This window comes from Trachypithecus francoisi, unplaced genomic scaffold, assembly GCF_009764315.1.
Source record: "Trachypithecus francoisi isolate TF-2019V2 unplaced genomic scaffold, Tfra_2.0 Lachesis_group8, whole genome shotgun sequence".
NCBI classification, from domain to species: Eukaryota; Metazoa; Chordata; class Mammalia; order Primates; family Cercopithecidae; genus Trachypithecus; species Trachypithecus francoisi.
In genome coordinates, this window is record NW_022681473.1 from 19,692,261 (window position 1) to 19,836,439 (window position 144,179).

The 144,179-nt window shown below is 48.1% G+C and overlaps 2 protein-coding genes across 5 annotated transcripts; both read right to left on the minus strand.

Annotated features, from left to right (window-relative positions):
• Positions 1-652: 652 nt before the first annotated feature.
• PRDM11 (PR/SET domain 11) lies at positions 653-89,308 on the minus strand. 4 transcript variants are annotated; one of them, XM_033204584.1, is made up of 8 exons: positions 88,891-89,308; positions 53,928-54,052; positions 53,464-53,567; positions 52,692-52,954; positions 31,099-31,166; positions 16,004-16,191; positions 10,904-11,530; positions 653-9,755 (listed from the first exon to the last, which is right to left on the minus strand). In XM_033204584.1, the coding sequence occupies exons 2-8, from the start codon at positions 54,044-54,046 to the stop codon at positions 7,591-7,593; spliced, it is 3,534 nt and encodes a 1,177-aa protein (XP_033060475.1). In that variant the 5' UTR covers positions 54,047-54,052; positions 88,891-89,308; the 3' UTR covers positions 653-7,590. The 4 variants fall into 4 exon arrangements, with proteins under 4 accessions (XP_033060475.1, XP_033060476.1, XP_033060474.1 ...); XM_033204585.1 differs by lacking the exon at positions 88,891-89,308 and adding an exon at positions 54,644-55,139 and having other exon boundaries at positions 53,928-54,047; XM_033204583.1 differs by lacking the exon at positions 88,891-89,308 and adding an exon at positions 54,644-55,139.
• LOC117080072 lies at positions 21,139-22,822 on the minus strand. Its single transcript, XM_033204587.1, is given in 2 exon segments — positions 21,139-22,521; positions 22,523-22,822. Coding segments are annotated over 2 exon segments (711 nt in total). The 5' UTR covers positions 22,778-22,822; the 3' UTR covers positions 21,139-22,065.
• Positions 89,309-144,179: the final 54,871 nt, after the last annotated feature.

Below are 144,179 nucleotides of genomic sequence, written 5' to 3' on the forward strand. Positions count from 1 at the left end.
ACGGGAAGGAAGCGTTCAAGGGCTGGGAGGAAAATGGCGGAAGACAGAGGTTAAGAAAAAGGAACAAGGCAGGCTCCTGGAAGGAAGACAAATGGGCAGGGCAGGGAAACAGGAGTAGGAGGACCAAGCAGCTCAGGAGGAAAAAATTAAAATATAGTATGCGTCTTCACTGGATTTATGCTCATCTTTGTAAAACGATGTGGGGAAAGCATCACTCATCACCCCTATACCAGTGCCAGTGACAAACCATTGAGGAAAGACCCTTCTCCAGGGACCAGGTCTGCAAGTAGAGAACCATGCCAGGCAGTTTGAGGGAGAATGAGAACAACAGTTTATCTGCAACAGCCCTGTGTGCTGCCTCCAGGAGATTCTTGTGGGATGAATGCATATGGGGGCAGAGAGATTTATTTTAAACAGTTTCGGTCACACCTCTTTTGGCCTGCCTGGTGGGCGAGGCACGTAGGTTACTTGCTGGAAGGAGACTCTAATGGGGGAACAATGAGAGCAGCAAGAAGGGGCTAGTGGCCTCTCCTTCCAACCTGGCAGCAGGCAGGCTCCTACCCTGACACCTGAGCCCTTGTGGTGGGGCCCGTTCTGAGTCAACCAGAGCACAGGCCGGGGATAGAGGCAAGGAGGCAGCAATTCGACCGTGGTGAGTAAATTTAAATGCTTTTATTAACAATCTTCTTACATTACAAGGATAATATGACAAAAAGAAAGTTTCTGCGTACATATTATGATAAACCAACATAGCTCTATTTGTATCCAGTGTTCTAGGTCCCGTCACACAGGTACTATAAAGCGTAGTCTGCAAAATAATAACATCAAGAGGTTTGTTTTTTAAAGAAAGAAAGTATTAACATATTAATATGTGATAATAGACTCCTAGGTATTTCCCCCCACCCCCACTTATTTTTCCTTTGTGATTGACATGAAAACGGTTCAGCAGCGTGGGGGTGGAGAGGAGAGAGACGGGGGCTGAAATAGACGGAATCAGACTGCTGGTTCTTTCGGAGAGACAAAAGTGAAGACTGAGGGGTGCCCGAGGGCAGCCTGGCCTTTGTCTTTTGGTGAGCAGTATTGTGACCGCCGTCCCCCTCTGGACGGAGGGCTCGGTCCCTTGGTGCCCCTGGCGTGCTCTCTCTCTGAGGTACAGTGCATTGTGGGATTGCTACCTGGGGATGCCCATCCCCTGGCCGTGGGTCTGGTCCACTGCAGTGGGAAGAAGGCTCGGCCAGGCCTGGTCTCTCTTGAACCAGGTACTGGAGGGTGTCCCAAGACCCAGTTGGCAGCTAGCTGTGGCTCAAGGAGGTGGGCATTGGCAGAACAGACCCGCCCTGGGCTGCAGGTGGAGGGGTGGGCCTGCTGGAGACTGAGGTACTTGTAGGATGGTGGGGAAGAGCAAGACAGGGGCAGAGGAGGTTCAGGATGGGAGCAAATGCCCCTTCGGACCCCAAAGGCGGAAGGCTGGTCTGGAGAGAGGGAGCATGCAGCTGCCTTTGCTCCATCATCAGGTGCCTGGTCAGGCCCTCTCTCCTACCTCCAGGAGGAAAAAGAGAGAGGAAATTGGGAGCAAATGGGCTTCTGGGTCCCGTCAGGGCTGCACAAGCCCTCCGTCATGTTGCCAGCTTGCACCGGTGCCCCCGCGTGGCCCCCAGACATCCCTGCCTGGCCCGGGCTGGGAACTGGTGATAAACCCAGGGAGGTGCCCTCCCCAACGAAAGTGGATGAGCTTGGGGCATCCCGGCTCAGCCTCTGCCTCAAGTTACAGAATGCGAACAGTGTACGTGAACTAAACCTGCCTGTTACCTGCCTGTTACGGCGGGAGTGGGGTAGGGGCCACCGGGCCTCTGTGAGGGAGGGGAAACAGCGTTGTCCTGAGTACAGCCAGCAGCAGCTGTTGCGCGGAGCGAGCTGGGCCCAAGCCCTGCGTCTGGACTGGAGTGGCCATTGAATTTATGAGTGTGCAGATATGTCTCTCCCACCGTCTCCTGCTAGCTGATGGCACCTGCCCTGGCCAGAAAGCCTGTGGATGGTGGGCAGCGCTGCCTGGCGATGCTCACGCTGCCCGCGTCCTCTCCCCGAAAGTGGCTGAGCAGGTGAGGGAGGCCAGGATGGCTGCACTTCAGGGGTTCGGCCTCTAGGGGCAGCAGAAGCATCTAAGAGGGCAGGGGCGGTATCTTTCCTGGACCAGCTCTTGATCCAGTTTGCACCTTTCCTATTGCCACCGACGCTGCTCAGTCCTGGTGGGAGAGGGTTTTGAAGGAGTTTGTGCAGTGGTCCCTCCACCAGGAGTCAGAGACCACGTCCTACTGCCAAGCAGCAGTGCCCGCCTAAGCGTAGGCTGTGGGGGTGGGGAGAGGTAGGGGGCACCTCAGCTGGAGCTCAGGGGGTATCTCCTTCCAACCTCAGACCAAGCCTGTGGAAAAGGAGAGAAAGTGCATGGAGCGAGCCGGGACCCAGCCACTCTCCTCTCCAACACTCCGGGTAGGAGGCCCCCTTGCCAGCCAACCCTGCCTGCTGGCCTTCCCCGGCTCCCTCTCCGAAGGCCGTGCTCCCTCCCCCTTTGCACAACACAGCGCCAGGCTTTCCACTGCTCTCCCAGCTCTATAGACTCTATTTTTATATCTATTTAAAACATAGAAATGTATAAATATATAGGATATTATTTATAGATATATAGACGTGATTTACTCTCTTACTCTGTGTGTATACATACTGTATATGTCCATATATACAACATATATGCTGTAGCATCTGTATTCTACACTGCACATACCCCTGCTTCCATGCACTCTCTCCTAGGGAGACTGGATTGCATAGGTATTTCCAGGGCGATACCACTTGCGGGGGTGGGGGGAAGGGAGTGCCAGATGGAAGCGGAGGGGTGTACCATTTTCCTCCCAAAAGGGCACTTTTTCTCCCTCTGGCTAACATGCAAAGATTGCCTCAAAGGCTCCTTAAAAATATCACAGCACCATCCACTCAGCTCAAGCACCCTAACCAACAGACAGCAAGAGAAGGGCCCCCACCAAGTAAGTGGGACATGGGTTTCCCTCTAAGCAGAAGGGCTGTGCCAGTCTCTTGAGTCCTCCTGAGGACCGAGGAAGAGGCCAGACTAGAACTCATGACACAGCACCACCTCCCCAGAAGACTGGTGTCTGGAATGGGTGCACCACTGCCCTGTGAAAACCTCTTTCTTGTCTGAGGAGGCCAGGCCTGTCTGTTTCAGCTGTTCCAGCCTGGCCTGGCTAGATCTGCCTCTTGAAGCAGGGAAGGGGCACAAGTCCAATGCCTTCTGCCAAAAATTGGACCATGGGCCAAGAAAAAGCATGAATTCTACTTGGAAATCAACCCAGACTGAAAGCCAAAAGCAGACCTAGGTTTAGAACTCCCATTCCCAGAGGGGGGAGAAGGAAAAGTGAAAGGGGGCATCCAGAAGAGGGAAGTTATACTTCAACCCCTCAGGCCACCTCCTGGGTCCCATCAGGCTCCAGGTGATCAAGTAACATGGCACAAGCCCCTCAGTGCAGGCTGGGCCAGGGCTGTGGGCCCACGGCAGGCTGTCAGTTATCATTTCCAGCCTTCTGCGTGCTTTCCACACTTTTGGCACCACCTCCAAATGAATGGAAAACATTTAAACATTCCCTTAAGTAATTACAAGGTCCTTTTCCCAAATTAAAGGGTTGGCATAGGCAACTCAAGGGAAGGGGGTTCAGCAGAAGAACTCAACTTGAAAACATGTGGCAGAGGCTGAGGTCAGAGACCTCCAAGTGCCATAGATTCCCGGGCCCAGCACTGAACCTTGCCATCCAGGGACCCCAGAGCTGGAGCCTGCTCTCAGTCCCAAGTGAGAATGGGGAAATGAGGATGTGCCCAGCATCACAAGGTGTCATAGGCCAGTCATTTAAAAAATTAAATTAAATAAGACTGCTGTTTTTGATGCCTGGACTCTCATATTCAACCAGGCAGGCAAAACTTGGGGATTCTGACATGGCAAGAGTTACAGACATGGCTGGGCTGTCCTCATGTTTCACAGATATTAGATGGCAGTGGATCTTTTATTTTGTCCTCCATGAAGGAAAAACAGATCATGTTAATCATAAGGGCCCTGGCTCCCAGGCTCTGCCAGGTATCTTCTTGGCACAATTGGCCACAAACCTGGGCCTCAAGGTTGATCTCACTTCCCACCATCCCCATGAGCCAAAGAAAGTCACTAATCAGCCAGCCCAGTTATTTCAAGTCTCAGCCCAAGACACGTTTCATTCTAAGCCTGTAGTCATCACTCCTAAGCCAGAGACTGAGTTAAAGGGCTCTGTCTTGTCTGAAGTAACCACGTTTGGGATGCACCAACTGCTTTTCCACAGTTCTGTATACACATCAAGGGGAGATTAGGTTAGCCAAGCATATGGCTCCCTGGGCTAGACTCTGAATGTCCTATCAGTCCAAGTCCTTCTCAAGCAAGCAGAAGAGTGGGAAATTCCTATGACAGAAATCATGGGTAATCACACGCAGAATTCACAGGACAGAAGCACTGGGCCTCCCAGGGAACATCCAAGCTGAGAAGAGACCCCGTGTAAATTGCAGTGGTGTATCACCCAAATTATTCCCTGTCCCAAGGCAATGTGGCCTACAGAGTGTTTGCCACAGCCCTGGCATGGCTAAATTTAGCAGAAGCCACAAGCACCCAGAGTTTTAGGGATGCCCTAACCTAACTTCAGGACCACCTGAGAGGTTAGCTTTTGCAAGGTCTGGTGGCCAACTGAGGAGGTGACCCCTGCAGCCGCATGCTGTGCCTAGCAGCTCATTCTGTTAGGCCAGAAGCGGGTCACCTGTTCTCAGCTTTATCAGGGGCTACAGGGTAGGCACTGGCACTGGCTCATAAGCTTTACCCCTTCTAGCTGAAGATTTTAGCTCATTTTGGCCATGATCTCTTGAGAGGAAAAAGTGTAGCCCCAACTGATCAGGTGCTCAAGAAGACACTGGTTCTCTCTTCCTGGTTTTCAAATGAGTGGGAGCCTTGGCCTGCTCCTCCCTACCCATTACCCAATGTAAGGTGTAAGGCAACTGTTGGCTAGAAGAAAGGATCCCAACCTACTGTTTCTGCCCTCACCAAGCCCTGTCTTGCCAGCCATCTCTGCCCTCAACCCTTCTTAGTCTCTGCAATGCTCAGTGAAACTCCCCAGACACAGCAGTTTGCGTGTGTGAGGGGACAGGAAGTCCCGAGGCTGGGGCTGGGCCAGGTGGGACCTGGTGCTTTGTAACAGCATCCCACTTGACCACAGTTAGGTTTTGACCCTGATGGGAGGAGCAGATGGAGGGAGACATCAGTTTAAAGTGGGGAAGTGGAATGGGGCTTAGAACCTCAGAGCCTCAGAAGGGGGCTTTCAGCCTTTCCTTGCTCATTCCTGCTAACTGTCTTCTTGCTCAGAGGAGGGTGGGGAAGCATGTGTGCAACTGGGGTGGAGGGTGGGGTGGATGTCACCAGGCAGGGGTGCATTGATTTGTTGAAGAAGGCAGCATATGAGGCCTGGCAGTGGGACAGTTGGAGGAGCCCAGGTGTTTTTTTTTTGTTTTGTTTTTGTTTTGTTTTTCTAACATGCTACATCACTGTTGAAAACAAACAAAAATGTTTCAAAAATAATATATAATATATATAATATATTTATATAATGAAAAGCTATTGACTAGCAGCAATGATTCTAAAGTTATCTTAGCACCAAGACCATGGGGGTGAAGGGGAAGGGATTGGTGGGGGATGAAGGGACTGGTGGGACCAAGAAAGGGCTATAACATGTTCAGTGTTGATGACATTTCCACTATGGTTCTCAACGGTGGCATGAGGCCTCAGAGACAACATAAACCAAGAAGGAAGGAAGCCACCACAGTTTTATAATGTCTGAACCAAGCAGGTTGAAGACATTGGGGCCTTGCCTGTGGCCAGATCACACCACCCTCTGCCAACCAAGAGATGAAGATCTCAGCAGAACTGACCACGTGTATGTAATTCAGATCTTCCTCCCCCACCCCAAAATGACCTGCATCCACGTGATAGGATCTCTGCATATAAAATATGCATAAATCAGATGTAGAAACATGAACAGAAGTTTTTAACAGCTCACGCACATTTTTTAAAACTCCCTTGCGAGGTATACCGGTAGTTAAATGAATGAAAGAGCATTGATCAGACTCCTCTAGTTTAAAACACTACTTGCCCCAGGGAGTAGGCAAGTGGCTATTTCTAAAGCTTATATTGTATATTGTGATTGTGTGTGTGTGTGTGTGTGTGTGTGTGTGGTGTGTGTGTAGGCTGATGCCTTGAGAGTCCTCTCTTCTTTTCTCCATTTCTTTAGGACATCTCTATCCTGTTCAAAAAAGGAAGAGTTTACAGGCAGAGACACATTCCCCAGTTTCCTATGACCATGGAGCATGTTATCAGCCTTGTTGCAAAAGAAGGACCACATCTCTAAAGACTCTCATCTGAGTTATGTATAACTCAGGGCACAATTTGCATTGACACCTCCTGCCACTGAACTATAGCAGGCATTTCTTGATTATTAAAGGAAAAAAAAAAACCCTCAACACATGATATGATTATAAAGAAAGAGTATAAATAATCCATGTAACTCGAATAAGTACTTTTCATTTTACTTATTTTTTAGCCAAAAATCACTCCCCTATTGGGGTCTGGACTTCTTGGCTCTTTATCTCCCCAAAAGCCCTGGATCGGAATGGAATTGTATTGTTTTATCCTCCACCTCGTAAAAACAGGAATGCTAAAAGTTCACCCCTTCTCCCTTCCCCAGGATTTCAAGCTCGGCGATGAGGCAATGTTGCCTTCAGTATAATGGGTAATACCGTGAATTTCTAGGCGGGCTGGAAGGAAGGGATCCACAACCCGGGGATGGACGAGGCAACAGAGGTGAGGTGTGGCAGTGTCACAGTTTGACCGACACTTTTGTTTGTAGGACAGCGAAGGAACCCTCATCAGGAAATGAACAAAAAAAGATCTCAAGCTGAAGTCGGGTGTAGAGGGAGAAAGGTCAATCCCCCCAGTCCAGACAGACAACCCACCCTGGCTTAAGTCAGAGATCTGATTCAGCGGACCAGAATGTCAATGAGGAGGCCGAGGAGCTCCCTCCCATCATAAAACCAAATGAAAAAGGAAAAGGCAAGAACATAAACCCAAACCCAGAGCCCCGCCACCCACAAATGAAAACATAAACAAAATGAGCTACCTAAAGGTGATGACAGAGACCTGTCATTTTAGCTTATGCTGTTGGTGAACAGTAAGGTGGGAACACAGGAGGCCCCAGCACGTGCTTCTGTGAGTGAAAATGAGTTGCCATGTATGTTGCAGCTGCCAAATTTTGTAGACAAGAGTCAGTTTCCAACATTTTTCCTTTCTGAAAGCTCCCAGTGGCTTCTGGTGGACGCGTCACCTTGGTTTTTAAAAATTTTCAGTGTGAGTTTATATATATATATATTTATATAATATAATATAATATATATTTATATAATATATCAAAGCTTATGAGTATAGATTAAAAAAATATTCAACAGCTTAGTGAACTCTGCAGTGCCAGCTTCCTAAATGTCGGGGTAAAACTCCGTCCCGTGGTCCACGGTCTGTAGCGCTGGCTTCTGCTCCAGCGCAGACATCCTACTGAGGACTTCTGCGGACAGCGCATAACTATTCCCAGACTTCTCCTCAAACCAGCTGTCCAGGGCTCGCTTGGCATCAAAGTTGGCGATTGGCGGTCCGTTTACAGCGATTGTCAACAGGTCGCTAAGCTGCTCCAGGGTCAGGCGGGAGCGGTGGTTTTTGCGAACTCGCTGGAGGGCATTGCGGCCTTTCTCGCAGCAAGCGGTGGAAGTGGGGAGGACTTTAAGAACCTGGATGATCTTGTTCAAGAGTGGAAACCTCTGTTTGTACTTGCAAATGTGGCTGATCAGGTCTTTGAAGCCATTTTTGGTGTAGTAATCTGCCTTGAGTTCTCGCCACTCCATCAACAGACTACCCCGGGGGTCCAGCCCTTCCCTACAGACATCCCGGGAAAAGGTCGGGATGGCCTCCAGGTGATCAAATATTTGCACCATATCCTCCTTGCCAAAGCTCATCAGCTCCTCACTGCTCCTGGGCCAGGCAGCCAGGTCGAACACCTGGCAGGCCTTCACAAAGATCCGGCTGCGGGAGTCAAACCTCTGAGCCAGGATGACCTGGGTCTTCTGGCAGATCTTCTCCCTGATGGACTGGAACTTGGCTTCAGCCACCCTGAGATTCTTCATGGCGATCCCATTGAAGCTCTCTCGGAAGTTCTCCTCGAACTCCTGCAGGTACTCTCCAGGGGAGTCAGCCAGCCGGCTGATCTCCTGGATGGCCTCCTCGATCTTGTCATCCACCTGGGACACCAGCAGGTACTCGCCCTGGAAGATGTAGGCCAGGCGCGAGAGCACAGCGATCACGTCCAGCAGGAAGTAGATGAGCTTGATGGACTGGTAGTCCATGAGGAACTGCAGCAGGGCCAGTGCGATGGCTGAGGCATCCGCCCGCTGGGTCTGGCTGCTGACCTCCTTGAGATGGGCCACCACCTCCAGGTAGTCCTTGATGAGGGCGTTGAGAACGTTCTGCTCACCGATGATCCAGCGCACTGCGCGGATATCCCCCAGGAACTCCGTCTCCTCACAGAGGGTGGCCGCCGTGGACCGCAGCTCGCACATGAGGCGTGGCGAGTAGCGGTAGAAGCTCAGCAGCTGCTTCAGGTTGTTCTCCAGCTCCTCCAGGCACGGGAGCTCCTTCCCACTGATGGCATCCAGGATCTCCAGGTGGGGCCGGTGAACCATGAAGGGCAGGCACAGCAGCCAGGGCAGCGTCTTGCGGATGGTCATGAACATGCTGGCACGGAGGCTGGCTGTGATGTTGGCTCCATCTACACCCAAGCCAACTGTTGGCTTTTCATCCTGCAACCGGATGCCCAAGGCCGAGAAGGCCCGGTCAAGCGCCTGGAGATAGCTTTCTGTGCTTGAGAACCCCAGCTCCTGCAGGGACAGGAACTCTGTGGCCGGGGGCCCGTCGCTGCTGGTGTACTGAACATAGACAGCCACTGTGTCAGCCAGCAGATCATCACTCTGCCCATCCAGGATGATGCTGAGGCAAGGTGACTGGCGGATGCGCTCCACCAGGTCTTCCCGCAGGGCCCGGGCGATGTGATGGATGAGGATCTGGCAGTCTCCCTCGTTCATGTACTGGTCCACCACCTTGAGCTCACACTTCCTCAGCAGCTCTGCCAGGGGCCGGAAGTCCAGGTAGGGCCTGCCCTCCAGGGCCAGGTGGTAGGCGGTGTTGAAGAGCAGGGTCATGTTGCGACACATCTCCTCTGTCTTCTCCGGGTGCATGCGGAGCTTGTACAGCTGCAGGCACTTCTTGTGCAGGTTGCTCTGGCTGTGCAGTTTGATGGTGTGAATCTTAAACTGTTTGGAGCCGATGATGAAGGCTGAGGTGCGTGAGGACTGCACAGTGTACTGGCGGCAGACATGGCACCACATCTCATTGAGGGTCGGGGAGTACCGCAGGAACCAGAACTTCTTCAGCCATTCCTGCTTAAAGCGCCGGATTCGGCGCCCGGTGGCCGATGACATCTTGGAGGGCTCATCCGTCGCAGTCATCATATCGTTGGAGACAGATTCATCTGCTGAATCGACTTCCTGGTCATCGTCCTCCATGATGGCAGGGCCGGAGACCATGCTCTCTGAGGCTGAAAAACAAATGGGAAAGAAACGTTGATACCCAGTGGAAAAAACAGGCTTTTCCAAAATCCACAGGAAACATTCCTGGAAGGTAGGTGCCACACCGTGGGAAACAGAAGTCCGTGGAAGCCTATGACAGATTGAATCCCAGCCCAGATTTAGTTTATGAGCACTCCTGCTAGCCCATGTGACTTTTACTCTCTGTGGATTGTCCACGGTTGCCTTCTGTCACACCCACCAGGCTCCAGGCTGCCTGCCCTCGCCCTCCATGTGTGGGTGTTTGAGGGATTTAAATGCCCCCTATCAACTGGACAGTACAAGCTAGGAGAGTAGATCTGATGGAGGAGGAAAAGCACATCACACATTCCAAAGTTATACAAGAACTTGGGATTCATTTGCCCTTCATTAATGTGAACAAAAGTAGCTTGGATATGGCCCCAAGTGATTTCAGGATCAAAATGCAGTTTAGTTCAGATGCATGCTTTAAATACAAGAAACACATCATTCTGAGCTAAGGGATGTGGTTAAAAGAGTAAGTGCTATGTAAACAGTCTCCCTCAGCTGCAGATATGAACTGGAAAACCTCCATAGTTGTCAACCAACTCTAGAGATCCAGGTAGCCAACAGAATAGGGAAAAGCCATGCAGGCGAATGGCCTGGATCCACTCACTCTCCATCCTTCTAGAACTCCAGGCTGGGGAACATGTGTGGCAGGACAGAAATTCAGGAAGAGAATAACAAGGTTGTGTTCCTGGACTAAGTTAGGGAAGCCATGAGATCTCTCCAGTGGGACACCCTGCTTGGGACTGGGGAGAGAGAATGACTGGGTCTAGAAATTGGGCTTTGGGGTAAGACACCAGTAGGACCAGCAGAGAAAGGCAACGGGTCAAGAACACAGCACACACCCCATCTGCAGCGGAACTTCCTTTATTGACAAGGAGGATACAAGGGCAACACACAGAGTACCTGGCAGAGCTGCCGACGGGCCTGCCAGAGACACTGAGGACCTGGGCTCCCACCCATGGAGGTAGCTGCCTCCATGTTACACTCCTCAGGTCTCCCAGAAGGTGGTTTCCACAGAGAGCTTTAGGCTACCCTCCACACAGCCCACTGCGTGCTCTGCCCTCTGACAATAATCTCATCCAAACCAACTTACCTGCAGGGTCCGAGAACTCTGGGAGCTCCAGTACCTGTGGTGGCAATACGGGGGGCTCAGGAAGTTTCCCAGACTTCAGCATGTCTAATTCTGCCTGAAGCTCCCGAACCTTCTTCTTCAGGCGAATACAGTTAGGGCAAAAAGAGGTGGTGGGAAGTTCATGAGGGTCAGATGCAAGGGAGGCCTCGGCAGGACTGTCGGCCTTGAATGATGAAGGCTCCTCTTCTTCATCCTCCAATTGGCCTGGCTCCCTGGAGACCCCCTGGGGGACCTTCCGGTCCCCCTCCCCCTGGGTCCGGCCTATATTCTGCACACCATGGGTCATGGTTGTTGCACACTGACTGTAGGCATCATCCTGGTACTTGGGGACTTTCCTGATGACCAGTGAGGTGCTCAGGGCCAACTGGTGGGCTTCCACCTTTGCAGATTCCAGTGAGGCCTCCAGAACATCCTTGAAAATCAGGTCAATTTTCTTCTTCTTGGCTTGGGGGTGTACGTCCCCCTCGTCAAAGCCACGCTTGTAGGGACTTTTGCCCTGTCTCAGCACAGGGAGATGAATGGGACCCCTCAGGTCTTCTGGGTTATCCAGAGCCTGCTCAGACTTCTCCCTCTGCAACCTCTTCTCTCCTAGGAAGGAAAACCAGGGTGTAAGGAAGTGGGGAAAACCCCCAAATTGGAGAAACCAACAGAAAACAAAGCAGACCTCCTGTTAGGTCACCTGACACATCCCTCTACATCTGGGCTTGTGGGGCAGGTGTTGCAAAGGGGAGATATGAATCACTCAGTGGATCATCAGAACTAGACTCATAGGACCTGAATGGTGGAAAGACCTTTTATAAAGAGACAGTTTCCAAGAAGCTTCATGTCTACAAGCTCTATGGTTATAAGTTAAGATAAATCTACAGGGGAGAGTAATTGAACATTCTTTCCTGTGACCCTAGAAGGCAACATCCCACTTAATCACACTGGGTGGTGGCAACATACCTCAGAGCCAAGTGAGTATCAACTCTCCCAACATTTGCAGCTTCACCTCAGCCCTAGCAATGACAAGATGGCTGCTTCGACTTGGTAAAAGGTACACGTGAAACACCATAGGCCACACTCCTTCCTCCTCCTTCGTTGCTATGGAGACAGCGCACTTAAGGCAAAGTCCATCCTTTGGCAACTGTCCTTTCTAATTCTCCCAGCAATCAGCAGACTAGGAACATGTGAGAAAGCACGATCTGAACTTCTGTGGTTCTCACTGACAACTAAGGGCAGAGGAAAGGGGAAGACAAGGAGACCTGTGGCGCTGAGGGCTCCAACATGGCAGCCTCTGACAAGATAAAGGACAAGGTATCCACAATGACCCAAAGCAGTCTGGAAATATAGCTGTGTCTCCTTACTTGGCAATTCAAAGGACGTTTCCTTGCCTATTTCTTTCTATCATGTGAATTACTTCAATTCACTTTGAATTACTTTCAATTGTTTAAAATACTTTGGTGAGCTCCTAAACCATAAATTATTTTAGACTGATTCCTTGTTTTTAATTTTATTTTTTGAGACAGAGACTCACTCTGTTGTCCAGGCTGAAGCGCAGTGGTGCTCACGCAGCCTCCACCTTCCAGGGTCAAGTGATCCTCCCACCTCAGCCTCCCAAGTAGCTGGGACTACAGACGCACACCATCACACCCTAAGCTTTGCATTTTTTGTGGATATAGGGTTTCGCCATGTTGCCCAGGCTGGTCTCAAACTCCTAGGCTCAAGTGATCTGCCCACCTTGGCCTCCCAAAGTGCTGGGATTACCGGCATGAGCCATGGCACATAGCTAGCGTGATTCTTTAAAATTACCAACATAGTTTCATAAACTGCTACAGAAGTGCTGATGCTTCCTGGTGAGAGATGCTAAAAAGGCAGAAGAATCTCTTCAGCCCTTAGAGGGTCCTGAAAGTAGCCCATGGAACTCAGAAATCTCAAAGGTTTCCTAGAGCAGATGCAGGGTCCCTGGGTGATGTGCCACTGAACAATGACTTGAACTAAGCTGTACTTAGGCTTCTGATGGCTCCATTTGCCAAATGCTTCTGAGTGAAGGCCAAGGGTTTGCCATAAGCAGTCCAGATGTTCCATGCCTGGTTTCCCATAGCTGGCACGGGTGCTGTGCCCTGCCACATGTTTGACTCCAGGTTTCCTTTAGGTTACAGCACAAAAGGAAGTTATCTATTCAGGATGCACCTTTTCTGTCCTCACATGAATACTTAAGGAACAACTTTATCTCCAAGGCTTCTGGAATTCAGCAGCTCCCCACAGCCTGCACTTCTATATCAGCTGGGCTGCAGAAAGGGGAGAGATGGAGATAACTTGAAAATGCAACCTGTATGTCTTACAGATCAGATGCAGCACTTGCCCATTGAAAATCTCTAAAAACAAGACCCATTTTGTCATGGGACAATCAGGCAGCAAACAGCTGAGGACATCGAGAAGTCAAGCCTACAGATCGCCAGAGATTCCTCATCATTGTTTGAAAACAACGTTGTTCAAATTTCTTAGTATGAGCAGGAGATCTCTGTGGACTTAAGGCTTCAAGAAACATCTATGGGCCAAAAGAAACCTTTAAGCATCATGAAATTGCTTCCAAAGCCTCCATACAATATGGAAAACAGAAACAAAGGAAACCTCAAAGTAAATTAATGAGTCAAAGTAGGTCAAATCACACAAATTGTTTGAATGCGAGCTTTAGATGCAATCTATTCTTAAAAGGAATAACCACAAAGGAATAGTTTACACTCTCTTCAGGAAGACTTCTGGCAACAACCAATAATATCTCTACTTAATAAGAACATAAGAATAATTCATGCTCTGGCCTCCATCAGGGTGCCAACTTCCAGTTACAAAGAAACCTCCTTCTATGTAAGACCATGAGTGATTGGGCATAGGGGATCTCCCTTTCCGAGCAGCACTGGCACACCAATCTGGGACACCACTAAAAGTACCCAGAGTCCGCTGAAGTTACAGGCTACAGAGGCACACATTTAAAAGCCACTGAGCTCCATGACCATTCCCAAGGGCTTCAGGATCACCCACAGCTGTGGAACTGCCCCACTGTAGCTTTCAATTTCCTTCCTATTTCCTACTGCTCAGCCTGACCAGGAATAGACCCTCTTCCCTCCTGTATCTTCATATATCTCGGTGTATCTCCTTTCAAGTCTGTCTGACACACCTCATTTGAACCACTCCAGAAAGCTCACACCTTTCTCTGAGCAGTCCCCTGTGGTCTTGGGGCTCATGAGGATGATGCAGCTTCAGGTGCTCTGGAGAAGACCACTGGGGGAAGAAAAGGACATCGCAAATCCAGAAGAATGCAAGAAGGTTATGACTAAGGGACGAAATCTGTGTTCTCAGATATGATTTCTCTGGGTTTTCTTTTCTTCTAGTGGTATGATTCTTTGGGAAGCTTCTTGGCTGTCTTCATTCATTTCTTCTTTCATCCATTCAACAAAGACTTATTGAGTCCCTAATATGTATTAGGCACTTTTACATGAGGCATCTCCAGAGGTCACATGGAAACCACTGCAGCCTCATCATGGAAGCACACCTTGCCAAGTGAAACCAACATGTGCCCAACCCTGAGATCCAAAGAAGACAAGAAATGAGTATGTTTGTGGGGTCTCCTTTTACTGCCCATCATCTCCAGATACCTTTTACCAAGTCAGGCAGCAGCTGTGCACTCAATGTCCACAGTTTGCTTTGTTTGTTTTGCTTTTAAAGACAGCTTAGTTTGAATAGGTCACTCCCACCCCCTTTTCGTCTTCTCCCCTCATATTCCAAGTAAAGATTTATTTCCAATTAGTAAGTTGGTCAGGAACACGATACAGTGAGGCTTGGGAACAGCCTTGGTTCCTGGCACCAGATAGACTCTAGGTATTTGGATGTGTGGTTTTAGTGTAAAAAAAAACCCTTGAAAGAAGGGCCTGGACTCACCAGTCTACCCTGGGCAGGATGAGGATGGAATAAAAGGGTAAAGGACTAGAGGCTGAGAGTAGTTAAACTCCCTTCTTACGCTGAGAAGCAGTAAAACTGCTTCTGAATGGACACCCAACCCACCCGGCTTCCCACACCTAAGTCACCCTCCCACCTCCTGCCAACCTTCTTCTTTTGATAGAGATTGTTCTTTCACCTCATCTCATTAGGACCGCAGTAGAGACACCAGGAGGAACCAAGGAGGGGACAGGTTTTTTCTGGGACACCAGGTAACACTGGAGGTCAGAACTTAGACCTTGAAGTCAGACTGATATGGATTAGAAACCTAGTTCTGTCCTTCCTAGCCAGGTGACCCTGGATGAATCACTGTATTCATTTGATATTCGGTTTGCACATCTGTAAGATGGGTAAAAGAATCCATGTGGGATCATGAGTACTAAAAGTTTATAGCTGAGGACTTCTGATGATGGAGGCGGGCATCATCCTAAAGGCCACATGTCCATGACTCCATCTAATTCTCAGGGTACAATGACAGGGTAGGGACGGCTGCTATGATGATTACATGGGAACATGCAGAAAATCTGCTCACAGGTTATGGAAAATATATCAACACCAGATATTGTAGGTAACTGAAAGGTCATCTCTTCTACTCTTCACTAACTTCTAACCACAGGGGTTCCCAGATACCGAACAAGCCTCTGATGGTGGTAGAGTGGGGTCCTTGAACTGTTGTCAGTATTTCACATAATGAGTATTTAGTAAATGTTACCTGTTACTGTGATCATTATTGAGGCAGTAGCAGTGTGTAACATCTTTTCATCTACTGGAGTTGGGGAAATAGGGTACATTTTGATGAAACACATGTGCTTGGCTTTGGGAGCTTGTCTCTGTCATGGATACTCTGAAATGTGTGTGGTAAGGATTTCTGAGACCATAGGGGAAGAGAACATGCTGGGGTGGCCCCTGCCTGGCCCAGAGCTGCTGCTCAGACCTCAACCATCTGTTCCCCCAAATTACTCTGGGTCTTCCCATTGCTGGGAACTGTATTTCCCATTGGTTTTCTCAGGAAGCTCCAAAAGAAGCTATCCAGGTCTCCTGTGGGGCTCAGTGGTGGGCACAGTCCGCGTGGAGCGTGGCACTCACCTCTGGCCAGGTTGCGGTGGATGGTTTCCTGGGACATGCTGTGCAGGCGCTTCATGTAGTCCTCGCTGTACCAGACCCGCAGCCACTCCCCAGGCCGGATGTCCCTGCATGCCCGGAAGTAGATGCGCTCACTGTGCTGGAACGCCAGCAGGTTCTGCTCCCTCTCCTCCCGAGAGATGACCACGTACCTGGCGGGGAGGGGAGACAGGTGAGAACGCATGGGCCACCCTTTGTTGAGTGCCCACTAGTGCCGGCCCAGTGCTGGGCAAGTGTGGATGGTTAAAAGTCCACAGGCATGTGGGCCTGTGTGAACATCGGCAGAGCAGCTGCCCTGTCTGGAGAAGTAGCACTGGCCAGAACCCATCCCTGTCCCAATGTCACTGTGTTGTGGGACCTCAAGCAGATCTCCAAACCTCTAAGAATCTCTGTTTTCTGAGACTAGATATGACACCTGCCCTGCCTGCCTCACAGCATATGGAAAATATATCAACTAGATATTATAGGTGATTGAAACACTGAAAGGTCATCTTTTCTACTCTTCACTAACTTTTAACCACAGGGGTTCCCAGATACCCACAGGCCTCTGATGGTGGTAAGGCTGGGGTCTTTCAACTGTTTCCAGTATTTCCCAAAGCCTAGCTCAAATAGCCCATGTGACAAGGTGTCCAACAGATCAATTAATAAATGCTAAAGATCAAAATCTTTAAAAAATGGGGGCTCCAGTGGGGACAGAGGAGGAAGGTAAATAAGAGACTACAGAAGGTTGACAACCACTGGTTAATCTTACTAAATGATTTTAAGATAAGGAGACTGAGGCTCAGAGAGGCCAAGCGACTTGCCCAAAGTCACATAGCTAATAAATGGGAGATGAAGCTTTGAGTCCTATGCAGGTTTCCCACTGTAACTCATGGCTCCTATGTGGGCATGTAAAGCACCAACTTGGCAATGACCAGAAAACCTTTAAAGTTCTGTCAGACCCTCAGAATCTATGGCCCTCGCCCATTCTCACTGAAACAACATTTGCAACATCCAGCCCACCGCCCTACCCACCTCCAAAAGGTGAGATGAGGGAACACCTGCTGAGGAGAGAAAGTGTACAGATCAGAACGCAAGAGGAAATTAGTTGGTGTTTTAGGGTTCTGAGCTACACAAGCATCTAAGAAATTTGTAATAAAAAATAAACTTATTTCTTTATGTGATGGTTTGTCTCATAAACCAGGGACAATAATCAAAGTCCATCTGACTGGTGTAGCCCAATGAATTATATCTGGAAAAGTCCAGTGTAAACAAAAATTCACAGAATAATTCAAGTGGATAATAAACAAATGAAAAGTATTCAGCATCACTAATAAAAGAAACACAGCATAGCACATTGTCTCATTGGCACAGATTTCTAAAAGATGATAATATCTCTATTGGTAAAGGTGGTAAGAAAGGTGTCTCCTGTACTGATGATGCAGAAGTAACAGGTGTAACCCTTTAGGAAACAATGTGGCAACATGGCTCAAGGAACATTTACGGATGAAGTATGCAAACCTGGCATACCACTATGGTGATTTGTATCATTGTGTATAGTAGTACAAAGGCAAAACATTTAAATGTCTAATACTAGAGAAATGATTTCATAAATGATGCTACATTTATACAATGGAATGCTACTCATCTATAGAAAAAGGTTTTCAAAAAATCTTTTACTAGAGAAATGATTTCATAAATGATGCTACATTTATACAATGGAATGCTACTCATCTATAGAAAAATGTTTTCAAAAAATCTTTTATGACATGGAAAGATGGTGTTGAAATAAGATAGTGTAAGAACAATAGGACTGGAAGTATTTAGACTATGGTTCCAATAATGCTTTAAAAACAAGCCCCAGTAAACAACTTGAAGGAAATATACCAATATTTTAACAGTGACAACCCCTTATAGGTGGATCATCTTTGTAATTTTGCATACTTTCAAAGTTTCTCTCAATAAGCAACTATTACTGTCACCCACCTCACCTCTGACACACACACAAAGAAAAGAAATATATGAATGCCAATTCCAGGATGAGGTGACAGTGGTGGCAGCTAGCAGCATGGAGAATCTACATTCCAGAGGTCCCAGGGATGGCACCAGCTGCCCCTCATCTATATCCTGCCTTTCTCATCTGGAGAGCCTGGGAGGAGGCTGTTGCCTTCCAAGGAGGATCACTGGAGTCCAGGGAACAATCCATTCTGGCAACAGGATGCTGCAAGACCTCAAAAGGCGTAAGACCAAGGCAGATGGGAGAGCAAATGTTGGCTTTGGCTGCTTCAACCTTTTGAGAGAAGTAAGTCACAGGCTTCATCATGGAGGTGTAGAACTTGCAGGATTTACAGTGCTTAGATCCCCCAGAATTTGCATCTTGTCCTAGGTCTGTGTTCTCTGTTAGCCCCAACACATCGGTGTTCTTATCAGCATCGGATATAAGCATCGCTATCTCTGAGTAGTGAAGACCACACGGTGATTTCCACGCATCCAGCCATGATGTTATTAACAAAGGACATAAGAGAAAGGAAAAGAGACCCTCCTGGCTGACAGAAGTTGCTCCAAATTAATAATTCCCGATCTCAATTCTACAACTGTGAGTCAGACTTTTCTCCATAGCTGAGATTTCTTCTGAATATGCAAAATATTTCCAGTCCCCAATTTAGTGACAGTCTAGGATTTGACATCCAAAAATAATCAGCCTTGCAGTTAGCACAGAATAGAAGTCATTTCAAACTTTCCTGCTCCCAGATATGAAAGGAAAACCATTCATTCATCTTTTTCTCACAAGACTCACTTGAATCACAGAGCACCAGGTTTGGAGAATACTGTCTTCTCCTTTTTTTTCTTCCAGTTTCTAAACAACCACCAAGCTCTAAAAGCTAGAATTATTTCTCTGACAGTCAACATCAAGAGAAAAAGCTAGATGAGAAATACATTCCTATCATGGATTTATTTATTCAAAAGAGCAACTTCTAGGGTGTGTCAAAAGGTTTAGAAAGACTCAAGTCAATTTCTCTTTCCATCTTCTGGTCTTTTTCTATCCATCAAGAATCAATTATTTGGAAAGCTAACTTCAAGGCATTGTATAAATCACAAAGTATTTTCAAAGGCAGATCAACACTTATTCAGATTTTGTTGTATTTGGTTGTTCCGAAACTTAGCATTTGAACTATGATATATATGACAACTCTTGGTGAATCACAACCCATTCCCCTGACAAGATGTTTATGTTATATCATTTAAGAGGTAAAGCTAAATGGAGCCAGCTAGGTCCCCAAACATGTTACCTCTAATTAGATCTCCTGCTTTTAAGTGTTTTGCCTTAACACCTGCTGGCTTGAACCACTCCCCAGAACCCTTCTGTTCCCATTCACAACAGCCCCTTTATGAAGAACTGTGCCTGTTCCATTCATTACATGGCTGCGGAAAGCAGAAGCCCTCCCCAAGGAGTGGAAGGCTACCAGGAGGTACAAAATCTATCCATTGTGGCTGAGCAGCTCTTTGCAAGGAGGTTTGAGGAGTTACCAGGTCACTACCTCTTGAGAGAAGGTACAGAGAATGCCTGGCTGAGGCTGTTCTGCAAATGCTAGCACTTATTGAGGCATTTCAACTCCAACCCACAGAATTTGGGACCTTTGGAGCAATCAAGGGGAAGATGGTGGTGCTGCTGATGGCGGTGGAGAGCTCTGGACTAAACCTGTCATGATGATCCTGGATTGTTTTTATTCCAACCTCTCCGCTGACCTTGGGGACTGGATAGGTAAGTACTAAGAACGGTTCTCAGACCTCACCCACTGTGTCTTATCAAGTGCATCATATTTTCTAGCTGGGTCAGGACATGACTATTGGTTCCAACGCAAAAGAGAACATAACACAGGGCATCCATTTTGCTGGAGGGAATCGACTAGGCCAGGCTCAGACACTATTGCTTAATGGGTATCTTCAATAGAAAGGAAGCTGCCCCAATTAGGGAGGCAGAACTAGAAAAAGACTGACCGAGAAGAGGCTGGGCTCAGTGTTCTCACATGCATAGGTCTCCGGGCTAGGAGGGGCTTTGAGTCACACATCCACCTGGTCATGGCTAGAGGCCTCCCTCTTCTAATTCATTTCTGTCTCTCATCCAAGTTTCCTCTCCCTGTTTTAATGTGCTAGCCCCACAATCCCCACTGAAGCCAAGAAACAGAAACTGAAAATCTTTTCCATCCCAATTTGACAAGTCCTCCCTGTCCCTTTTGCTCTGACTTCCATTTCAGTTTTACAGCTTCCAATTCGGCCCCTTCCCTCCCCAGGAACAGAGAGAGCAGCTAGCCAGTCACTGCTTCATACATTGACATTGGGAGAGAAGGCCCTGGGAATGGTTTCATGGCATCTTTGCATCTCTTGAAAATTGGGTAGTCCTCTGTTTCTATGGTCATGCTTTTTGACCAAGAACTGCGGAGGATAGCCTGGATTTCAAGAGGCTAAAGGTAGGTTAGAACTTTCTAGAAAGGGGATCTGTGGGCAAGACTTGGGGATTTCCTGCCTGAGAGAAGCTCTGTGGGACTGGCATTAAGCCAGGGCAATGCACAGGTGAGGAGGCTTCCTCTTGGCAGAGGAGACAGCTTTGGTTACTTTGAGAAGCCTCAAATCTAGGTGGGCAGAGCCTTGCCAGTGCCAGACACACAGACACCTGGATTGGTGGGGAGGGTCATGCCTCAGGGGGCCCCTAAAGTGCGCACTGGCACATGGACAGCCCCTGACCCCTCTAGAGCCTCCTGTCCGAAATGGTAATTGTTTTACCAGAACGTCTCGCTTACTTTTAGCGAACAAAAGGTAAAATTGACTTAGCAACACCTCACTTTTGAAGAGCAGAGAAATGAAATATAACTGAGTGGTTTCGTGCATGGATGCTCCATCCCTTAAGCCTATGCAAGCCCTTCCTTTCCTCCGAGGGCCTGGCATGGTGCTGGATACAGGGAATCTGGCAGTTTATAGAATCAGAGAAATCAAGGGGCACTCAAGCCCTTCTCACCAACATGCTTTTCCTTAATCATCTAACCCCTGCTTTGGGGACCTTGAGGTTTTCACAGGAAACAAAGAAAGAGAATACACACCAAAGAAAGATCCTGGACACTGGGTGTGTTCAAAGAGTGAGATCGATTTCTTTTTATTGCCATCTTAACAAAAATACTTCGGAAGGCAATCTTTGATTCCAGCATAGGAGGCCGGGCAATTCCAGGCAATAATTAAGCCATCAGGCTGTTGGACAGGAGAGTGTTCAGTTTGAGGGAAGCAGGAACCCCCAAAAAACCACAGAATAGGGAGATGGAGCCAAAGGCACAGGGACATTGCAGTCACCTTCCATTCTCCCTATGTGGGACAAAGCTTGGCTTGGGTTTACAAGCAGCACTCCAGGAACGGCCTCGGAAGGCACTGGGTGCTGCAATCCTCCCAACTCCTACTACAGCTGGGGGCAGGATGGGAGGGTGGGGGGTTGTTGGGTGGAGGGGTTGACTGTGGGACTTCTGCTGGGGTCAGCTTCAGGTCAGGGGAAAAAAAGGACACACAGCTGAGCTGCACCCAGGTCAGAGCTAAGCTTGTATCTGCCACCTGCCACTTCCCTCTCTAATGCTAAGAACCCAGTTTTCTCCCCACACTCCAATATGAAACATGAAGCTAGAGGTGTGTGTAGCTAGTGCATAGGCAGCCCGAGCAAGCAGAGGCAAGGCATGCTAGAACCTGGAATGGGACATGAGCCCTACTGGGCTCTGGATTCTTTTAGAAGCCATGGAAGAGGTTGCCCTCTGCTCCTGAGATCTGGCCCTGCCTCTCCCAGCCACTGGCTATGAGCCATAGGGCCAGGGCAGGGTGGGAGAATCACCCGCTAAATGCTAGGTGCCTCCTACCTCCACCCAGGACAGCTGAGGCAGGAGCAGAGATACAGGAGGCACAGGCCTGGCAAGGGGCAAGGCCCGCCCCCCGACCCCTTCCCACTACTCCAGATCTGGCCTCTGACAGAGGAGCTGGGAAAACTGACACCCTGGCTTCCAGTCCTGGCCCTCTCACTAACTGGCTGTGTCATTTGTCTTACACAGATGATGATGATAAAAATGATCATAATAATACCTGACTTGGCTGCCTCGAGCTGACTGTCCTGAGCCCCCACTGAGACCACCCCTCTGCAAGGGCGAGGAAAAGCATAAAGTGCTCTCTATGAATGCAAGACGGTCTTTTCCTTCCTCCGACATCATCCCATTCTTCTCCCCACTCCAAAAAAGGCAAGCACAGCAGCTGAGCACGCGCACAAGGGCAAGCGGAGGGCCAAGGCGGGCACCACCCCAGGGCAAGGGAGGGCAGACCCCTCCCTGAAGGACTGACTCAACCTGCCCATCAGGCCTCAACCCCTTCAAAAGCAGCAGCATCAGGGCCTGGGAGATCACGTGTGGGAGGCCCATACAGCAGCCCCAAGGTTGGAAAGCGGGATTTCATTCGGATGCTCCCCACTGTTGCACCCCCCTTCCCTGCAAGGCCTGCTGCCACAGGACACAGACCAAGAGGAGAACGATCTCCAGGCCAAGCAAGCATCAAGCAGGTGGCTTTTCTTGCATCTTCAGCATCCGCCAAAGATGAGGGTGTGGGGCTGAATACATGCTCTGTTAGAGCACAGGGCAGCGACCTGCGCTCGGTGAGGAGGTGACAGTGCCCCCAATGTCCTACAAGGGTCATCGATCCTGTTCCTGGACACGAGAGACTGGCCCCTGTTGTGAGGCCAGACATCCCTCCTCCATGGCTCTTCCTCCTAGTGCAGACTAGCTGGGTTAGAAATTGTGCTTTCTCTTCCGAGACCTGGTAGTCCGTGTGGGGGCTGATGCTGGGGAAGCTGGCGGGGGCTCTGGCAGGGGGGCTTGGGCCTGGGTGGCCTGGGGAGTGGAGCCCATAGGAGCTGCCCCTTCTGGCCCACGCTGAGATGCCTGAACCCCATCCCGGATCTCTGTCAGCGTCTGGCACATCTGACCAACGCGGCTGGTCAGCTCGGCCATGGCCTGGCCGATGACGTGCATGCTGTTGGCCATGTCCTGGTGCACGGTCACCAGCTCCTGGCAGAACTGCTGGAACACCTCGGTCTGCTGGGCATGGACGTGGAGGAGCTGCCAGTCAAGGCCCGTGGTGGGTGGGCTGGGGTGCGGCCGAGGGGTCCTGCAGGCAGCCTGGGCCTGGGGTGAGGGATGGGGCAGGGCCTCTGGCTTGGGGCCCACCGTCTCAGACTGGTCTGAGGAGGAGGATGAACGGAGCAGGGCGGGTCTGGCCAGGTGGGCCTCTTCCTCCGGAGACTGCTGCAGAGGCACCCGAAGAGGCTGCCTGGAGGGCCCAGGCGCCTCCTCATCTTCATCATCTTGGGGGACAGAAACAAAGATGGAAAAATGGTTACAAAAGGGAGAAGGAGGGAGGCCCAGGGGTTGGCCCTGCCCCTGAAAAACACCTGAGTATCCCCCTGCCCTGCCACCCTGCAGTCTAGTTTGGCCCCCACCCATAGAGAAATCACTGTTCCCCAAATCCCTGAGGTGCGTGGGCCCAGCACCCCTGGGGGAAAGTTCCTCTTCCTCTCATGGAACAGCTCTATTCTAGTGGGAAAGAGCCCAGGCCAGGGGACTTGGAGACTGCAGCCCAGCGGCTGTGTGCCAACCCAGCAGCTCCTGACCTCAGCAGTCACTTCATCTCTCTGCAACTCACTTTCTGCAATGATAACAACTGCCCTGTTTACATGTCCAACGGCTTGGCTACCTAACTGGGTTGCTAAGAAGAGTCATAAACAAGATGACAAACATGAAGGCGCTCTGCAACACTGAAGGAGCGGCACCTGCCCAAAGGTACTATGATGCTCTTGGCCCTCTGAGTGCCAGCCTCTCTGAGGCCACGTCTGCATTGCTTGGGGCCATCTTGTGGCCTTGCTGGAACCTGCACCCTTTTTTTTCCATAAATTATTGGGGTACAGGTGATATTTTGTTACATGAGGAAGTTCTTTAGTGGTGACTTGTGAGATTTTGGTGCACCCATCACCCAAGCAGTATACACTGCACCATATGACGCAAAGGCATAAGAATGATACAAAGGACTTTGGGGACTTGGGGGGAAGAGTGGGAAGGAAGCGAGGGATAAAAGACTATTAATATGGAATCTGCACCTTTGAATCACCACAGCGGATGCTGACAGGCTGAAGAAACCGGCAGGACAATGCAGAGCAGGAAAGCTACCTCTGCAACCAGCCCTGCTGTCCCCCTGTCCCCCAAGGCAGGCTTCCAGTTCAGTCACATCGTGCTCCCACCCAGGAGCATCTGACCACACAGGGGCCATTGGACAGACTGCTCCTTGCAGCTGGACACAGGGAGGGGGGCCCAGCGTCTACACATGTGGGTCCTGCTTTCTAGTGACCAAGGGTATGGGCTAATCCCTGTGGCAAGAATAAATAATGTACGGACTGACTCTACTGACAGGCAAGCCCTCCCTGCCTGGATCTGAGGGCTCAACTCAGAACCACCCCCCAGGAAGGTGACGGGGAGGATAGACAGGTTTATCCTACAGTTACTTCATACCTCCCAGGGGTCCTGGGGGCTCACTTGGGCCACCTTGGTAGGAGCCCTGTGTCTCTTTGCAGTGCTTAGTGGGACAGCAGCCATCCTGAGATCCCAGAGACCTGTCTAACATGGCCAGTGTTGGAAGGAGTGAGGCCTGGCGAGGTGATGCTGCTCCCTCCCTCCCAGGTCCCCGTTCTGCAAAGCCCCTGGCCGAGTGCTGCCGCAGCTGGCCACTGCCGGGAAAGGGAAGGCTGTGAGCCTGCCATGGGGTCAAGCAGGCTCTGCCTGATGGCACACTCGGGCTTCCTGTCAGCCCAGGTAACCTTTGGTGGCCTTACTACATTCAGTTTCAGGGAGATGGAGGGGTGAGTGGAGCAGGATGCAGGGAACAGGCTTTACTAGATGCTGACCCCCCATTTATTCTTATCACGGGGTAGAATCCTCTTAAGACTTAGGAAAACGCTGATTCACAGGAAGCCAGCACACCCGGGTTCAAGTCCTGCTTCTGAATTGAGCTTGGGGCCGGCCACCTTGGTTTTTAGAGCTTACTTTCTGCCTTGCAAGGAGGTTGAACTAAATGGTCTCCATGTTCTTTTCCAGTCCTAAACATCTGACTCTGTGAACCACCACCTGTCAGGAGCCCCAGCCAAACAGGAAGCGAGCGGATCCCGATGGCAGGGGGCCCGGGAAGGGGAGGCGCAAGGGAGTCTTTGCGAAGCACCTTCCCACGGGCTGAGCCACAGCCGCTTCCCTGGGGCCTCTGCTGCCTGGCTCCCACCACTCACGAGCCGGTCAGGCAGACGGCCTCTAGTGGGGACTGCAGCTGGCCGGGGACAGGGATGTGCAGAAGTGGAAAGGGGTGCAGCCCCTGCAGAGGCCTTGAGTACTCCCCCTTCTGCTGAGCCCCAACTAGAACTCCAGCCCCAAGGGACACCCGCCTCGGCCGCTGGGGCCCTGGCTTCAAAGTGCATGTGAGACACAGGAAGTAGAGAGGAAAGGCAGGGACAAGTACAGAGAGAGAAGAGGGGTGGGGAGCCAGTAGGGGAGCAGCCAGGAGGATGGAGAGGGAGCTGAGAGGCAGCCGTAGGGCAGGCAGAGAGAGGCAGCACACAGAGAAGGGGGGGCAGGCAGCGTGGCTCAGGCAGGGGAGTAAGGAGAATAATAGAGGAACAAAGCAGTCAGGACCAGACACAGAAAGGAACTGATCTTTCCACGGCCCAGGCCTTCACAGCTTGGCTGCCTAGTCTCCAGCCCCTCCCCCGCGCTGCTACACTTGGGCTTTCCTGGCTTCTCACTGTTCACGGAACGTGCCAAGCGTCTTCCTGATGCGGGGCCTCGTACATGCTGTTCTCTGCCTGTGCGCCTCCCCTCCCCTTCTCCGCGCCCCACGCTGCTGCCTGGCCTGGTTAACTCTTACCCTTCACATCCCAGTCCACTGGATTTCTTCAGGGAGCCTTCCCCAGCCCCCAGTGGCGCCAGTTTTCCCCACTCCTTAACTCTCAGACAGAGCTGCTACGTTACCCGCTGGGTCAAATGCAAAATGAAAACGTGGGGTCCCTGGCTCAAAAACTATGAAGAATGTCCAGATGGCGACAGCAGAGCCTGAAACCCCGTGGCCCCTGAGACTGTTCAGGTTGCATGCTCATGAAGTCAGCCCTGCTCTCAGGACCTCCTGGACTCCTGTGTCCTTCATCCCTTTGTTACCAGTTTACTCGTGCAATTATTTAAGGTTGGTTTATTCCTAGGAGTCCAGGGTCTCCCCAAGAGCAGGGCCTGTGTGGGGTTTACACACAGCTATCTTCCCAGCTCCTAGCATGTCTCTGGCACAGAGATGCTCAGTAAATATTCTAGAATGAATGCACAAAAAGGGATGGAGAGGAGATGAGTGGAGGAAGGAGGGGAGGATGGAAAGAGTGGGCTGGACAGAGAGGGACAGGAGAGAACCAGAAGGAAAGTTGGTGGGAGACTGTGGAGTGTTGGCTGGGGGGCAGGCGGCCGGCTGGGTGGAGGGGGACTGGTGATACTCACAGCTGGTCGAAGGGCTGTCGGTGCCATCCAGTTCCGCCCTGGGGAAGCCGCACCCTGCATGGGCCGTGAGCAGCGCCGACTCGATGGCCCTCTCGTGGGCCGTGAGCACGATGGTAGGGGCCCGGCCCCCAGCCCCAGGGCCCGACAGGGACTGCTGCATGAAGGCCAGCTTGTCCTTGGTCCTCCGTTTCATGTCATCCCATCTGTGCTTAATGTCCTTGACGGAGCGGGGCACCTGGCTGACGGAGGTGATTTTCCGGGCTATGCCTTCCCAAATCTTGTCCCTGTCAGCATGGGACAGCCGCATGGTCTCCCTCCCAAAGAGCACTGCTTCGTGATGAGTCACCTCTGTGACAAGAATGTCCAGCTCCTCCTTGGAGAACTTGGGCTTCCTCTTACGCTCGGCCAGGTGTGCCACATTCCTTGGGTTGAATATCCCACAAAGCATAATTGGGTAAATGACCGTCAACGCAGGTGGTCCTCCTCCTTCCTAATTGCTGGCCCCCAGCTGGGGAGCCAGGAGGCATCTGGGGCAACCTGGCCCCCACCACACCCTCCTCCTACTGAGAGGTCCCTTCCACTACTCCTCGGAGGGGAGGGTGGAAAGAAGAGACGCGTTACATGGGAGGGAGCACTGAACTCAGAGTCGAAGGCCTTGGTTTCAGGGCCTGCTTTAGCTCTTACTAGCTGTGAGAGCTAGGGCAGTTCAAGTTCAACCTTTCACACTATACTCTCCCTGTCCAGAATAATAACCACAACCCTTCAGGGTTATTACTAAGGAGGGAAAAACATCATGATGTAAGGGGCTTAAAATCTCTTAAAGGTAGTAATAAGGGATCTTATTGAAATTAGGATTAGACCATTGTCTCTATAAAACAGTATTACCTACAGCCCTATAGCTGAATGAATGGCTCAGAAGAATACATAACCAGGGATACTATTTACACTGGGCTGCCATGGGATGTAGCAGTGACAATGCCATGATTAAGGTGTGGCCACAGAAAGCTGATTCTGCCCAGTGACTCTCTTCCCCTACCCCTTTCCTATCCCAGTCAGTTCTCCAAGCCCCCACCTTTGCATATGTGCAGGAAAACAGGTTTCCTTCCCATGGGAGTGCTTTCTTCTGCTGTGGCTTTTTGGTAGAATTTGAGAAGCCCACGACTGTCCTGAGGGAGACAAGTTCCACTCTGGTGGACACCAGGGGGACCTGGGATTCCCCCTCAACTGAGCAGCCAGAGGCCCTGGGCAAGGGGCATAGCATGGCCCTTCCATTTCACTTGGCTCCTGCTCTGGCTTTGGAACTTGATTTCTCCACATCGTGGCTCTGTCACCCTTAACTAGTGATCAAAGGTTAAAAAATCCACCCAAGAGAGGACATGAGGGTATGGAGGAAAGCTCAGAGCGCATTCACTCCTTGGTTTCCTTCTGAAACCAAGAGGAGAAGGCCGGCGGCACCAACATCCTTTAGCCCTTACCTTCCTACTCATGCACCCAAAACACCAGGGCCCAGAAGATGGGAAGAAGGCTGGAGGCCTCATTACCCGGTCCAAGATGGTAGCAGGAACATGGGACTAGACCTGGGACTAGAGACTGAGTCTCCTTGGGCCAAGCCATGGGACTCATGTGAACCCAGTCTCCTTCTCCATAAAACTAGGGTGATAATTCTAGTGTCACTGCCCAGGGCTATCAGGAGGACTTAATGGGGGTTTCTCAATCTTGCCACTACTGGCAGTTGAGGCTAGACAATTTTTTGTTGGGGGGAAGGAGTGTCCTGTGTAATACAGGATTTTATCAACATCTTTGGCTTCTACCTGATAGCATCCAACCACCAAACATGTCTCTAGGCCTTGCCAAATGCCCCTGGGGCACAAAATAGTGCCTGGTTGAGAACCACCACAGACAGATCACCTAGCATAGGGCTTCATAAAGATAAGCTCAACACGACAGTACCCATTCCCCTCCTCCCCCACCATTAATTTTGTTAAGAAACTAACTGATTCCATTCAATCATCCCCAAGTAGTGCCATGACAGTGCAAGGGAGAGCATCTGCAAATCAGAAAGAGCTACACCACGGAAGCTGGACATGAAGAGGATTCCCAGGATTAGCAGCTTTCCCCTCCAACACCAACAGGAGGGGTGTCTCCATGGCAACGAACTGCATCCCCAACCCCAACCTGCTCTTTGAGCCGTCATAAGATGAGAGCCCACCAGCTGTGACTACCCAGATGCCCTCTTGAATCAGTACAGGCTGGGAGCAGAACAAGCCAGATACCATGCTAGCAAGTGGCAGTAGCAGAAATCCCCAAACCCCTGCTCACCAGTGCCCATCCAGGCCCAGGAAGCCGCACTTCACCTGGTCCCTTGTGCACAAGCAGGAAGAACACTGACCTAGGATTACAGAGCAAGGAGTTCAAATCCTGATTCTGCTACCCTGACTGTATGCTCTTGAGCAAGACCTTGCCCTGCCCTCAGTTTGACCACTGTGGCACGAAGATCTGTACAGAGCAGTGGTTCTCAATGCTAGCAGCACTTCAGAATCACTAGCTTTTAAAATACCAAGGCCCAGGGCCCATCCCCAGGCCCATTAAGTCACAATCTGTGGGGTGCCAGAGGATAGCTAAGTTAGTTCAGATGATAACTCCCCTTCTTTGGGGTTTTGGGAAGGCCTTGTCCCCAAGGGGAAGGATCAGAGATGGGTGAAAGAGTGGAACAGATTCAGTTCTATGCGCAAATCTCCTGGTGCCTTAAAAGTAACAGCACAGAAAGCCGGATTCCCAAGTGGACACATGCATGCTATCCTCTGCTTGCCTGGAGCCAGGCTGCAGCCACAGGGAAGGCAGCACAGTGGCACAGGCCGGGGTTCCAAACTGTGCAGCCGCCCGACAGCCTGACTAGACACCACACCTCAGTGTCCCCAGACACAATTCTGGCTCCTTTGAAGGCCCATGTCAACGAACCCCGCCTCTTTCACCTGGGCCCCTGCAGCACATTTGTGCCTCGGTGCAACAACTCCACTGGAAAGTCATCTCTGTGGTGGGAGGTGTGAGCCTGGGAAGGGCCAGCGGGGGTGGGGCATGGGGTGTGGTGGGGCAGGACTGGGTGATCCACCCCAGTTCAGAGTCTGACTTGAACTAGGTGCTCAGTACACAGGTGATGAACTGTAAGTGCTCAGCTGACCTGGACCCTGTGGCAGTGAGAAGAGAAGGCAGTCGCGGATGTCAAGCCACCTCCCTGGGGCCACTTTCAGGGCAGTGTCTGATCAGTGCAAGGAGGTTGGGGGCAGTGGGTGCTATTTTCCACACCGCAAGGCAGGAGGCCTGCTCATCTCTGGAGCCTCTGTTCTGTACCCACCAAATGGCAATGAGAATACCTGCCCCAACCCATAAGAGGGCGAATGCTAAAGTACTCTGGGAGGTGTGAACTGCTGCTCAGCCGCTCAGGGCGCTCTGATAGGAGTACAGGTGGGCAGTGGAGCCACTAGGAAGGGCACAGGAGCCCTCATCACACATTTCTCGCCTCAAACCTGTTTCTCCTCATTTGCTCAGAAAGTCTCTGAGTTTAAGACAGCACACTCCTTCTTAGGAAGTTGCCCTCTCTCCAAGCACAATCCCACCACCAGCCTCAAGGCCCCACGGGTCACAGAACTGTGCACGTGCCAGCAGAAGGCCCCAGGTCCATGGTGTGGCTGTACTCCTGACTCCACACATCTGAGGCTTCCTTCCCCTCCCACCCAGATCCAAATCCCCAGTCAGTGCTCCTAGGTCCCAGAGAGAAGCCACCAAGCAGGCAACAAGGCAGGTCAGTTCTCCCACCCCTGTCCACAAACCCCACCAGCCAGAGCCCCTTGCACACGGCACAGACCATCAGCATCACACTGGGCCTGTGGTTCTAGGCTCAGTTCAGTCATCCCTGGGTGACCCTGGGCCAGTCTCCTGCCTCCTCTGGCTGGCATTTAAGGAATCTTCTGGTGCAAACTTCTGTCACAAACACAGAAACAGCGTAAAGCTGACGCTTCAAAGTACTCAAACTTAGGCAGCAACACTGCCAAAAACTGAGCTGAAGACTTTGTCAGAGCCCTTTCTTCCATGGAGGCTGTCTAAACAACTGCTGGGACTGCACTGGGATGATTTCTCACACCACCACTGCAGGAGCCTGCTCTGAGAAGGTGTCACAGTCCTAGGTGGGGGACATTCTCCTCCTCCTCCCTAGGAACGCTGCCAGAAGCCTGGGGCCCAGATCCTCCAGACACACTGGCTAGTGATCACCCCAAGGGGTCCCTGCATCCCAACGGCCTGGCCACACGCCATCCTCTAGAGCCCCCTGATGGAGGCCTAGGGGAAAAGGTGAGTCCTTCAGAGCTAGATGCATCCCAAACCCTGCAAACAGCAGCCTCCAGAAGTCTCCACCACTGGAGTTCCCATAGGCCCAACACACTCCCTTGTCCCCTTTCCAGAGGCCAGGCAAGACCCCCGGGACATCAGCAGAGCAGGGCTCACCTCATCCAGTTGGCTTTGGTCTCGTCTGAGCCATCTATGGACTTATAGCGGTTGTTCTTGTCCACAATCTGGAAGAAAGAGAAAGAGTCTAGGATGGGCCATTCTAGAGGGGTTCTCATGTCCCTGGGCTCCTTCCCAACCAGGGCCCAGGGCCTGGCCCCACCTGCTCCCTCCCCCTCCCCCTGAAATGTCACCACTGCTACAGAACTGAAATGCAGGCTGGCTTCAGAATCCCTGCTACCTTCTCTCCACCCATTCCCATTCTTCTAGGGACACTGGGGATCCTATTCTCCTAGACCCACAAAGCCCTTCACAGGTGTTTTGAATTCCTGGGAGATGGGAAGCAGATGGAACCATCGCTCTCCTCTGTCTTGATGGAATACACAGCAACATGGCTGACAAGGGGCCTTTCCACTGGCATTGCTTTGCAACCACAAAGCTAAACCAATCCTTCTCTCCTTACAGTTTCTTTTTTTTTTTTTTTTTTTTTTTTTTTTTTTTTTTTTTTGAGACGGAGTCTTGCTCTGCCGCCCGGGCTGGAGTGCAGTGGCCGGCTCTCAGCTCACTGCAAGCTCCGCCTCCCGGGTTCACGCCATTCTCCTGCCTCAGCCTCCCGAGTAGCTGGGACTACAGGCGCCCGCCTCGTCGCCCGGCTAGTTTTTTGTATTTTTTAGTAGAGACGGGGTTTCACCGTATTAGCCAGGATGGTCTCGATCTCCTGACCTCGTGATCCGCCCGTCTCGGCCTCCCAAAGTGCTGGGATTACAGGCTTGAGCCACCGCGCCCGGCCCTTACAGTTTCTATGGGAGACAGAGGCCACTGCTAGATGACTGAACATATGTGATTTGAGAGGGTTCCTCCTCTCCCTAACCTCTAAATGTTCAAAAGCCTCAGGGTTTGAAGCTGGGCTGGTTTCTCTTTTATTTCATCATCACTCTTTAATCAGAGTTCAGCTGGGTATGAAATTCTAGGCTAAGTTTTATTTTCTTTCAGCACTCTGAAGATTGCTAAAAAGACTGCCATTGGCACAAAAGCAACAGCTGTCAGTCTAATGTTGTTCTTTTGTGGATAATCTGTCTGTGGTAAATTTTAAGACTTTCCTTTTACTCTTGATTTTCTGCAGTTTTGCTATATGGTTTTGAAGTGAAGATTTACTTTCCTGAAATTCTTCTTATTACTTGATGAACACCTTCCAACTTCAAGACTCATATCTTTTTCAATTCTGGAAAATTCTCAGTCATTAGGCTTTTGAGTACAGCTTCTCAGTCATTTTATCCATTCTCTTTCAGTAAAACTTCTGTTAAACATGTATGGCAAAAAAAATTAGCCAGGTGTGGTGGCTGGTGCCTGTAGTCCCAGCTACTTGGGAGGCTGAGGCAGGAGAATGACGTGACCCCCGGAGGCGGAGCTTGCAGTGAGCCAAGATCGTGCCACTGCACTCCAGCCTGGGCGACAGAGCAAGACTCCGTCTCAAAACAAAACAAAACAAAAACAAAAACAAACAAACAAAAAAAATGTATGGGAGTAGCTCAATATATCCTCCATGTCTTTTAACTACTCTTCCATATTTTTCTCTTTATTATTCTGGGCACTCTCTGGAAAAATTTCTCAGAACTCTCTTCCAGTCCACTAATTATCTCTTCGACTATGTCTAATCCAGGGGTTCTCTCATCTACTGAGGTTTTTCCAGCTTTCTTTGTTTTCTTTTTTAATGAGTACCTTTATTTTGATGAATATTTTTCATTCCCATAATTTTGAATTAATTTTTTTCAGGTCCACACTTTTATACATCCTGCCTCTTTCTCTTTCATAATGACATGTTCCTTCTTTTTCCTTTCTAACAGCTTTATTGAGGCATCATTGACATATAATGTACAACTTGATAAGTTTTGACACATGAGCTAGATCAGGGTTGGTTCCCTGAAGACTTGGTGAAGCAGAGCCTGGGGGAACTCCTGGGAGATGGGAAACAGATGGATGGTCACCATGCCTAGACTCCTACCTAACCTGGTGCCATTCATAAGCCTCCATTGTTCTCTTCAAAGCAACAGAGAAGCCCTTTATCAATGTGAATCAGATCATGTCCCACACCAGCTCAAAATGGCATCCACTGCACTTACAATAAAACTCATATTTATAGTCACAGCCTTCATATCTTACAGGCCTGCCCCCCAACTTACCCTGGGCCTCTCACTCCCTTTTCACTTTTCTGCAGCCTTAATGCCCTGAGGGTGAGCCTTAACACTGGTCGGTTCTACCGCCTAGAGCCTCTTTTGTCTACCCTTAAAAATGACAATAATCATGAAATATTTCAAGCATTCAGAAATTATAAAGAATGCAGCTGACAACCCTGTGCCCATCAGCTAAAGCCAACAAAAATTAACAAGAGTTATATTTGTCTCAGGCCTCTCTCTCCTTTTGCTTCAAGAAAATGCTAAGATGCAGTGGAAGACCCTCTCTGCCTCCAACTTCTTCTCTTTCCCTTCCTCCCTGCAAGAGTAACCACAATCCTGGAGATGGTGGGAAGCCTTCCCATTTTTATGACACAAGGACTTTTCAAAGAGCAACATACAGGACTGTTTGCATGTGTGTAAAGTTTACAGAAATGGCACCCAAGTGAACATATTGTTTTTCAATTTTTTCCCACTAAGCTTTGAATATGTGGTCCCTTCTTAGCTTTTGGGTCTCAGATTATGTGAGCTCCACAGAAGAAGCCTTCCCTAGCCTTGACCCTAAAGGAAGTTCTTCCTGACCTCACCTCAACCTCCATATCCCTGGCCTATCATGGCATTATCTCTGCTACATCATCCTGTAACTTCCCTTAAGAGCCCTAATTGCAGTGAGCATTTTGTTGATATCTACTTGTTGATTTGGTAACTGACTGCTTCTCTGGCTAGACTGTAAACCAATGAGTGCAAAGCACGTGGCTGCCCTGATCACAATGGTGGTCCTGGTTCCTAACACAGGGAGGGCATGGCACATGGTGGAATACCGATTGAATGAAAGAATGATTGGATGAAGAGCCTTTTAAGTAAAAGGCAAGTAAAGGGGGAAAAATTGGCTAAGTGTGATGCTCATACATGTATTCCCATCACTTTGGGAGGCTGAGATCAGAGAACTGCTTGAGGCCAGGAGTTTGAGGCCAGCCTGGGCAACATAGCAAGACCCTGTCTCTACAAAGAATTTTTAAAAAAATTAGCCAGGTGTGGTAGTGCACACCTGTGGTCCCAGATACTCAGAAGGCTGAGGCAGGAGGATTGCTTAAGCCCAACAGTTTGAGGCTGCAGTAACCCATGACTGTGCCACTGTACACAAGCCTGGTTGACAAGGCAAGATCCTGTTTCTAAAAGAAAAGAAAAGGAGAAAGAAAGAAGGAAAGAAGGAGGGAAGGAAATAAGAAAGGAAGGAAGACAGGCAGGAATAAAGAAGAAAAAATTTAAAAATGTTAAGATTTTAGTAAAAATGAAATGAGTTCTATGCCGGAGCCAGCTTATACTCACTGGGAGCCAACTGTTAAATTTTCAGGAATTTTGTGAACCAGCTGTTAAACACAGTCATTACTGAAAAACTAAATGATATAAACTTACAATTCAATAAATGATATATTTTTAAAAGGCAATAAATACTCAAAACTTAACCACTTCCCGATTATTTTACTACATTTGACTGATGATTTTATATGCTCTTGAGGGTACTGGCCTCTACTATAGCTGCAGAGTAGAAATATCATACAATAGTTGCAATTGCATATTTCTTCCCAATTGCACATTCACTGATTTCATGCTAGAAGTTTGAAATCAGCCATGCGGGGAGCATTTACACCATGGAAATTGGCACATAGCCTCACCATCACCATCACCATCACCATCACCATCACCATCAGTTGTAAACATCTACCAGCACACCACTATGCATGTTTACATGAGCATACAAAGTCTAGGAGATACATATCAAAATCTCAACTCTTGTTACGCTAGAGGGGAGGAGAGAGGGAAGCAGGGATGCTTTTGCTTAATTTGTCTATGAGACTATACTGCCTTTGTGTTTTAAAAATCTCAGAAAACTAAAAAGAGAAGACATGCAACTCAGGCTTCCCCTTCCATGGCAGTCTCCCCAAGTGATGCTCAGTCTGCAGGGACCCTCCCCTGGAGTCTCAGAGAACCCTGGATTTTATCATAACACTACTCCCTCTTCATTATCATTTCTGATTGCTCCCCTGTCTCCTGGGGGAAAAGAGAAGCATCTCTAGTTCCTACAGCCAGTAGTAGGAGCACATGGAGGGTAGTAAGAGCCATGGAGCCAGAGGAATTGGCTAGAATTTCAGCTTCATCGCACACAAGCTGAATGGCCTTGGACAGATATTTGCTGACCATGCCTCAGTTTCCTCATCTACAAAATTGGATAAAAACCAACCTTGTAGCACTGCTGTCATAAGTGTAAGACACTCAGTGAATGGTCACTGTTAGCGTTGTGATCATAATTGAGATTATTAAGAGTTCAAATATTAGTTATTACTAATTTGGGGTGGTGGGAGGCCTGTGCGTCAACACCGAGTTGTAATCAGTCTTGGCAGTTTCATCTGGACAGAGAGGCCTGGGTGAGGGTTGTGAAGGACATAGGAACTGCCTGAGACCTCTGTCTGCTGGATTCAGGTCTAGAGCTTTTCTGAGTTTTGGCTTATCTTTCCCACCAATCAGGATTTTCTCAAATCAAGCATTTATTCACTCATTCATTCATTCATTCAACCAACAAACATCACGGAGGGAGTGGGCACAGTGACAGGCTCTGGGGATAAAATGTTGACCCAGGCAGAGAGTGTCTTTGTTCTTAGAAAGCTCACAGCCTAGCGGGACACAGAAGAGAGGTCACTGTGATATGGCATGGCCAGTACCATGGTGGGGAATTATGTGGGATTATGGGATCTCTGAGCTAGAGCTCTGGACCTGGGAAACTATTGAGGACCTTTTCTGGGGACGTGGAATCTAAGCTGAGATCTTAGAGAAGAGAGAGATGGTGCCCTAGGCAGAGGGTGCAGGGCAGGCAGGATCTCGCAGGGCCTGTGGACCACCTTATATGCCACTGATGAGCCCAGGCCACCCTGAGTAGAGATCAGGCTGTGGGCTTCCAGTTCTGGGACTGACATGGGTCCAGGAGTGACAGCAGGGCCAGATGTTCAGGACCAGCCCCCAGAATACTGGTCTTCTAGTGTCTTCCCTTGCCTTTTCCCTCAAGGTCAACTCCTTGGTCCCTCTGAACTCAGTACTTTGGACCAGCCCAGAAACTCTGAGCATTGTGATATAAGGCCTTTGATAACCTGGCACCAGGCTGATAACCTGGGGAACCTGCACGGTGAGAGGCTCCCTTAGTCTGGAGAAGAAGAGTCCTGAGAAAGCAGAGCCATCATCATCAGATGTGGGAAGGACAACCATGTCGTGGGGACAGGATGGTTAGAACCTGCATGTATCTAGAGGGACGTAGGCCTGAACTCAGCACAAAAAGTGATGGTCTAACACGCAGAAGAGTCCTAAGATAGGACAAGCACCCTGTGAGGTGGTGAGCTTCTTGTTACTGTGAGTGTCCAACCAGGGGATGATTTGCTAGTAGGGAGGCTGAAAAAAGGACTTCCTCACTCAGTGGAAATCTGACCTAAATGACCTCAAAGTTCTGTCTAAAATGAAGATTGAGGGATGCTCAGAAAAGTAACATAAAAGCATGGAGTTTGACTCCCTGGGCCAAGCATGGTCCAGGTGGATCCACATGCTATTTCAGACCATGGTAATAATTAATAAAGAAAAATAAAAACAAAACCTCATTAACAGCTACCCTCATGGAGTACCTTCACTATGTCAAGTATTGATAAACTATTAATTTTCACAGCTACTATGATTATCCTCCTTTTACAGATTGGAAAACTGAGGCTGAGGGCTGTTGGTAACTTGCCTGAGGCCACAAAGGAATTTTCCACGAGAAGCTGGAGTTTAAACTTGGGTTTCTGACAGTACAGTCCATGCTCTAACCACTTTGTAGAGCAATGGATGTTAGCCCCAAGATTTTCCTAATGACTCCATTAACCACCCTCAACCATTCCTGAAACCCAGAATCAACCAGGACTCTTCTGGGCCCCTCTTTGAGCTTCCAGTTTTGCCTCTGAGCAACTCTGCTATCTGCAGGTTGGCCTTTTAATAGGGAAGAATGCTCTGCTTTGCAACAGAACGTCTGCCTGCCCCAATTGAAGATTCACTGTTGGGTGCCTCTAAATGGTGTCATGACCAGATGCTGCAGAGATGGATTTTCAAAAACCTGATTTGTTTTCAACTTTCCAGGAATTAACTGAATCCATAAAGCATTCTTAATTCTCAATCCTGCATTTCTTCATAGAGCAAAGTAGTTACAAAAATGACTGGTGAAGCCATTCACAGTTGATGAAGCACTTTGGCATACCTCAAATGCTCCTCCCCCAAGCCCCAGGAAGCAGATGGCATCACCTCTTTTCTCTAGCTACTCCCCAACTGAAGACCTGAGAGATAACCTGAACTTGAACTTGAACTCTGGCCTCTGCTATGGCCACAGACATGGAGTGAAGAATACTCAAGCTAGACGAGGGCATCTGAGATTATCCAGGCACTAGGTTTCTAACCTGGTGTCTGGGGAAGGGGGCATCCCTTAAAATGTGTGCATTTTGTGAACATTGGCACATGAGTATAACTTCCTAGGTGAATCAAGAAAGCTCAATAACCATGATTTAAACCATCTTCCCTAATTTAACTGATAAGGAAATGAGAACTTCCTTTTATTAATCCAAACTTCCTTTTATTAATTTTATACTTTAAGTTCTAGGGTACATATGCACAACATGCAGGTTTGTTACATATGTATACATGTGCCATGATGGTGTGCTGCACCAGTTAACTCATCATTTACATTAGGTATATCCCCTAATGCTATCCCTCCCTCCTCCCCTCACCCCACAACAGGCCTCGGTGTGTGATGTTCCCCACCCTGTGTTCAAGTGTTATAATTGTTCAATTCCCACCTATAAGTAAGAACATGCGGTGTCTGGTTTTCTGTCCTTGCGATAGTTTGCTCAGAATGATGGTTTCCGGTTTCATCCATGTCCCTAAAAAGGACATGAACTCATCCTTTCTTCAAATTTCTTTTCTGTTTAGACCACTTTATTGAGGTATGACTGGCATACAAAAAGCTGTATGTATCTAACATATCTAACTTGATGAGTTTGGAAATAAGTGTACACCTGTCAAACCATCACCACAAACTATGATATAAACATATCCATTACCTCCAAAAGATTCCTCTGCTCTTATTATGATGATGATGATGATAATATTTAACATAAGATCTACCCTTTTAGCAAATTTTGAAGTATGCAATACAGTAAACTATAGGCTCTATGCTGTACGGTAGATCTCTGGGACTTACTCATCTTGCATAACTGAAACTTTATACCCTTGGACCAACACCTCCCTATTTCCTCTTTCCCAGCCGCTAGAAACCACCATTCTGCTATCTCTATGAATTTGACTATTTCAGATTCCTCCTATAAGTGGTATCAGGTAGCATTTGTCCTGTGTCTGGCTTATTTCACTTAACATAACATCCTCCAGGTTTACCCATGTTGTTGCAAATGGCAGAATTTCCTTCTTTTTAATGCTTAAAATGACTCTGGAGACCTGGTTAATGAGGCATGTTGACAAACAATCCTAAATTCCACATCCAGGTTTTATATACTTTGATTTCACCTCCCACCCTCAACCATTCCTGAAACCCACCTGACGATAACTGTAGATACTAAAGCTGGCTGTGATCTGTTCATCACATGCTAAGTACCAGGCATGCAACAAGCATTAGTATTTACAACAACTCATAGGGGTGTGTTCCATTAGACTGTGCATCCCCATTTTATGGATAAAACCACTTGAGCTGCGAGAGAACAGGTGAGCAGCCCAAAGACACATTTCTCGCAAGTTGTAGAGCCAGGATTGGAATCCAGGAACAGAGCCTATAACCAACTCAGATAGCTCTTCCCTTCACAAGTCCCTCTTTTCTGCCTGTAAAAGGTGCCAGGACTATGGACTAGTCTCAGGACCAACCACTGCTACCCTGACCACACACAGCCTCGCTCTCCTTGGTAAGGAGGCAGGCTCCTGGTGAAAGGCAGCAGCATTCTGAGTGGTATCAGGTATCAGTTTGGGCCCTTGAGGAAGAACTAGAGAAGCAGCTGTCAAGCAGACTGGCCTGAATTCCATCTCTTAGTTATGCCTTTTTATGAATGGTCTTGGGCAAGGGTGAGAGAGAGATCTGGGAGTATCTGGATCAGGAGTTTGCTGCCTATCTAGGGGGCAGCAAAAATGTAAACTGGAATGAGCCAGAGAGAAATCAGATAGAAACACACTTTAAGTATCATGCTGCAGATTGGAAGAGTCTTCCAAGTTAACCTGGCAGAAGAAAGTAATTAACAGGGCTGACATGAAAGGCACCCCATGGAGCTGTTGAGTACACATCCTGCACATCTATCACGGGTAGCTCTCCCCAAATAACCACTGAAATGAATAAGAGATAGAAAAAAAGCAGAGCAAAACTCTAATGCTTCACAATAAGGTATCACTTCACATCCACTAGGATGGGCTAGAATAAAAAAGTCAGAGAAAAACAAGGGTTGACAAGAATATGGATAAATCAGAGCCCTCATATACAATTGGTGGGAAAGCAAATTTGATCAGCTGCTTTGGAAAACAGGCTGGCAGGTCTTCAAATGATGAAACCTTGAGTTACTATTCCACTCCCAGGTATTATGCCTGAAAGAAATAAAAACACGTGCCCGCATGGAAACTTGTACACAAATGTTTATAGCAGCATTATTCATAACAGCCAAAAGGCAGAGACTGCCATCAATGGATGAAGAGATCAACAAGATACGGAACATTATTAGGCCATAAAAGGGAATGATATGGCCTGGTGTGGTGTCTCATGCCTGTAACCCCAGCACTTTGGGAGACTGAGGTGGGTGGATCACTTGAGGCTAGGAGTTCAAGACCAGGCTGGCCAACATGCAAAACCTTGTCTCTACTAAAATAAAAAAAATTAAAATAATAATAATAATAATAATAAGCTGGGCATAGTGGTGCACACCTGTAATCTCAGCTACTTGGGAGGCTGAGGCAGGAGTATCACTTGAACCTGGGAGGCAGAGGCTGTAGTGAGCCAAGATCAAGCTACTGCATTCTAGACTGGGTGACACGGAGAGAGGCTGTCTCAGAAAAAAAATGGTGGGGCGGGGGTGGGGGGGAATGATACATGCTGCCACACAGATGAACCTTGAAAACATGAAGCGAAGTGAAAGAATCTTGTCACAAAGACCACATACGATATAATCTCATTTATGTGAAAGGCCAGAATAGAAAAATCTATAGGGTCAGAAAGTAGATTAGTGGTTACCGAGGGATGGGTAGGGGTGAGGGGTTGAAGATGTGGGTTAGGGGGATTGGAAGAGGAGAATGACAGCCAGAGGATACAGGATTTGATGAAACTGACTGTGATGATAGTTGCACACATCTGTGAATATAGTCAAAATCATTGAATCATACATTTTAAATGGGTGAATTATGTAGTATGTGAATTATATCTCAATAAAGCTGTTAAAAAATAAAATCTGACAAAGGTTCATTGTTATCAATCAAACAAGGAGAAGGGAACGATCTTATGTCCTACATATCCTATGCTTGAACACTGATCCCTAAAGAAACAGGTTTCCATGTGAGTGGGAAGACCAGCAATGGGATGCCAGGAAGGCATTCTAGATATTAACATCTGAGGCCTGGATATGATAAATTGGAGATCTAGTTAAAAGTCCTGACTCCATAAATGACCTGTATAACCTTAGATAAGCAACATGGCCTTTTAAGGTCCAGTTTCCCAATCTTTAAAAAAAAGATAATAACTATCCCACAGTACTGTTATGAGATATACAAGTCATTTAGTACTCAGTGAGCAGCAGCTATCATTGCTGCTACTATTATTGTTGTTATTGTTGCTCATCAACCCTAACTAGCATCTTCTGAGGACCCACTGGGGTTTGGAGTGCTGAATTAGGTTCAGAGAGCATAGTTCAACAAGACCTCTCCTTGGGGAATTTTCAAACACCAAGAAACCCCAAATCCTCTGTGGCAAAGCCAGGAAGTTTACTAAACATTAGTGTCTCTCAAACTAGGGTCTTTGGATATATTCTCAGGATCTGAATGTTCTCTCTAAGAATTTTTAATTCCATGTTTTCATTTTTAAAAAATCAATATGCGGGAATCCTCATGAGATTTCTGCACCCACAAGAGGACTGAATTTATGGCTGAGGTGGCATCCGTGTCAGATTGAATCCCTGGCCCCAGCTCTTCAGCCATCCCTATCACCTTTTGCCACATGATTCTGAACTAGACTGTTTAACAGGCATCCTGCATTTCTTTGCTCCTTCACCTTATGTGCAACCATGAAATTGATGTGGCCAATGAGATATTAGCAAACATGATATAAGCAAAGTCTCGAAATGTAGAAAAGCTTCCCCAGGGAGCCCCTGCTCCTTCAGCTGGGGCCCAGAGCAGACATGACCCCAGTGTCTGGAGCAGACCTGGCTCCAGAAAGAGGAGCCAAGCTCCCCCAGCAACTGGAGGCTGGGCAGCCCAGCAAGCCCAGCTACATCAGCCAAACTGCAGCCAATCAGCAGATACACAAGTAGAAATGAGGAACTGCAGGTGACCAGCCCATACATGAGCTAGAGTAAATGATTGTTGTTCTATGTCAGGGCTCAGCAAACTATGGCCTGCAGGCTAATTCCAGCCCACCACCTGTTTCTGCATGGCCCACCAGGCTAAGAATGATTTTCAAATGGTTGAAAATAAATCAAGAGAAAAACAATATTTCATGATGTGAAAATTATATGGAACTCACACTTCAGTATATATAAATAAACTTTTATTGGAACATGGCACACCTATGGCTGCCTTTGCACTATGATGGCAGAATTGAGTCAATGAGACAGACACTGTATAGCCTGCAAAACCTAAAATATTCACTACCTAGCCCTTTACTGAAAACGCTTGCTGACCCTTGTTCTATGCCCACTGGATTTTGAGGTAGCTTGTTTTAACCCAACAGTTGACCATACAACCCCAATTATGACTACTTGCTATGAGCCAACAAAAAAAGAACAGATATAAACTTAACATGTAAATGTTGCACTCTGGCAAAGAAAAGGCCAAGACACATCATAGCAGCTGCAATAACAAAAGATAGATGGGTATGATGGCACACTCCTGTGATCCCAGCTACTCTGGAGGCTGAGGCAGGAGGATGGCTTGAGCCCAGGAGTTTGAGGTTATAGTAAGCTATGATCTTGCCATTGCACTCAGCCTGGGCAATAGAGTAAGTTCCCACTTCTAAATACATACATACGTATATACATACATACATACAAGATTTCCCAGTGTTTCAAATAGAGACAAACAGTAGGAAAGTAAAGATACCACACTGCACATAAAAGTACAGGCATTCCAAACTCCAAAGACTCTTGCTGTGTCTCAGTAATCACTACGATATTCGCCTTACAAATAGCAATTTTGTTTCAGTGACACGTCATCAACTATCCCATTAGAATGATTTTGTTAATGTGTATTATGTTGACGTTTTTGTAGTTCATTCTATATGTGTAAACTTGTTTTGGCTTTACAGTTGTTTAAACGTTATAAGTACAAGATACTTTGTGTTTACCAAGTTGTATGTTTATACCTTTTTAAGTACATTAAAATGAAATTAATGTAACATTAAGACCCCAGGAACATTAAAAATCACCTGAACTTAACACTGTTCAGGTGTGAGAAACACAGCTACAGTAGAATGGACTGGAGAGCCAAGAAATAGAGGAGGTCAGGTTAGGAGCTGGTCTGTATTGGAAATATTATACAGGTTCAGAATAATTTTTCATGTTCTACTTTTGCTCTGATACAATAGATTTACAGACTTGGCTACAGCCAGAACTGGTTCATGAGCATATTACATTTTCCTGGGGAAATCTTTGGTTCGGTTTGTGATTCAATAACTAAACTACCAGCATTTATAAAACAGCTACATAAGCTGAGCCCATTTAATGCTTCTGATATTCAGAATCTTCGGACTGAGGTATTCATTTTTACTCCTGGAAAAGCTGATATTGAATCAATCGTGTTTTATGATCCATTGCATCTGAGAACACAAGAAAAGTGACTTTTACTTTAGTCTCATCTTCCACTTTTCCTTCTAAGCACACTCGGTACCTCTGTTATACCCTAATATTAATACCATCCCCACCTGACTGTTACGTATGTGCCCCAGGGCCTTTGTAAATTCTATGACCACTGCTATGCTGCGTTCCCTCAGTTTCTGACATGGTAGGACAGTTGCAACAACTCATCCATCCCTCCCTCAAAATCTAGTTTGGCTAATGAGAACACATGGACACAGGGAGGGGAACATCACACATGGGGACCTGTTGGGGGATAGGAGGTGGGGGAGGGAGAGCATTAGGACAAATACCTAATGCATGGGAGGTTTAAAACCTAGATGATGCGTTGATAGGTACAGCAAACCACCATGGCACATGTATACCTATGTAATAAACCTGCAGGTTCTGTATCCCAGAACTCAAAGTAAAATAAAATAATAATAATAGCAATAATAATGATAAAACCTAGTTCAGCTTGGAAGCAAGGACACCCCAGTAGCAACTGCACACCTACCATTCAGAGATTTGGGCTCCTAAACACCGTTTCCCAAAAAGGAATCACAGCTCCTACGAGAGACAGTGGGAATATCTTTTTGTGCCAGAAAGTAAGGAAACAGTGCTAAAATAATGATGGGGATGTGTCGAAAGAACAAGGATCCACTTTGAAAGCGTTCCCACTGGTCAAATCTAGGGCAATTTAAACATCAAAATGAATAATGACAGACATGGACTCCAACACATTAAATAAAAAAAGAATTCATGTTCATACGAATAGCTAAAAATAGCTTTAAATGAGGATTGAGTGGGGGTGAAGGTTGAGCACTATTTTTTTTAAACAGAAGAATGTCAACAAATGTAGAAGAGAAAAAATAGAAAAATCATTTTAACCATGAATAATAATTGATACAGGCAAGACTCATCAATAGTTGTTAAAACCATTGAGTAAAAGACAAGACAGACTGCCACCAGGTGCCTCCTGATGGCAGGCTGTGAGAAAGACCTAATACTGCCTGTGCCAAAAAGCTGTAATCTGAATCCACCATGAAGAAACAATCAGACAAATCTAAACTGTAGAACATTATGCAAACAACAAGCCTGAACTTTTCAAAAGTATCAATATCATAAAGAGAAAAAACAATACAGGGGAGACTTTTCTCGAATAAAGGAGACTAATGAAATGTGACAATTAAATGCAATGTGTGACACCTGCACGGGTCCTGGATGGGGGAAAAAACCACAAAGAATGTTACTAATGGCAATTGGGGAAATCTGAATATGAACTATAGCTGAGGTAGTATTGTATCCATGCTAAATTTCTTGGGTGGAATCATTATATGGTGGTTAAATAGCTCAGGGGTCAGCCAACTATGGCTGTAGGTCAAATCCAGCCCCCACCATCTGTTTTTATACAGCCTGCAAACTAAGAATGGTGTTACCTTTTTTTTATGACTAAAAAATGTGTTTTTATGTAATTTCATTTCTATAACTTTCAAATTTCATTTGAAATAATATGAAATTCAAATTTCAGTGTTCACATAGAGTTTTATTGAAACATAGCAACACCCATTCATTCACGTATCATCTATGACTGCTTTTGCAGTACAATGGCAGAGTGGAGTAGTTATGACGGACGCTGCACAGTCCATAAAGCCTAAAGTATTTACCAGGTAGCCTTTTAAAAAAAATGTTTGTTCACCCTGGTATAGAAGAACACCTTGCTCTTAGGAATTTGGCTGAAGTGTTTAGAGGTAAAGTAGCATGATGTCTCTGTAAGTATATCTTAAACAGTTCAGAAAAAAAAAAAAAAAAGAACATGTGGCTGGGTGCAGTGGCTCATGCCTGTAATCCCACCACTTCGGGCAGCTGAGGTGGGCAGATTGTCTGAGCTCAGGAGTTCGTGACCAGCTTGGGCAACACGGTGAAACACCATCTCTACTAAAATACAAAAAATTAACCAGGCGTGGTGGTGTGTGCCTGTAGTCCCAGCTACTTGGGAGGCCAGGGCAGTAAAATTGCTTGAACCTGGGAGGTGGAGGCTGCAGTGAGCCGAGATCACGCCACTGCACTCCAGCCTGGGTGACAGAGTGAGACTCCATCTCAAAGAAAAAAAGAAAGAAAAAAATGTGTGTGTATGTGTGTGTGTGTGTAGAGACAGAGATAAAGCAATGGGTATAAAGTGTTAGCAACAGGTGAATCTAGAGGCAGGTATGAGGGTATTCATTACACTATTCTTGCAACTTTTCAACCGAGTTTGCAACTTTCATAATAAAGAGTAGAAATTGCCAGGCGCGGTGGCTCAAGCCTGTAATCCCAGCATTTTGGGAGGCCGAGACGGGCGGATCACGAGGTCAGGAGATCGAGACCATCCTGGCTAACACGGTGAAACCCCGTCTCTACTAAAAAATACAAAAAACTAGCTGGGCGAGGTGGCGGGCGCCTGTAGTCCCAGCTACTCGGGAGGCTGAGGCAGGAGAACGGCGTAAACCCGGGAGGCAGAGCTTGCAGTGAGCTGAGATCCAGCCACTGCACTCCAGCCTGGGCGACAGAGCGAGACTCTGTCTCAAAAAAAAAAAAAAAAAGAGTAGAAATTAACAAGCAAGCATGAAAAGCACCTGCTCACGCATGCTCACACACTGCACACCTACCCTGTCTCAAACGCCCCTTTTCTTTCTTCTTGGACAAACCTGTTACTCCTCACTTCTCTGAGCATCCCTAAACTTGGTAACACCTGCCTGTCCCCACCACATGTCATGGCACTGCAACTGTCTGCGTATTTCATCTAGCCAAGCACTCAGGGTCTCTCAGATGCTATTCTGGAGGATGTGCCATGAGCTCTGGCACATCCAATTTCAAGTCTTAAAAGAAATCGTCACTTTACTATAAAAGCTGAAATGGGAAACACTAAAACACCATTTCACATCTGCTTCTCCCCAGAATGGTAACAGCCTGGCAGGTGGGGAGGGTTCCTGGCATGAAGTGGACAATTTCATCACATAGTGTCCTCTTTATCAGCGCCCAGAAGGGCGGACCTCCTCAGGAGCTCCCTGGTCCTTTTCACATTACGGACAGAATGTACCAGCTACTCGCCCAGTGGCTGCCAGATTTGAAGCCTGTATAGCTAAAAGTGCAGATAGAGGTCATTATAGTATGCATTTTCAGCTTCATTCCTGGTTCCATTTAGGGTCTCCACCCTTCTTTTTCTTTCTTCTTTCTCTCTCCCAGTTTTAATATGCTATTGTGGTATATTTTATGTATACTGCTAGGCTACCCTAAATCCCTTCTGGAACAAGCAACCATCTGAGTGAAAAACTTACATAGTAACCCAGTGCTGGCAGCCGGGTGCAGTGGCTCAAGCCTATAATCCCAGCAATTTGGGAGGCTGAGGCGGCAGGATCACTTGAGGTTGGGAGTTCAAGACCAGCCTGACCAACATGGAGAAACCCCGTCTCTACTCAAAATACAAAACTAGTCTTACGTGGTGCTACATGCCTGTAATCACAGCTACTCAGGAGACTGAGGCAGGAGAATTGCTTGAACCCAGGAGGCAGAGGTTGTGGTGAGCTGAGATCGCACCACTGCATTCCAGCCTGGGCAACCAGAGCGAAACTCTATCTCAAACAAACAAACAAACAAACAAACAAAAAAATCCTATGTTGGCTTCCTCTGTCTTCTGCCTCTTTACCAAACCACCTGGCTGCACCGTACCCCCAAATGCCTTGTGCCAGCAGCATGGTTCCTGGCCTACAGTGTCTGAGTGTAGCCTGGGTGATCTTGGCAATGAATTACAGCATTTATAATTTCCAGTGGGATGAAAAAGCAGAGGAAGGGGCATGTCTTTCCTAGACAGGCAGAGGTGAGTGTCCAACTCCTGACAAGTCAGCCAGGCCATGAAGGAGAGTTGTGGAGTGGAAATGGCCGTTCGGTCCATCATGACCCAGGTCCAGGCCTTGTACCACTTTGCCCACAGTCAGGCCAGCTTTCCTCCAGGTGAAGCAAAGACAAAGAGGGAACTTGTGATGGGCAGGAAGAATGAGTAGAATAGAGTCCACTAAGGCAAGGAGGTAAGAAGAGGCGTGCGAAGTAAGGGAGGCTAGAGGGCCAAGAGGTGGAATGAGAGGGTGGGTTCTGGAGTCAGACTGCACAGGTTTGAACCCCAGCTCAGCGACTCACCAGCTGTTTAGCTTTGTGCAGAATGACTCATCCTCTCCAGGCCTCTGTTTTCTCAGCTGTGCAATGGATGGAATAATACCTATGTCACAGGAGCGTTGTTAGGATCAGATGAGATTACGCTACAAAGCACTGAGCACAGACCCAGACACATAGTAAGTGCTCAATAAACATTAACAGCTATGCTTGTCATGACCATCACCATCATTTCTACAGAGTAGAATGTATGTACTGAGGGAGTGTGGAAGGAAACGTGTTGTGCTGAATGGGGGCCAGAGCTTTTGCAGGCAGGCAGAAGGTCCAAAGAAGATGATATACAGTATGGCTTTGGGACAGGACTTGACAAATGAGGGCAGTTTATTTAGGATGTGGGGCTTCCAGATCCTGGTCCAAAAATCAGCACCACTGTTCACCCCACCTTCCCCGTCCTCTCCCACCATTCAGCCCACCCATCACCTGAGTAGGCAGAGCCATTCCTCATGCCTGCTTTTCCCCAGCGGAGACCCAAACACCCATGCCCAACACACACATACAAACACACACACACGCGCGCGCGCACACACACACACACAACTTTTCTTGAGCCACTTTAAGCATCTGGTGGCTCTAGGCCTTCAATGTCTCTCACCTCTTGGGTTCCCAAAGGTCAAAGCCTCCATATGGTCTTGCAGCCTCTAACCACTCCCTCCCTGTGCCCATCTGCTGGCTACTGGCTGCAGTTAAGGACCTAGGAAGAAACCTCAGAGGGAATAACCTCCAGGCCACCAGTCCCACTGCCTGAACTGGGGCCACACCTACTCTTGACTGGTAGAGCTAGTCTAGAACCAGGTTGCAAACTCTAGGGCCTACTATTTCTCCTTTCCTCTCACCATAGACCTGTGCCAGGCAGCCAACCTGGGAAAGTTTGTCTGCTTTAAAGGTTCTCAACTTCCCACAGCTGGGCTGTCCCAAGGTACAGACTCTAGCAACAGCAGAAAGGGATCCTAACAGCCATTCCCTGGGCATGGTCCTAAATTTTTTCTCCTGCAATTTTCCAATAGGCTGTGAAGCCATAGGCTTCCTCTGTTGAACTTCTATCCATCCTTCAAGACAAGATCCATCTCCAATCTGCAGCACTGTGGTCACCAAGCAACACTCTGCCTCTGTATTACTTGGGTTGGGAACAAGCTTCCTCCCCTCCTATCCACCATGGCCCCTGCCCTCATAACTGAACCACAAGCTCCATAAGAACAGAGAGCAAACCTCATGCATTCCTGTTATCCCTAGAGCTCCCTGCTCAGGACCTAGTGCTCCGGAGTTGCTCTGCGTATGTAAGGTTGGGTTGAATCTGGACACATAATAAAAACAGGCTCAGAGTAGCTATTAACTGTTCCACCCCATTAGCAATGTCTCCCAATAAGGGAAGTCCTCACATGGTGGCATGGTGGAGGGACACTATCTTTGAAGGAACCCAAAGTCTACTGTGGACCAGCTATGGGAATCCTGTGTTTCCTCATCAGAACAAGAGGGGCAGCAACCCCCACCCTATGGACTGTTTCGAGGAAGAGTATGAGATGCCAGAGGTGCCCTGTATGCACCTGGCATATAATAATTGCTCAGTGGGCAACCAGACTTTTAAAACAAGCCATGCACCCTTCCTGGTTCCCTCTCCTCACCTCCCACTCACGCCTTAATCCGCAGCAATCTGGCTTCCGCCCGTGAGACAGCTCCTGCTAAGGGGGCCAAGGAGACTTCTTACTGTCTCCTCCTACTGCTCCACGCCTTCTCAACTCTCCCTCCAATGATTCCTTAAACTCATATTCCAAAGCAAATGCCTCTTCTCTCCTCCCCAAGCACCTTTTCTATAGGCAATGCCCTCCCTTTTCCAGGCTTCAGCTGCATGACTTTATATACTTAGCTTTCCCCGTCATCCCAGTGTCTCTCTACTGCAGAGCCACACACACCAGAGTGCTCTGGACAGCTCCCTTGAGCACCTCATGGGCACCGGGAACTCTCCTCATCCCAAGCAGAACCCACCTTCTCTGAGCTCCTCAATTTCAGGCCACCTCACTCCACTTCCCTGCACACTTTAGCAGATGTCCCCGCACAAACACAAAAGCCTCCTATATGAGTTTCCTGTTGCTCCTGTAAATAAATTGCCAATAAACTGCCAAAACCACAGTGGCTTAAAACAACATACATGTATTGCTTTATAGTTCTAAAAGTCAGAAATCCTAAAATCGAGGTGTTGGCAGGGCCACATTCTTTTGGGAAGCTCTGGGAATGAATGTGTTTCTTTGCCTTTTCTGGCTTGGAGAAGCTGCCTGCATCCCTTGACTCCCGGCTCCTTCCTCTATCTTGAAGGCCAGCAGAGAGCAGCATCCTCCAATCTCTTTCTCTCTGACTCTGAGCCTCCCACCTCCCTCTTATTAAGATGCCTGTGATTACACTGGGCCCACCCAGATAATTCAAGATCATCGCTCCCATCTCAAGATCCTTAACTTAATCACATCTGCAAAAAATCCCTTCTGCCATGAAGATAATATATTTATGAGTTCTAGGGATTAGGACAGGGACATTTTTGGGGGGCCATTATGTGGCCCACTATACCTAACTACCTCTATCTGCTCTAATCCTCTGGGCTAACCCTGTAGGGACAGGAATGATGCTGATCCACCCCCTTTTTTGGTCCAGTGTCTCCATGTGAACCCTGTGAGGTGATGTAAAAGGTTAGGGATCATGTCTTATCTCTACTCTACACTCAAGCACTTCAGCAGAACCCCTCCCACTGGCTTTTTGAGGATGCTAGTCTAAGGAACAAACTTGACCACACACACCCCCGCCTCACTCTTACCTTTCTCCTCACTTCCGATCTTATCTGTAACCAAACTTCTAGGAAATGACTACGCCTGGTCACTTCCATGCTAATCAGGTTCCACCCCCATCACTCTCCAGCAGGGTTTCTGCAGATAACTCTTCGTTATGAGGGACTATTCTGTCCATTGTAAAATGTTTACAGTAATCCTGGTCTCCAACTGCTAGATGCCAGCAGCTTACCCCTACGCTGAGCTGTGACAACCAAAAGGTCTCCAGACATTGCCCAATGTCCAGGGACAGGAGGCAGGGCTGCAAAATTGCCTCAGGTTCAGACCCACTGCTTTCTACAATAGCTCTTGCTAAAGTTGCCAATGGCTTCCCTGAGAGTAAATCCACGGGACACTTTTCAGTCTTTCTGGTTGGTTTCTCAGCAGCACTTGGCACTGTCAGTCATTGTGGCCTGGAGAACCTCTCTTCTCCCCTGACTTCCAGGTCACCCACTCTCCTGGTTTCCCTCCTACCTCTCTGGCTACAAACCTTCTGTCTCCTTTGCAGGATCAAGCTCCCCTTCTAGACCATGAACTGCTAAAGTCCCTCCAAGCTTGGTCACAGGCCTTTCCACCTCTCACTCATCACACTCTCCCTAGGTTCTGTGCTCCACACCCACTCCCCCACTGACCACCCACGCACAGGTGACTCACTAAGCAACATCTCCAAGTCTCCTCTCCAAGCTTAAGACCCATATATCCAACTGCCTACTTCACATCACCACTTGGATATCTTGTTACTCCAAACACAACAAGTCCCAAACCCAAATCACGATTTTTCTCTTAACCCAGTTCCCTTCCAGCCTCCTCCATTTCTCAGAGAAAGACACTATTAACGACCTGTTGGGAGACTGCAGATGTTCTTGATACCTCCTGCTCCCTTCCTTAAGCCAGTTAGTCTATGTCTAAGTCAGAGCTCTCCTCTCTGATACAGTTCACAAAGCAGTTCATTTGGCTCCATGTCTGTGCCCCAACCCTAGTGCAGTCTTCCAGCATTGCCGACTACAGAACTCCCACACGCTCTACCTGGGGAAAGGGGTGTGGGTACCCATTCTTGACCAGTGCCCCTGAGCTCAATCAGTTCTCCAGGCTGCAGCCAAAATCATCTTTTCAAAACACAAATGTGACCAAGTCACTCCCCGCTCCCCCTCTACATTCTTAAAAGGACAGAAGTCCTAATTTGGTCCACTGGGTCCTACATGATCATGCCTCCATCATCTCCTCCAGGCCCCTGTGTGTGCTGCACTCCAGGCACACTGACATTCATCCAGTAGCTCAGATGTGCTATGCTGTCCTGCCACAGGGCCTTTGCTCTTGCTGTTCAAAGCATCTGGAGGCACCTCTCCAATCTTCACCTGGTAGGCATTCACCTCCAATGACAGCTCAACTAGCAGGAAGCCTTCTCCGACCTCCACCCATATTACTTCCCTGGTTGTTCACTTTCTCCCAGCCTCGCTGTTTCTCCATCACCCTCAGAGTTATAATTTGACATGGATTTGTTTTAGTCTTTGATTAATTCTGTCTTCCCCACAGAGGACTCCATGAAGGCAGGATTTACCTGATTGTCTTGTCTGGCCCACCACTGTACTTCCAGGGCCAGCACCGTGCCTGGCACAAAGGAGATACTCAACAAGTGTTTTTGTAGTAAATGAGGATCTTCTTACCCTCTAGAATGTTTTTTCTCTATTACCCCACACTCCCCTATCTCTGCCCACTAGCTCAAGCTTGATTCCTTAAAGTTGCTTTGGTAACCCTTCCTCCTCATACCCTTGAAAACCCCTCTTGCTCATCTTTGCAACCCATCTATTGAAAGTACCCTGTGTTGCAACTGACATCACACGTGTACCTGCTTGTTCAATGCCTGTCTTCCCACCAGACCATCTGCTCCCTGAGGACAGGAACCATGTCTGTCTTGTTGAAGGGTTTACCCCTGGCACCTAGCCCAGAGCCTGATATTACTGGTTTGGAAGTGGGAAGTCATGCTCTGCATTCCCAAAGGCCATCTCCGAGTCACCCACTCTGGAAGATCCGTTGGTTCAACACCGCCCAATGGTTCACCAGACACACACTGCCCTGAGTTCTGCTTGGTGATTTCCTAATCTGCTGACTACTGCCATGTGGGTGCTCTCAGCATTGCCCTTGGGCACCAAGCGTTGCAGCCACTCAGCCAGGGCCAGGGGACAGCAAGATCCAACATCAACAGGTCCAGAAGGGATGGTAGAAAAGCTCTGGGGCCAAGCTGGGCCAGTATGGCTCCCCCTGGTGGTTTCCTTCCATGTTCCTTGGCAACCTCTCCCATGAGTAGCCCAGGGCACACTCACCAGCCAGGAGAAGAAGCCAGCTGATTTGTCCTGTGTGGAGATCTGCCCCTCGTAGGGGCCAAAGATGTGGCCCTTGGGGATGACCTCGTTGATACATCGCACGTCACTCTCTCCGCTAGTGTCCTTGACCACCTCCATGCCCTGTGGGATGGTGAGCGCTGCCCGGTCTGGGATGCCCACGGGCACTGGTGTGTCAGACACAAACACTGGGGGGCCATGGTTCGGGCATTCATCCACGAAGTACTCCTGGCAGGACTCACAGACTGGAGGGATGGCAAGAGAAGGGAGGGCCTCAGTTGTTGCAGGGATGTAAGATCCCCATGGGGAAGGCAGAGGGGCTGGCAGGAGGCCCACCCATGGACAGTCAGCTGCAGGCCCCAGGGTCATCATTAGCAATAACCCATATGCTCCCTGGGGGCTCCAAGAACGGGCCTGCCTATGTCAAGGAGGCCAGCAGCTCCCTTTGTCTCAAGTTTTAAAAAACTGGAAGAAAGAGCATGGCTTTGGAGTCCAAGTGCAACCGTATTCCTTTGGGTTGGAGGACCTCAGGCGGGATACTTAACCCTCACCAAGACTCAGTGTGCTCTCTGGAAAATGGGGCCAACAATAGCCACTTGGATGGCTAATGATGATGACTAACCAAGGCCTGGACCTGGGCCTGGTATATGGCAGGTGAGGACCTATCATAGTAGCATTGCTACAAATTCTCTAGCCAGGAATGGGGCAATGGGGGTGAAGGGAGGAGCAGCCCAGAGCCCCAAGCTCCACTTACACCAGAAGTCCACTTGCTGGAAGCTTTTAGGCATGATGAGGTCACGCTTCCCCTTCAGTTTCTTGGGCTCAACTTCCATGGCCGAGGAGTCCGGTCTCCTAGAGCTGGCCAGGGCAGAGGCCCGAAAAGAAAGCAAAGAAGTCATCAGAGAAGGAGAGCCCAGTAAGGACAAAAGTTGGGGACCTCGCCAGGAGACCGAGAAGATGTGGGGTGGGCAGAGGAGTCCCAGCTGGTCTGCTGTACAGTGCAGGAGGTGGTGGAAAAACTGGAGGATTGAGATGCGAGCACAGACCTCCCTAGGCCACTGCTTGAATTTTTCTAGAGCCTGCACCCAGGAGCTGCCGGGAGCAGGGTTAGGGAAGGTGGGCAAGGAGTGAGAACGTTTCCCAGGGTTCCCAACCAACCCAGCCCAGGCACCTTCCACTCCCACTTCTCCCTCTCCAGTTCCCACACAAGGGCCTCACCAGGGCTGGCCATACTCCTGGTCTCGGAGTGGTGAGCAGACCTCCGTCTTCACCACCGTCACCATATCCCCCACGGCTGCATTGGTCTGGGCCAAGCACTCCTTCATGTTCTCAGTCATTCTGTCCTGGGACGCAGGAGGTGGGACCAGCACAGGAAGAGGATCAAAGAAACAGGGGAAGAAGGGTGAGTGGCGGAGAGGGCAAGTGGGGGTCTTGCGGAGTCTGGTTACCCTCCCTGCCATCCCCAGAGGAAGCGCTTGAGAACACAGACAACAAAAACAGCTGTAGCCCAGCCAAGAGGAAATGCCATTTCCATCCCGGGCTGGTCCTGGGGACGACTGGAGCCACCAGCCCCATGGGGTCAGGAGCCTAGGGCAGCCCAGGCCAGGAGGCCACGCTGGGAAGCACAGCCTGGACCCCCAGACCAAAGGGCAAAGGGCAGGAGGATCCCATATGAACCTGGGCGCAAAACTGCAAAGGGGAGAAGGGAGGGAACAACTCAAGCCCAACTGGGGCCAAGGGGTAGTGGGCGGACTGAATGGGCCCTCAGAGCGTGGCAGGGCAGCCCCTCACCCTGGGACTGTGGGGAGCGCAGCCAGGCCCCTTTGTCAGCTCAGAGCAGGTACAGGCAGGGCCTGGGGACGCTGGCGAGGGCCAGCCAGGGCGCCAGCCCCACCCCACTCTCTCTAGGGGACACTCCCCAGCACGCCGCTTACCGCCCTCCACCACTGTGCCGGGCTTCAGCCCCTCCCTCGGCACCCCGGGGTCCTCATGCCAAGCCTGGGGACACTCTTCGGGGCCAGGGTGGCACGCAGCTGGGGCTGGGATTGCGCTGGGCCCCGGGACTGGGCGAACAGCGTGTGACTCACTACCCGGGGCCCCGCTGGCCACACCCCTGCTCCTCGGCTAATCAGCCCCCTGCTCCCCACCGGGGCCCCAAAGCCGGCGGCGGCGACTGGGAGGGGTGTAGGGAAATGTGACGGCCTGCCCCCTCCTCCGAGCCGGCGGGGCCAGGGGCGCGCGGTGGGGAAGGGGAGGGCTGCCCGGGCCGGGCCGCGCCGCCCCCTGCCCCGTGGGCGCCCCGTCTCGGGCCGGTGTGCGCTGCGGCCGGGGCAGGAGCGGGCCGGCTCTCCCACTCTCGCCAGCCTTCCCGGCGGGGAGCTCCCTGCCCGGCCGCCCGGCCCTGCCCAGCGCCCGCCCCCCGCCCGCCGGGCCCGGCATTCCTTGCGGGGGCATGTGGCTTCTTGCCGGCCCCGGGGGCACGCAGTTGGCTGGCTGCCGGGAGGGGGGCGCGCGGGGAGCGGGAGGAAGCGGGCGCCCGGGCGGGGCGGCGGGAGGAGGAAGCGGGCGCCGCTGGGGGCCGCTCCCGGCTGGGCGGTGGACCCATTCCAGGGCCTCCCACGGGCCCGGCGCGCATTCGGCCCAGGGGGCGCCTGGGCTGGGCGACAGCGCCAAGGAGGCCGCACGGGTGTCCCCAGCCTCTGAGCTGCCTTGGCGTGGCGGCGACGACGGGGCCTGCGCTGCCACCGGTGCAGACACCGGGCACCCGCTCGCTCAGCCGCGGCCGGCCGCACCTGCACGGTCCGGGGCAGGACCAGGGTGCCTGCCGCTCGCCTGCCTTCTGGCTGCGTTATGCCAGGGGCTCCCCCGCTGGGTACTCGGCCGACTTCACAGCCTGTGGGATGGCCCCCTGCGACCTCTGAGGGCGCAGGAATTGGGACCTAGAAGATGTCAAGCGACTTGCCCAAGGTCATGCAGACCACGCCCAATGGCTGCTCAGTAAATTGGAAACTGGCTGAACCCCCCGATTCAAGTGTTTCAGGTTGGCCTCGCCATGCAGTATCCTTGTCCAGTCCTCTTACCGAACAATCGCTGGGATCACCCTTAAGTGGGTTCAGGCCCCAGCTCACAAGTTCAGCAGCCAGGTGGGAGCAAGGCCCTGTGGATTTGTGAAGGATCCCTGAACGCCCGCTGCCCTGAGGCGCTCTCACTGGGATGGGCAGTACCCCCTACCATACATCCTGGGGCGCAGCCTCAGCGGTTAGGTGCCTGGGCACTGGACAGGCACTGCCTGAGTTCAAATCGCACTGACGGGCGGTGTCATCCTGGGCAGGTGTTATGGTCCCCACACCCCCTTCATACGTTGAAGCCTTCAGCCCCAGTGTATCTGTATTTGCAGATGGCGCTGTGAGGAGGTGATCAAGATTAACTGAGGTCATAAGGGTTAGGTGCCCTTATAAGGAGAGGGAGAGACACCAGGGCCCTCTCCACCATGAGGACACATCCAGAAGGCAGCCATCCACAAGGCGGAGTGCCACAACCAGGAACGAATAGGCTGGCGTTCTGATCTTGGACTTCTCAGGCTCTAAAACTGTGAGAAATAAATGGCTGTTGTTTAAGCGCCTCCGTCTACGGTATTTTGTCATGGCAGCCTGAGATGACTAATACAGCAGGTTATCTAACTTCTCTGTGTTCTCATTTCTTCATCTAGAAAATGTGGCTAATAATAGATTCTATCACAGACATAGCTGTATTCCGTGGACACAGACGAGTGTGGAGGGGCCAGGCACAGTCTCTGTACATCCCACTAAAGAATGCTGATCAGGAAGATGAGTGCTAGTGACATCATTAAGGGGTGGCTTTGAATTCTCTCTATTGGCTTGGATTTTTTTTTTTTTTTTAAGTCAGTGATTTGGAAACTCTGAGGCTTTATTGGAATGGACTGCTGAGGACTGCTTTTCATGGAGCTCCCTTGCTCTGGCCCCCCTGCCCTCCACAAGCCCCACCTGTGTGCCATTCTCCATCCTGTCATGGGGCCTGTGAACTTGCTGCGTCCTTGCCTGCAGAATACCTGGGGAACTCCTGCCCAGACTTCAGACCTCACTGCCCCCCTCCAACTGCCACCAAAAACACCCCTCTCCTAGCCCCATGTCACACTTCATGGCAGTGTGACATGTGTAACCATCTTTTGTTAACAGGATTACTTGATTAATATCTGTTTCCCTTAAGAGATTGTAAGCTCCCCAAGGGCAGGGTGCAGGCCACCATTGAACTGCCAGCACCTGTAACAGTGCCTGGCACCAGGGCCAAGACTAGGGAAAGACAAGCCAGGCACTAGGAGGTTTTCACTCTCAGGGTCACACGCTTGCAGGACTGGCACCTGAGAGTGAAGACCTCTTTCAATTTTGCACGCTGAAAACTTTGCTTGGCTGACTCTCCGCCTTGCCCAGCACACAGCATATCCTCAGTAAATATTCACCAAATGTCCCCCTTCATATCTCACTGGCCCCTCTGATATGTCCCACTCGTCCCATTGGGAATCTCAATTCTGAAAGAGACCTCAGCAGGAAAAACAGCGTGGGGGGTTGATTCCCTATGGAGCTCTCTTCCAGTGATCTCTGCCAGGCAGAGCAGGTAGTGAGAGATGCTGACAGGGTGGGCACTGAAGGGTGAAGAGGTGCACTGTGGGGTAGGATGGAATTAGACTCATGAGACTCAGAGCCTGATTCTGACAATCAGTTGAGGAGGATAAGCTGTGTGGCCATGGCACGTCACTTACACTCTCTAGGGCCTTAGTGTCTTCTTTTGCAAAATGGAAATACTGATACTTGCCAGGTGGAGGTGGTCTCCATTAGGAATAAATGAGGAGGGCACAGAGGGATGTGGGAAGAGTTTGGAGGGAGAATAGGCAATAGTAAGAGAATAAAGGATGGAGGGTAAGAGAGGGAGAGAAGAGAAGAGAGGAGGGAGAAAAGAGAAGATGGGGAGGGGAAGGGAGATTGAAAGAGAAGGACCGAGGCATCCAAACATTTTCCTGTCTTAAATCATTCCCAGCAAATCACCCCTGTGGGCAAAGCATTACTTTGTATCTCAAAGTAAAGACATCTATGGGACATTTGTTTTTATGTCCTATCTCTCACATCCCACCTTCACCACACGAAAGACTTGCAATGTTTTATAAAACAAACACATACTAAACGGTACAGTTAAGAAACAACCAGAGATAGTGTCAGAGGCCTCATGGAGAAAGAGGGGTGTTGGTTATGCCAGAAATCTGTTGTAAAAGGGTTAGTGATTGAGTTCTTCATTCAACTCTGAGCCTCCTGGCAGCCAAAGCATAAAGGGAAACAAAATGAATTACCGAGTTCTTATTATCTGACACCTATTTATTGACTATATGCACAAATAATTTCTGTCTACTCGGAGCTGGCTGTCTGGAGAACCAGGATCAAGCCTCAAAGGACTGATGTGCATTCCAACTCTTAAGTGGTCCATAGACCTCTCTACTTTGAAATAGACAGATTTCTGCGCTTGTGATAAAGGCCACAGGGACAGGGAGGGAGAAGATGGGATGTGGCAGGACCAAATGAACTCCCACTGGGGAGAGAGAGAGGGAGAACATGGGCTGGTGTCCTTCATTGAGTCCACCTCAGCAGACACTCTAAGGCCTGGCCCAGGTAAAGCCCCCGTAGCTCTTCCTGAAGATTGCTCTAGTCCTACCTGCCCAGCAAAAGGCTTGGGGGAAGGGTGGTCGGCAGGCCTCATGGAGGATTCCAAGCTGCTGGCAATGCTCCCTCTCAGCTGGCTCCTCTAAGTCTGCACATGCAGAGATTAGGCTTGTTGCAAACCCAGCAGTGAGCTGCAAACCCAAAAGGAGGGGGCAGAATGCAGCCCAGGAGCCTGCAGCTCTGTTTTCACCCTTGACAGGGTGCCAGGATCCTGGAATGCCCAGGAGCCAGTGTAGCCAGGGGACTGGGGATCTGTGCCCACTTGGTTTCCCTAGAGGCTGGCACTATGAGAATCTAGAAGATTCACTCTGGTACCTACCACAGCATCTGTGTTGTCCCCATTGATATCAAAAGGACATGAGGTTAGGTTGCTGGCCCAAGCCACATGCTGACCTTGACTTGAGCTAGGAATCCCAAGCCCTGGGTCTCAGTTCTGGCTGTGCCTTCAATTTTTTAGGTGACCCGGATAAAGTTCCTGCCTTGCCCTCAGTTTCTCTTTCCTATAAAATAAAAGGTCCAACTATAGTCCTTAACAGTAAACCATGTGTGAGGTGGGCAAGGGCTTGGAATTATTACAGGGAGTTATTGAATTTATATTCTCAGCAAGCATGCCTATAGAGAACATAAATTATATGCCTCGAACTTATATGTATAAGACAGATTTGCAAATGAATACTTTTGTGATGAACACAAAAGACAGATGTATTTAACAGTGTTACTGAATTCATGGAAACCTTATGTCACCCTGTATTTTGTTAATCAATTGACACCAGCACAGCCACTCACAAACTGTGTAACCTTGAGAAAATGCATTAACCACACCTGCCAGGTTTCCCCATCTGTCCAGTGGGACTGATATTAGAACCTATCTCACAGGGCTGTTTTACACAGCATAATGCCTGACCTATCATAATTACTCTATAAATATTATCATTAATTTTATTAATATTCAAAAGTATAACAGACATCAGACGTGCATATGATGGTGAATTTTTTTTTTTTTTTTTTTAGATGGAGTCTCACTCTGTCAATCAAGCTAGAGTGCAATGGCATGATCTTGGCTCACTGCAACTTCCACCTCCTGGGTTCAAGCGATTGTCCTGTCTCAGCCTCCCGAGTAGCTGGGATTACAGGCGCCTGCCACCACACCTGGCTAATTTTTTGTATTCTTTTAGTAGAGACAGGGTTTCACCATGTTGGCCAGACGTCTCGAACTCCTGACCTCAGGTGAGCTGCCCTGGGATCCATGCTGGGATTACAGGCGTGAGCTACCACGCCCAGCCAAAAATTTTTTGACATTAGAAGAGGGCCTTTATAAGCAGTGAATGCCCCTAATAAACACTTTTTATAAATATATGCTCTAAAGATGCTTACCCCAATAGAAAAAAAAATGGATAAAAACACGAACAAGCATTCTGCAAAGACCAACAAATGGCTAATATGCTTTAAGGAAAACCAAGAAGATATTAATACTCAAATAAATATAAATTAAAACAAATATTATTTCTCCTGAATTAAACTGGTAAAGATGAAAAATCTTGATGTTATTCAGAGTTGGCAAGAGTGTGGAGGAAATTAGTACTTCATATCCCACTGGATGGAGTGTAAATTGGTGTAACCTTTCTGGAGCATAATTTGGCACACGTATCAAAAGCCTCAAAGTGAGTAAATCCTTTGTATGAGCAAGCCCACAACCAGGAATGTATCCTAAGGATGCATTTATATTGCGTGCAAAGATTTACCTACAAAGCTATCCTCTGCAATATTATTTTTAATAGCAAAAAATAGGAAATAATTTAAACCTCCAAAACGGGGGAAACTGCTATCCTATGTCACAATGAAATACAATGAAATATTAGCATACAATGATTAGACAGCAATTAACAATGCTGAAGAGGAATATTTATTGACATGAAAACACATGTTCAACATATTGCTAAATGAAAATGCAAGTTATTATGTGAAAGACGCCAACCTGAAAAGGCTACATACTGTATGATTCCAACTATATGACATCCTGGAAAATGCAAAATCATGAAGGCTGTAAAAAGATCAGTGGTTGGCAGGGGTTGTGGGAGAGAGGGACAAATAGGTGGAATATAGAGGATTTTTAGGCAGTAAAATTACTCTGTATATACTACAATGGAAGGTACACGTCATTGTACATTTGTCAAGATCCACAGAAGGTACAACACCATGAGTGAACCCTAATGTAAACTATGCACTTTGGTTGATAATGATGTGTCAGTGGAGGTTGATCAGTTATAACAAATGTTTCACTTTGGTGTGGGATGTTAATAATTGGGGAAGCTAGATGTGTGTGGGGGCAGGGTGTATGGGGAACTCTAGTTTCTGCTCAGTTTTGCTGTGAACCTAAAACTGTTCTGAAAAACAAGGATTTTGTTAATGAAAGCTATGAAAAGATAGATACAAAGTAGTTCCATTAAAATACTTTTTTAATTTTCCATCCTACACAGGTGTACAAAATAATTCCACTTAAAGTCTATACATAATGATGCAGATCTGTACATACGGGTCTGGGAGGATATATTTTAAGGTATCACTAGTGGCTAGTTCAGGAAGAGGGTTGTGTATTTCTGTTTTCTTCTTTTTGCTTCTGAAAAATAGTTGCTTAAATATTCTTTAGAGGACCTGTTCATAATCATTTAGTTTAGAAACTGCTAAAGAAGATAATTCCAGTGATCTTTACCCACTTGTCATTAGATGCTGAGATCCTGCCAATCGGTTAGGAGAAAGGAGGAATCCAGATTAGAGACTGAGTATCCAGCATACAAGTGGTGCTTGATGCGTATTTGATAAATGAATGAATCAATGAATCAATCAATCAGTAGGGACCCCCATATTTCTACCTTGAAGCATACCTGTTTTTATTTTTGTTTATGATTCCCATTTTGGAAGATCTTATCTACTAAAAAGACTGCATGCATTCGGTAATAATTCATTCATTTTCCTAGTTCTTCGTATACACACAGGGTACATGATAAGCAGGGTTAACACACTGGTTAGCGGCCATCATCCCAAGCAAAAGCAAAGAAATTTGACATGTTTGTTCACTTGTCCTACCTGATCATAGGATACTGTACAATATTCAGTAAGCTTCATGTTTAAAAAAATAATTCAGTGGACAGAATACTATGCAGAAATGAGAACAAACTACAACTACATGCTATAATCTGGATGAGTGATAATGCCAAGAAAAGAAAGGAGACCCCCAAAGTGTACAGACTCATACTGTATGATGCAATTTAAATAAAGTTACCAAAAAAAAAAAAAACCAACCAGGCACAAGTATGGTGTTAGAGGTGAAGTTTGTGGTTATTCTTGGGAATAACTGGAAAAAGGCAGGAGAGGGAGTTCCAAGATGCCGGTCATGTTCTATTTCTTCATCTGGGTGCTCGTCCCATGGGTGTAATAACTTTGTGGAAATAAACTCAGCCAGCTTTTACAATATGTGCACTTTTCTGAATGTATGTATGTTAATAAATATAAAGAAAAACCATCGGCTGGTGCCCTAAGGGCAGGGAACTCTAACCTGTCCAGTCCCTGATTTTGCAGCCACAGGAACTGAGGTCCAGCCAGTGGAGGCTCCTGCTGGGGCCATGGAAAATGAGGTTTCAAGCTTTTACCCACAGGGCAGTCACCACTAAGCATCACCGGTATAGCTAGCCAGGGCCGGTGGAACACATGCTCCCAAGGCGGTCCCTCCTGCAGAACTTTTTGTTTTTCTGTTTTGTTTGTTTTTGTTTTTTGAGGCGGTGTTTCTCTCTTGTTGCCCAGGCTGGAGTGCAGTGGCCTGATCTCAGCTTGTTGCAACCTCCACCTCCCGGGTTCAAGCTGTTCTCCTGCCTCAGCCTCCCAAGTAGCTGGGATTACAGACATGTGTCATCACGCCCAGCTAATTTTTGTGTTTTCAGTAGAGACGGTGTTTCATCATGTTGGCCAGGCTGGTCTTGAACTCCTGACCTCAGGTGATCCACCTGCCTCGGCCTCCTAAAGTGCTGGGATTACAGGCATGAGCTACCGCGCCCGGCCAGAACTTTTTAAAGGTGGCCTGTTGACTCCACCCTTGGTAAGCTTTGGAGAAGCAGTGTAAAGATTCATGATCGTGGAGAAGGTGGTCAAGGGTCGTACCGGGTTTTATGTGTTTGCTTCTCACAGTGGATACTGCTGGTGGCTTCTATGGCATCCGTTACCTCATTACTCCCCACTGGAAGTTGGACTTTGTTCAGGTGCCATACCTCCCTTACAGGGCCTATTGAGTGAGATTCAGAGACGCTGAGACTTTGTCCAACACCAGGGCTGGGCTCAGGTTCATCTAAGCCAATTCTAGCAATGCCACCTCCCTCCCCAGTGACTGGAGGAACCTAGCCTTGAATCAGCACATGACATTTCCCTCCAAGGTCAGATATTTGACTTATTTTGGCCAAATCAAAGGGAAGGGAAGGGCTTTTATTTCATGACTTGAAGACGAAAGTATGCAGTCATTGTTGCAAATGGGAGCCACGTCCTGCAGAGGACCCCAGCAGGAAGCATCTTCAGCATGAAGGGAGTTCATCAGAGCGGGGGGACAGGGTGGTAGGACAAGAAACACACATTCATTGGCACCCTGGTATCTGACTGGAATTGGTTCCAGGACCCTCTCTGATACCAAAGTCCAAAGATGCTCAAGTCCTGGATAAAATAGCATAGTATTTGCAAATGACCTTTGGACATCCTCCCATATACTTTAAATCATCTCTAGATTATGTATAATGCCCCATACAATGTTAATGTTATGTAAATCACTGCTGTACTGTATTGTTTAGGGAATAATGACAAGGATAAAGTCTGTTGTGCCATGGCTGGTTGAATCCATGGATGCCCATGGATAGGAGAGGCTGACTATATTTGGTCTTTGTCCCTGGTTCCTGGCTAATAAAACAGAGCTCCTAAAACCCTTGGAATTTCCTGGGTTATAGGAGTGTCTTTGGTGCTGCATAAGGAGCCCCACCAGGTCACACCTGAGTTTATGCTAATGAGATGACTGAGGGTGGGATCCCCCAGATAGCTTCAGGATGAGGCTGAGTCACCCGAAAGAACACATGATTGGAAGGTTGGAAGTCCCACCCACTGGCCTCCGGCGAGGAGAAGAGGGGCTGGAGACGAAGCTCTGTGAAGACTCTTGAAGGAGATTTAGAAAACTTCTGGATTAGTGAACACAGCAAGGTGCTGGGAGGGTGGAGGTCCAGAGAGAACATGGAAGCTCCAGGTCCTTTCCTCCACACCTTACCCTGTGCAGCTCTTCCATCTGGCCATTCCTGAGCTGAATCCTTTATGTAAACCAGTAGCAGTAAGTAAAGCACTTTCCTGAGCTTTGTGAGTTGTTCAAGTGGATTATCACACCTGAGAAAGGGGTTTGTAGGAGCCCTGGATTTATGCTGGTCAGAGGTACAAGTCACGCGGGACTTATGACCGGTGTCTGAATTGAGGGCAGTCTTGTGCAACTGAGCCCTTATCTTGTGGGGTCTGCACCAGCTCTAGATAGTTAGTTGCGAATTGAATTGAATTGAATTGAATTGAACTGTTGGACACCCAGTTGGGTTGGAAAATCCAAGAAGGGGCTGGTGTTGGGAACCATCTCAGAGACAGAAACTGTAACTGACATGGTTGAGGTGCTGAAGCAATAGGTCCTGAAATCCGTGCTACCTCTGCACTTCCTCTTAAACTGCTTTATTGCCTGGGCCTGTCTGCAACAGGGTTTCTGTCACCTGCAGCCATGAGCCATCCTCAATGGGACACTGCCCTATCAAAGCGGCAGATCCCATCTATCCCCAGGCCCATTCCAGCTGGGCCCAGCACTCTGCCTGTGCCTCTGTAAAGCATCTGCCTTGATGGTGTCTCGGCCTACAAAGGGGCAAACAGAGTGGGGCCACAGCATCTCACCATCAGCCACCCCTCTCCCTTAAGCCCAAGATCTGCACTGAAGTGACATCCTAGGCATTCTCTCCAAAGCATTGCTGGTGGAAGTGTAAACTAGTAGCACCAGGGAAAGCAATTTGGCACTGGGGACCTTTTAAAAAATCCACATAACCGGCTGGGCGCGGTGGCTCATGCCTGTAATCCCAGCACTTTGGGAGGCCAAGGTGGGTGAATCACCTGAATTCAAGGAGTTGAAGACCAGCCTGGCCAACATGGCGAAACCCTGTCTCCACTAAAAATACAACAATTAGCGGGGCGTGGTGGTGAGTGCCTGTAATTCCAGCTACTCAGGAGGCTGAGGCGCGAGAATTGCTTGAAACCAGGAGGTGGAGGTTGCAGTGAGCCTAGATTGCACCATTGCACTTGAGCCTGGGTGACAGAGCAAAACTCCGTCTCAAAAAAAAAAAAAAAAGAAAAGCCTATCATAACCTTCAATCCTATAACTTCTAGGAATTTCTGCAAGACATCTGTGCAACAGTATTCCTTGCAGCACTGTCTGGGATAGCAAAAGACTGGAAACAACCAATGTACCCATGGAGGGGGATGGGGCGATTGGTTAAATAACACCACACAGCACAGCCACACAACAGAGAGTGAGCGGTTTCAAAGAAGGAAGCCATGGAACAAAACTAACCTCCTCCTCCACGGCTGCCACCCTGCTCTAAGCCACTACTCCCTCTTCCTGGAATGGCTTCAGAGACAGCCTGACTCATGTCCCTCCTTCCACTCTACCCCTACTGTCCATTCCCCACCCACAGTCAGGGTGTACCTGTTATAACATAAGGCAGATCAAGTACCCCCTTCCCTCCACTCAAAACCCCCCACGGTGCCCGCCTCATGCAGTGAACCACAAAAGCTCCTCAGCAGTGTGCCAGCCTGACACAGTCTGTTCCACTCCCTCTGAGATTTCCTCCCTTCCCACTCCAACCCCTCATCACAGCCACAGGGGCTACCTTGCTCTGCCTCCAACAGGAGCCTCAGCACTGGCTGTTCCCTCTGTGTGGGATGCTCTTCCCCCTTATACCCATGTGGCTTGCTCCCCGACTCCCTCTAAGCATTCACTCAATGTTACTTTATCTGGCTTCTCTATATAAAACTGCAACCCCCTGATGCTTGCTACCACTTCTTCCTTGCTGAATTTTTTTTTTTTTTTTTTTTTGAGACAGTTTTACTCTGTCACCAGGCTGGAGTGCAGTGGCATGATCTCAGCTCACTGCAACCTCTGCCTCCCAGGTTCAAGTGATTCTCCTGCCTCAGCCTTCCTAGTAGCTGGGATTAGAGGTGCCCGCCATTATGCCTAGCTAATTTTTGTATTTTTAGTAGAGACGGGGTTTCGCCATGTTGGCCAGGTTGGTCTCCAACTCCTGACCTCAGGTGATTTGCCTGCCTCAGCCTCCCAAATTGCTGGGATTACAGGCATGAGCCACCACACCTGGCCCCTTGCTTTATTTTTCTCCAGAGTGCGTGTCACCACCAAACTTAGGTAACACTTCTGTTTGCCTCCCCAGTTAGAATGTCAACTCCAGGAAGGCAGAGATATTTCTCTGTTTTGTTCACTGCTGTATCCCCTGCAACTAGAACAGTGCCTGGTACAAGGTAGGCACACGATAAACATTTGTCGAATGAATTACTCATTTGGTGGTGAAACAAAACGAAAGCTAGGAAGAGAACATGTCATCGGAGAGACAGCAGAAAATGGTGGTTAAGAACATGGACTCTGGTGCTGGGCTGCCTGGATTCAACTTCCAGCTGCATTATTTACCATCTGTGTGACCCTGGGGAGTTCCTTAACTTCTCTGGGCCTGGGGATATCAAAACCCATTTATGCCTAGTGTTCCATTATTGGAAAGCTAAGCACATGGGAGTTATTTACATCCTACTGCTCAAGGTCATCGCCAAGGTCTGACTGCAAAACTTCAAAAACTTGCAACCTCAGGCATAAATGGGTTAACAGCACCTTCTTGGTAAGGTTGTTATGAGAAATAAATGAGTTAACATTTGTAATACACTTGGAACAGTATCTGGCACAAAGCCAGTAAGCTATATGTGTGTTATATAAAACAAACAAGCCCCAGCTGCATAAAGTGTTAAAGGACATACACACTTAGATGTGCTCATATGTTCTCAGAACAACTCTAGGCTGTGGCAGTTGCTCCTAGACTGAGGGCTAGAGGAGGAGAGGTACTTACTTCTTACTGAATTTTATACCAGATGCATGCATTTCTAATTTTAAAAATATACTAGTGATGTCTAGGGCTTAATTGTCGAGGCTGGGTGATAGGTATGTGGGAGTTTATTATACATTTCTATCTACTTTTTTGCACAATAAAAAGTAACAAATACTTATCAGTATTACTAGAATTAAAATACAAGTCCCAGGTTGCCCCTCCCCCACCCCCACCCCAAGCATGTCAGTGATTTGGGGTGAGGCAGGCACAGGGGGCTCCTCCCAACCACTGCTGTTCCTGTGGAAGAGGGTCCTGAAGTCCTAACAGTTCCCTGAGGCCAACCTGCTCCAGAACTCCAAGCACCAGCCACAGCCAAATAAGAATTGAGGGGAAGGGGGTGTGGCCTGTAGAGGACCAGGGCCAGGCTGCTAGGAGTCTCTGGGCTGAAGCCACACTTTCAGGTGGCAAAGTGGCAGCTAGGAAGATCATGACTGAAAGAGGCCTGGATGTGTAGATTCCTCCAAGGAGAATCAGAGCTGTCCTGCATTGACCACTTGCCAGGTGCTGGAGACCCAGTGTGTCCTCGTCTAGCCAGCTCCTTACCCCCATGATGTGGTGAGAAAGCCAGAGAGTGTAAGTGATCTCCCCGCACACCACACCTGTGGCTCTTAGTGGGCAGGGCTGGGATTCCAACCTGGGTAGAACTGAAAGGATGCCTGGAGATGCCCTGACCCAAGCCCCGCCTTTCTAGACAAGGAAAGTGAGACCCAGAGGGGAAGAAACCTCGAGGCCACCAGAGGAGGCAGAAGGAGACAGAAACCCACCGCCAGCCACTCAGTGCAGGCAGCCCCAACCTTTCTCCTGGACATTGTGCAAAGCCCTCATACCTACACTCCTCACAGTTTGTGGAGTTGGGGGTCTCTGGGGACACAGAACCTGAGGAAACACCATGAGGTTCTTTTTCAGTGTTTTGGTTGCAAGGAAAGGGGTCCCCTGGTCTGGACCATAAGACCTGGAGGGGAAGGCTTGTAGACAGAGGGGCTGCAGGGGCATAAGGGGTCCAGGGAACCTGACTACAGCCCCCAGCCCCTACCCCATCAACCTTTACTTCTCCCCCATCCCCTTCTCCTCCCTCCCTCACTGTTCCATCCTGCCCAGCCATTCTCACTGGCTGTGTATTTGCCCAATCTTGCCCAGAATCTCAGAATTAAAGACACCTCAACAGTCAACTAAATCCTTGCTTCTCAAGGTATGGTCTGTGGACTGGCACCCTCGGCATCTCCTGAAACTTGTTTGAAATGCAGAATCCTGAGTTCTGCACTGCAGTCCTCCTAAATCAGTTGGCCTAAGGCGATTTGCCCAGGTGATCTGTACACACATTGAAGTTGGAGATGCACTAGTCTAAATCACAAGATGCTTGAAACCACAGTATACATCATCCTGAAGCATGCATGAGTATCTCCAGCAACAGGGAACTCACCGTCAGGCAGCCAGCTCACCATTCTATTAGACAAGTATGGCACGTGTGTGTGTGTGTGTGTGTGTGTGTGTGTGTGTCTGGTGTGTGAAATAAGAGAGGCAGTCCTCCTTGGGTCTTAAGCATCCCTAAACATCCTTGCTGAGTATATCCACCTGGAAGGCCTCGCTATCCTCTGACTCTGAGCCATTTCTGCTGCTAGTGATATAGGTAATTAAGTTGGCCAAGGACATGTTGGTGTGAACACTGTGCAACTGCTCACTCCCTGGAGAAGAGAAACTTACTTGTTTATGGCTTGCTGCAAAAGCTGCTGAGCCCTCAGCCCTGAGTTCTGGTGCAACACAGCCCACTGTGTGAATAGTTACCATCTGGGCCACCTTATGCGACTTGAGAGTAGGCTAATCCCTACTGATGATCCTGATGTTTGCTGTGCTGTGAGTAATAAACTGTCTTGCTGATCCATTGACTCTTGGCCACTTTTGGCACCTATACTATGAGACCTAGGGTTCTTCGCGATTGTGATAGTGTGTGCGTGTGTGTGTGTACGTGTGTGTCATTAGTGGTCATTACTGAGAATTAAGAACCTTCTCAGGTATTCATGGAAAGGCTCATACACGTAAGCTCCAAAAAGACCTTGACTTAAAAGAATTCAAAGGGTATCTGACCTTTCTTGAGCACCTACTTTGTGCCAGGCTTTGTGCAGGTGAATTCCATTTTTGTGTAATCTCACTTAATCCTCTCTATAACCCTGCAGGGTGAATTATATCCCCTTCCTACATTTGATGAAATTGAAGCTGAGTACAGCTCAGTCTCACAAGAGTAACAAAGAATATGAATGAGTTGGGCTGAACAATAAAGAAGTAAACAAAGAATGAGATTATTTCAGAGAATAATACCTGTGAATTCAAAGTGATGTGATCACTAGTGATTATAATCCCTGTATGTCAAGCTTGCCAAAAAAAACGAGCATACTTGGGCTTCTCTGGCTGACCTGGCAAGCTAAACACAGAGGAGGCACTGTGGAGCCATGACACTTGACCAGGAAGGTAAGTGCAGCTCAGAAGGCAGAAGTCCTCCAGGAAGGAAGTGGAAGGGGCGTGGATGTGGCTGATGCCCAGCTCTGTGTCAGGTGTTTTACATATGCTGTAAAGCATATCTGTTCACTCACTCTTCTGCATTCACATCCTACCAAGTGCCAGGCACTGTCCTAGGTGCTAGGAACCATGGGTGAACAAGGTCGCTACCCTCATGGGGCTTGCAGCCCAGTTAGAATGTTTATGCATTTGCCTGCTGGCATCCAGGCCCCCTAGTGTCCCTGGGGAGCCCCCATCTCCAATGCTCCACTCCATGGGTAAGAGTGCCACCGAGGACTGACCAACCAGTGCTCATATCTGCAGGCCAGCCACAGTGATTGGTGTGAGGATACAGGGTCTAGCCAATTTGTGAGCTACAATTCTGGGGCTTTGGGGGACTCGACTGGAAAGAGAAGGGCTCTTTCATTGCAGGGATTGCTGAAAGGATAGAAGTGCAAATCTGCTGTGTGCAGGGGCACAGCCAGCCACTGTGCCACCTCATACAACAGCCTGCCCGTGAATGCAGCCACAACTAAGAAAGCAGAGCAGGATGGACAGAACAAGTCCTCATGACAGTGTGAGTCCCTGGATCCAACTGTACCTGAAACTCAAGATTCTTCCAGAGCTTCTGCTGAGCCCATAAATTCCATTTTTTGACTATTCTTGCTTGACTTGAGTTTCAGTCAGTTCGTATTTAGTCCTGTTCACAACCTAGTAAGCACAGTTTTACTTTGTTTTCCAGATAGGAATGGAGGCTCAGAGAGGTTAAGTGGCTTGAACAAGGCTGCACAGCAGCTGTCTGGAATCTGTGCAATGCAAAGCCCACACCCTTTTCTCTACTCCCAGGTGGCAGTGCAGCATGGCGGGGAGACAGGCTGCAATGGGAGGGGGTCTTCCACGGCAGGGAGTGAAGGGCCCATTAACTAGAAGAAAAGCTTGCTCCCTCCTAGGCAGGCCTACAGAGAGGCAACGGCAGAAAGGAAGCACAGGCTGCAAACTGGTGACTGTTCTTTTTTTCCATTTTTATTTTTGCCAACTTGGAAGAAACAGAAGATTCCATGTAAAAACGTGGATGTTCAGCTTTTCTGGGAAATCCGAAGGGCTGGCAACACCACACGGGCAGTCCCACGTGGCAACGATTCGCTGGAGCTGGGTGGTGGCCCTGCTCAGATGGGCAAGGGCAAGGCACTCACTCTCCAGGTCTCCAGTCAGCCTGTCATTCACATGTGCCCCCGGCCTGGGCTGGGCATCTGAGTGTGCGGCCTGTGTGGCAGAGACCACAGTGCTGTGCAGATGCCACCTCCTGAGAACCCAGCCTCAGAGGAGATGAGGGTACTGGGCTGGCGATTCACCAGCTTCCCAGCCCCTCCCATTCTGGCTGCTCCCAAATCCCCAGCACCCAGAACGGTTCCTGGCACCGGCAGGGCTCAATATATATTTGATGAATGGATGAAGAAAATGGGAGGCGTCAGTTGGAGATTTCCAGGAGTACCCCATCAGCAGCCCTGTAAACCCACTCCCAAGGGGCATGGGAGAGGCAAGGAGGGCAGGAACAAGGGCAGTCCTGCAGTCCGCTGACAAGAGGCAGCTTGGTGAAGAAGCTGGGAACACGGGCCCTGGAGCAAGACTCCCTGGATGAGAATCCCAGCTCTATGACTTACTATGCGACCTGGAGAAGTTATTTCACCTTCCGTGCCTTCAGTTACCGCCCCCCTCCGCCATATAAAATGGAGATGAGAGTGAAATCGGGTTGTTGTGAGTGAAGTTATAAGCAGCCGATAAATAACTGTTACTCCAACCTCGTCCACGGAGGCACAGACCTTGGATAAATCCCTTTCCCTCTCCGAGCCTCAGTTTACCCATCTGCACAATGAGGCCGTTGGGATTTTCCTTTAGGATCTGCTGGTTCTGGCATTCTGTGACTATGAAAACTCAGGGTCATGCAAACTCCAGAAGCTGGGCCCCCAAGAAGCATCCAAGCAGGTCTCAGGGGTCTCTCTGCCAAGCCATTCCCACCATCGAGGTCAAAACAGACCCAAAGGACCATCACGGTGAAACCATTCATTCAAAATCCCTTTAGATTTAGCCCAAGTTCCAGCCTCAGGATCTGCTGTGGCTCATTTACCCCAAATCATGATAACCCAAAGGCACAGGGATGTGGCTGGAAGGAGCCAGCCCTGGTGACTGTCCTGAAGAGGGCCCTCCCAAGAGCCTGCAAGAGGGGCTCACCACAGCCCTCATGGTGGCTGGCGCCCTGGCAGCCAGCTGGCAGAGCCGTTTCCATTTCTCTCGCACGCCCCCAGATGGGAAATGATTCATGAAAACCAAGAAGGTAAAATTAGCCTAAAGGCTGCCGAGTAATTTATGCAGCCAACAGCCCCAGGAGGGAGGGGAGGCCCGCACTGTCAGCTCAGGCTGGCCTCCCAGGGGCTGGCAGAGCGCAGCCTGGCCATCTGGAGCCTCTGTCTCTGGGGTCTTCTATTTCTGGACTCAGCTTCCCAGGCTGTTGGCAAGGCTTCTGGCGCTTTCCCTGACCTTACCCTGGCCCACTCACCAGACTTAAAGGATGCTGGATACACTCCACTGAGGACCCGTGGGGTGCTGGGGAGTCACACACATCCACCCATTCTATCCTCACCTCAATCTCAGGAGAAAAGTTTCGGATCCCCCATCTTTCAGTTGCAGAAACTGAGTGAAGCTCAGAGGGGTTAAGTGGGTAGTCAAGGGTAAGTGGCAAAGCCAGGATTCAAACCTGGATCTCATGAACTCTGTGAACTGTGCCTTCCTGGCACGCTGGCTGCTGGCTGCCAAACCTCAGGTTCTCCATGGGGTGAGGGGCGTGGATCCTGGCAAGCCCCAACACACCCTGTCATGTGCCTTTCACAATCTCAGGACCATCCAGTACCAGAACCTGACCCGCAACTCCAAGCCCAGTTGTCCCAACAGACAGTCTTCAATATCCCAATCTCTTAAATAGGGGCCGAGGAAGTATTGGTCTGCAGCCCCTCCTTATGGGAGGGACAGAATAACAGGTTTCAGCAAGCTCCATGGTCTCGCTTTACAGGGTGGTGCACCAAGGCCCAGAGAGGGAAAGGGACTTACTCAAAGCCACACAGCAAACATGTGGTTGAGCCTAGGCTAGAACCGAGTCCTCCTGCAGAGATCCTGCTGTCAGAGCTATTTACGAAGAGTGCAAATCTGAGTGGAGTTGGGGGAATTCCCTACGATCGGGGCAGCTGAGGTGAGAGTTACTTCCTGGGACCACCGGTTACCCCCCGATCCTCAAGCACCTGCTCCCACTTTTGGGACACACAGGGGCCACATGAGCAGCAGAGGAGGGCTCCTCAGAAGGCAGTAGGTGAGGCACACTGGAATCTGCTCCATGCCTGCGGGACCTTGGCCAAGACCTTGGTTAAAGATGGGCTCATTATCGAAAAGAAATGAAATCAAAATGAAAAATGTGTGCGTCTGAATCACCCAGTAGGCTGGGAGTGATCCATAGGAACTTGAAGGCTCAGCACGCATGCTGACCCAGAGCCTGTCTTCAGACCCTCTGGCTCCCCTGGTTTTGCCCAGAGGAAGACCAAGACCTGTCACAGGTGACACACACAGCTACCCATGGAGAGGGAATTTGCCTCTGCCCCCCGGGGGCATGCAGTTGAGCTCCAGTGTGGACAGCTGGGAGCCGTCCCACCCACTCCTTGGGACACAGTTCAGAGCATCCCAGTTCAAGCACCGTCTCCCCAGAGTGACTATAATGCCAGGGCCCAAGCCCTGAGCTCAGCACTTCCAAATATCACTACACTGACCTCCCCATCAGTGCCGAAGGAAAGGTGAGAAAACCAACATGCAGAGAGCTTGAGTTGCTTGCCCAAAGCTTTCCATTCATTCAGAGATCATTTATTCAACACATTTACCAAGCACCTGCCATGTGTCAGGCATGGTGCCAGGAGTGAGAAAGGCGCATTGCCACCTTAGTGACCCCCTGGCCATCAGAGGCTTTATAGCATAGTGGCTCCCACACATCCTCTGAAGCTATACTGCCATGATTCAAATCTCAGCTTCCTCCAATATGATCTTCGGAAGTCACTTAGCTTCCTTGTGCCTCAGTTTCGTCAGCTGTATCTACCTCATGATGCTACCCTGAGGATTAAGTGAAATGTCACAGATAGTGCCTGCCACATAAGTGCTCAGTAAATATGAGCAGTTATTGCTGAGCCAGAACCCAAAGCCTGTGTCCCTCTGACTCTTAAAACTAGGCCAGGTCAGTTTCTTTGGTGTGACCCAGCGTAAAAATGGGTCCAACGACGGCTGCTCACCTGCTTCCCTGGGAGAAGCACTGGAGCCCCCAGGGCTGCTACAACCCCTGCCCACACCACAGGACGGGTGTAGAGAGCAAGTCCTCACCCCAGATGCGTAGACGGGCCTCAGCTGAAGCAGCCACCCTCTGCTGCCAGCCCCCTCTAGGTACTCAGAGGGTCCAGCGCTGGTGCTGGGGAAGGGCAGGGCTCGGGGCAAGCCATGGTGCTTCTTGCCTCTTAGGAAATAATCCCAAACATCTGTGCTCACTGAATACACATGAGACGACTGCCCAGAGGGCAGGAGGCCAAGCTGTGTGGCCGGGAACCTTTTGCCAAGACCGTCACATTAGGTCGTCTCATGAAAAAAAACCGGACAGGGAACCAGATGGCCTGGCTACCATTCCCAGCCCTGCCAGTGGCGACCTATGTGGCTTTGGAAGAGTCACATAACCTCCTGGAGCCTCAGTTTCTGCATTTGTGAAATGACCTTGGCCAGGTTGCCTGTTTTTCACAGGGTGGCTGCAAGGAGCTGCTTAGGCAGCAGCATACGTGTGGTTTGGAGCCTGAAAGGGGGGTGTGAGGAAAAGAGCAAACAGACCATGCTTTCCAGCACTAAATAAATCATCAGCTGCACCGATTGGCCCCCAGGGCTGCGAGACAAACCCTGACCTGGACCAGCCAGTGTAGCCCAGAGCTGTCCCAGGACTCTCAGGGGAAAGGCTGGCCCCAGGCTGCTTTCTTCTCCTGCCCACCGTGCAGGCCAAGGGAGATCAAATCCGCAGCCACAACGAACCTCATTGACAATCGGTAAATCTGCCTGAAGGATGGGGTTACGGTACCAGGCTCCTGGCCACCTGTGCTGAGCAAGGGGTCAGGGTGACCTTCTTCCCTCCCCATAGGCTCTGGTCCAGACCCTTCAGGGCCAAGCCGGGATGAAATCCAATCGCCCGCTGCATTCCCAGGCAGCAGCCTCCACCGGGATGTCAGTAGACAGCGAGACAAAGCCATCACCAAGGCCGGAGCCATGCAGGTTGCCCTCTGGGAGCATAGGCCCCCTGCCCACGGAGGTGGGATCCAGGGCTCATTTACAGAAGACACCCCAGAAGAGTAACAGTACTGGGCATTTACTGTGTGTCTGCCCAGCACATGGTAAACACTTCACATGTGTTAGCTCACTCGGTCCTCAGTAGTGCCAGGATGTAGGTGCTGCTGTTATCTCTATTGGACAGAGGATAGAACTAAGGCACAGAGAGGTTATGTGGCATTCCCAGAGTGCCCAGTTGGTAAGGGGCTGATCCAGGACTTGAACTGCGGCATTACGACTCCAGAGCTCACTTCCTACAACAGCTGCCCAAGAGAGGGGTCACCCAAAGCCATGCCTTGGAATGAGGGCAGAAAACCCTGAATGTGAAGGAGAGAAGGCTCCAGGGGCCGCAGCCACTGTTTTCAACTCTCTGAGGGCTAGCAGGGGCCAGGAGAGCTGACTCTCTCTGGCTCGAAAAAGGAGAAACAGCAATAGTGAAGGACTCACAGGGAAACATTTGGTTCTATGCAGTCTCAACATCCAGATTTTAAACATTGTACAATAAACTTTAAAAAATGCAAAAGGTTCCCCAGACCCAGCAGTAGCTGCCCTAGATATGTGCAAGGAGGCACTAGAATAAAATCAGAATTCACCCAAACGTCAGTGGTGGGGGGATGGTTAAATAACAATCCTTTCTAAAACCTACTGTGTGACTAGATTTCCTAGATACAATGTTAAGTGAGAAAAGCAATTTGCAGAATAATCTGTACTACATGAAACCATTTGTTTAAACACATACACACACACCCACACACACTGCTCTGGTACGTATTCCTATAAATTATGTGTGTTAACATATAGAAAAAGATCTAGAAGGATATATACTAGAGTCATGACCGTGATGGTCAACCCTAAAGAGAAATCTGGAATGTTGTGATCATCAAGAAAGACTTTAGCTTATTTGTTAATGTTTGATTTTTTTCCCAAAAAAAAAGGTATTTGTATATTCCTTACATAATTGAAATGTAGTAAAACAAAAATGAAAAGATCCAATGAGATGCCTTGGGAACCAGTGGGCTACCAGTCCCTGGAGGCATGCCAGCAGCTCTGCTGGGGTAGAGGGAATTAGAGGCAATTTTAACACCACAAGGTATCTAAAGGGGTGAACAACCATTCTGAACCTTGGCCGCCCCAGCAGGGAAATCAGAGCAAAAGCCCTTACTCTCTCTACTCGCATCAAGAGTTGCTATAAGGAAGCACGAAGCATCAGACCCTGCAGAAGGGAGAGGCTGGAGTTGTGGATCTTCAGTGTAACTCAAGAAGAAATGGGCCGGGCAGTCACAGGTGCACAGGCCAGCTCTTCAGAGTCCACCTTCCCCCGGCCTTCTTCCCCCAGTGACTCCCGGCCCATTCAGTTTCAGCAGCTCCCAGCCCTGGCCAATTGTGACCAGCTTCAGGGATGCTTCAGGGATAAAGGCTGTGTCCTTAAAAGGACCTGACACTGGGGGCAACAGTTCAGGAAGGAAGGAGGAGGAGAAAAGCAGTTATAAATGCTCACAGGGCTGACTGCCACTGATGGTGACTAGTACTAAGCCCAGGCAATGGCCCAGGCAGGACAATAAGCCCTGACCCCAAACGCAGACTGAGCCTGTGAGCCCCGGCCAGACCCTGACAATATAGCAAGCAGAGGCCAAAGAGGCCATTACCTCCTAGACAGCTATGTGGTCACGAGGAGAGTCAGGACATGTGGATCTAAGTCCCTGATGTCCCACAAGACCTTGACAAAGTCGCTGAACCCTGTGGGGCCTCAACTCCTTCATCTGCAAACTGGGCGAACAGTAGCTACTCCCAAGCTTGCTGCACAGATGAAATGAGACCGGGCCCACTTAGCCTCTCTGAACCATACTCCCACAACACGCCTCAGACACTGGGCTCTGAGAAAAGGGGGTGGCAACAATTGAGCTCCAGAAGCAGCCAGACTGCTGTCAGGCCAGAAGCCCAGGACAGCCAGGAAGGAGGCCACTGCTGGGCTCAGGAGGCAGCAGGCAGAGGGGTTCTCCAGGAGGGAAGGGTCCAGGAAGAAACGAGAGTGAGTCTGAAAGGGCAGAGGAGACTTTCTTGGCCACTGTCCTGGGCCTGAGGCCAGGGTGATCAGGGAGGGCAGGGGAGCCACTGGCAGGTGCGAGGGAGGTGTCTGGTTTCTAACTGAAACCCGGGGAGCAGACCCCTGGGAGCTGGGCCAGCGGGTCCTTGCCTCACCGGTAGCCCAGGGAACTGGGACAGGGCAGGCCACGGAACCAGGAAGGGGGCTCAAGGAGAGGGAGGGCAGAGCGCAGTCTCCGGGAGAAGCCGAGACGGGCTGCGATGAGCAAAGGGGCCAGACTGTGTCCGTGGACCCAGACACGGACAACCTTGGAGGATTTGATTGGGAGGTCTTACTGAGAAGTGGCAGGAGCCACGCAGAGCAGGCTCAGGGTATCTGTCCTTAGAGAAGGGGGTGCACTAAGAAGCAAGGAGGTCTCAGTAGGCCTGCACAGTGAAAGGATCGGCTTTGGGGAAGGGTGGAGCAGAAAGACAAAGCCTGAGTTAGGCTCAGCTGTCCCAGGACTTGCTCCCCAGCTCCAATCAGGGAGGCCCTCACTTTATGGCAAGTAGTGAATCCAGCGTGGGACCAATCGAGTCAGAAAGAGCAGATAGGGTGAGGACTCTAATTCTGAGCCTCCACACACGACCAAGGCCACTGTCAAGACTGTGGCACCTCAACAACTCCTGCCTTCCTGGCCCTGAAGCCAGAGCCTGGACAGAGAGGAATGCCTGCCCAGCCCCGTTCTGCAGGACCCCAGGCAGCTGGACTCCCTGTTGAACAGCAGCCAGACAGCCCGGCCTGCTGTTGGGGCCCAGCCTGTCTGGGAGCTTCAGGGAGGGAGGCAGGGGCTGGGCCACCCTGAACTGGGGCCCCAGAGGAGGGTGGAGGTAGGGCAGGCAGGAGAGGCGCTTCCAACAGCTCCCTCCCAGGCAGGCCCCTGCTCTCTCTCCATGGGCTTGTGGTCACATGCAGGCCCAGACACACCTTAGTCTGTTTCCAGCAGCCCCGGGACAGGGCAGGTCCGTTATTCTAGGGACAGGAGGCTGTGACAGAGTTGAAGACCAGCAACTCCCTGACACTGCACTGTCTGCTCCTTTGAGCTGGGCTGGGTTGGGACTTTAACTTTTCCTCGCTACCTCAACCAGATGTTTGCTCCTCAGACCACAGAAGCAGGTCTTAGCACTGGCCCATCAGAAGATACCTGCAGGAAGCCACTTCAGCCTGCTGCCCACTGCTCACCTCCTACACAGAACCCATGCCATCAGAGACCGGGTGCCCAGGGCCTGGGCAATGACCCAACCTCAGCTCAAATTTCAGCCCTCCCTTCTCCTGTAAGCTCTCCCCGAACACGGCTCTGGACTGTACCCCAGACTGTACCCAGCACCCATTTGGCAACCCACCAGTCCTGCAGCTATAGTAGGACAGGTAGTGAGGACAAGAGAGTTCTGCCATGGCCAGCCCGTGACCCCAGGTGTGACCCCACCAACCAGGCCAGCCTGGAAAGGCCATGCTGCTCACACCCGAGGGCTGCCTGTCCATCAGCCAGGACTGACTCATGGGACAAAGAGAGGCCTGTGCATCAGCAACCTGCTCCACCGAGGAACAGCCTCCTGGGAGGCTGGTGGCAGAAAGGAAGCACACACCTGGATGGCCTCTTTGGTCCTCTAAGGCAGAGGTGCCCAACACCTGGACCACCGATGGTTACTGATCCATGACCGGTTAGGAACCTGGCCGCACAGCAGGAGGCAAGTGGCAGGGAGGCTGGCTAGCGGGCATTACCGCCTGAGCTCTGCCTCCTGTCAGACCAGAGGCAGCGTTAGATTATCACAGGACGTGAACCGTACTGTGAACTGCACATGCGAGGGCTCTAGGAGTGCACTCCTTATGAGAATCGCACGAATGCCTGATGATCCGAGGTGGAACAGTTGATGATCTGAGGCGGAACAGTTTCATCCCAAAACCATCCTTCCCGACCCCGTCCATGGAAAAATTGTCGTCCACAAAATGGTCCCTTGTGCACCAAAGGTTGGAGACCACCACTCTAAGCCACCTACTCAGCCATGGCCACCTGAAGTCCACTGCCACCTGGACAGAGTTTCTATAGTGCAAAGCTAACTACTTCTCTCCCCTGCTTACAAACCACCAACAGCTCCCCAGTGCCTCTAGGGCAAAGTCTCAATTCCCTCACATGGCATTCAAGGCCCTCCGGGCCTGGCCCTCACCTGCCTCTCCCCAGCCATCTCCACTGCTTCTCTAAACACCCATGACCGCTTGCCACTCCCGAGCTGTCGGGTCCTTCTCTTGCCTGCCTTTGCACATACTGTTCCCCGTGCCTAAAATGCCCTTCCCTCTCCCTCCACCTGGCAAACCTCTGCTCCTCCCTCATGGTCCAGCTCATCGTCACCTCCTCTGGGAAGCCTAACCAGATCCTCCCTCTCGACTTGCCAGGCGAAATGACTCGCTCTCCTCTGCCCCATATCCATGAGCAAGCCGGGTGCTTCCTACTTTCAATCCCAAGACCCAGGCAAGAGCTGCTCAAGAAATTCGAGGTGAAGTGAATTCTTTATTTTTTAAGTTTTCCAATCTGATGCCAACAGATGCTTTTGTGAAACAAAATTAAAAATGATGTGGCAATGTCAAGTTGCCAAACAAGTTTCTCAAGGCTTCCTCTCAAAGTCTGCACGTCTCTCACCGCAGACCCGTCCCACACAGCTCAGGATGGGCAGAGATCTGCGGACCACGGTCTCCATGGCCTGGCAGAGCCACTGTGCTCCCGGTGTTCCCGGAGGAACCTGGTGCAGGGCCCATCAAGAGTCAGGTGTGTATGTCTGGACCCCAGAGCACGAGGGCCCGCTCCATGAACATCTGACCCAGACAACGGATGGGAAGGTCTAAAAATGCTATAACATGGCCGATCCTTGTGCTAGGCCTCCCCATTCCTCAAGTGGTCACATAAAGGCACAGAGAGGGGGACCTGCCCGAGCCACAGTGGCCCACATGCTGTACTTTCTTTACACTGCTCATCATCTCAGGGGAAGGAACTTGGAATGTTAGTTATACAAACTCCTGCCCAGCATGGATGGCTGACCTTATCTCCCACTGCAGTCCCAGCAAGCCAGTCCCATGCTGTGATAAAGAGCTCAGACTCTGGAATCAGACAGACCTAGGTTCATATCCTGGCTCAGCCTTTCATTGCTGTGTGGCCTTAGGTGAGTCACCTCACTTCTCTGGGCCTCAATGTTACCTCTGGAAACTGCACCTAATAACACTAGCATCATGGGACAGCTATGAGGGTTGAACGGAACATGCCCATCCACACTCACTGGGGCTTGGCTGTCACTGAGGTTTATAAAAGGCCCAGGATCTGGCAGCCGGAAACTCTGCCCTGGATTCTCCTTTTCTGCTCACCCTTCCCTGGAGACCCAATATCTCCTCTTTGGGGTCAAGAGAGACTGCTGGTTTCCCTGGCTGCTAAGCTTGCTGATTTCCTTTGAGGACTTCACCTCCCTGCCCTCTGCCTCCCTCAGGCTAAGGGGCTTTTCCTTCCTCTCCCTCCACCCCTTCTTGGGACACCACTGCACCCCCTCTCAAAATGCCAGCCCCCTCTGGCTGGTCTTGCTTTCTCTTGGAACACAGCTGGCCTAAAGAGGGGCACCCTTGGCCCCTGGGAAAATGTCACTGTTTGGGTTGGGGCAGTAAAGGGCTGTGAGGTCAGGGACAAGCCCCAGCCAACCACCTCCCGGCAGCCCCCAGAGCCCGCCTTCTCTGTACCTTGGGCCATGACGGTGCTGAGTCTGCCCTGGCTGGGTCCCAGTCAGCTGCTCCCACGAAAAACTCACTTCCTTCTGGGGCTGAGGGTCTGGTGGGCTCCTCCCCATGCCCCTCGGCCGTCCTGGAGCCTCCCAAGCCGGCCATCTCCATCCCCTGGCATCGGGCAGCCGGATCCTTTCCTGGCCCTCACCCCTTTCCCTTGGGGAAAGTGAGAGATAGTGGGAGAAGCCACTCCGGGAAAGCTGACATTGTGGAGGCGGTTCCATATTTACTTGCTCAGTGACGTCCATACCAGCCCAGCTCAGTGCCCTAGTCAAAGTGATCCTCCTGCCTGCTGGTCCCACTCTCGCCCCCAACTCTGCCACAAGCCTGGGGGAAGGCGCCCACTGGCCACTACCCCCCTTTCTACCCCAAGCTCCTTCCAGCCACACTGCCTGATACTCATGCAGTAGCTGGACAACCTCTCTGTTTGCAAAGCAGGGCACAGAGGCTGAAACAACACTCTCTGGGGTCCCAGTCTGCTCTGATTCCAGAAGAACTGGGGTGCAGAGGAAGGGGTACTAGATTTGGGGTTAGCATGTTAACTTGGTTACTTCCCAAACTGTATGAGCTCCGAGTCACCTCACTTCTCTGAGCCTCAGTTTTCTGAGCTATAAAATGGGGGTTTTAAGAGCCAACCTGCCTGGGCTAGTGATTGGGGATCGGGAGAAGGTGCAGTTGGGAGGAGAAGAGTCCTGGTTGTTCTTATGGATCAGGTGAGGTAGGGGAGACACGACTGGAAGGGAAAGCTCCAGAAGACATTGAAGGCTCCAGAGGCCTGGGGTGCCTCACTTTGCAAGTGGACCCCCCGACCATTAGTACCAACCCCTGATCTGAGGCTGCTGCTTGGGAGCAGGATGGCTAGCAGCTATCTGCACCCCCACTACTCCACTTCCCCTACCCAGTATCATTTCAGTGGAAGCTCCTGGTTTGAATGTGCCTGCAACTTCTGACCTGTGAGATTCCTGGGACGGGGAGAAGGTCTGAAACCAACACTCTAGAAATCAAATCCTACTTTTATTGATTATTATTTTTGAGACAGGGTCTCACTCTGTCTCCCAGGCGGAAGTACAGTGGTGCAATCTCAGCTCACCACAGCCTTGATCTCCTAGGGTCCAGTGATCCTCCCATCTCAGACTTCCAAGTTGCTGGGACTACAGACACACATCAACACGCCTGGCTAATTTTGTTCAGTTTTTGTAAATACAGGGTCTCACTATGTTGCCTAGGCTGGTCTCAAACTACTGGACTCAAGCGATCCTCCCACTTCAGCCTCCCAAAGTGCTGGGATTACAGGCAAGAACTACTGTGCCCAGCCCAAATCCTATTTTTAAATCACCCAAGAAACCTTCTGAGGATTATTATGTAATACAAATAAGCAACCTCAAAGGCTTTCTTTATCAATGTGGTCTTCTTAAGAAGATTGGAAAAAATGCAATGATGGCTGTGTGATCTTAAGTTGGTCACGTAACCTCTCTGAGCCCCAAGTTTTCTCATCCATAAATGGATGCAGGAGTAACCTCACGAGGCTGTTGTTGGTGTCCTGGTGCTCCACACGTTCCTTCCAGCTGTTTACCGCCCCAGAGATAATAGCACCTTAAACTCAGTCCTGCAAACACAGAGGAAAAATATCTTCCACAAAATGTAGGGCAGGACTGATATTACTGAGTCCATTTACAGAAAGGAAACTGAGGCCCAGATAGGTTAAGTATTTGGCTTTGAACACAAGACACTGGGGCACCATGAGTGTCTGAGGCTGTGGCCAGATCACTTTTAAGTATAGATACACTCACTGTCTCGTATTCAGGCACTGCTGTCCCATCCCCAGCAAGGGGCATGAGAGGACCCCCATGCCTCCCCCATGTCCACTGGCCTCACACCCACGAGATGGCCCGAGACTGGCCCTAAGCCATTCACTGGTGCTCTTTCTCCAGAGCTGGCCATGCAGCCCTTGGAGGCCGGTAGTGGCATCGCCCCCATTCTGCAGATGAGAAAATGGGTAACTCCAAGAGGGGCAGCCTCCTGCTCAGATCTCACCGCTACCTGGTGCCAGAAGCAGGACTGAACCTGGGGCCCACACCCTCTCCAGGGAACAGTGTGGACCCCACCAGCAGGCTCCCTGGCTCCTTCTCAGTTCCCTTTTCCTGCTAAGGGACCAGCACAAGGCACTTTGCTGGATTTTACATGCAGGTCCCCTTGCTACTCAGAAGCAGAAGTCAGGCACACTCGAGGAAACACCTGGCCCCCAGAACTAAGCCCCAACCCATCTGCTCTGACCTTCACTGTAGAGGGCCAAGTTTCCCTACTTTTCGCTGGGAATAGTCACTCTCAGCTCTCACCTTCATCCTCCCCTATCTCAATTATTATGACAGCCTCCTATTTGGCCTCCCTGCCTCCAGTCTTATGCCCAAGCCACTGCTGCTGGTTTTCGGAACATGGATCTGGTCACCATGTTAGCTTCCTCCCCATAAAACCCTCTGAGGCTCCCTGTGGCCAGCAGACAGAGTCTAAACTCCTCAACACAGCAGTCAGAACCTGTTACAGCCTAGTAAGGGCCAAGTATCCGGGTTAGGTCGGAGGGCTCAGGAATCAGGCGCCCTGAGTTTGAATTTCATCACCAACTATGAAACCGTAGGCAAGTGATGCTACCTCTCTGAGTCTCAGTTTCCTAAACTGTAGAATGGGGAAGTAACAATACCACGATCAGGGCATCGCTGTGAAGATTTAAAAAGACAAAGCAGATAAAGCACTTTGAACATAGTCAGTGCTCAGTTAATTCACCCATTCCACAAATATTTGAGGCTCTAGTTACTACATGGCATATACTGTTCACACAGCAGTGAACAAAAGTAACAAAAATCCCAGCTCTCTGGGAACTTGCATTATAATGATGGGAGGCAGATGGAAAACAAAATAAAAAAGTAAAACATGGGGCATGGGATAAGTGCTATGCACTAAAGAGAGAAAAAAGCAGGAAGCAGAGAGAGGGTGTTGGGGTGGGTTGCAATTTTAAACAAGAAAGTACCCACGGCCAGGCCTGGTAGTTCACACCTGTAATCCCAACACTTTGGGAGACCGAGGCAGGTGGATCATCTGAGGTCAGGAGTTCAAGACCAGCCTGGCCAACGTGGTGAGACCCCCCCACCCTCGTCTCTACTGAAAATACAAAAATTAGCCAAGTGTGGTGGTGTGTGCCTGTAATCCCAGCTATTCGGGGACCTGAGGCAGGAGAATCGTTTGAACCCAGGAGGCGGAGGTTGCAGTGAGCTGAGATTGTGCCATTGCATTCCAGCCTGGGTGACAGAGTAAGACCCTGTCTCAAATAAATAAATAAATAAATGTGCCCATGAGAAGGTAGCATTTGAGCAGAAGTCCTGGGGGAGGCAAGGGGGTAACTGGGGTAAGAGTACCATGGAGATAACTGGGGTAAGAGTGACCTAGGGAGAGGATGCAACCAATGCCGAGAACCACGACTAGTGTTACTCATACTATTATTATTCTTATTCTCTTTCCAGCCTCATCCACCTCCGTCTCCTCCCCTTACACTTACTCTCCACCCGAATAAACTACTCAAGCCTCCCCAGTCCCTTCCATGCTTCCATGCTTCTGGACAAGCCACACCCTGGACCTGAAGCCTCTCCCCGCACGTGTTCTCCAAATACTACTCACTCTCCAAAGCTCAGCCTAAAGACCTCCTCCTCAGGGAAGCTTTCCCTGACTTACAGTCAGTGGTTGCCCCCTTTGCATCCTTCTGTTGTAAGCTACAACTGCCTGGTTATTTGCCAATCTCCCAGGCCGATCTGTGAGCTCTGGAAGGGCAAGGACTAACTTGCACATGGCACCCCCTAGGCCCAGCACAGTGCCTGGCACATGCCCTAACCACCTGGTCAATGAATGAAGGACCGAATGATACCCAGACTGCAGTCCAGGCCTCCCCACTTACAGAGCCACAGTCTGGGGACATCACCAGCAATGTGGCTGCATTAAGGGAACATTGGCCTTTTCAACACAGATACAAATCTGCAATAGGAAACAGGCTTTTAAAAAAACAACAGCACAATTTTCTTTTTTCTTTCTGCACGGCTTGTTTTTCCAGCACAGCTCCAGGGTCAGTTGTCGGGAAGCTCCTCCCAGGCCTCACTCGGAGAACATGGGGCTCTGTGGCCTCCAAGAGTCTCAGCCTCCAGCAGGAGGTGGAGATGCACCAGGCAGTTTTAGATGAGCCCTGGCACCAGGGCCACCAGTCACTTCTGAGCCAAGAACCCCATGCTCAAATCCCGATGTTAGGTAGGTATTACCCCACTGGAGGCCCGCTCTCCCATGAGGGCTTTATAACCCCACATGATGCTTCCAAAGGGGTTTGGGGTTCTCTGCCCTTACTCCAAGAAGGCATACCAAGGAGATGGCCTCAGACTGCCAGGGTTCTAATCCTGGCCACACCATTAACCCTGGGTCCCTTACCTCATCTTTCGGAGTCATGGTCTCTCAATCCATGAAACAGAAATAACATCTACCTTGTGGAGCTGTTTTCAGCACAGGGTATGTGACATGCTTAGAACCACAGCTGGCACACAATAAACCCTCAAAAAACATTAGCTGCTATCATTATCATCAACTTCTTCTTCCTCTTCATCTTCCCCAGATCTCTGGTTCTGCAGCCCCTTCACTGAATCATATACTGTCTAGATCAGCAGGGACCTCAAGGCAATGTTGAATCTCATCCTCCTGCTTTCCTGGAATATCCTCTGCTATATCGCTGGCACACAGTCCCCCTGGGCCATGGACACCAGTAAGGATGGGGAACGTCTCATTCGTACTCTACAAGCCAGTCATTTTGCCGGCTATGCCTAACACCTCCTTCCAGCTGGACCCACCAGCCGGAAGCTCAGGGAAGTGGCATTCCCTTATCCTGTCCCCAGCCCCCAGCACACAGTGGGCCCTCTGTCCATGCTCAAGGATTTAGCAGAAGGTGTTTGGTGAGCAACTCTCAAGTGCAAACACAACAGTACATTCAAAGCAACCCTGGCAGAGCTTACAGTCTGATGGAAGAGCAAGGCTGCAACCAAATCATTACACCAATAAATGGAAAACTGCTATGGATGTGAGTGCTCCAAAAGAGAGGCAGATGGGCCAAGAAGGGAGTTTGGCCTAATGAGGTAGGGCTTCCCTGAAGAGGGTATGTGAAGATGGAGGAGGAAGGATGAGGAGGCCTCATTGGGAGAGGGAGTGGAATGCAAAGTCAGGGCAGAAGGAAGAGCATGAGGAAGCCCCATGTTAGGCACAACATGACAAATGGGAGGGACAAAAGAGACTGGAGGGCAGTTCCCCGCAGAGACTGGAGGGCAGCTGGATTTCTGTCATTCTCCTCACAGCAGTGGGAGTCCCTGAAGGTCTTTCAGGCAGGGGTTTATACGCTCAGATATGCATGTCAAAAAGATCAGCCTAGCTGCTTTCCAAGTCAGGGTCCTCCCTCTGTGCATTAACTGCACATGCACTACTTGTCTCTCTGCTTAAAATGCCTCTCTAGTCCCTGTATTGGTCAGCACAGGCTAAGTTATGCTGCAGTAACAAACACCCCCAACAGCTCAGCGGTTTTAAACAACAAAGGTTTAGCTATCACTCATGTTGCATGTCCATCATGGGTCACCAAGGGCTTCACATGCGGAGTGACGCAGGGACTCAGGCTGGTAGCAGCCACCACCATCCCGCCTTACTATCAGTTGTCATGCCACAGGGAGAGTGCACTGTGGAGGGTCTCACACCAGCAATTAAATGCTGTGGCCCAGAAGTGACATCTATCACTGTCATTTATAACTCACCAGCCAGTCACAGGGCCCCCACCCAAGTGCAGGCAAAACTCCAGTCAACCTACTGTGGAACTAGAAGAACTGGAAATAGTAAGAGGAAAGCATTAAGGACAACCAGACACTCCCATCCCACTGTGCCCTTTGCTAACCTTAATTCATTCATTAGATGGCAACAGCTCTAGGATTTGAGGGGGAAAGGCCAGCCTGTGTAGGAGAGATCGGGGTATGGAGTTCAGAGAGATCTAGGAGAGGATAGGAGATGAGGTCAAGGGCAGAGGCCAGATCACTCAGAAGCTTTCAGGTCACTGCACCAATTTGGTTCTTTATCCCCAACACACTGGAAAGACTTCTAGGTGTTTGAAGCAGGAAGTGGGATGCCTGACATGACCCTATTTGGAACGGATCACCCTGACTGCCATGAGGGGGAGGCTGCAGATGGACATTAGGAGGCTCTTGCTGTCGTCCTGGGGAGAGACAGCGATGGCTTGACTACAACACTGGGGAAGAGGGGATGGAAAGAAGTGGATGGGTTCGAGAGGATAAAATTATCTGGACGTGGAGATGGAATAGATTGGGGTGAGACAGACAGAGACACCAAGGTTTCTGCCTTAAAGAGTAGTGGGACAGTGTGCTCTTGGCCAAGATCAGAGCCCTAGAGGAGGTTTAGAGAGGAAGATTATGGACAGCTTTGGTCCCTGTGTGTTTGTCATGCCTATGAGACAGCCAAGAGAGCAGGCCAAGAAGGCAGCTGAATCCACAGGCAGGACTCCCGACTCCTAGCCCAGTGCTCTTTACTTCATACTTGCCAATAACCTGGAACCAGGGAAACTCCCTGTAAGTCCAGGAGAGGACAAATCCAAATAGGAGAAATCCTACTTGACACCAAGGAGAAGAAATGGATGGAACACATCAACCCAAGAAGTCTAGATGACAGAACTGTAACTCAGGTCAAATGAGTCCATAAGTGCAGAGGTGATGGCTATCATGACCAATCGAGGACTCCTGGGACAAGTGAGGGGTGTCCCTCATCTTTGAGAACATCACCAGGGAAGGAAACGAGATCCTGCCACCAGCTGTTCCTTGGAGGCCCTGTCAGTTTGAGACGGGATGGACCACGATGGGGCCTGTAGGGTCTATTCCGATATTCCCAGGACAGTACCTTCTGCCATGATTCTGGGGGAGTGTTTAAGAACATGTCTTAAACAGTATGCCAGGCCCTGGAATACGCATTTCATCATTGCTATCTCATTTAATTTCACAACTGCCTTGCCAGGCAGGTTTTGTTGGACTCATGTTACGGATGGAGACACAAGGCTCAGAGAGGCCAAAGACAACAATGTGAAGTCCAAAGTCAGACAGCGACTATGAGGAGGAGGCAGAATTCAAAGAGAGATACCCTTTCCATTAAACTGAATACAGCAAGAGGTCTGGGCTCTATTCCCAGAAGGGGAGGTTTCTGCACGTGCCCTACAGAACTCTGCTTGTCCACCTTTCAGAGAGTCAGCGGGCAAAGACTGTGCCCTGCTCCCCAACTATGACCACACCCCCAACAATGACCCTAGGAAAGCCCCAACCTTCCTTCCTCCCAAAAGGAAATGGGGCGAGGATCAGCTTGGGTGCTACAGGCATCAATGCTCCACAGAAAATTCTTCTGTCCCCAAACCCCCAAAGTTTATAGGGTTTCCAGGTATCAAGAGCAATCTCTCATTATCGCCTCCTGGCCCCACGCACAAAGGGCTGGGTGTGTTTCCTTACAGCCACTCTAAATTATACAGCACGGCCTTTCTCCACACGAAGCAAACGTCTAGGAAAGAGGAGAGGTTTCACATGTTTCTCCCCTAAATCCCAGCCCAGCCTGGGGGGTTCTAAGCCCCCATCTCCCAACCTGGCTCTAGACACACACCAACAACTTTTCAACAGCATCGCCCAAGACATTGATACTCTCTTTGCAGCGACTCGCCTAGGGCACGGTGGCCTTGACCGGAGAGAGGTCATTGGCCGCTAAGTTTCTGCAGTTTCTGCATAGAAGAGTACCTTGGGGACTGCGAGTGGGGGTGGAGGCTACGCTCCGGAGAGGTTTCCCGAAGAGTCTACACCGCAACTAACACTTAAAACGCATTCCAGAAACGCCCTCCGGCGCGGCCACGCTTCGCGGGCAATCGCGAACCGTGATGGAGAAGGCTTCGTCGCATCCCAAAGGATGCCTCCCACCTTTATGCCCGAGCACCCCGCTGCAGCCCCCGGCGCGGGGCCGAGGGCGTCCACGAGAACTAGGCCGGCGGCCGTGGCGAGCCCTCTGGCGTCCGCGCCCCGCCCCTCCCGTGTCACCGCGTTCTCATTCCGAACGCTCAGCCCGGGCCGCCACTCCCATTGGTCGGCGGCCACGTCCGTCAGCGGGCGCGCCGCTCGCGGAGAGAAAAGGCTACATTGTAACAAGGCGAGGAGCGAGCGAGCTGGGAGGAAGGAGGCGGAGGGCGGCCCCCGGCTCCCGCGGCGGCGGCAGCTACCTGCCGAGGGTTCACCCACCTCGCGGCCCCGGCGGGCCGTCCCCCACCGCGCGCCCGCGCCGCCCGGACCTCCGCCCCGCGCCCGCGCCGGGCCCCCCGGCCGCCCGCGACCCAGCCGCCGCTCCCGACCCCCGCACCGGCGGCCCCCGCGCTCGCTGGCAAACTGCCGAGCGCTCTCCGAAGCCATTTTCAATGGCCACATTGGCTACCGGGGCTGACTCACCTTCCCGGGAATGCTGCGGCAGCCGCGGGGCCCGGGCGGCGCGGGCGGCCCGGCGGGCGGCTCGGCGGAGGCGGCGCGGCCCCGGCTGGCGGCCCCCGCGGCGGGAGCGGCCGCGCTGCGGGCGCGCTGGTCCCCGGCGAGGCAAAGTTTCAGCGCCAGCCTCGGCGCGGCGGCGGCGGCGACTCGCTGCTGCTCTCCTCCCCTGCTTTGACCACCATCTTATTAGTACAGGAAATGACATGGAAAACGGAAGAAAGCGGCGTTTGGGGCAGACGCGGACCCCCCAATTCAGGGGCCGGAGCCGGGACTCACCAGCCGCATCCCGACCCGGCCCCGGAGAAAACTCCCGGGGCCCCTTCGGCCCGCGCCCTGCCCGGAGGGGGAACCCGGCTCCCCAAACCCAAAGGGAGAGGGAGCGTTTTATAATCCAGCCCGTGGAGAAATAGAGAAAAAAATGATGAAAAAAAGAAAAGGTTAAGAGAGAACTTTCGAACTGGGATACTTTTCTGGGGTCGGAAGTAAAAGTTCTCAAATTTTAAAAAAGTCATTGCGAGGGGGGCTCCCTGGCTCTCACGGCCCCGTGGCTGTCCTTTTGGAACCAAATAGTCGGGGGGAGTCCACGCGTTTGGATTTTTAACCCTTTCAGGGCTCCGCGGCTGCCCCCCTCCCGGTCCCATTTAACCCTTTGAATGCTCAGCAGTTTGGAGATACAAACTGAAGTTGCAAAACGCAGGCGTCCCGCGAAGGCTGAGGGTGGGGGGCTTGGGGTTCGTTAAAAATATTAACTCTTTACCTGGGGTTGCGGTTTTGAAGTCGCGAATAGCACATGTTCTTCAAATCAAAATGTATTACAGAGGGAGAGAGATTCTGAGAACTGGAGGGGCTGGTCCCTGACTGGCTTGGAAAAGATGTTTAAGCGGCATTCACTTGCTCGATTCCTCAGTTTCTCCATCTGTGAAATGGGATTCGATATCACAGAGATAAGGGGGAGAGGGAAAGACGGGGCCGGGGGTGGAATTGTCAGAGTGCTTGAGTGCTCGACATGCTTTCCTGGGCGCCTGGAAAACTGACAGGTTGTGATGGGGCTGGAAGTCTTGGAGGAGGGCGAGGGACACTGCGGGGTGGCGTAACCAGGACAACCATTCCCCAATCAACCCCTTTCCCGTGGCGTCCTCTATAAGTGCTGTGGTCCAATGGCGACATCTCTGCTACCAAGGGAGGATGCGCTGTGCAGGCTCCAAAATTGGGGCCATAAACCCCACTTGGTGATTCCCAGGAAGGCGCCTGGGCGAGGCGCTGTCCAATGAGAGGCGGTCCTTCCCCCCAAACATCAACGAAGCCCTGCAAGAGTTGCCCAGACGGCCCCCAGAGCGTACTACCCCAGGGAAGCCTCCTCCCAAGGCGGATGGAGTTCCCTGTCAACCCTGCTGCTGGCGATTCCCAGATGGGCGTTCATGGTCAGACCGCTGGGCGTGCTCATGGCTTTTGGAATCTGGATGTGGTGCTGGAGGCGGTGGGGGTGATGAGGGAGGGAGCACTGTAGGTACCACATCATATGTTTCCCTTGACTGGCGTCACAAACACAACTTCTTGGAATCTCATGACTGTTACCGGCTGTGTTATCTGGAGCAAGTGTGTTTCACCTCTCTGAGCCTTTATTTCTCGCATCTGCAAAGTGATGTACAGTAGTAGCCACGTTCCTGGCTCTCAGTAAGGAGTCATGAGAGTATATGTAAAGGGCCCACCACCCAGCTACTCACAGTAGATGCTCAAGAGACAGGAACAACCCTATCATTATATGAGGTTCAATGCAACTAAGTTTCCTGAGTATCTCTCTGCTTGGTGCCAGGCAGAGTGTCGGATACTGGGGGACGGAGGGTGGGGGGTGGGGGTGGTCCACGATTAGAATGACAAGATCCTTCAAGGAGGTCTTGGTCTGCCCAAGAGATGAAGGCACTCGCAGATAACTTCAATTAATTCAGAACTGAATGCACCTCCAGTGGCACTGAGCATTGTTTTGGATGTCAAGTGCCCGGCCAGGGGAAAGGGCACTGAGGAAGGAGCCATTTGTTGTTCCTTTTGAGGAGAAAGGTTCACCAAGGAAGTGATGTCAGAGGCAAGCCTGGAATTTCCACCAGTGGTCGGATGGCATTGCCAGGAAGGCAAAGAGCAGAAGCAAAGACCTCGAGGCGTCAACATGCCCAGGATGTTGGACATATGTCCTGCAGTGACTGGGGTAGAGGGTGAGGCAGAGATACCGGAGATGAGGGTAAAAAGAGAAGTAGATAAAGGAGGGGTGTGGTCCCAGCCTCCACAGAGCAAAAAGATCATTAAGAGAATGAGCTGACAAGTTGGAAGTGAGGTAAGGAGGGAATTTCTTGTGGCATTGGTTTTCTATTTAAATCTCCCCATCCATTTCTAGTCTGGCGTCCTTTGCCAGGAAGCTGTAGGTCCTCAGCTGCATCTGTAGAGTGCAACTGGGTCCTCAGGCATTGCAGGCTGCTGAGTCAGCGCTTCAGGCGTCACACTGGGACTTGCCCAGGGGCTGTGGGGAACAGAGAGATGCGGTATGATCCAGAGACCCAGGTCTGAGTCCCAGCCTGCCGCCTGAAGCATTTGACTTGTCCTCTCTGGGGGCCAGTATTTTCCTACATGGCATGAGGAGTTGGGACCAGGGGTTCTATATTCTGCCTTCAAGAAGCTGCCCCTGTAGCTACACAGTCAAGGCCAAGGCACAGGAAGGAATCTGAAACAAGGCTGGGGGAATTGTTGGAAACATCTCAGAAGGCAAGCCCCAGGCAGTTGGAGGGTTGACACACATGCTCTGGGTCAGTGTTGGCAGAAAGTGGTCCCAGACCCTGAATGTGATCACCACAGACAAGCAGTCTAGACAAAGACGTCTTGTGAGACTGTGCCTCTGTGGGCTGAGTTGGGCCTGAAACTCAGAAGTAGGGATGAGTTGAGAGTTCCACTGGCATTTCCTGAGAACTTAAGGGAAGGGGAAGGAGAAGAGGATTGAAGTGAATAGGGCATATGGCACACACCTTCTGGGTTATTACCATCTAGCCTCTCAATAATCCAAGATGAATGTCATCATCACCATTTTTTGCAGACAGAGAAACCATGTTCAGAGAGGTTAAGAGACTTGCCCAAGGTCACACAGCTAGTTTGAGGCAGGGCGAGATTCAAACCTAGGTCTGCCTGGCTCCATTGCTCAGTGTCATCTGCTCTTGGTCATTTCTGGTTCATTGTCCTTTTCCATAATGCAGCTTTTCAGTCTAATGGGTGGTGAAATATTTCCTTAATTTCTCCCTTGAGCATATCTCACGAAAAGGAGCTGACCAGAACTTTGTGATTCAAGGCCAGATACATTATGACCTCTTCTTGCAAAAAAATGTGCTAACAATCCCAGTCACCTCCAGGTCCCTGTGAAGGCTACCGAGATGCTCTAAATGAATAGAGTTCACCTCTTTAAAAGGAAAAGTGCACCTGAGGCCTTCCCTCCACCCCCTACTAATAATAATGACACCAAGCAAAACATACTTCCTGTTACCTCCAAGGTAAATGTCCCCTGGATCCTAGAAGGAAAGGTCACTAGGGATTCACTTCCACATTTGTTGTAAAACAAGGACTTTTTTATTGCACATATAACCTTTCCTAATACCACAAGGGCAAAATTTCAATCAGGATTTAGTGCCCAGAAAAAACTAAAACTGGAACGCACTGCATCTTCCCCAAGGAACTGGCAAGCATCTTCCTTGCTAATAAGAAGAGCTCCGTAACTGATCAGTCTTCCCTTCTTGCACAGGTTGCCAGGAAGCTCAGAGCCAAATTCCACCTTCACTTCTAACAGCTTTGGCAGTTGCATCCTTCTTATTACCACTTTACTGCTTCTAATCCTACTGACTCAGCCTTGTTTTCTCTGCGTTTTATTAAAGATGTTCCCCTTTTTAATGGTAAGAGATAAATGCTTTAAATAAATCCACATTTGGAAGGGCTGCTGAAGGGACCTGGATTCCACAGGCCTTATGTTAAGCCAGGCACAGTTCTGATCTGGTCTTGTCCATTCGCCCAACAGCTGAGGGATCCCTCTCTTGGAAGGAAGGAGGGACTGGCTTAAGACCAAGGAATTGTTCATCCAGCTGCTGACAGTGGCTAAGATCAAAATGCCTTGGGTCAGATCATTGTTGCCATTTTTTGCTCTACTGACAAGCAGCTTGCCTTGCTCCTGCCAGCTCCCTGGGAGGCCCAAACCACTATCCCCTATCTGTGCTCCAGAAAATCTCCCCCATTAGTCCCTCCTATTGAGGCATGGAAAGGTGGGGAGGTATGGGAATAGTGGCATGGGAGTGACGGAGCAGCCCTGGATCATGAGGACAGGGAAGGCATCTCTGAGGAGGTGGCATTTCGGTGGGGGTCTTGCTAGATACAAAGGAGCCAGCCCCACTGAGAGTTGAGTAGCAGAATTTCTGGGCAGGGGACACAGCCAGTGTAAAGGCCCTGAGCAGGATGGAATTGGCTTGTTCTATGAAGTGGCAGAAGGCTAGTGTGCCCGGGGTGCAGTGTGGCAAGAAGGACAAGAAGCAGATGTGGGGAGAAGTGGGTGGTATCTCCGCCAGCCTTTTCCAGTTTGGATTTCTTTGAAGTGCAGTGGAAGCCACTGGTTATTTTAAAGCTGGGGAGACCCAGAACTTGATTTGTTTTCATGAGATCACCTTGGTTGCCATCTGGATGATAAACATTTACTGAGTCCCAGTGAGTTTGTAGGCATGTTCATAAACCATCTCATTGAATTATCCCTGAATTCTAGATGACATTGAAGCAAACATGTCTCTTTTTTCTGGCTTCCCAGCATCTGATTCCCCTTCCAGTGGCTGGAGAGCATCCCACCTTCTGACCCTTGGGGAGAAGCAGAGTGTGCCCTTTCCCTGCCCAGTGGAGAAGCTGAAACAAAAACTCCCTTTGCCAGCCTCCCTGCAGGTAAGGCACTGGTCTATGACCCAGGCTCAGTCAATCAGATGCATCTTCCTGACTTTGAATTGGGAGCATGGACCATGGACAGTCCTTTCAGGCATGGGTGGGGTACAGTGCAGTCAGTTCTCAGGGGCAGTAATGTCAGTGGCTGGGTCCAACAGAGCTGTGGGCTAGGGCTGGTAGTGCAGGCTTTGGCACCTGTTGGTCAGGTTGGGGAGCAATGTCTTCACCACATCAGGTCTCTAGCATGATCTTGGCTGTGGCTCTGGCTGTGTGCACCCCACACCTGTTTCTCCAGCTTCCAGAGGATCATGAGCTACCTGAAATCCTTTCACTGTGTTCCTTTTCAATTTACAAGTTGTCTATTGCTGCGTAATCAATAGCCCGAAACTTAACAGCTGAAGACAATAAACATTTATTATCACACAGTTTCTGACAGGCCAGGAAAGCCACAGCCCTTTATAAACTAATCTCAGAAGTGACATGCCATCACTACTGCCATATTCTGTGGTCATACAGACCAACCCTGGTACAGTGTGGGAGGGGACTACACGAGGGTGCAGCCACCAGGAGTAGGTATCCTTAGTGGTCACCTTGGAGACTGGTGACCAAAATCAGCCAGAGCAATTTCCATTGTTTGCAACATTAAAACCAAGGCATTATGGAGCTTGTAGATGATCATGCAGTTATTCACCAAAATTTCTTAACAGTGTGTCTAACCGGGGGAATAGGCAAAGGAAACCCCCAGATATCAGCTGAGAGTCAGTGGTAGAGCTTGCCTTGTAGACAGGACCTTGGCAGACTGGTAAAATCGAAGAGGTTGAAATCATTGACTGGAGTACAAGTTGTAGAGTACTCTTTACAAACTTGAGACACTGGGCAACTCTCTCCGTTTTGGAAGACCTCGGTGGTGCTGAGTGTTGGAATGGATGGTTTCTACAGCACTCTCTCAGTCTCCTTGTCTGTAAATAGGGCTGGGAATATTGGATTCAGTCATCATTCAAGAGATGAAGTATGTTCTCAGTCTTGCAGAGGGATGCTAGAGAAACGGAGGGGGACTGGGGCATTACAGAGGCCGCTTTTTGTCCCAGGAGACTCCAGGATGACTCCTGAATGCCACACACTCCTAAACCTGAGAGACCCTCGTGCAGATTGGCGAGCGGCTTTAGGACTGCTGGGTGGAGCCACAATGAGACAGATAAGCTCCAGGAAAATAAGAACTGCCAAAACAATGGAACCACCCAACAAAAAAGGGGCTGCCACTGCAAGTGGTGGGTTTCTTGTTACTGGAGGTGTGTAAGCCAAGGTTGGGGGCTCTTCTGAAGGTAATTTATGCCCAGGTAGATGTTATGTTTAATGATCTCCAAAGTCCCATCATAGGGGAATATTCTTCATTCCAGAAATGGTGCAGCCACATTGCTGGTGGAGAGCACTGTCATGAAAGAATAGAGCTCTGGGCCAAGAGCCAAGAGATGTGGGTTCTAGTCCCACCCCTGTTATTTGACTCCTGGGGAACTAGAGTCAGATCTTGTATCTGCTCAGAGCGTCAGTGGTTTTTTCTCAATTTGTAAAATGAGGGACCAGTTTCCGCATGTCAATCCATACGGCCATGCTTGTCAGAGAACATTTCCCTCGTCCTTGAGAAGATGTAAACCATAAAGCAATGTAGCATTATTTTCAGAAAGCTAAAGCTATTCAATTTAAAGGACAATCTTCATTTTAAATGAAATATTTCCTACTATTTTTGGTGTTCAAATGTCCTTTTTCTTTTATGCAAGGGTGATAATAGCATGTGTAGAAGGTGGAAGTGATGTGACTGTTTTTCTGAGGGACCCTACTTGGCAAAACGAAAGGTTGACAAACCTATAGTAGTTCCTCCAATTATGAAAGTAAGAAATATAGGAATCACTGGGCTTAAAGATTCCAAATAATCTTTAACATTGTTTCTCTCTCTTTCCCTCAACTCATCCCTCCATAGCTAAAACACTGATTGACACATCAGACACTAGAGCCACTAAGATGAGTGAGACACCTACAGTCCCTTCCTCTGTGAAGCTCAGAGTATCCCAAGGAAGACCAACATATAGGCACATAAACGAATAGATATTTAGGTCAGGTCACATTTTTTATCATAAAAATGTGACAGTACACATCCTTAGTTGTATCTTTTGTTTGCTTCTCTGGTTATTCCCTTAAGATAAGTTCCCAAAGTGAAATTTCAGGGTCAACGATATGCCCTGCTTTACATCCTAAAATCCTTTTTTCTTTTTTTTTTTTGAGATGGAGTCTCACCCTGTTGCCCAGGCTGGAGTGCAGTGATGCAATCTCTGCTCACTGAAACCTCCACCTCCTGGGTTCAAACGATTCTCCTGCCTCAGCCTCCCAAGTAGCTGGGATTACAGGAGCCTGCCACCATGCCCAGCTGATTTTTGTATTTTTAGTAGAGACGGGGTTTCACAATGTTGGCCAGGCTGGTCTCGAACTCCTGACCTCGTGATCCGTCTGTCTCTGCCTCCCAAAGTGCTGAGATTACAGGCGTGAGCCACTGCGCCCGGCCCCATCCTAAAACATTTTGCCCAGTTGTCCTCCAGAGTGATTGTGCCCGTGTCAGTTCTCATTGATTTTGTACGAGCCTGCTTGTTTCCCCGACACCCTTATGCTGAACACCATCAATCTGCTTAATCTTCGGTGGTTTGCTATGCAACTGATGTATCTCATTGTTGTTTCAAATTATATGACACCACTAGCAACATGAGCTTATTTTAATATGTTTACTCATCTTTCATGCTTCTTTTGCAAATTGCTTGATTATGTCCTTTGTCCATTTAAAATTGGAGTCCTTGTTTTTCTTATTGATTTAGAAATGTAGTTTACATATTAGGGATAACAAAACACTTTGAAATATGTAATGCAGTTTTTTCAATGCAAGCAATTTTTATAACTTTATTTCTGATGTCTTTTGCTGTATGGACATTTAGATGTTTTCTGTTTTTCCTTTTAGTTTTGTAAACATGGTTAGACAGGGCTTCTTCTTCAGTAAATTGTAAAAAAAAGTCTTAGATTTTCTTCTAATTGCTCTTTTTGTTTGTTTGTTTAAATATCTGATATTTAAACATATCCAGATATTTGTTAAATATCTGGAATTTACTTTGGTGCAGAGTATAGCATAGGGATGTGACTTTATGTTTTCCTTAGTGGAGAGTTGCCCTAGCAGCAATTATAGAATAATCCATCTATTCCTCGTTCTTTTGTAGTGCCATCTGTATCATGCACTAAATTTATTTATTTTTGAGACAGAGTCGCTCTGTCACCCAGGCCGGAGTTTAGTGGCATGGTCATGGCTCCCTGCAGCCTCAACTTCTTAGGCTCAAGCGATCCTTCCACCTCAGTCTCCTGAGTAGCTGGGACTACAGGCACATACCACCATGCCTGTCTAATTTCTAAAAGTATTTTGTAGAGATGGGGTCTCACTATGTTCCCCAGGCTGGCCTTGCACTCCTGAGTGTAAGTGATCCTTCCTCCTCGGCTATCCCAGGTACTAGGATTATAGGCGGGAGCCACCACACCCAGCCTCCTTCCATTATTTTGAATGAATGCAATGTTTTCTCTTCTCTAAGAATATCTTTTTTTCCTTCTGTTCTCTGTATTACCTGCTTCTTCAAGTTTCCCCCCTGCCACCCCCGTTCACTGGGCTCCCTTTCAGGCAGTGGCTTTCTTCAAATGTCTGGTGATCGTTGGCTGCCTTTTCATTCTTAAGAGCAAGTTGCTCAACAAGCTTGGTACACCCAGGCAGGTGGGATTCACAGGCTGAATGCTTTACTGGAGGGTGAAGCTGTGTTTTTCCTGTGTGGTGTAGGTCTTCCCTTCTTTTACAAAGAATGACCCTCCACTTTCTCACCAGTGGGTGTGTGTGTGTGGGCAGAGGGCGGACACAAGGGTTGAGAGTCATAAATCTAGTCCTGGTCTGACTTCAAGGTAATGCTGGGTCAGGAGGGATGTCTGATTTTGGACCTGAGTGGGGAAGGAGCTAGAGGACTCAAACTGCTCCTTACCCATGTGTTTGCTCGCTTGCTTTCTCTCTTTCCTTCTTTATAGGGTCTTACTGTGTCACCCAGGCTGGATTGGAGTTCAATTGCACCATCTCAGCTTACTGTAACCTTGCTGGGTTCAAGCAGTCCCCCCACCTCAGCCTCCTGAGTAGCCAGGGTTACGGATGCACGCCACCATGCCCGGCTAATTTTCCTTTTTGTAGAGATGAGATCTCGCCATGTTGCCCAGGTTGGTCTGGAACTCTTGGGCTGAAGCGATTCTCCTGCCTTGGCCTCCCAAAGTGTTGGGATTACAGGCATGAGCCACCACACCCAGCCTCCCATCTGTTTTTGTTTGTTTGTTTGTTTTCTTTTTTTTTTTTGAGACAGAGTCTCTGTCACTCAGGCGGGAGCGCAGTGGTGCGATCTCAGCTCACTGCAACCTCCGCCTCCCAGATTCAAGTAATTCTCCTGCCTCAGCCTCCTGAGTAGCTGGGATTACAGGCATGTGCCACCACACCTGGCTAATTTTTATATTTTTAGTAGAGACGGGGTTTTACCATGTTGGCCAGGCTGGTCTCAAATTCCTGACATCAACTGATCTGCCTGCCTCAGCCCCATCTGTGTTTGTTCATTTGTTTGTCTGTTTTTGAGACAGAGTCTCACTCCCTCGTCCAGGCTGGAGTGCAGTGGTGCAATCTCAGCTCATTGCAATCTCCACCTCTCAGGTTCAAACAATTCTCCAGCTTCAGCCTCCCAAGTACCTGGGATTATAGGTGCCTGCCACCACAACCAGCTAATTTTCTCCCTTCCTTCCTTCCTTCCTTCCTTCCTTCCTTCCTTCCTTCCTTTCTTTCTTTTTTTTTTGTATTTTTAGTAGAGATGGGGTTTCACCATGTTGGCCAGGCTGGTCTCGAACTCCTGACCTAAAGTGATCCACCCACCTTGGCCTCCCAAAGTGTTGGGATTACAGGCGTGAGCCACTGCGCCCGGCCCCCATCTGTCTTTGATTCAGCACTTTCCCACCCTCCTCAGTGCCTGGTGAAAACAACTTAGAAGTCTCTCTATGACCATCGCTCTAGGAAAGGGCTCTACGGTGGTCCGCAGGGACAGGAAGGGAACTGCCTTGGGTGGGGTTGGGATGGGCAATCTGGGGGTCTCAGTATTTCTTGAATAAGCTTTGAAAAATGATCCTTCTATTTTCAGCCGCAGCCCTCACCTCAGCTTTCTAAGGGACCTGGTTCCTGCCTTTCCTGTGATTGCTGGTGGGCCAATTGGCTTTCTGCATTCCAGCGCCTGCCATTGGGCACTCAGATTTGATTCCATCTTCTCTGCTAAGGCAGCCCTTCCTCCAGCTGTCTTTCACCTGCCTGTGTTGCAATCTGATAATACTTTTGATGCCTCCTCATTTATCCGAGGTTGATTTTGCGTTGTGTTTTTTGTTCTGCTTCTTCCGGGATGGTTTTTCAAGAGGAGAAGGGGATGGACACCTTTTCACTTCACCTTGACTTACTAGGCACCCATTAATTTTAAAATGGGAATTCTGTTATCACTCTGTTATCATTTCAGGTAATATTTAAAATAAAAATGGAAACATTTTCTCTTCTTCCCCTTCAAAATTCATTGGGACTTTTAAAAACTAGATATTATTTTTTAAAACAATTTTAGGCTTACAGAAAAATGGCAAAAGTATTACAGAGAGTTCCCATATACCCGGTACCCAGTTCCCCCTATTACCTTCCATTAGTACAATACATTGGCTACAAGTAATGAACCAAGATCCTACATTAAGTAAAGTTCATAGTTTATTCCAACTTCCTTAGCTTTTTACTTAAAGTACTTTTTTCTGTTCCAGGATCTCATCCACATTATATTTACTCATCCTGTTTTCTTAGGCCCCTCTTGGCTGGGACAGTTTCTCATACTTCCCTTGTTTTTGATAGCTCATTTTCGAGGCATCCTGGGCAGGCCTTTTGTGGAAGAATCCTCTATTGTAGCTTGTCTGATGTTTTTCTCATCGTTAGACTTGGGTTATGGGTTTTGGAGAGGAAGCCATTGGGATTTTGATGGGAATGCCATTAAATTTATAGGTTAATTTGAGGAGAATTGACATTCCCACAATATTGAGTTTTCCTTCAGGGACCTGGTGCATTTTTCCATTGTATTTAAGTCTTCTTTTGTGATAATCAGTGAAGTTTTATAGTTTGCTTCTTCTTATAAACCTAACGTATTTCTGTTTAGGTTTATTTCTAGGTACATGATAGTTTTTGCTGCTATTGTGAGTAGGATCTTTTTCAATTAAATTTATTTTCTAAATTGTCCTTGCTGTTGGAAAGCTAGGATTTAGAAAGCTATTGATTCTTATAAATGTATATTCTGACCAGCTATCTTACTAAATTCACATATTGTTTCCATTAGTTCTGAGCTGATTCTCTGGAACATTTTTGATAGACAAGAGTATCTCATGCAAATAATTACTTTGTGCCTTCCTTTTAAAAAAATTTATGAATCTTAGTTAATTTTCTTATGTTACTGCATTAGCTAGAAGCTCCAAAACAGTGATAATTAGAAATGGAGGCAGCAAGCATTCTTGTTTGCTAAGGCAGGTTTTCTCCTGTTCTCATGATGTTTCCTGCAGGCTTCTGATATTCTCATTACATTTTAGAAATGTCCTTTTATCCCTACTTTAGTAGGAGAGAGAGAGAGAGAGAAAGAGAAAATATGTATGTGTATATATATATATATATATATATGTATAAAATTAAAATTGGTCTCTTCTTTTTAGAGATGGGGGTCTCACTATGTTGCCCAGGCTGGGCTCAAGCTACCCTCCTGCCTCAGCCTCCCTAGTATCTGGGACTACAAGTGCGTGCCACTGTGCCTGGCTAAAATGGAATTTTTGTCAATGCCTTTTTTTGGTATCTATCAGTATCAGCACCTATTTTTCCATATTAACCTCTAGATGTAATGATTATTGCTCTGCAATAATTTGGAAACATGAAAAACATTATAGGCTTTGATAATTATTAAGTCATCTTTGAATTCCTAGGATAAAATACATCAAGTTCTTCCTTAGTATACTGCTGCATCAAATTGCTATTATACATTTAAAAAAAAATTTTTTTAATGTGTGGCTAATTGTAATGTTGAAATACTATTTATTTATTTATTTATTTATTTTTTGTGAGAGAGGGTCTCACTCTGTCACTCAGGCTGGAGTGCAGTGGTGCAGTCTCAGCTCACTGCAGCCTCGACCTCCCAGGCTCAAGTGATTATCCCACCTCAGCCTCCCAAGTAGCTGGGACTACAGGCATGTGCTATGACATCCGGCTGATTTTTGTATTTTTTGTAGAGACAGGGTTTTGCCATGTTGCCCAGGCTGGTCTCAATCTCCTGAGTCAAGCAATCCATCCACCTCAGCCTCCCAAAGTGCTGGAATTATAGGCGTGTGCCTCCACACCTGTCTGCTATTATAAATTTTTGTGTGAACGGGCTTTGTTAGTTTTGAACTCAAGTTTATGCTAGTCTCCATAACTTTGTTTTCAAATGCTGCTGCTTTTTTCTTTTTTGTAACTGTCTGAGATTATTTTGTCAGTGCAGTACACTTATGAATCTCAAGGAACATGATAATAAGACTAAAGTTTTTTTCTATTTCTCCTGCATTAACTCTATTTTAGCATGAGCTATTTGGTCTGATTATTCAGTTCAGGCCACTGACTCTCCTCGCATCTCCAGAAAATTTTCACTGTCTCTTCCCATTTTTAAACAAAAGACCCACCTAATCACTATTGATAGCTGATATGAGCTTTCCCAGCAATTGTATAGGTGGGTCATTGATTTCCCACGTATGCCTTGTCCTCTGGGGGTGGACAGAGATGTAGGATAGTCTTAGGTGAGCTTCACCCAGCTGCAGAGGGCAAAGGCTGGCAGAGAGATTGCCCTTCAGTGTTCCTGTGCCAGGAAGCAGATTGGTATTTGGGGGCCCATCTCAAATGGTGCTCATGGTTGCGGCAGTGCTCAGCTAGCAAAATCCATTTGGTTTAGGCTGCTCTCTGCGTCAAATGAGACCCGTGAGCTGGGGTGTATGCTGAGGCAAGCTGCTCTGTTTGGAGGATCCAAAATTGCCATTCTTGAGTTACTCCTCTCTAACTGTATGTCTAGCTTCCACTGTGTGCTCTTTGGGCATCTGCATCTAGTTAGTACTATCATTAGTGCTATAGATGCCAGTAGAAGAAGGGAAGGAGTTACCAAGGGAGAGGATTCCACTGCTGTGCTGAGCTCTATTGGCCAGTGCCCGAAACTCAACGAACACTGGTTTGAGCAAAAAGAATAATGTGCTGGTTCCTATAACTGAAAAAATCTGGGTCAGGCTTCAGGCATGTTAAAACAGTATCATCAGAAATATGTCTTTATCCATCTTCCCACCTATGAAGAAAAAGTTACAGCCAGAAAGTTATGAGAATTGGGGAAGGCAAGATATCTTGGGAACCAAGAGAGCAGATCATTCAGAAAGAGAAAGTGGACAACAGGGTTAAATGCAACAGGGAGGTCCAGTAAGATAAGAACTTAAGGATTTCCTCAGATTTCATGATAGGAGGTCACTTGTGTCCTTAGCAAGAACAATTTTAGTGGTATTACCCCATGGAGTGGTATAGCAGATTGGAATGAGTTGAGGAGAAAATGAGAGGTAAGGAATTAGAAAAAGAAAGCACAGATTATCTTTTTGAGCTATTTGGATGAAAAGTGGTAGAAAGAGAAGGCAGTTAAATGTTTTTATTGTTTAAAGGTTGGGAGAAAATTGGACGTGTTTCCAGCCTATGGGAATAGAGCTGGCAAAGAAGGCAAGGCTAACAGCATAGAGGTAACACTAGAAAGAGGACTCTTACTTTAATTTGGGAATGGGGATGGGTTATGTGTGGCACATTCTTAAGCAGGCTGTTGCTCCTCTCTCCACAGCAAGATGGCTGAGCCGTCAGTATTTTCCTGGGTTTTGCCCAATCTTTGCTGCCCCTGGGCTGGCTTTAGGAATTGAAGAAGTATACTCAGCAGAGGATTTCTGAAGTGCCAATTACTGTCTTTGGGTGCTACTCCCTAGGTATCTGGGTGACCTTGAGTAAGCTGCTCTCATTCTGGGTTTCCTGTAAGAGGTTGACTTTGATGTCCTTAGAGGTTCCTTCCATCCAACATGACTTTCAAGTCAGACTTTGAGTAGCCCAGAGGCAGATTGTGAAAGAATGGAGGAACAGGCCGGGCGCGGTGGCTCAAGCCTGTAATCCCAGCACTTTGGGAGGCCGAGACGGGTGGATCACGAGGTCAGGAGATCGAGACCATCCTGGCTAACACAGTGAAACCCCGTCTCTACTAAAAATACAAAAACTAGCCGGGCGACGTGGCGGGCGCCTGTAGTCCCAGCTACTCGGGAGGCTGAGGCAGGAGAATGGCGTAAACCCGGGAGGCGGAGCTTGCAGTGAGCTGAGATCCGGCCACTGCACTCCAGTCCGGGCGACAGAGCGAGACTCCGCCTCAAAAAAAAAAAAAAAAAAGAATGGAGGAACAGAATGGAAATAGAAGTAGAAAGGAAATGACTGTGGCTTCATAAGCATTACTGTACCTTTCAGGAACATATTTTTTCAATTTGCAAAGTGCTGGGGATGTGCTTAATGATCCTTAAGCTCCCTTTTATTTTTAAATTATTGTTTTAAAAATAACATTTAAGACTTTTTTTATTATAACATAATACATATCCAATGATGAAAACCATGAGCAAAACATGAAAATAAATCAACCACAGTTTTACTACCCAGAGGTGAGGTTTATGAGCAAGTTCAGAGCTTGGTTTATGCCTTTTTGGTGTGTATTTGATGGGATGAACACTGTGGGTTGCCTATTCAGTGCCAGTCTGTCTTCACTTCTACTCACTTCTTCTTGGCTGGCAAAACCCTGGTTTTGTAGAAGTGTTCAAGCTCCTTGTCACCATGGGCTTAGGGAAAGTGACCCCCTGCACAGTACAGCTCCAGAGAATCCAATCATGATTGATTTAAGATAATTACAGCGATCCCATTTCCCTCTTCTGTGAATAGTTTAGACATTGGACATGTGATACAGTTCTGGCCAGTGAGATACATGAGAATGGCTTTGGGGAAATGTTTTCCTTGCTCTTAGAGGTCCACAGAAGATGATGGTCCTCTTTCTGTTGCTCAACTTGGCTCTACAAGGTGGAGATTCAGGGAGCTGTTGCAGTCATCCAGCAAGCAAGGAAGAACTAGGCTGAAAACAAAAACCACCACCAAAGAAAAAGTCTAGGTCCTGGATAACATTTTTGAGTAACTTCATTAGCCAACCCTGAAATTGCTCTATATTTGGACTCCTGTTATTTGAGATAATAATCTGCCCTTATTTTAGAAAGGTATTTCATTATTTGCAGCTAAAAGCATTCTAACTGTTGCAAATAGGATCATATTGCTTGTATTATTTTGAGCATGCTCTTTCATTTCATAATGTACCATGAACATTTTCAAAAGTCAATAACTTTTTCCTGTAATAGGGTTTCAAATGGCTACACTGTATTCAATATGTTGTGAGACATTTAGGTGTTGCCAGTTTTTGCCACTATAAATAATGGTGTGACAACACCCTGCACAAATCTTTGCATGTTTGTTTGGTTCTAGGGGTAATTTTCTAGAAACAAAATATTGGGTAATGGTTATACATATTATCAAGGCTTTTCCTTAAATTTCCCTCCAAAACTTTGCATTCATTTGTAATCTGCCATTTTTACCAACTTTCCTGGTTAGCATTCTGTTTTTAACTTTGTGTTGAAGTATAATGTATATACAGAAAACAACATAAATCATGCTTAATTCTCACAACCTGAAAACCCTCATATAACCAACACCCAAAACAAGAAACAGAGCATTTTGAGTCCTGGGGGAATCTTTTGTTCCTCCACCCAGCTGGTACCCACAGAAGTAACCATTACTCAGATTCTATCACCACAAATGAGTTTTGCCAATTCTTGAACTTCACATAAATGAAATTACATGTATGTTGACTTTTATACCTATTCCTTGTGCTCATCATTGTATCTGTGTGATTCATTCATGTTGTTGAGAATAGCAGGTTTCTTCCATTTTTTGGTGTGTGGGATCCCCATTATATGACTATACCAATGATGCATTTTACTGTTGATGGGCATTTGAGTTGTGTCTAACTCTTGGCTATTTTAAACAAAGATGCTGTAAAATTTCATACATGCTTTTTTGATGGACATGTGTACACTAATGTATCTTGGTTTGTTACCTACAATTCAAATTGCTTAAATTTTGAATTCAAACTGGCAACACCTAAATGTCTCATAACATATTGAATACAGTGCAGCCATTAAAAATCCTATTATGGAAAAAGTTATTGACTTATGAAAATGTTAATGGTGTATTGTAAAATCAAAGCTCATGCTCAAAATAGTGTAAGCAATATGACCTTATTTGAAACAGTTAGAATGCTTTTAGCTGTAAATATCAAAATTTGGTGTATACTTAATACGAAATTTCCAAACAGTTCTCCAAAGTAATTGTATCAATTTACACTTTCAAAAACAATACATGAGCGAGTTCCAGGTGTGCCATGTTCTTGCCAACACTTAATATTCACAATATTTTTCTTTTTACTCATTCTAGAAAGTTTGTAGTGATGTTCATTGTGGTTTCAATTGGTTTTTTCCTGATGAATGATAATGTTGAACACCTTCTCATGTGTTGATTGGCCATTTGAATATCCTCTCTTGTGAAGTGCTTAAATTTTTTGCCCAAAGTTTAATTTTTTTGTTTTGTTGGTTTCTCAGATATATGTATTGCCAATATCTTATCCCAGTATATGTTTTGCCTTTTCATGCTCCTGATGTCTTTTAATGAACAGAAGTTCTTAATTTTAATGAGGCCTATTTTGTGGGTAGTGACTTTGGTGTTCTAACAACTTTTTGCCTATCCCAACATCATAAAGATATTATTCTGTATTTTCTTTTGGAAGCTTTATTGTTTTGTCTTTCACATGTAGATCTAGAATCCATTTCACATTTATTTTGGTGTGAGGTAGGGATCGAGGTTAATTTTTTTTCCCATATGAATATCCAATTGATCTAAGACATTAGGCCATTTATTTAAAAGACATTCTCTACCCACTGGATTGCAGTGGCACCACTGTCAAAAATCAATTGACCATGTAAGTGTGGGTCTGTTGTTGGACTCTATCCTACTTCATTCTTCTATTTATCTGTCTTTGCACCAAACCTACATGGTCTTCTTAACTACTGTAGATTTACAGTAAGTATATCTGATGGTGTGAGACCTCCAACTTTATTCTTCTTCAACATCATTTTGGCTATTCTGGGTTTTTCTGCATTTTTTATATGTATATTTTAGAATCAGCTTTTTAATTTACTTCCAGTATTTTGATTGAGGTGGCACAAAATTTATAGATCAATTTGGAGAGAGATTGATATTTGGAGAGAAACAACATTGATTCTTCCCATCTGTAAACATGGAGTGTGTATGTAAATCCATGTCTTATTTAATTTCTCTAAACACTGTTTTATAGGGTGGATATCTTGCAATTTTTCATTGTATATATTCTTATATGATTTTAAAAATTCAGTTGTAAATAGTGATTTTTAAGGTTCTATTTCCAATTTGTTTTACTAGTATATAAAAGTACAATTGATTTCTGAAAAGTCACCTTGTTTAAACAACCTTTCCAAATTTGCTTATTAATTCTAGTAGTTTGTTTATAGATCCTTTTCAATTTTTTGCATACATCACCATGTATGTGAGCAAATCATAGTTTTCTTCTTTCCTTTTAAGTCTCATACTTTTCAAATTGTTTTCTTGCCATATTGCACTGGCTAGGATCTTGAGTGCAATGATGAATAGAAGTAGTGATAGTAGCCTTGTCTTGTTCCTAACCTCAGAGGAAAAGCATTCACTAGTTTATATTAAAAGATGTTAGCTAAGGGTTTTTGTAGATATCTTTCATTAGGTTAGAAAAGTTCCTTTCTATTCCTGTTTTCTGGTACTTTATTATGAAAAAGTGTTGAATTTGTCTAATAATATTTCTATGTCTATCACGATCATTATATACTTTTTCTCCTTTATTCTGTTAATGTGGCAAATTACATTAAAATAATATTAAAGTAACTGCATTCTTAGAATAAGCACCATGTGGTCATGATATACAATCTTTATATGTCACTACATTTGATTTGCTAATATTTTAGTTAGGATTTTCACATTTATGCTTATAAGTGATATTGGTCTATAATTTTTTCTTTCCTTTCTTATAAAATATAATAATAACATGTCAGATTTTTAAACTCAGGTTTATATTGGTCTTGTAAAGCAATTTTGGAAGTGTTTTTTGTTTCTATTTTTCTGAAATAGTTTAAATAAGATTAGCACTGTTTCTGCCTTAAATATTTGTGGAAATTCTCCAGTGAAACTATTTGGCCTGGAAGCTTCTTTGTAGGAAAATTTTCAATTACAGATTTAGTTTTTAAATGAATATTAGACTACAGTATTTTTTTACTTTTTTATATGGTAAGTTGTGTTTTCAAAGAATTTGTTCATTTAATCTAAGTTTTCAAATGTATTGACAAAAAGTTGTTAATACCATGATATCTTTTAAATGTCTCTAGAACCTGTACTGATGACCCACTTTCTTAGCTGGTATTCTGTTTCTCTCTCTCTCTGACTCTCTCTTCTTGGTAGGGGTTTATATATTTTATTTACTTGTTTAAAGACCTAACTTTTGTCTTTGCTCATTTTCTCCACTGTGTATTTTTTTTTTCCTTTTCGATTTCTGCTTTCATCTTTACTATTTCTTTCCTTCCACTTTCCTGAGGTTTAATTTGCTGTTGTTTATCTATCTTCCTGAGATGGAAGCTTAGAATCAGTAATTTTCTGTATATCTTTTTCTCTAAGAATTGCATTTAAGGCTATAAATGTTTCTGTAACCACAGCCTTTAGATGCAGCTCACAATTTTCGTTATCCCACTCAAAATATTTGCTATTGTAATGTTTCCTTTGGCCCATGGGGTATTTAGCAGTGCGTTACTTAATTTTCAAGCATTTAGAGATTTTCTAGTTGCCTTTTTATATAGATTTCTAATTAACTCCACTCCAGTTAGCATATTCTGTATAATTTCAGTTCTTTGAAATTTGTGTTAATTGCTTTATGACCCATTGTGTAATCTGTTGTGGTAAATGTTCCACAAGCACTTCGAAATAATATTCACTCTGAAGTTATTCAATATAATGTTGTATATACATTAACTAGATAAAATTGCTTAATTGTGTTGTTTAAATATTCAGTATTTCACTGTTTTTTGATTGCTTGCTTGTTTTAGCATTTTCTGAGAGAAGTGTGTTAAATCTGTAAATCTGATTTTGAATTTGCCCATTTCTTTTTAAAAAATTATGTTACTTTTGCTTTGTATATTTGAAGCTTTGAAATGAGGAGCATACTAATATGGGGAAGTTACTTCTTCCTTTTTGCATTTAATGATACTTATTGCCTTTAAATCTACTTTATCAGATAGTAATATAACCACACCAGCTTTTTGTTAATGCTTTCCAGCAATATCTTTTCATTATTTTCCTTTCAACTTGTGTCCTCATATATCGTGTATATAACTAATATTTGGATATAACTAATATAACTCATATAACTAATATTTGGATCTTGTATTTTTAGTTCAATCTGACAATTGTTTCATATTATACTATTTATCCATTTATAATTAATGTAATTGCCAATATAGTTGGGTTTGATAGTACCATCGTGTGATTTGATTTTTATCTGAACCATCTGTTCTTTGTTTTTTAATTCCTCCTTTTCTGCCTTTCTTGACTTATCAACTATTTTTGTCACTTCCGTTATCTTCATGGTTATATGTTCTTTTTTTCTTTCTGTGGATCTAAACTGCATCCCTGAATTGTTACAGTCTACCTTAAGGTTGCACTGTTACTTCTTCTTGAACAATGCAAGAACCTTCAATGCGAGAACCTTACAACAGTTTAATTCAACTTTATCCATTCTTGCCCTTTGTGCTATTATTGTCACATATTGGTACTCATACATATATTATGAGCTGAAGGTACATTGTCATTATTGCTGGTTTAAGTAATCGATACTGTTTTATGTTTACCTCCATACTTACTGTCTTGGGTACTATTCACTCCTTCCTGTGGTCTGTTCTCTCTGGGCTCATTTTCCTTCACCCTGAAGGACAGACTCTCTTTTGATTTATTGTGATACTGGTCTGCCGGTGATGATTCTGTATGTTTTTTTAATGAAAATATATTTCACCTTTAATTTTAAAGGACATTTTAGTGGGTGTAGAATTCTAAGTTGGCAATATTCTTTTTCTATCTTCCATAGATTCTAGTGAAGACCAGTGGTCAGTCTTACTATTAACTTCTTTTAAGGTCATTGTTCCTTTTTCTTCTAGCAGCTTTTTACTAATGTTTCTCTTTGTCTTTGTCTTTCAGCAGTTTATCATGAGCTGGCATGTGGTTTTACATTGTATCTGTCCTGCTTGGGTTTTGCCTTGCTTTATAAAACTAAATCTGTGGTATTTGGAAAACTCTCAGGCATTATTTACTCAAACACTGGTTATGCCTCATTCCTCTCTCCTTTCTTTCTGATACTCCACATACATGTATGTTAGAACTTTTGTCAGTGCCTCACATGCCTTTATGCTCTGTTCTGTTCCTCCCTCCCTCCCCAGCTTTATTTCTGTGTGCTTCAGTGTGGATAATTTCTATTGAGTTCCAGTTCACTATCCAGTCATACACTGTGTTCCGTCTCTTGTTAAATACATTCAACAAATTCTTAAAATTCTGATATATTTTCAATTCTAGAATGGCCACTGGATTTTTAGGAGATATTCTATTTTAATTCTCCATTTTTAATCCATCTTGTGCATCTTTTCCTGTATTTATTTTCACATACTGATCATGGCTGTTTTTATGTCCTTGCTGCTAACTCCAGCAGATGGGTCAGCAGTGGCTCTGCTATTTTTTGTTCACATTTCCCCCTTTCCTTGCTCATCTACTACTTTGTCACTGTCACTGTCACTGCCAGATGCTGTGCATAGAAGGACCGTAGAGGCTATAGATAATATCTTTCAGTAATTGGGATTTACTCTTTTATTCTGTTAGGAAAATGGGGTAAGGAGCTGATAATCTTGTGGCTGCATTACAGTATTAGTAAGACTCAGTCTGCCACTGGTACCTGCTTATTCTTCCTGGTATGGCCTTACCAGGTTTTTCATTGAGAATCTGAAAGTTCTGTCTGCCCTTGGAATATTTTGAGCTTGGCTCTTTCATTTCCCTACCCACACAAGTTCAAAATTTGACAAAGGTTTCGGGAAGGAAACTAGTTTGTGATTCTTGCAGGTAGGTCCCTGGTCTAGTGTGACTTGGTCTCCTAACCACCTATGCAAGAGTTTCTCCTCTGTCATTATAGATCAGAGTCTCAGCTTGCTGTAGCTCCAGAACACGGAAAACTTCTGTGGAAGAATATGGTCTTGTGTTTGGACCTCTTTTAGGTTATAAATCATTGCAGCTGACCCAGCAACCACCAAAATGGATTATAATTTCTCTCTCCCTTAGTGGAGTTCCTCTACCTGGGCCAAGGCAGACTGCTAGTCCATGCCCAAAATAGACTATTTCAACCCTATACAAACTCTGACAGCTCTTCTTCCTTTTCAATTTTATACATTTTTTCTTCTTTCCTAATTGTCCTAGCTAGAACTATCAGTGCTATGCTGAGTACAAATAACCAGAGTGAGTATTCCTGTGTTATTGCTGATTTTGGAGGAAAAACATTTTGTCATTCGTACTTAACCCAATATGAAATGAGTTACTGTGTTTTATTGTATCTACATAGATTTCATTTATCAGATGGAGGAAGTTCCCATCTACTGCTAATTTGCTGAATGCTTTTATCACAAATGAGTGTTAAATTCTATCAAATCCTTTTTGTCTGCATTTGTTGAGATAATTGTATGATTTTTCCTCTGTATTCTATTAACAGGTGAATTGGTTTTAGAATGTTAAAACCAACTTGCATTCCTGGGAGAAAATTCACTTAGTCATAATGTGTCATCATTTTTATATGTTGGTGAATTTCATTTGCTAATATTTGTTATTTTTGGTAGATTTAATTTTTTTGAAGTTTTAGATATACAGAAAAATTGGGAAAACGGTACAGAGTTCCTGTGGACCCCTCACCAATTTCCCCTTTACTAACATCTTACATTACTATATTTGTTACAGTTAATCAAACATTTTGATACATTATGATTAACTAAAGTCCATAGTTTGTTCATATTTCCTTAGGTTTCACCTAGTTTTTTTTTTTTTCTCCTATTCTAGGATTTTATCCAGGATACCACATTGCGTTTAACTGTCAAGTCTCTAGGATTCTCTTGGCTGTGGCAATTTCAAAGACTTCTTTTCCTTCTCTTTTTAAAATGATCTTGATAGTTTTGAGGTGTTCTGGCCAGGCATTTTGTAGGATGTCCCACTATTGGAATTTGTCCAATTTTTTTTTTAATGACATGACTGTGGTCATGGTTTATTGGGTGGAAAATCACAGGTAAAGTGCCATTTCCACTACATCATATCAAGTATATATATTGTCAACATTATCTATAATTGTTAATGTTGGCCTTAGAGACCTGGCTGAGTTAGTGTTGGTCAGGTTTTCCCACAGTACAGTTACTCTTTTTCCCTTCTTTCCATACTGTACTCATCAGAAGGAAGTCACTATTTGCAGCCTATACCTAAAGAGTGGGGAGCTATGCTCCTCCTCTTTTTAAATTAGCTTTTTTTTTTTTTTTTTTTTTTTGAGATGGCACCTCTCTCTGTCACCCAGGCTGGAGTGCAGTGCTATCATTGTGAATCACCGAAGCCTTGGACTTCTGGGTTCAAGTGATCCTCCAGCCTCAGCCTCTTGAGTAGCTAGGTCTACAGGTGCACGCCACCACATCAGGCTAATTCTATTTTTTTCTTGTAGAGGAGGGTTCTTGCTATGTTGCTCAGGCTAGTCTCAAACTTCTGGCCTCAGGCAGTCCTCCAGCTTCAGCTTCCCAAAGTGCTAGGGTAACAGGCATTAGCACCACACTCAGCTTGATTCTCCTCTTTGAGGGCTGAACATCTTTAAATAAATTATTTGGAATTCTGCATGAGAGATTTATCTGCCTTCTCCCATTTATTAATTTATTGCATCAGTGATTTATATCAGTATGGACTAATGGATATTTATTTTATGCTTTGGGTTATCATCTAATGGAACTTTATTAATTTTATTGTTCAAATTATTTCCACATTGGCCATTGGGCACTCTTTTTTCTTTCTCTTTTCTTTTCTTTTCTTTTTTTTTTTTTTTGAGATGGAGTCTCATCTTGCTGTGTTGCCCAGGCTGGAGTGCACTGGTGTGATCTAGGCTCACTGCAACCCTTCTCCCGGTTTCAAGCGATTCTCCTGTCTCAGCCTCCCGAGTGGCTGGGACTACAGATGCACGCTACCACACGGCTAATTTTTGTATTTTTAGTAGAGATGGGGTTTCACCATACTGGTGAGGCTGGTCTCGAACTCCTGACCTCAGGTAATCCTCCCGCCTTGGCCTCCCAAAGTGCTGGGATAACAGGCATGAGCCACTGCACCCGGCCGCATTGGGAACTCTTTAAGTGGACTCCTGTTCTCCTTTGACATAGCTCATCAATTTGTGGTATTTTTTTTCTTGCTTGCTTTTGAGCCTTTTCCTACTTTCTAGAGCTACAAGATGTTCCAGGCTTATGTCATATATTTCCTTCCCCAGTTCTAGAATCAGCTGTTTGTCCAAGGAGCCCTGATTCTTATTGGAGTGTGATACATCATATTAGCTTTCTAGGACTGCCATAACAAAGTACAACAGACTGGGTGGCTTAAACAACAGAAATTTATTTTCTCAAATTTCTAGCTATAAATTTCTAAGCACTTTAGCCACGGTGAACCCATTTTGAGATGTATTTTCATTATTATTCAGTCCAAAATACTTTATAATTTTCTCTCTGATTTCTACTTTCACCAAGCAGTTATTTAAAGATGTGTTAATATCTATTTATCTGAGGATTTTCTAGATACCTTATTGTCATTGCTATCCAACTTAATTCCGTTGTTGACAGAGAACATACACGGTAAAGTTTCAATCTTTGGAAAAATTTTAAGGCTTATTTTGTAGCTTAGTATGTGGTGTATCTTGGTGAATGTTCTACATGTACTTGCAAAGAATATGTACTCTGGAGATGTTTGACGTGGTGTTCTATAAATGGCGTTAGGTCAAAGCACTTTATAGTGTTATTCATAATCTTCTATACCTTAACTGACTTCTGGTCAGTTAGTTCTGTTAATTTCTGAGACAGGGGTTGTAGCGTCTCCAAACATGACTGTACATTTTGTCTATTTCTCCCTTTAGTCTAGTCAGGATTGCTTTTTAATGTATATTGAAGGTGTTTTATTAGGCATATACACATTTGTATGTAATTGTTACACCTTTCTGATATTTGTAATTGTAATTGTCATGCATTTCTGATAAATTGGCTCTTTTAGCGTTCTGAAGTGTTCTTCATCTCAGCTAATACTGATTATTTTAAAACATATTTAAACTGATAGTAATATCACTACTGTAGCTTTTTTTTTTTTTTTTCAGAGTTTCACTCTTGTCACCTAGGCTGGAGTGCAATAGCGTGCATAATCTTGGCCCATTGCAAACTCCGCCACCCAGGTTCAAGTGATTCTCCTGCCTCAGCCTCCCAAGTAGCTGGAATTGCAGGCGCCCACCACCACACCCAGCTAATTTTTCTGTTTTTAGTAGAGACGGGGTTTCACCATGTTGGCCAGGCTGATCTCGAACTCCTGACCTCAGGTGATCCACCCACCTCAGCCTCCCAAAGTGCTGGGATTACAGGCGTGAGCCACCACACTCAGCCTGTTCTAACTTTCTAATGCTTGCATGATGTATCTTTTTGTTTCCTTATACCTTCAACCTAACTATATATTTCTATTGAAAGAGTTGCTTTTTGTAGAGAGCACAATTGGTTCTTTCTCTTTTAGCGCAGTCTGATAAGCTCTGCTTTTTAGCTAGAGTGTTTAATCCATTTATATTTAATATAATTATTGACATATTAATTATATGTCAATATAATTGACATATAGTCAATTATAGGCCTATCAATTTTGCTGTTGATTTTCTACTCGTCACCTGAATCTTTTTTTCCTGTCTTCCTCCTTTCTTGTCTTCTTTTGAGTTAGACATTTTTAAAAGAAACTTTTCTCTATTACTTTTTATCAAAATTTCTTTGCATTAGCAAAACCTCTTTGCATTTGTAATATTTCCTCTAGTAATTGTAGTATGAGTCCTTAGCTTATCACAGATATTTTGTTGCTTCACATCAAAGGTAAGAACCTTTGTTTTGTGTTAATTTTATTATGCGTGCACACACACACACAATATATACATTATGAGTTCGATAATACCATGTTATAATTTTTGCTTCAAATAATTATATCTCTTTTAGATTAAGGAAGTAAAGTTTTTTCCTTTATAACGATTTACATGTGTACTATTTCTAATGTTCTTCATTCCTTCCTGTAAATCTGAGTATCCTTCAGTGTAATCTCCCTTTAGCCTGAAGAACTTATTTTTGTATTTCTTGTGAAACAGGTCTGCTGGCAGTGAATTTTCTCAGTTTTCATTTATTCGAAATATCTTTGTTTCCCTATGTTTAAGGATTTTTTTTCTGCATATATAATTCTAAGGTTTTTTTCCCCCTTTCAGCATCTTAAAGATGGTATTTCATTATGTTCTGGCTTCTGTTGTCTCTGATGATAACTCATTCATTATTCATGCAAGTGTTCCTCTATGTGTGATATGGTTTTTTTGTATGTGTTTGGTTGTTTTGGTTTGGTTTTTGTTTTCATTGGCTGCTTTCAAGATTTTCTCTTTCTCTTTGATCTTTAGACTATGATGTGCCTAGGAACTGCTTCCTTTTATATTTATCTTTCTTGGGGTTCAGTGAGCTTATTGAGTATGTAAGTTGTGTTTTTCACCAAGTTTGGGACATTTTCAGCCAGTAGTTTATCAAATAATTTTTATTCTCTGATATCAATTTTCTCTTCTTCTAAGACTTTAATGACGTATGTTAAGGAAACTAATATTGTCTTACAGATTTCTGAGACCCTGTTTAGTTTATTTCAAACCTTTTTCCACTTCAGATTAGATAATTTCTATTTATCAAGCTTCAAGTACCTTGACCCTTCTGCCAGTTTGTTTGTTGTTATGCATATCCAGTGATTTTTTTTTAAAATTTCATATATGGTACTTTTCAAGTCTAGAATTTCTATTTGGTTCTTATTTAGAGTTTCCACTTCTTTGCTGTGATTTTCCCTCTGTTCATTCATTATAAACATTTTTGTCCTTTAAGTCCTTGAGCATATTTATAAAGTGTGCTTTAAATTCCCTGTGCTAATTCTAACATCTTTGACATATGAGTGGTTCTATTGCACTTCCCCTGAGAATTGGGACAAGACAAGGATGCCTACTTTCACCACTTTTTTTCAGCATAGTGCTGGAAGTCCTGACCAGAGCAACTAGACAAGAGGAAGAAATAAAAGGCATCCAGATTGAAAAAGAGGAAGTCAAACTTTCACCATTCACTGATGATATGATTGTATACCTAGAAAACTCTAAAGACTTATCTAAAAAGGTCCTAGATCTGATAAACAAATTCAGTACAGCCTCAGGATACAAAATCAATGTGAATTTTTGTGACAAAAACACAAATCAGTAGCACTCCTATACACCAACAAGAACCAAACTGAAATTCAATCATGAACCCTTTTACAACAGCTGCAAAATAATAAATAAATAATTTAGGAGGCCGGGCGCGGTGGCTCAAGCCTGTAATCCCAGCACTTTGGGAGGCCGAGACGGGCGGATCACAAGGTCAGGAGATTGAGACCATCCTGGCTAACACGGTGAAACCCCGTCTCTACTAAAAATACAAAAAAAAAAAAAACTAGCCGGGCGAGGTGGCAGCGCCTGTAGTCCCAGCTACTCGGGAGGCTGAGGCAGGAGAATGGCGTGAACCCGGGAGGTGGAGCTTGCAGTGAGCTGAGATCCACCCACTGCACTCTAGCCTGGGTGACAGAGCGAGACTCCGTCTCAAAAAAAAAAAAAAAAAAATAATAATAATAATAATAATTTAGGAATATACTTAACCAAGGAGGTGAAAGATCTCTACAAGGAAAATTACAAAACACTGCTGAAAGAAATTATAGATAACACAAACAAATGGAAACACATCCCATGTTCATAGATGGGAAGAATCAATATTGTGAAAATGACCACACTGCCCAAAGCAATCTACTGATTCAATGAAATTCTATCAATGCATCAGATTCAATGCAAAATACCATCATCATTCTTCACAGAACTAGAAAAAACAATCCTAAAATACATGTGGAACCCAAAAAAAGCCTGTATAACCAAAGCAATACTAAGCCAAAAAATAAAAAATAAAAATCTGGAAGCATCACATTACTCGACTTCAAACTATACTATAAGGCTATAGTTACCAAAACAGCATGGTACTGGTATAAAAACATGCATGTAGACCAATGGAACAGAATAGAGAACCCAGAAATAAAGCCAAATAAGTACAGCCAACTGCTCTTTGACAAAGCATACAAAAACATAAATTGGGGACAAGACACCCTATTCAATAAATGGTGCTGGGAAAACTGGCAAGCCACGTGTAAAAGAATGAAACTGGATTCCCATTTCTCACCGTATACAAAAATCAATTAATGATGGATCAAAGACTTAAATCCAAGACCTGAAACCATAAAATCTCTAAAAGATAACATCAGAAAAACTCTTCTAGACATTGACTTAGGCAAAGAATTCATGACTAAGACCCCAAAAACAAATGCAACAAAAACAAAAAATAAATGAATGGGACCTAATGAAACTAAAAAGCCTCTGCACAGCAAAAGAAATAATCAGCAGAGTAAACAGACAACCCACAGAGTGGGAGAAGATATTCATAAACTATGCCTCCAACAAAGGACTCATATCCAAAATCTGCAAGACACTCAAATTAGCAAGGAAAAAACCCCCACAAATAATCCCATCAAAAAGTGGGCAAAGCATATGAATACACAGTTCTCAAAGAAATATATACAAAGAGCCAACAAACTTATGAAAAAATGTTCAACATCACTAATCATCAGGGAAATGCAAATCAAAACCACAATGAGATACCACCTTACTCTTCCAAGAACGGCCATCATTAAAAAGTCAAAAAACAATAGTTGTTGGCATGGATGCGGTGAAAAGGAACACTTTTACGCTGCTGGTGAGAATGCAAATTAGTGCAACCACTATGGAAAACAGTATGGAGATTCCTTAAAGAGCTAAAAGTAGAACTACCATTTGATCTAGCAATCCCACTACTGGGTGTCTACCCAAAGAAAAATACATCATTATATGAAAAAACACCTGTACACCCATTTATAGCCTCACAGTTCACAATTGCAAAGTTATGAAGCCAACCTAACTGCCCATCAACCAACCAGTGGATAAGAAAATGTGTTATATATACACCATGGAATATTACTCAGCCATAAAAATGAAATAATGTCTTTTGCAGCAACTTGGTTGGAGCTAGAGGCCATTATTCTAAGTGAAGTAACTTGGGAATGGAAAGCCAAATATAATATTGTGTGTTTTCACTTATAAGTAGAAGCTAAGCTATGAGGATGCAAAGGCATTAGAATGATAGAAGGGATTTTGGGGACTGGGGGGGAAGGTTGGGGGGAAGTGATAAAAGACTACATATTGGGGTACAGTGTACGCTCTTTGAGTGACTGGTGCACTAAAATCTCCGAAATCACTGCTAAAGAAGTTATCCATGTAATCAAAAACCACCTGTACCCCAAAAACTATTACAAATTAAAGTTAAAGAGGTACTCCCAGAAAGTCTTCTGGGTTTTAGACATAGTCCTCCCATTGTACAGTATCAGCCTGATTTGATCACCAGGATCAAATGTGCCACACAGCGGAGTGAATTCCTCCCATGTTGCCAGTTCAGTGGCAGGAGGCACCCATAGTGTCCAGTTTCATGGACCAACTCAATGGGCCCCTGGTTGTGTTCCGCGATGGAAGCATTTCTCCCTAGGGAACAAAACCTTTCAAATCAACAGAGCCCAGAGGGTTTGAGTGCATGTGGTTATTAGGTGTAATAGAGAGGAAAGCCACTCCCACTCCCTGATTTGGGGCTCTGTTATTGTGGATGTGGGAGGAACCATACCTTCTACTGATTGCCGCATCAAAGCATATTCTTCATTCTGTAAGACAGAACTTTAACCTTTCAGGCCATTGTCTCTCAAGCAGAACCTTAACTGAGTGTTCACATGGCTGTTCCACCCTTCAGTTAGGCCAGCTGCTTCCGGATGAGAGAGAGTCCACGATAAGACTAACGATTTCCACGGGCCCAAGGTCCCTGTTGTCCTATCGCTGTGAAATGAGTTCCTTGGTCCGAAGCAATGTTGGGTGGAATGCCGTGTGGCACAGAGGGCACCCCGTGAGTCCAGAGATGGCAAAGAAGACGAGTAAATATCAAGAACACTGACTTAACCAAAAATAGGGATAGAATTATGCTGGGAGAGAGAGGGGAGGGGAAGTGGTGGAGGGACAGAGTGGGGGTGGATAGTAAGAAAGATAAATCTTCATCTTCTGTCACAGTAAGTCAAAGATGGTGTCGAAAATGGTGAAATCGAGAACTAGTGCTTAGAATTATGGAGATTTAAAAACAGAAGAAACACCTCCCAGAATTGCAAGTGGTCACCTGTCCCAGAGAGCTGGTGAGATGAGATGGAGAGGCGTCAGCTGAGTTTTATGGGAAGTCCTGGGGAACCATTGGGCATCGAAAGCTATAAACCTTTTATTAAAAATAAAGTTATGGAAATAGGGAAAAAAGGGGGGGAATCTGACTCTTAGATTGCAATCTGGAGAGCTGATTGTCTTCTCCAAGATTTCTGCCACCCAGGAGCGGAACCAGTGGTTTCTGAGCAACTCAAAAGAAAGGCGCCTCTTGTTTGGGACACTTTACTGCCATCTGCTGGACAACTGAAGTAATACCTTTACAAATGGGTGACGGAATGGGTGTGAAGCTCCTCTCACCCCGCACCTGGATTATGTCCTGCACAACCTGTATAGAGCAAGCAGGGCCTTGCAATTGGTGGCCACCGGTCCAGGACACTCCTGAAGGGGCCTTGTTTGGTGAGGTTGTTGCCCCAGGGAGGCCAGAGCAGCAGCGGCCTGTTCTCCGTCTGGGCACTTTAGCCCCCGGGTCGGAGGAGAGCGCCTTGGCAGTTCCAGCTCACAGGTGGTTGGGTCCGGCTGCATGTTGCTTTCAGGGTCTTTCTCCTACCTGGCCCCATCAGTGACTGGCTTAGAAGAAATTCCTCAAACCTACCTGACCCTTTAGAAAAATTGTAATACTATCTAAATCCCCCACCTCTCGCCCCCAGCCCTATTTTACATTTTCCTGGTGATTTCAATCAGGGTTGGGGGTGACAGGTGGGCAAGCCAGACCTCCATAAGGGCGTTGTACTCAGGGCTTTCATTTTCTGACTCCAAAGCTTAGCTGCCACTTCTTGGGTCTGCATAAGGACTAGTCGTTCTTGGAAGAAAAACAAAAGCTGCCCCCCACCCAAGAAAGGAGATGAAAAATTCTTTGTGTGAAGCTTAGCATTGCCAAAGGTGTAGATACTGTCCCTCCCAGGGGCGTTTGCATGCAAAGTGTATAAACTACAGAAATAAAGGAGAGGTTTGGATGAAGGTCACTTTGGGTCACTGAGTTTTCCTAGTCGGAATCCTGACATGCAGAGAGGGCTGATAACCACATCTATGCTATCAGCAGGTCGCGCAGGGCACAGATGCCCGCTTGCACACGGCTGCAGTGCCTCCACCTTTGAAAGGAGTGGTGACTGTGAGCAACCCTGGACACTGGAATGCAGAGGAAACATCCCTGAACAGGGCTTAGAGAGTATCATGGAACCAGAGACTCAGAAAGGGAAGGAATTTTAGAGGCAAAAGCCCACCCTTCCCCATCTAGTACCTCAGTCTTTCCACCCTTTTGCTACCAGAAGGTCATCAGCTTACACTTACATACCCCTAGGGACAGGGAGCTCACTACCTGATAAGCAGGCCCTGCTTTCCCTGGAAAGATCTGACTTAGAAAGCACTTCCCCCCACCATCCTAAATCTGCCTTGTTCCATCTCCCACATCTCAGGCTTGGTTCTGGCCCAGCAGAGCCAGAGAGAACAGATACTCTCCCTCCTCCCCAAGATGGCCTCCAAATATTTTGAGAATGAGCAGGACTCCTCCAAGCAGTCTCCTCTCTAGGGAGGGTTGATTAATTAGGACTCTTTCATCTGTGCATGGTAGAGACAGGATCTCACTATGCTTAGGCACAACATGAGGAATCTCTGGGCACACACCCCTGCAACATCCAAGGTGATGCTAGGTTAAGAGTGAGTGATGTCGTCAGGCCAGTGCTGTCTCTGGATATCCCTTTTCTTGAGCTGTGCTGTTTTCCTTTCAATGCAGGGGTGGGTGGAACCATGGCCGCTGGCATTGCCAAGCCTGCGTCCTACCTGCAATAGCAAGAGACCGCCACTCCTTGCCACTCTGGGTCAGGGCCAACTGCAGTTTCAGAGGGACAGAAATAGGAGGTGACCCAAAGAGGGTGCCTAAGCACCGGTCAGAGGTGGTGAAAAGTCAGACTCAACCTTTCCTGAGAAGCAGGGACAACATTTTTCAGTTTCCAGCTTTGAGTGTCCAGAGGCCCGTGGCAGGGAGCCAGTCCCACAGGCTAAGCCCTGGCATCTTCCTGGAGAGGCGACTTTCTTCACTGGAAGTCATTTAAAGCCCTATTTTTAGATTTAAACAAAAATGGGAACATTCTGGAGCAGAATGCAGAATCTGCGTGTATTTTTTGAGATAAAACCCAAGACTTCAAAGAAATTTCACACTTCTGTCAGCTGCTTCAGGCAGGCTGCCTGGCCTGCGGGTGCATTTGTTCATTCTTGGTTGGCATGAGTGGGTATTTCAGGGGCAGGCTGAGAAAGTCTGAGTGGCACTGGGCCTGGGTCCCCACATAGCTACAGGCAGGGCTGGGGAGGGATGGGCCCAAGGACTTCAAAGACAGCTGCCACTGAGAGGCCCCTGCTGCCTCCAGCCACCACATTCCCTGCAAGGAGGCAGCTCGTCCTCACTCGGCAGTGAGGCCCCCACCATGAGAGCACACCTGCCTCTGGAATCCTGTCCAAGGGCAGGAGCCAGAGCCCAGGCTGAGCAAAGGATCCGTGGGCCCCAGCAGGAAATGCCAGCCAAGAGTGCAGGAGGCAGTGCCTGGCTGCTGCTTCCAGCTTTTCACAGAGTGGTGGGTACATGGGCAGGAGTGATCTTTGAAATAGTTAACCCCAGAAGCTCATGGGACCAACCAATCAGAACAGGCCTGGCCTGGTACCTGAGCAGGTCCCAGGGGCCCAGTTGGACCAAAGCTACCCCTCAAGTTGCTGCATCGTGGGGAGACGTGGGGATCCCACGTAAGAGGCCTGGGGAGCAGGGCAGCGGGTCACACTCACGGGGAATTAGACAGCAGGTATTTACCAACTGGAGTGGACACATGCTGATATTTTAACAACCAGGACAGCAGCACTGGCTGAAAACCAGCCTCTTGCATGGGTCTGATCGAGTGAGATTAAGACAAATCCAGGGCGGGGTGCAGTGGCTCATGCTTATAATCCCAGCACTTCGGGAGGCCAAGGCCAGGAGTTTGAGACCAGCCTAGTCAACATGGTGAGACCCTGTCTCTACTAAAAATACAAAATACACACACAAAATAAGTTAGCCAGACATGGTGGTGTAGACCTGTAGTCCCAGCTACTTGGGAGGCTGAGACATGAGAATCGCTTGTACCCTGGAGATGGAGGTTGCAGTGAGTTGAGATCTCACCACTGCACTCCAGCCTGGTTGACAGAGCGAGACTCTGTCTCAAAAAAAAAAAAAAAAGAAAGAAAAAAAAAAAATCCAGCCCACATTTAGTGAGCACTTATTATGTGCCAGGAACTGTGCTGGAGCCTTTATGTATATTAATTAGTTTAATTTGTACTATGCTGTGCAAATCTATCAGTGCATTTAACACTGTACAGGATTGGTGTGAAAGCAACATGGAAAAGCCAGTCAGCAAACCTGACAGGTTTAGAGGAACCCCACCCCTACTCCCGCCCCATCCCCCACTCAACTAGAGATGGGCATTTTCTTAAAGGCAGATGGTACAGAAGTCCAGACCTCCCCCTTGGCTTTCCCTCTGCACCCACACCCCTCTGTTCTACTTGATCAGTTGTCCAAATTTGGCATTAATCAGACTCAATCTTCAGAACTGTATACACAAAACCATGTGTATCCATGCTGGTGGGGAGCATAAGAGGTTCTCAAGGGTCGTTTTGCATGTACCTAATTTTTGCCTTACTGATTTAGAACTTGCCCCTGAAATGGGCTATGACTCACTGAACTATAATTAGCCCTGTTTTGCAGGTGAGAAAGTGGAGCTCGGAGATGTCATTGGCCCAGGTCACACAGATGGTGGAGACCGGTGTGGAACCCGGGAGTGGGCTGAGCAGAGTGGCTGGACTTTGAGCTTCCATCAGACCCGCCCGAGATGTTCACCTGTCCTGGCCACCTGGTGACCCTGGTGTGCTAACTTGGTACTTACCTTCCTCTGCGGAGGCCCCTGGGCCTCCTAAACACCAGGTGGGCGCCTTCAGGCAGCCTCATACTGACCCGAGAAGCCCAGGTATCGCTGGCCAACCAACGCCACTCACAGACAGAAGCAGTTCTCTGTCTTTTGGCTTTGACAGAGCCGCTTCATTTCTCCTCCCCACAAAGCCTGGACTTTGTTCTGGGGGGGGGCTCCCTGTTTGCACGGGAGCTTTTTCACTCAGTGCTCAATCTGATCTCTGCCACCCCCACCCCACACCTCTGACTGGGTAGACCTTTGTGACTGCCTTGACCAGTAGAGTATGGCAGAAGATGCTCTGTAACTTCCAAGGCTAGATCTAGAAAATGCCATGCACTTCTGCCTTGCTCTCCTGGGATGTCCTCTCTTAGAACCCAGCTGCCATGCTGAGAAGAACTCACAGAAAGACCATGTGGAGTGGAGCAGACGGGTCAGCGTTCCAGGTGACAGCCCATGTCAACCTCAGACCTGCATGTGAGGATGCCCACCAGAGGGTTCCTGCCGCCACCGTCAGGTCACCCCAGCCTTCATCTTCCAGCCGGTGCCCCAGGCATGATGGACAGAGGTAAACTGTCTCCATGATGCCCTTTCCAAATTTCTGACCCACAGAATCCATGATTATAATAAAATGGCTGTTTTATGTGCTCAGTTTTGGAGTGGTTTGTAGCATAGCAGTGTAACTAGAACATCTAGCTAGTGAGAGAAAGAACAGAGAAAGCAAAAATCACCCCAACCTATAAAGGGCCTTGAGGGTGACAGGAAGCCAATCCCTGCACCCCAAGAGGTGGCAGGGCCTCCAACGGGAACGGCTGTGTGGCTTGCGAGGGAGCCTGCACCCTAAGCTGGGACTGCCAAGCAGGGTGTAAACTGCTGAGCTCCTACAAGCACAGGAGCTTGGGACCTCCTACCTCCATAGACATGACCAGCTTGGGCTTGAGGCCCTTTCCTTCCCTCTGGGCCACGGACACTTGCTCTCATCTGTGCTCTCTCAGGTGGGGGATATTCAGGCATAAGGGCGCCAGGAGGAAGAACTGGAGAGAAAATTTGAAACAAATGTGAAAATGGATGATTTATTGCACATCTGAGTTTGCGGAGTAAAACCCCTCTCGGTGCCAGGAACTCTTTGTTGCCCAAAGGATATCATGTTAGAAGGGTCAGTCCAGCCTGACTTCATGGTCTCAGAGATGCGTGACCCTCACCCCTGGAGAGGCCTCTGTGGCCCTGGGGCTTAGCACCAGGCACTTTGTAGGGGTCTCAGAAATGCTGCCCACCAGAGCAGAGGGCTTCTGGGAAGAGCCATGGGCTCCTCAACTGCCTTGTAGCAGAGGGTGCCCCCAGGGAGAGGGAGGTGGGATCAGAGCCTGAGGCTACATCCTGGCAATTGTTGCTATGGCCACCAGGTGGCGGGCCAGGGCCACGCCAGGCTGTTGGGAAGGGCCATCCCAGAAGGGCCTGGACTGAGAGGCCCAACTGCCTCCACGGCTTTGCTGTCACCACGGCTGGAGGGAGGAGCTGCAGAGTCAGCTGTAGCAGTGGAAGCTGAGGCCCTCCCACAGTGATGAGGTGGCTTTCAGAAGGCCTGAGCACCTGTGGTTCCTCTCGAGGCCTGGTGTGCAGAGGTCTAGCTTCCAGTCCCAGCTCTGCTGTGCAGCCTCAGACAAGCCCCTTTCCCTCTCTGATAGACGAGGGTTCTCACTAGATGAGCTCAAGGCTCTTGCAGCACCTAGTAGCTATGACCAGCTGGGTGGCCTCAGGTAGGTCATGGGGTGCTATGGTCTGAATGTGTGCTCCCCAAATTCCCATATTGAAACCTAATCACCAATGTGATGGTATTAGGAGGTGGGGCATTGAGGAGGCATTAGGCCATGAGGACAGTTGACTGGGATTAGTGCCCTTATGAAATAGGTCTGAGGGAGCCCTTTCATCACTTCTACCCTGTGAAGATACAGCAAGAAGGTACCATCTGTACATGAGAAAGTGGATCTTCACCAGACACCAAATCTGGGGCACCTTGATCTTCCCAGCTCCCAGAACCATAAGAAATACACATTTGCTCCTTGTAAACCACCTAGATTATGGTATTTTTGTTATAGCTGCCCAAGCAGACTAAGACATGGGGCCACTGGCCCCGTGATGGAAATAGGGTGGAATTACATGACCCCTGTCCAGGATGCAGGAGGAGGAGATGGTCCCAGGAGCTCCATGAAGGAAGGAGGCCTGGGAAACTGCTTGGACATCACAAGGCACCGAGGACCCAACGCTGGGTCCCTGGTCTGAATTAACCTCAGAGCTGGGATGATGTTCCTATTGCTTTTCTAACATGCCCCACCCTGTCCCTTCAGCCGTATTGGTGGTTCTGTGTCATCTGCAGGGCTGAGGTTTCTGGGCAAGTTTTAGGACACCTCCCCTGCAAAACCTTCGCTCCTCTTTTCTGGGCTGTGTTTCTGCCATGACTCCTCTTGGGGCTGAGGTCCCAGGTGGGAGATGGGTCACAGCTGGGTGGGGTCTGCAGTGTCTGTGCCTCAGTTTCCTCATCTGCAAAATGGAGAAGCTCTTGCTCATTCTGTAAGGTCAGCAGGAGGACCAGAGTCTTTACTCCATGGTCTCACTCAGCTATCACAGCAACCTTGAGCAGCAGGAAGGACACGTGTCCTCGTCCCCATTTTGCAGATGAGAAACCCGACCCCCATGGATGAGAAGCAGTTTGCTCCCTTTCACCCAGAGGAGCCTGGATTCAGACCCAGATCTGCCTGTCCGGCTCTGTGCCCTGTGCTGCCCTGCTGCCGCCTTCTGCCCTTACTCCTTCTGGCCAGCTGATGCCTGCTTTCTTGAGAGAAGCCCCTCTGGTGCCTCATCACCTGGAAGAGCCAGGTCTCCTGGGAACCAGTGAACAACATTTTGGTCTGGTGCTTTGCCGTGTGCAGTGGCCCTTGAGGGCTAGCCTGCCCACACCGCTCTGTTGCCTTGGACCCTGCTCAGCCTATCCTAGCTTGAGGTCTATGCCCAGGTGAAAAAGTCTAGGACACGGAATTAGATCATCTAGAGCGAGTTTTCGCCAAGCCTCAATCCCTCAGCTATAAAAAGTAAGTCAACTTACAGGGTCATTGCAAAATAAAGCACAGCTATATTTGAATGTGCTGGGTGACAGCAGGGATAACTATCGCCCTCAATGCATCCTTACTTGGTGCCAGGCCCTGAGCTAGGCCCCTATCTTACATGATTTCACTTAGTCTTCACCATTAAAGGTAGATTAGTGTTATTGCTTCCTTTCTTGTTGAGGTATAATTTATATATAATATATGTTATATATTTATATGTTATATATACTGTTATATAGTATTATATATAATGTATATATTATACACTACAGTACCCAAACCTTAAGTGTACAACTCAATGACTTTTAAAAACTGTATGACCATCAAGACGGATTATTTCTGACACCCTTGAAGTCCCCCTCAAGCTCCCTCTCGGTCAATACCCTGCCAAAGGTTAACACTTAAGTTTGGGTTATTTTCCCTGGTTTTACAGATGGGGAAACTGAGGCTCAGAGAGGAGCTGTGAACTGCTCAAAGTCACAAAGCTGCAAAACAGTAGAGCCTAGATTTTTCTGTCTCTACCAAAGTACATGGTGATCCACATAGGCTATACAAATTACTTCCTCTTCCTCTTTCCTCATCTCCCGCTCATCTTCCTCCTCCTCCTCCTCCAACTTTTCCTCCTTCACCAATCCACCCATTTATTGTAGGTTAACATGTCTACCACTAGATGGCGACAAAGGACCAACGGCAGAGTCCAGGTTGGGCTCTAAGGCCGGAAGGAGGCGGGCCTGGCGGGGTGGTCAGGGTTTCTGGGCTTTGGGGAGGGATGCAGGGGAAAGCTGCTGGTGACCATCCTGAGTCCTGTCCAGTAGACATGGCAGAGGCAACTGTCGAGTGATGACCAGACAAGAGAATGAAAATGCAAGGCCAGGGCTCACGATTAGATGAGCACTGGGCTGGGAGTAATGATACTTGGGTTCTCTGTTACTCTCGTCACACTCTCTGAGTCAGCTTCCTGCCCACACAGTGAGTGGGCCTTCCCCCTCCAGGGTAAACAGTCCTGCCTGTCTCCCTGCATCTGCTCTTCTGTACATCAGGCCTGCTCTCCCCTCCTTGGTCGACCAGTTCATACTAATCAGCTTGGCGAGCCCAGTCCAATTGCTGCCATTCCCAGGAAGCCTTCCCTGACTGCTCTGGCATTGAACTGATTACCTCGGCTGCCCCCGTGCAATGGGCCAGGCACCACTTTCTGTGGCCAGAGGCTCACCTGGCATTTCCAGCAGGGGCATTTCCAGCATCCACCAGGGCGGCCAGCACACGGCTGGGGACCTGGGGTGTGCATCACAGGTCGTCTGGACCTAATGGACTGGGATGGTAGGGAGGAAGGAGGCTATGGCACGGTGCGAGGGGGGCTGGACCTAATAGACTGGGATGGTAGGGAGGAAGGAGGCTGTGCCGTGGTGCGAGGGGGGCTGGACCTAATTGACTGGGGTGACAGGGGGAAGGAGGCTGTGGCACGGTGTGAGGGGGGCTTGCACAAGGACATTGTTGCTCTTCTACTCCCTTCCTGGGAGTGGCTGGATCTCAGAGGGCAGTTTTGGGGCCCCAGCTGGGGTGCTTCCCCTCATGCTGGCCCCAGGGAGGGCTGTAAGGCTGGGTTATAGTCTTCCCTCATCGGTGTCCGGCTAGCATCTCCCCGGGAAAGCCAGCTTTGCAGAAACTAAGACAGGAAGAGCCTTTGGGGATCATTAAACACACATCGGCCCAGGTCACACAGGCTTTCAGCAAAGAGGCTGTGACTCTGCTCAGCCTCTAGCTCTGAGTCCTGAACACCTTCTTCTTCGTCATTTTTTTTTTTTTTTTTTTTTTGAGACAGAATATCGCTCTGTCACCCAGGCTGGAGTGCAGTAGCGCAATCTTGGCTCACTGCAGCCTCCATCTCCTGTGTTCAAGTGATTCTTCTGCCTCAGCCTCCCGAGTAACTGGGACTACAGGCGCACATCACCATGACCAGCTAATTTTTGTATTTTTAGTAGAGACAGGGTTCCTCCGTGTTGGCCAGGATGGTCTCCATCTCCTGACCTCATGATCTGCTCACCTCAGCCTTGCAAAGTGCTGGGATTACAGGTGTGAGCCACCGCGCCCAGCTGAATGCCTTCTTTTGACACTTGAAGGAGACCTCCCAAGGTCTGAGGACTGGGCACATCTCTGCTCTGCAGCCTGGCAGCCTGACAGCACCCCCTTACTAGCTGGAAGTTCTCTGTAGCTCCCTCCTCTGATGGAACAGACACAATTCTCAGCCCAGTATGGTGACTGGGGTGCAAGAAGTGTGGGGAAAGAGAGAAGCTGCTTTCCCTGTCTAAAGTCCTATTAATCCCCCCCACACCCCGCCCTCCAACACACACACACACAAAGCCACAACACTCGTCCCTCTGTTGGAAGACTCTGGAGTTGGTTAAGAATCCGGCATTTGGATTAGATATCCCTGGACAAAGATTCCATCTCTGCTACTTATTATCTGCATGACCTTGGGCAAATACTTAAACTTGGAAAGTTTCTTCTCTGAGAAGTGGGACTAACCCAGTTCCTACCTCAGCTAGTTATTGAGCGCATCCGATGAGAGAAAATGTGCAAAATATATAGCACAGGCCTGGCCCATAATAAATGTTCAATAAAAGGCAGCTTTTGTTGTGGCTTATGAGCTCAGTCCCAGTGAGAAGCCTCAGTTCCATAAAGAGAGGAACTGCCCGGTTGAGGGTGGGAAGTTCTTGATTGGCTGATGGATATGCAAATAACCTCTGTGATGTCAACATACCATGGACCTATGGAAGAGAGGGCTGCTGCTTAGGGTGATCTCACCAGCCAATCAGCAGCAGCAGATGATGATGATGAGAACCGGTGGGTGGGTGTGGCTTGAGAAGGGGAAGGAGGAAAGAAGAGGCAGACAGACAGAAGGACTGGGAATTCAGGGCTGCCAATCAGGACATCTGGGCTCCCAGCCTGACTGAAAATGAAGAGTCATTTGGGTAGGCTGTGAAAGGCTGAGCATGAGTTTCTTTACCTATGACATGGGGTGAGTGTGAGGATCACCCCATCACTCTGATGGATAGAACAAGGTTCTGAAAGGTACAATGAGGTCTCAGTCACTCGGATTTTAGGGACAATTAGCAAGTCAGTATGGCTGAGGGATTGCTCTTAATTACTCAAACTTTCAAATTTCATTTTAGCCTTTGGATGGAAATATTTTTAGAAATGTGATAGAGTTCTCGACTTTATTAAATAGTGTAACTAATGTGGGATGTGTTGATGCATTCAGAATCTGCCAAATGATGCCGTCTTATGATGCTTTAAAAAAATAAAAAATCTTTGATTTCCTGATGTTAGCTAGCATCCCTCACTGCTATCACTGCACCTGCCTCTCAATTCTTCTCCCATCCCGTAAAACTTTCTACTTCTAATCCACTGTGAATTTGAGCATCAGACCCACAACTCTGTCAGAACAGCGGGTGAAATAAGAGTAACTGGGTCCTGAGACAGAGCCTGAAGAGCTCACAAGTAAAGTGCATGAGCTTTAGAATTTGCGGTGTAAGCTAGAAAGAATGCATAAGACCCACTGTTTGATAGCACAACAGGGTGACTACAGTCAATAATAACTTAATTGTACAGTTTAAAATAATGAAAACAGTGTAACTGGATTGTTTGTAACACAAAGGGTAAATGCTTGAGGGGATGGATACCCCAGTCTCCATGATGTGGTTATGGCGCATTGCATGCCTGTATCAGAACATCTCATGTGCTCCATACATATACACACCTGTTATGTAGCCACAGAAATTAAAAATAAAAAAAGTGAAAAAAAGGCAGTGTAAGGCAGGTGCTTCCTCACTCCTGGTCTTGGCTGTGAACGCAGGAGATGTGGGGCCAGAGCCTGTGATTTATTTATTTTTTATTTTTATTTTTATGTTTTTGAGATGGAGTCTTGCTCTGTAACCCAGGCTGGAGTACAGTGGCACGATCTTGGCTCACTGCAGCCTCCGCCTCCTGGGTTCAAGCAATTCTCCTGCCTCAGCCTCCCAAGTACCCGGGACTATAGGCACACATCACCACACCTGACTAATTTTTTGTATTTTTAGTAGAGACAGGATTTCACCGTGTTGCCCAGGCTGCTCTTGAACTCCTGAGGTCAGGCAATCTGCCTACCTCGGCCTCCCAAAGTGCTAGGATTACAGGCATGAGCCACCACACCCAGCCCAGAACCTGTGATCTTAATTTCAAAGCCATCAGGTGTTGTGTGCCATTCCTGCTGCTCCGCTGCCCCTGCCCCAGTCTAGCCTTGCCTCCTCCCTCAGCTGGCTTCCTGCAGGAACCCTCTGGCTAGACATCCCTCCTGCCAATGATCCCTCTCCAGTCCACCTCCATACACTATCAGCCGTTTTCCAGAATCTGATTACCTTGTTTTGCTGCTTGAAACACTTTGTTGCCTCTTTAGAGCTGCAAAATCCAGCTCAAACTCCCTCGCTTAGTGCAACACTCCTCAGGAGCCCACTCTTGGGGGTCTTCTAGCCTCACCTTCACCCACCCTCTTGTTCCCACATCCTCTGTGTGACCGTTTCCCGCACTCACTATGGAGCACTACATTCTCAGGCTTCACAGTGCTATTCTTTCTGACCTCCCCCAACTTCCTCACCCGGGTGTCACCCCTTCCAGAAATTCTCCCTTGCCCCTTTCTAGATTTAATTGAATTGTTCACCACCACCACCCCATAGTCATGGTAGTGGCTAAAATCATGGATCCTGGGACCTGACCACATGGATGCAAATCCCAGCTCTGCCTCCTCATAGTTGTGTAAGCCGGGGCAAATCACCTGGCCTGGTTTCCCACCTGTAAAGTGGAACTAGCATTAGTAGCAACCTCATTGACCTCATTCGTGTCAAGCTCTATCTCATAATGACTGGTTTCCAGTCTCCCCAACTAACCCCAAGCTTTTCGAGGGCAAGCACAGTCTCCATTCATTTGTGCTCTTCCTTCCCTGGTGTCTGGTGCAGAGTCAGGCACACATCCCCTGCTCAATGATGGCCAAATGCAGGAATGGATGTCAAGGCCAACACTGGCTGGAGGGTCCTTTCTTAGCACGCAGGAACACCCAGCACTGTGTGAGTTTTCCTTGCATGTCAGTCTTCTTTCTGGCCCCAGATGATAAGTCCCTGGGGATGAGGGGAGCGAGGACATCCCTTTCATCAGCTGTGGTGCTAGTCACTGGGCCTGATACTCTGAGGCCTGGGTGGGCCCCCTGAAGGTGCTGCTAGGGTACTGTCCATGGTGCTGAAGAGCTCTGTCAAGTGACAAATTCCTCCTCCTGAGATGGAAGTTGGAAAGTGAAGGGATTTGCTTCAGGGCAGACAGGAATGGATTTTTCATCTCCAATCCCAGCCAGCACATTTTGTTCTGACATTTCTTTGGCACCTTTGCCAATGACGTGACAGTGCCTGTGCAGCTCTTTCCCCTGCCTTCCAAATTCCTTGGAGAACTGTCATATTCCCCCCTCCCCACTTCCTCCTGCCACTGCAGGCACCTCCAAACATGAGTGTATCACCCAGAGATGTGGACTGAAGAGGAGACTGGAACACAGCCTGTGGCCCCAGTTGCCAACAAGGTGGCTCCATGCTTTCCGTAACCTGCTTGACTCACCTACAGGTGCTCCTAAGCCCTGGATGTGTCCCGATAGCCCTGTCCTCAAGGACGAGCTAAACAGGAAACGCCTGGCCAAAAAATGGGGGTGAAAATAAATGCTGATTCTGTGTGCGCAGTGGAGTTAAATGGTCTAAGCATCTGAACGACACTCGAGTTTGAATCCCACTACCCCTATGTGATCTTGAGTGGTTTGTTCCATCCCTGAGCCTCAGTGTCCTCACCTGTTAAATGGGAGGGATGAAAGCTTTCCTACAGGATTGTGTGAGGACAAAATTAGACAATGTAGGTAAATGTGTTGGTAATTCTGCTGGCATGTAACAAATGCTCACTAACTGGTGGCTACTATTCCTCAGACTTTCCTTTGATAGAGAAGCCTGCGAATTTCAGACTGGAAGGAAACCTAGTCCAATGCCTTCAGTTTACATACAAGGAAATTGAGGCTAGCCAGGTGAAGGACTTGTTTAAGGTCACATGGCCAGTAAGGGAGAGGACTCAGGAGAGCAGGGGAATCTTCAAACTTGTGAGATATTGATGCATTGAGTTCACCAGGATGCTGAAGTTGGAGGTACAGGGGCTGCCTACAGGATGGAGGTAAAGGTGCTTTCTATGTAGCTGCAGGAAATGTCCTTGATTTAAGCATTAAAACCAAGTTCCCTGGCCCCATCTTCATCCCATTTACCTCTCAGCCACATTTCCAGGCTGGTAGCCTCATTATCCCCGTTTGCCAGATGAGAAAAAGGAGACTCAGAGGAACAAGGAAACTGGTGCATGGCCATGCAGCTGCCTCCCTGCCAGGATTGGCATGAAGATCATGTGAGATGAGCAGGCAGGAGTTCCTGAAACAAGCCTGGCAGATAACGTGCTTGGAAATGACAGCGTCCCCTTCTCCCTCCTGGAGGAGCCAGTCCTCACATTTCAGAGTAGAAAAGGCATTTCTGTTCACGCTACCCAGTGCCTCTGTGATTCTACAGGCTTCTAGCACAGTCTCCTCAGGAAATAATCAGAGAGACACTAAAAATCAAAGCCAGTGAAGAGGCTGCTTGGGAGGCTATGGGGAGTTGCTTAGCAAGTGGGTGAGAGAATAAGCTGAATGGGAGGCTTTAGGAACATCTGAGGATGTCTTTTATCTTCGGAGAGCCTGGCCAGAATAATGAAAACCCATTGGGCTTGATTCAAGGCACCTGAGCTTATATCTCAGTACCCTACCTGGCCCCCCACCCCCACCTGCTTAGATCTCTGGGATGTGAGATTATGTCACCTATAATCTCACGACTTCAGTTTCTAGATGTGAAAAAATGAGAGTAACAATTTGTACCTAAAAATGTTAAGACATGTGAATGAAATGGTTTACCTAAAGCATCCAGCACATTGCCTGCACACAGTAGGTGCTCAATAAATGTCAATTCACTTCTAGTCCTTTCATTTCCACATATATTTATTCACCAAGGATTTATTGAGCACTTACTATGTGCCAGGTGCTATTCCGAGTCCTAGTGATCTGAGAGTGAACATGGCAGGTGCCTGCTCTCATGGAGCTTACATTTTACTGGCAAAAGTCAGAAAGAGAAAGAAGCCAGTACCAAACAAGAAAATGGAGTTATCAGGGTTGCTATAAAGAGTTTTCCACTTGACAGTGAGAAGAAGTGGAGGGTGGCAATGTTAGACAGGAAGGTCAGCGCGGGCTTTTCTGAGAAGATGACAATAAGCAGAGGCCTAAATAAACGTCTGGAGGAAGAGTATTCCAGGCAGAGGTAGTAGCAAGTGCAAGTGTTTTGAGGAGCCCCCACATTAGCAGCTTAAACAGTTTAATTTTTCTCTCTGGTAAAGGAAGAGAGGTGAGCATCTCAGGCAGGCCTGGCACTCCGCGATCATCAGGGATGCAATTGGCTCTGCCATCTTCAAACTTGTGACCTGAAATGACTGCCCCAGCTGTAGCCATCATATCTGCAGCCATCATAATCTGCATTCCAGAGCAGAAAGCAGAAGGATTAAAAAGAGAATGCCTTTCCCCAAGAGGACATGTCCCAGGGATTGCAGTTCTATTGCATTGGTCAGAACTTTGTCACATAGTGACATGTAATTGCAGAGGAGGCTGGGAAATGTGGTCTCTACTCTCAGCTGCCATGTGCCTGACCCCAAATTAGGGGTGCATTCGTCAGGAAGAGGGGAGAATAGATGATGAGAGATGGCTGGCCATCTGTGCCACCGTGACAAAGGCGGGACTGAAACCCCACGTCCTGACTCCCCAGCGCTGTCTCTACTGCCCTTTCCCATCTCCTGTCCCCAACATGATCAGCAGGTAGCAGCAGGGAGCAGGGCCAAATGTCAGGGAATTCCTGGGGAGATCAGGCTGAGGGAGCTGAGGGCTGGAGGAAATAAAAGGAGGGTGGGTGTGGAGGGGTTCCAAGGGGGAGCGGTTACAGAGGGAGGCCCAGCTGTAGGTTCCTGTCCCCACAGCTTTGCAGGGCTGGCAGCTGGCTTTGAGGCCCATGGCAGGGAGACATCACTGTCACCTTCTTTTGGGGGAGGCAGCCAGTGACACAGCTTCAGACAGCTCCCTATTGTTCCCAGCAGACAGGGTGGCAGGTTGGCGGGATCCCACTGTGGTGGCAGGTGGGGGAAGGGCGTTGTTAAGCAGTTGGCAAGGCCAGCCGGCCCAGTTCCCTGCCCCCATACCTGTGCTGGTGGCTGCACAAGGGCAGTGGTGGCCCCGGACTCTGTTTATCTCCTTCTGCCAGGTACTGAGCTGCCAGTGTCTCCTCATCTCCCTCCCTTCCTTTCCTCCCTTTCTTCTTTCTCTTCCTTCCTTCCTTCTCTCCTCCTTTCCTTTCCTCCCTCCTCCCTTCCTTCCTTCTCTCCCTCCTCCCTTCCTTCCTTCTCCCTCCCTCCCTTCCCTCCCTTCCTTCCTTTAATTCCTTCCCTCCTTCCCTTCCTCCCTCCCTCTTTTCCTTTCTTCCTTCCTTCCTTCCTTCTTTCTTCCCTCCCATTTTTTGCTCCCTCTACTTCCTCCCTTCAGTCCTCCCCTCCCCTGCCCTCCCCTCCTCCCCCTTCCCTTCTCCTCTCCCCTCCTCTCCTCTTCCCTCCCGTCATATCCCTCTATCCCTCTTTTCTTCCTACATGTTCTTCCTTCCTGCCTTTTCTCCTGTTCCCCACCATGACTCACTTCCTTCTCCTGCTCTCTCAGCCTCCCCCTCCCCCTCCCAGCCCATACCCCACTCTGGGGTCCCTTCATGCAGCTGGAACAGCACTGGGCAGAAGACATTCGGGGCAGCCTGGGTGGCAGGTTGCATCTGTCCCAGGCCCTTCCCAGAAGCCTCCTGTTTCCTGTCCAGCATCACGTGTTAGGAGAGGTCATGGCACCCCATCGTCTCACTTCCTGCTACCTGCCACCCACTACCCTGTGATTCCAGCCCACCCCCAGAGCAGGACAAGGGACTCATACTCATTGGGCTGCAACTGCATGCTAGCCACTTGCACAGCACTTCAATTTACTTAAACCCTCCCATGGTGCATTGAGGTGATTTACTCTTATTCCCATTTTATAGATGAAGAAACCGAGGCTCAGAGAGGCAGAGTTGTGTGAAGCCACACGATATGCTGCCGGGAGAGACGGTCCTCAAGACAGCTGGAACAAGGTGGACCAGAGGCTCCTGCTGTTGGGGCCTCCCAGTGCCACCCCTGATTCCAGCTCTGAACCTGATGCTGCTTTCTGGCCCTTGATCCATGTTTATTTGGTCACTCAGCCCTCATCTTCAGAGAGATCCAGGAGTAAGGAGAGAGAGACTGGGACTGCAGGAGGTACTCAATGATCTTTGCAGTAGGCCCAGATCTTTGCAGCCAACTTCTTGGTTCCTCAGTGCTGCTCAGCCTGAAACTCTTTAAATAGCCTCTCTCCCTCCCCCCACAACCACCCCGGCATACACAGATACACACCCCACACATTTAACAGCTAGAGCACATGTGGCCTCCCACACCGCCGCTTCTGTGGGTGTAAGGGCGTAGCTGTCGTGGTGATGGTGGCAGCAATGGAGGTGGTGGAGTTGTGGTAGTGGCAGTGGAGGGGTAGTGGTGGTGATGACAAGCAGCATATCATTTAGCCACACGTAAATCTACGAGATATATACTACACATGCGAACTATAGAGAAAAGCAACACAATGATTAACAGTGAGTAATGACAAATTGTGCTCACAGATAGATAACATTTCCAAGAAACCACAAGCCACACTCATAGTCACAGACCAGGCCAACTGCGAGACCCCACCAGTGAGTACGCACTGGTGAAACATCCCTTCCTTTCCACTGCCTTTCTGAGTGAGAGTGGCTTGCTCACCAGAGACAACGCCAGTGTGGTTTTAACCCTCCTGCCTCCAAGATCAAAATTATTAAGTACCCAGGCACTCAGTCCAGAACTGGGCTTGTTTTCCTGGTTTCTCTTGGAATCATCCAGCCAAGCCTAGATCTCCTCAGGGGCTTTCCAGATCCTTTCCCTGAGACACTGCCGAGGTTTCCCCAGGCTGTGCACTCCCTTGCAGCGACAAGCTTATGAAACCTCCCATTTTCTTACTACAAGCTTGTTCCTGGGTCTCTGGGCCGTGGGCTTCCATAGCACAAGATGGAACCCAGTGATTAATTTGGGTAGGGGGATACCGGGCAGCCACAGGAGCAGGGCAAGCATGGGCTTGGAAAGCATTGGGAAGGTTTCTTAGGCTGGGTGTCTTAGGCTGGCTTATACAAGCCTTCATTTATCATTATTTTATGATTTAACATAGTCTTTTAAATGTGCATATGTTATATACATTATTTTATATGTATGCTTCACAGTAGAAAGTAAAAATAGGCTGGGCACAGTGGCTCACGCTTATAATCCCAGCACTTTGGGAGGTCAAGGTGAGATGTTCACTTGAGTCCAGGAATTCAAAACCAGCCTGGGCAACATAACGAGACCCCATCTCTACCAAAAAAAAAAAAAAAAAATTAGGCAGGCATGTGGCACATGCTTATAGTCTCAGCTACTCAGGAAGCTGAGGTGGGAGGATCACTTGAGCTTGGAAGGTAGACGCTGTGGTGAGCCATGATTGCACCACTATGCTCCAGCCTGGGTGACAGAACGAGACCCTGTCTCTAAAAAAAGAAAAAAAGAAGTAAAAAAAAAAAAGTTAAAAAAAAAAAAAAAAGACGCCATGTTCTTACCAGATGCCCAGGGAATGAGGTTGGCCTTTTTTCTGGCCCCCATTGACCTGGGACCAGCAAAGCAGCCCTGGGATCCTGGAGGAGTCAGGGCTGGTTCTCAGGACTGGGGCAAGACCCTCTGAAGGGAGGAGGTCTGGACCGGCAACTTGCCTTCCCCTCCATTCAGGGCCCTCCCCACATGCCCGGAATTCCTGACCTGGCCCTGGTGCTGCCTCCCTTAGGGACAAGAGGTGGGGGCCTTTGAGTGTTTGTTTAGAGGCATGGTTTCCTTAAATGGCTGGGTTTTTAAAAAATGTATGTGCCTACAGCTAACTTCATCTCCCCAACAGCCAGGGCATCCGCTGCAGGAGGGCGGGCGAGAGAGGGGAGAGGGCTGGGAGGAGTCCAGGGATGGGGGACAAAGGAACCAGAAAACCAGGCAAGGAGAGGGCTTATAAAAAGCCTTGGGACCCTCCTTCCACTTCGGGAAGAAGACACAAGGCCCAGACAGGGAACGTGAGAAGCACATAGCAGGCGGACATTCCCACAGCAAATCAGGGACAACCGTGGGAATGCCAACCTGCTTATTTGTTTTTATTTCTATTAAGTCTTTTCCTGCCTCTGAGCCTTGGCACCTGCTGTTCCTTCTGCCCAGGCCCCCCTTTCTTTGGCTTTTCTAGTGACAAGCACGTTGTCGCTCTCCAGGTGTGAACGCTACTTCCTGACCATGCTTTCCCTATCCACAGGTAATTGAAGGATGCACCGGCCCCTCCCACACGCCCGATGGTTATTTACATCATCCTGCAGAATGAATGAAGTCTGCAAGCTGCGGAATAGGTAGTTGTAGGTTTCCTTTGGAGAGGAATCTGCTATACCTTTAAACAGTGATTTCTTCTCTTTTTCTGTTTACTTTTGTAGCCACATCACAAATTCAAACGGTAATTTTAAAACTGTGTTTCCCTAAGCTATTTGACGTAGTTATTTATTTACCATGTGAACTATGCCCCCTCCAATAAGCTCCTTATAGCTACTGTGAACACTTAAGAACTGTTTCTGAGACTTAGCCGTGCTAGAAAATGTATTATTTAACCAAAAGAACAAACTTTGGCATTCTGTTGTTTTTTTTGTTTTTTTGTTTTTTGTTTTTTGTTTTCAGTGAAGCATAGTATTATTTTAACAGGCAAGAGCTTTGATTTCTGAACTTTTAAACTTATGGGTTATAAATATGAAATGGAGTCATTTTTAGTGAAAAAGGAAATAGGACAATTTCAACTTGGTCAGTGAGAAACGATACATTTCAGGCTAGGAGGTTAATTCTGTTTTCATTTTCTTGGTTTTACATCACCAAGAAAAGCAGTACAAGGTTTCCTGCTTTTAAATTTCCCAGGTGATTTATAGATGTAGCACAGTGTTATTTATGGGAAAACACCAGAAGAAAATAATCTTTCTGCATGAATGGAAGAAATTTTGATACACATTTTCCAATTAATAATCTTCCTGCATTCTTGGTCGGATCTATCCCTGTTTGACGCCTTGCAGGGGATTCCTCCTGCTTTAGGACAGAGCCTGAACTCCTTCGGAGCCCACAAGGGCCTGAAAGATCTGGTTCCTGTCTTCCTCTTCTGATTCATCTACTGCCCCCAGTGCTCCATGCCCCGATTGAACTTTGCTGCTTGCCCTTTGCACACACTGTTCCCTCTGCCAGCCTCACTCACACTCCCTACCCTGTACTCATCAGTCCTGCCTTTCACAGTTTAGATGTTGCTTCTTCCGGGAAGCCTTCCCAGATGCTCTGGAATGAGTGATGCTCCGGGCAGCTTCACACATGTTCTCTGTCATAATTTATATCTCATTATATTATCTTGGTAATTCCTCAGTTTTTTTGTCTGACTCCTTCACTAGACTATAAGCTGTATGGGGACAGGGACCACATTTAGATTCCTGGGGTCTACCATAATGTTTCACACATGGCAGGTGCTCCATTAATGCCAGGTGAATAAATGAACACACAGCCAGAATTTGACTGAGGTTCACCAAATTTGGTAGCCCATCACCATCATTCATAGTTCTTGGATGACTTCCTCTTAGTCATTAATTTGGTCATTCACTCCATCCATCCAATCAATTCTCCATCCATCCATCCATCCATCCATCTGTCCATCCATTCAGCCATCCATCTCTCCTTCTGTTCATCCATCTGTCCATCCATCTATCTATCCATCCATCCATCCATCCATCCATCCATCCATCCATCCATCCTAGGCAGAAACAGTGAGATTGAAGTCACAGTTGGTTTTAGCGAAAGAAGAAAATCAGGATTTCTGATGTTAATGTCAGGTTTGGTGTAAGGTATAGATAGGACTCAGAAAACCAGAACCACATTGTGGGCACACCCAAGCAGGGAGTGGCAGAGCTGATGGAGGAATGTCTTATGCAGCAGAAGCTAAAGCAATTCAAGCCTCCCTCACCCCCGGCCAACACACATGTCCAGCCCATAAATGTCTATTCTCACCTCCCCTCCCTCTCTTCCTTCCTTCTTCTATTAAGTCTTCATGGAGACCTCCCTCTGGGATAGGCCTGTCATGAAGACTGGAATCAGACCCAGATTTCTGCCCTAAAGCTGCTCTGAGTGTATGCAGGGATTCTAGCATAGGCGTGGAGAACAATACAGGAGGCCCACCATGGCCCCTGCCATAAGAGAGGCCCAGGTTATGTGCTCTGAGCACCTGGAGGGAAGAGAGGAAGGGAGGGCTGCATGTAGGAGGGGGCATTGGAACTGGATCTTGATGAGTGGGTAGGACTTGGGCATGTGAAAATGAGGGGAGAGTGTTCTAGGACACAATCAAATGAGCCAGGCAGAGAAATGGAATGAATCCAGGCAAGTTCAGGGAATCCAGCCTGCTGGGGGGGCAGGGAGTAGGACATAAAAGAGGGCTGGGAGAAGGCCAGGGAGGAACTGGGCCAGGTCACAGCCCTGGCCTTGGAGGCCAGCTGGGAAATGATGGATTGAGTAACTCACTCATCTAACAAATATTTTTAGCATTAATATGTTCCAGGCCACAGGCTGTGGGCTGGGTACAAAAAGGATGGAAATCTGCCCTCAGATGGCTCAAAGTCTGCAAACCATTCCTATGCACTGAAGTAGTTCCAACTGAGGAGGGGCCTAGTCATCTGGCTGGGTTCCCCGACCTCAACCCACCTCCCTCTGTATCCCACGTTCCCTCCATCTCACAGCACTGCCACTTAGGGTCCATTGGCTCTTCCCCAGTGCTTTGCAGTAGCATCCAGCCTGCTCTCCTTGCTTTAGCCTCATCCATCTTCCCCTCCCTGCAGGCAGTGGAATCTCCATAAAGGAACATATCATGGCCGGGCGCGATGACCGCACCCATAATCCCAGCATTTTGAGAGGCCGAGGTGGGTGGATCACTTGAGCCCAGGAGTTCGAGACCAGCCTGGGCAACATGGTGAAGCTGGCTCTACAAAAAAATACAAAAATTAGCCAGGCATGGTAGTGTGTACCTGTAGTCCCAGCTTTTCTGGAAGCTGAGGTGGGAGGATCGACTGAGCCCAGGGAGGTTGAGGCTACAGTGAGGCGGTGGTCACATCACTGCACTCCAGCCTGCAACACAGAGTGAGACCTTGTCTCAAACAAACAGACAAGAAAAAGGAGCACATCATGTTTCCCGTCCCCTGCCTAAAACCCTTCTTGGCTCCCCAGTGCTCTGAGAATAACTTCCGAGAGCCTTGTCCTGGACAAAGAGCACCCCTCACAGTCTCCTCCCCCCACTCCTCCATGGCCTCATGGGAGTTCTCTCATTACCCTGGGGTCTCCCTGTGTTTTCCTCTGATCAGGTTCATCTCCAGCCCTCGCCACCCACTCTGCGCAGGCTCCCCTTGCAGGCTCTGCAGGATGGAGGCAGATATCGATTCCTTGGGTCCCCTTTCTGGACTCCCCAGACTGCACTTAGTGTGGCGAGGTGTGTTTTTTCTGCCTGTTTCTTTGCTTGGTTTCCCCACAGCCTGGGAGCTCCTTGGGTGGGGGATGGCATTTGCTAAGCATACCATTGTCTCACCGTTCTGTCTACAGCCCAGGAGTATCCTGTAGAGAGCGGGCCTTGGATTCCTGGGGACCTGAGGATGGATGAAAGCCAGGCTTAGACAGGGTGGGGTGGGTGCCTCTCCCAGCTTCCCGTACCCCCAGGCCACTTGGTGGGAAGGGGTTCAGAGATAGGAGGTGGGCTTCAACTTGGGAAGAAGTTCAGGACCTCTGGAATTCTAGAGAGGTCTGGCAGGTTCCAGGGTGTCCTCAGGTAAAAGAAAGGGTTGGGCCAGGGTTGAGGATGAGGCAGGTCCACCCTGCCATGCAGCAGCCGGAGTCCAGCTCCCAGGTCTGGGTGGGAAGCAGCTACCCCCTCAGTGGCCTGACTGTGACTTTGACCTCTGCATTCATTTCCCCCTTTCTCTCTTTTTGTCTGTGCCTCTTTCCAGCTCGACCCGCCTGGGGCTATTTTTGCTTCCTTCTTGTTCAGTTGCCTGAGCAGCATTATGACTTTAATTGGTCCATTTTCTGCATGCTGGAAAGATGTTCCCTCCTTGTCCCCTGCCCACCCCCACCCGAGAGTGGGCCCAAGAGTAAAAGCTAGAAGTAAGGCTAATTATGGAGGGAAGGGTGGACAGAGACATACTCAGGCGAAGGAAAAAGATAAATGGAGGGAAAGGAACAGATAGAGACAGAGAGGGAGACAGAGAAAGAAAGAGAAAGAGAGAGAGAAGGCAAAGGCCAACACACAGAAGAAGAGTGGGAGCTTGGAGAGCTGGAGACAGAAATAAATAATTGAGGTAAGAGAGAAACACAAGAAGACAAAGAGAGACTCAGAGAAGCAACCAGATGGATTCAGATTCGCATTGCGTGACAAGAGAAAGACAGAGGCCCGCAGCCACTCCGAGAGGGAGGGAGGGAGGCAGCCTGCAGCTGGATGGGCAGCGGGGAGCAGCATCTCCAGGGAGGCCATGGCTTGCATAGAACTCCACCGCCTCCAGCCGGGGGCCTCTGGCCAGTATCTGCTTCTCTGGGCCTCCTTTGCAACGTAGGGATAATGAATAACAGGTCTGTAATATTTGCAGGGGCTCGCTGGGGAGGGCTGCAAGGTGCTTTGTAAATGGTTAGACTTCTGCAAATAGGGGAAGAAGGGAATCATTGTCTCAAAGTGTGGGGCTTCCCCTGTGTACATCTTCCTGCCTCTTGAACTTTTAAATGAGTTAGGGTGGAGTAGGGCAATGCCTAACACATTATTTGTTGTTTATTCCTACAGCAAAGGTGTACTGACCACCTGCTCACTGTGTCCAGCCTCCTTTCTGGGCTCTGAAGATAAAAGGTGACCAGGGCAGAGTTACTGCCCTCCTGCTCGAGCTCTGGCCTCTATTAGGTGCTCAGTGTTTAGGAGGAGGAGCTTACACCTCTAACTCCACTCTAACCTGACACTTGTTCTAGCTGAGGAATGCCTCTGCCTCCACCCAGGGGCAGTCAGGGACAGCTTCCCAGAGGAGGCAAAGTGGGACAGGGCCTTGAAGGCTTCTCTGAGTGGAGAAGGCTGGGAAGGAATTCCAGGTGGGGGGATTAGCCTATGCAAAAGCACGGCCACCGCACAGGATGGGGCTGCAGGGGTGGGGTGGCGCTAAGGAAGTCAAGGGTGAGGGGAAATGGGAGATGAGGCCAGGAAGGCAGGCAGGGGCTGGCTTGGGAGGGGCCTTGAATGCCAGGTAAGGAGTTAGGGCAAATAGGTGGTGATGTCCAGCAACAGAATAGCAGAACCCAATCTGAGTTTTTCAAGAGGAATCCTGATGAGACAGCACAGCCTAGAGCAGGAGGTGCTGGGGGCGGAGAGGGCAGGAGGAGCCCAGGGCAAGATGCAGGTGGGAGATGCCACAAATCTGAACTGGGGAAGGAAGACCATGGGTGAGTGGCAGGCACTGGATCAGTTGCCTGCAGTACCTGGCCTGTCAGCTCAGCTCAGTCGTCTCTCTCTTGCCTGTGCCATGATCCAGAGCCACAGAAACCCAGATACTTGCTTTATGGTGCCTTCGAGACCAGCTAGTCCAGGGATCTCAAACTCAGATGCCCTTGGGTGCCATTTGGGGTGGCTGGTTTGAGACTGTAGGAAATGGTGGGCCCGATCTGTAGATGAGAAAACTGAGGTCTAGAGAAGGAAGTGACTTGCCTGAGACCCATGGCTGGTTGGGGGAGGCATGTGCTTTCTCAATCAACACTCCTTTCAGGAAAATGACTCAGCCCCTTCCACCAGCACAGACTGAGGGAAGGAGAAGCCTCGGAGGAGTAGGAAAATGCTGATTGCTGGAGGAGAGATGATTGGCGTGGAAGGGGGTGGTCGGCTTAATGAGAGGGAGGCTGGGGGTAGGCACGTCGTGGTAAAAAGCAGCAAGGGGAGGGTGACGCATCCCCAAGGGGAGGCGCTGGCTCCTGGACTCAGCTGACCAGGCCCCCAGCTTGCCCACAGCTTCAGGCAGGGGACCAGGGCCAGGGCTGGGGGTATGGTGAAAACCAGCAAGGGGAAGATGAGGCGTCTCCAAAAGGAGGCGCTGGCTCCTGGACTCAGCTGACCAGGCATCTAGCTTGCCTACAGCTTCGGGCAGGTGACTGGGGCTGGGGCTGGGAGTCCCTCAGCCTTAAAGGCCCAAATTGCCCTGGCCTGGACCTGCTGAGCTGCTGATTATCCAAGGCAGAAATCCTGCCAGGCTAGACTTTAGAGAATAATCATCACAGCCAATAATAATGCCTCCCACCTGCGCCGAGCTTTTAACTTGTTCAGCCACTAGCAAGCAGCTTTGCCTGATTCAGAAAAAAGGCCAGGAGAATTTGTGGCAGGCCCTAAGCGTAGGAAAGAGCCCAGTGGAAGAATAAGATGTCCTCGTTTACCTCCTTGAGCCTCAGTTTTCTCTGCTGTAACATGCAGATGTTGTTCTCTGCCTCCCATGATCTTTATAGCCTCATCTTCGACCCCAGATCCCCACTCTCACCTCCCTCCCTCCCCCAGTCACACACACTCACATGTAAAGTCCAGGCATGGAGAACTGTTGATGAACCCCTCTGAGGTCTCTGCTTTGGTTTTACATCAAATACCAACTTGTCCCATGTTTTTCGTGAACTCCCCTTTATCCTACCAAGACCAGTGCTGCCTTCTCTGTGAAGGTCTCAGCTGTGGTCTGGATGTTTCTGTCCTTCTGAAATTCATGTGTTGAGATCAAATCCCCAGCATGTTGACATTAAGAGGTAGGGCCGTTGGAAGGTGATTAGGTGATGTGGTGGGGGTGGGCGGTCTGCCTTCATGAATGGGATTAGTGTCCTTATAAAGAGGTTCGAGGGAGCCCTTTTGCCCTTCCACCATATAGAACACATATTATAGAAGATGGAACTGTGAGGAACATGTCTATGAGGAATAGACCCTCAGCAGACACTGA

Coding starts and splice junctions, on each gene's coding strand:
- PRDM11 (XM_033204584.1), bottom strand. CDS start 54,046: ATGACTGAGAACATGAAGGAGTGCTTGGCCCAGACCAATGCAGCCGTG. Junction 31,167..52,691: donor CTGGCTTCTTCTCCTGGCTG/GTGAGTGTGCCC, acceptor TCTTTCTTCCAG/ATTGTGGACAAGAACAACCG. Junction 16,192..31,098: donor ACCAAAGCCAACTGGATGAG/GTGAGCCCTGCT, acceptor CCTCCCCGCCAG/GTACGTGGTCATCTCTCGGG.